Raw genomic sequence first — 121896 nt, forward strand, 5'->3', positions numbered from 1 at the left:
AGATTTTGTATACTAACCCTTTATCTAATATGTCATTTGCAAATATCTTCTGCCATTCTGTCAGTTGCCTTTTAGTTTTGCTGATTATTTTCCTTTGCTGTGCAGAATCTTTTCATCTTGATGAGGTCCCAGTAGTTCATTTTTGCTTTTCTTTCCCTTGCCTCCGGAGACATGTCAAGTAAGAAGTTGCTGTGGCTAAGGTCAAAGAGGTTGTTGCCTGTTTTCTCCTCTAGGATTCTGATGGCTTCCTTTCTTACATTTAGGTCTTTTATTCATTTTGAATTTATTTTTGTGTATGGTGTGGGAAAGTGGTCCAGGTGCATTCATCTGCATGTTGCTGTCCAGCTGAAGAGACTGTCTTTTTTTCCACTGGATATTTTTTTCTGCTTTGTCAAAGATTAGTTGGCCATACATTTGTGGGTCCATTTCTGGTTCTCTATTCTGTTCCATTGATCTGTGTGTCTGTTTTTGTGCATGTACTGTCTTGATGATTACAGCTTTATAACACAGCTTGAAGTCTGGAATTGTGATGCCTCCAGCTTTGGTTTTCTTTTTCAGGATTGTTTTGGCTATTCGGGTTTTTTTCTGGTTCCATAAAAATTTTAGGATTGTTTGTTCTAGTTTTGTGAAGAATGCTGGTGTTATTTTGATAGGGATTACATCTCATCATGGTTTTTAATTGGCTTTCCCAGGCACTGTTTTAAGTGCTTCATTAACTTACTTATCACAATAATCTTATGAAATATGTGCTATTATTATTACTATCCCCATTTTACATATGCAGAGACAGAGGCACAGAAAGGTGAAATAGTTTGCCCAAGGTCATGACATACCTAGTAAGTGGAAGAGCCAGGGTTCAATCTAGGCATTCTGGTTCCAGAAGTCAAATTCTTAACCTCTCTGCTGCACTAACCTCCCCAAGAAGTTCTTGGTTTCTACCTCTTTATAAGGAGGGTTGGAAACAGCAGCCAGTCACCTGAAGAAAAGAAGTGTTGCCTAAGATAAAGCTTTACAGGGTAAAAGATAGATGTCTGAAGAGCCACACACCAGGAAACAGAAGAAGCTGCCCCTACCAGCCCACATGTGGGGTTTGGCCAGGATGAGGGTCAAGGGCCCCCAGTCTCCATCTCTGTTTTTCCCTGCTGAGCCCTGCCACAGGGCAACATGGGAGCTCTGCTTTCAACAGATAGTGCAGTGTTGTCCCCCATCCACCCCCTTCTGCTGTTTGAATCCTGTTGGCGCCTGGGGAAGGGCGCTGTCTGACTCAGTAACTATTAGAGGAATCTGGGGTGTGACAGGGGAAAGACTATCCTACTGCTTTGAATCCTTTTTGGAAACAGGTGGGGGTATAAATTATAAGTGAACACTAAGCACTAAGTGTGCTAGTCCTATAAGGGAATAGGGAAGAGCCAAAGAAAATACGAAATTCTACAACGATGTCAAGTTTCCAGTGTATCCATTCTGATTCTGTGACACTCAAAGAATAGGACAGAGCAGTAGCTCCTGGACATTTGGATTTCAAACACCAATAAGACTTAAAACAAACAAACAAATGAACAAACAAACAGACAAACAAACTGAAAAGAGTGACGTAAGTTTAGTAGCTTTTTACTCTGCCAAGAAGGACAATAATAAAGCAACAATCACTAATCACTATCACCATTATGTCATAAAAGAAAGGACATATTAATAACCCCAAAGGTAGAAATGAGGATCTTAGCATAAGAGATGGTCTTTTAAATGGGGTACAGTAGCTTTATGAAAAATTCACTACATTATCCTGATTTTTCTTAGTGAAAACACTATCATTGCCAGGTTTTTGTTCTCAGAATCTACTAGTGAAGTAGAAAGTTCATGGTCTGAAGAAATCAGAGAGATACCTTCAAATCAAACTCTGTTACTCTACCCCTTTACATGGCATTCTGGCTAGCTATCTATTGCTGTGTAACAAAATACCCCAAAACTTAGTGGCAAAAGCAACCACCATTTTATTACACTTATATATTCTGTGGGTCAGGAATTTAGACACGGCACAGGATGGCTTATCTGCTCCAGTATATATGGAAACTCAGCTGGGATGACTCAAATAGCTGGGGTGACTCTAATGACTAGGGGCTAGAATCATCTGGGGGTTTCTTCCCTCACATCTCTGGTGACTGGGCTGGGACTGCCAATGGGAGTGCCCACATGTAGCCTCTTCACGTGACTTGGGCTTCCTCATAGCATGGCGGAAACTACATGGACTTTTATGACCTGGCCTTGGAAGTCATATGGTGTCACTTACTCTGTAAAATATTGGACAAATCATTCACATCCTCACCCAGATCCAACAGGATGGGACATGGACCCCACCTCTTGGTGGTAGACATGCCAAAGAATTTGTAACCATTTTTTGAAGCCACCTTATGGAGGTTGTTGTGTTTAATTTTCACAACAAAACTAGTTATGTATCATTATCCCCATTTTATAAGTGAAGAAACGAGGATCATAAGGGCCAAGAAACTCACCACAAACTAGTAAAGTACTGAGACAATATCTGACTCCCGGATCTTTCTTATGCTCATGGCCTCTCAACCCGAGCTGTTAAACCAACAGACCACACCCTCTTACCTAGTGGGTGAAGGAGCTACAGGTGTCTAATACGGCTTGAAGGAAGACCAGGTACCCAACTTCCACCTTGGCTGATCTACTCCCATAAATTGGCTTTCCAGGTTACCAGCTCTGCCTCCCATTCTTGGGCTCTAATGCTTCCCTTCGGACTTCATGTTGGGTTTTGCTTATCTGAGTTTTAACTATCCGTTTGCCTTCAAGGACTTTGCCCTGACTTGTCCCTCTGCCTTCAGCAGGTTGATGCATGGGATTGACCCACTTGGCTGGCACCTGGATCTATGCTGGCCTGGCATATGGCCAGGAGATTTGAATAACTTGAAACATTCAACAGTAATGACACAGGTATAAGAGTTAGCAGTGACTGCTGGTCCATTCATCACTGAGGTCCCTGAGGAGGTGGGCTGGCGAGGGGCCCAGGGCCTTATAGTCAAGGTAATACAATTATATCTCAGGACTCTTGTTTGCAAGTGCCAGAAGCCACCCTATGCCCAAGGTAAGATGTGTGGTATGGATACTTGTATAATATGTGAAAGGTAGGGATAAAGCTGGGCTCAGAGCTCTAGAGCCAAGTTTTTTTTCTTTTATAAGTTTATTTGTTTTGAGAGAGAGAGACAGAGACAGAGACAGAGACAGAGAGACAGAGAGACAGAGCAAGCGCACTAGTGCAAACAGGGAGAAGGTCAGAGAGAGAGAGAGAGAGAGAGAGAGAGAATCTCAAGCAGGCTCCTAGTTGTCAGCTCAGAACCCAACGTGGGACTAGATCTCATGAACTGTGAGATCATGACCTGAGCTAAAACCAAGAGCCAGACACTTAACTGAATGAGTCACCCAGGTGCCCCTAAAACCAAGGTTTTGAATGCTGCTGACATTTCTTCCTTGCTCTTGTATCTGTATGTCAGTTTAAATTCCTCATAATTCTGGTGGTCTTTTTCCATACGAAGAGAAAAATGAGGAGAACAGCTTCTGATGCATCCTTCATCAGAGTGGGATTATTACATTTCCCTAATTCTAGCTTGAAAAATCTGAAGTAAGTGTTCTGATTGGCCTGGCTTGAGTCAGGTATCTACCTTTGGACCAATCAACTATAACCAGGGAGGAGGTGTCAACAGCCCAGAGTTGACTTCTTGGACTCTACCCTCCCATATCTGAGTATTTCCATATGAGTCAGGTAGCCACCCCAGGTATTGTGTACTTCAATATGACATGACCAAAATCTATGGGTGCCAGGCAGAGACCGCTGGCCTTGCCTTAGAATATCAGACTGAGCATTAGAGAAATGTTGACCATTTCTCAATTTATACTACAGTCATCTTCTTGGTGTCCAGGCTCCTGGATAAACCTCAGAACAGTGTGAATAGGATGTGAATGGAGTTAGTGTCCCTACAGTCTACACCTTACATGGACTTCTGTTCTATTCAGTAATTTCAGCAGGAATCCATTAACAGAATGAGGAGAGAAAGTCCCACATTTAGTTTGATCTGGTACAGATAGCCCCATCTATTGACTGCTTTGAGATATTCCCACTTTCTAACCAATTAGGCAGATACTCCAAATTGTCTGCTCACTTAGTTCCAAAGTGCAGAGAGGAACTTGCTGCCCATAGTCACAAGGGTGACCTGTGAGCAACTGTTTTGTTGTTGTGGCTACCTCATTCTCTGAGCTCAGTATCAAGGAAGGTCATGTGGAAGATGGTGCTGAACTTGCCACAGTCTTTAAGCTCAAGTGGATGCAGAGGTGCCCTGTTAGAGCCTGGGGACAAAGGCCAGTGTTGACTCTGGGGGTACTGAGGGCACATTCAAGTAGATGACTGAGCTCTTTACATGCTCAGTATACTGGGAAGATGAGATGTGGGTCAAGCAGGCCAGGTGGATTTCAGAGATGTTTCAGCCAGGGGTAGGGCTCAGGATTAAGTTTGTTACATCTTTCCTTTCCCCTCCACAGCCCCAGAATTGCCCTTGTGGTCAGTGCCTTGGTGTGGGTCTTTCTAAGTATAGCCAAGAATCCAATGAGTAGCTGAGACCATTGTTGGAGACCATTGACCATCTCCCTCAGCACCACTTCCTTTCTATTATATATTTCTTCCATTCCTTTCTCTAATTCTCTTTTTCTTTCTTTCTTTCTTTCTTTCTTTCTTTCTTTCTTTCTTTCTTTCCTTCTTGCTTTTGTATGTTCACCCAGACCATTTAATTTTCCTTGTTGTCTCTTCCTCCTTTCCCTCCTAACCTCCCTTCTTCCTTTCTCCTGTCTAAAGATGATAGTAGCCTTAAAGAAGTTACTTTGATGTAGTAGGTGTTCTGAACCTGGAGGCAAGATTTGGTAATAGAGTGGGGTTATTTGAAGGAAGGTTCAGAATTGCCATTGGATAAGGAAGTTGACAGGAGCTAAGCCATGTAACACATGATGAGTCAAATAAATGCTCTAGAGTGGACTCTAGGAGATGCTGCAGGCTGGGAGACTGGCAATAACAGAACTTGTTTCAGGAAAGCAGGGAGAGTTTTTAGAACATGAATTATCAAGGCTGCCATAATGTGGCACCTGACTGTTACAGCTGAGGTCACTGGCAGTGTGTGCTGAGGTCTATCTTAGGCTCTATTCTCTCAACATTGCATCAGAGATTTGGATGTAGGTATAGATGGTGATTGCTGGGGGTTGAATTGTGTTCCCCAAAAGATGTGTTAAAGTTCTAACCCTCAGTTCCTATGAATGTGACCTAATTTGAAAATAGAGTCTTTGCAGATACAATTAGTTAAGTTAAAATGAGGTCATATTGGATTAGGGTGGGCCCTAAATTCAATGACTGGTATCCTTATGAGAAGGCCATATGAAGATACACAGACAGACATGAAAGGAAGTTGGTCATATGAAGATAGAAGCAGAAATTGGAGTGATCCAGCTACAAAAAGGAACACCAAGAACTGACAGCAACCATCAGGAGCTAGGAAGAGGTAAGAAAGGATTCTTCCCTGGAGACTTCAGAAGGTGTATGGCCTTGCAAATACCCTGGTTTTGGACTTCCAGCTTCCATAACTATGAGAGAGTGAATTTTTGCTGTTTTAAGCCATCTAGCTTATGGTAATTTGTTGTGGCAGCTCAAACAAACTAATACAGTGACCTCATCAATCTTGTCAATAAGACACTGTCGGTTGCCCACCCGACTGCTGTTCACCATTCTTTCTGACTCTCCCAACCCCAATTTTGTTCAATATCAGACAGCAACGTGCTCAGGGAAGATGGCAGAGCTCTTGAGGAAAAAAAAATTAAATGAGTCAAACCAGAAAACATTCATTCCCTTTTTACTGGGGATTAGATGGAGTGACCTTTTGGCCCTGTTCTGGTCTCTGAAATGTAAGGAGAATTCAGGGCTGGTGGAGGGCTCCTTCTGGGAAATATCTCCTCTTTATTATAAATGAGAGAGTCTTCTGCACTTTCCTTCCTGCCTTTGGACATGGTTGTGTGAGGGCATATTGCTTGATATGGCTGCAGCCTTCTAGCCATGAGAGAAAGACCAAGTGTATTGCAGAGGGGCTGACCCAAGTCCCTAATGCCAATGAGCTGTCAACCCCCCAACCTCTGCTGTGCTTCTTGTTACGTGAGAAAAATAAACTCCTGTTGTTTGGTTGGGTGTCCTACTTGCAGCTGAAAACAATCTAACAGATACACTGGGTATAATAGTTAATACCACTGGTAACAGGATTAAATATAATTTGATTCAACTGGAACACTAGCCCTAAATAAAAAAGACAAAATAGAACAGAGATGAATATAAAGTTTCTGCAGTAGAGATAAAGATTAATTTCTGTATTGGCATAAAACATAAATGAATATAGATATTAAAAATTATGTCTGTCAAAAATATAATAGACAAATTTAAAAGGCAACTGGCAGAGTGGGAAAATTCTAGCATATATAACAGACAAGAGGTTGGTATCCTTATACAAAGAACTTTTGCCAACCAGTAAGAAAATGGCAAAAGCACTCCAATAGAGAAATGGTAAGGAATAAGAAAAGGCAGTTCTCAAAAGAAGAAACATAAATAGCTAACTAACAGATAAAATTCAACCTCACTGACCACGGTAGGGAATGCAAATTAAATACAATAAAACATGCAGGGGCATAGGCAGGCCTGAAACTTAAAGAATTGGGGAGCTTGGTCCTCAAAACCATACATGCAAAATTATGTATGTGAATTATAAATAAAGCTACAGTGGACAATTCTTTATAAGGACAGGCGTATTCACTACTCTTGGCTGAATAAAAAGTGGAATTTCTAAATCGTGTATAAGTATATATTTAACTTTAAAAGAAAATGCCAAACCATTTTTGGAGAAATCATTTTACATTCTCACCGGCAGTGTATGGGAGTTCTAGATGCTTCACATCCTTGTCAGGACTGGGTATGGTCAGTCTTTAATTTTAGCCATTTTTATAGACATGCAGTGGTATCTCATTGTGGCATCAAGTTATACTTCCCTCATGATGTTGAGCATCTTTTCATGTACTTTTTTTTTCTTTTTCTGTCATTTCTATATTTTCTTTAGCGAAATGTCTGTTTGAATATTATATATTTTAAGATCTTGGCTAATTCCATCATTTCTTTCATTTCTTGGTCTGTTTCTATCAATCATTTTTCTTTCTCCCACTTATGAGTCATGTTCTTTTTCATGCCTGATAATTTTTGTTTGCATGTTGGGCATTATAAAATTTACCTTATTGAGTATTGGATTTTCCTGTTTTTTTTTTAAGTTTATTGATTTATTTAGTTTTGAGCGAGAGAGAGTGGGTGAGCACGCAAGTTGGGGAAGGGCAGAGAGAGAGAGAGAGAGAGAGAGAGAGAGAGAGTCCCAAGCAGGCTGTGCACTGTCAGCATAGAGCCCCATGTGGGGCTTGAACTCACAAACCATGAGATTATGACCCGAGCCAAAATCAAGAGTCAGACACTTAACTGACTGGGCCACCCAGGTGCCTCATTTTCCTGTTTTTCTTTAAAAATAATATTGAACTGTTTATTTGTTTTTCTGGAGCACAGTTAAGTTACTTGGGATAAATTTGATCTTTTGCAGTCTTCCTTTTAAGCTGTTTTAAGGAAGGTTCAGCCTAGAACTAATTTTTCTCCAATACCAAGTACCCCCTTGAGAACTCTAGCCAGTGCGTCATATATTGAGAGGTCTCTCCATTTTGTCTGTGTGAAGACACAATATTCCCAGCTCCATGTGAGCTCTAGCAATTGTTGGGCACACTGTTTTCTGGTGTTTCTTCCCCTGGTCTCCTGCAATTTCACCCATGCATGCTCTGAACAGTACTCAGCTGAAGACTTGGGGGGCTCCTTCTGCAGATCTCTCTCTCTCTCTCTCTCTCTCTCTTTATGCAGCTCCCTCCTCTCTGAACCTCTGCTCCACAAATTCCAGCTGCTGCAGTCTTCCTGAACTCAGATCTCTGTCTCCTGAACTCTTTGAGATTGCTGGGCTCTGTTTGGGTTCCCCCTTCTGCAGTAATACCTGAAAATTTCCTTGAGACAGCAAGCACCTTTGGCAATTACAGGACTCATTCCCTTTTCATAGCTATCACAGTCCGGGGCTGCCTGTTGTCCAATGCTTAGTCCGGGGCTGCCTGTTGTCCAATGCTTACAAACAGGTGCTTGGTATGTATTTTTCTAGTTTTCTAGCTACTTACAGTATGAGGACCATTCCCATGGCAGTTAATGCTTCATGGATGAGAGCGAAAGTCTCTTTTTCCTATTTACAACTTTAATAATCCTGGGGGAGAACTTTGATCCAGCTTATGTCCAGTGATCACCCTTGAACCAAAGTGGTAAGGACATGTGAGAAAATGACACTTTTTAAGACTGGAGTGTGGGAAGAACCATTCTTCAATACAAAATGGGGAGGTCTTCTCAGATGAAAGGGGAAGGATGTAGGGCAAAAACAGAATAATCATGTCTTATAATAGCAGTTCATGTGAGAAAGAACTTAAAGCCAACCAACTGATAAGGTTGTAAGAGTTCCATTGTCAAGAAGACTGTGTCCATCCCCTGGCCTCATGTTCTCCAGGGTCAGGGACAAACTGGAAGGGGCCCAGGGTAGAGAGATGTAATATGTGTAACAGTTGCACTGAGATAGAATGGAGTAAAGATGAAACTTTCTTCTCTCTCTAATCTTTCCCCTCCTCTGCCTGTTGACATTTTCTGTGTGGAACATGTTTTTTTCCCAACCCTCCACTGAAATCTGGGGTTCATCCAGTTAGATTTCTGGTCTTCTTCAGACGCCAGAGAAACCTCCAGATATTTTAATGCCATGGATCATCTCATTTCATTAATTAAACTGTCCAGTTCTACATAATAGTAAAATTCCATTTATAGGAGAATTCCATTTATTGCAACAGGGGACATGATCCGAGAGAGAAACAGCATGTGTTGAGATTCTTCTGTTTTTTCACCAAAAAGATATATTTGAACCATAATATTCTACTCCCCAAGATTGCTAACAGCATATTCTGACCTCTCCAGGGAGTGGGGGTAAGGGGCAGAAGGGCATGGAGGGAGGGAAGGGGAAGTCTCAGGAGGGCCTATTTGTTTGGTACTGTCCTGATCTACCTAGTAGGTATTCCAAGGTTTTTCTTGTGGGGTGTTGTTTTAACTATGTTACCCTGGGTAAGGAGGGTATGGTGAAGCTAGACACAGATCAGGAGAGAGAAAGTTTTACAGTTTTGTTACACTAACAGTTCCCTGGACAGAGCACAGCATGCCATGCATGGTCACTCAGGGTAAACACCGATATAGGGTACAATGCAGAGAGAGACAGGGGCACTGTGGTTTCTGCAGGAAGGAAAGGGCAAGGCAGAAAAAGAGTTAGGACTGGCTCGTTTGTATAATTTCAGGGGGCTCTAGGGCATAGGAGCTGTCTCTGGTTGTATGGTACCTGACCCTGCAGTGATTAGGGCAGGTGTACAGCAGCCTGAAGTGTAAGAACTTGATAAGGGAGGTGGTTGGGGGTGTGGACTTAATTGGCTGCCCAAGAAAGAGAAATGACTGGCTTCTAGGTAGGGCCTCAAAACTGGGTCAAGACAGCATTAAACAACAACAACAAAACTAAACTAAATTACAGGTATTTTATGGGTCCTTTGAAGACCCTTGTTATAATGTCTCACCTCATCTTGCCCTTATTGTGGGCAAGGTCTTTCTTCTGCCCTATCTCTATCTCTATCTCTGTCTCTCTATATCTCTTTCTCCCTCCACCCCCCTTCTCTCTCTCCCTCTCTCTCTCTCTCTCTCTCTCACACACACACACACACACACACACACACACACACACACACACACACTGCTGGAATATTTCCAGTCTCTTTCTGTCAAGGTCAGAGGTCTCCTTGCCTCTGCTAGGAAGCTGTGTTGGGCAGGGTTCCTTTAAAGAAAGCTTCAAGCTAGCTCTCTCTGGTGCCTCTCACATCTGACACTGAATTATACATGACATGAGCACCAGTAAAGGAGAAGAGTGCTCTAGAAGAGCACCATGGGTGGGGGTGGGGGGGAGGAAGGCAGCAGCAGAGCAGAGGAACAGTGGACAAAGGTTTTCCAAGCATAAGGGAATAATGTACTAGAACTGATATAATGAGGGCCAGGACTAGGGTGAAGAAAGTGAGGCATTTGCCTCTGGGGCAAAATTTAAGGGGGTGCCATAAAATGCAGTTACGAAGATAAATAATATTTAATGCAAATTAAAAAATACATAAGGACCTGTATATAGTGTATACATTTTCCCTTTTGCGTAAGGCTCAAAAATGGCTCAGCAGGGCACTGGTCCTACTCCGTAGCAGCTTCCAGCTTCTTCCAGGTCAGATTGTACCCCTGAGCCAATTCCACACTGAAATGCTGGAGCAGTCCCCTAGGAAAGGCCTTCCTCAGGAAATAACCTTTTATCTGAGCCTGGAGGAAGGTGAGGCTTGGAGTGTATGAACAGGAGACAGGGAACAAAACACATGTAAATCCAAAATGCCTGAGTTGGAAAGAGCTAGAGGGCTATTTGGGGAATGGTGGTGGCAATGAGTTTGCAGGCAGGGACCAGATGATGTAGAAACTTGAGTATTTTAACTAGGAGAGATACATGCCCAGATTTGTTTCTTATGCAGATAATGCCTTGTTGGGGACAGACTGGAGGGGTCAGGTCCGGATACAGTAAGTCCCTTAGGAGGCTAGCGGAGTGTCCAAGTGAGGGATGACCAGATCCCCAATCAGAACAGGTGTAGAGATACTCCCAAAGTCCCGCTCCAGGCGTCGGTTTCCCCACCATCACACTGAGGGTGGGGCGGCACGCGGGTCTCTTTCGGCCCTGCCAACTGAGCCACCTCGGGGTTCCATTTGAGCGGCCGGTGCACCAGGGCGCGCAGAGGAACCGCCCCAATTCAGCCGCGGGCCGCGGCAATAGGAACGGGGCGGGTCCCGCGTGTGCCCGACCGGCTCACCGCCCAATCGCCGCGGACCCGCCGAGCCCCGGGGGGCTGGGGCCGCCGCCGCCGCCGCCGCCGCCGCCGCCGGAACGTGCCGCGGCTGCGCTGACGCGCGAGCGCCGGGCAGGGCGGCGGGAGCGCTCAGTCTGGTGGCGGCGGCTGCCGTGCGCGGACAGACGTGCCCGGAGCGTCGCAGCCGTCCGCGCCGCCCGCAGCCGAGCCGCGCCGCGCCGCGCCGCGCTGCCCCGGCCGCGCCCGCCCGCCCGCCATGGTGTCATGGATCATCTCCAGGCTGGTGGTGTAAGTGGCCTTCCCCGCGCCCCTTCCTTTCCCTCCTTCTCCGCCCCCGACCCCCGGGCTGCGCGCGCCCCTGCAGCACCCGGCCCGGTTCGCTCCGGCTATTAATACCCGGCGGCCGCTAAATTTAGCAGGTACAGTAGCTGCCGAGGACGCCTGCAAGCGGGCGACACAGGACGCGGCTGCTGCCCAGCGGGGCCAGGCCCGGGCGCGGGGGACCGGCGGGCGGGGCGGCGAGGGCCGGGGCGCACAGGGGCTGCGCTGGGGGCTGCGTCCCGCCGCGCGCCCCGACCGCTTTGTTTCTCGGGTGGGTGGGATTTGCAGAGGCCCCGAATGGGCGCGCCGCGGGGACACGCGTCTGTCTCCTTTGGGAGAAATGCTGGCGGGGTCTCCCTTCGCCGCGCCCCGCCGCCACGCTTTTGTCAGGTGAAAATGACAGAGCCCAGATGAGCCTGGGGCGCTGCCTGGAGGGGTCAGCGTGCGGAAGGGTGGAGAGATGAAGGCGGGGCTCCTAATGGGATTGAAAGAATACTCCTTTTTAGGTTTCTCAAATTGACAGCGGCCAAGGCAAGTGGGACAGAGCAGGACGTGTATGAATCTTGGGGTAGACGCCTCGCGTCCCCTATGTCTGATTCCTTTGGCGGGGTTTTGTGGGAGAGAGAGAGGCAGGCATCTCCAGGAATTCACGGGAAATTTCTAAGTGACAGACAGCTACTTGGGTGGTGGCGGTGACACCTCCCAGGCCTTGTAGGAGAGCGCAGAGTCATCTGGGGTGAGGCCTGTGTGAAGTCATTGGGAGGGTGGGCGTGGGGGGCGTTTTTCTCCCTCCAGCCCCAGAGCTGAGTAGACATTTGAAGAGCTCCTTCCCTCGTGGATTCGTTTCCCTTTGGAGATATACATGGCTGTTCCTATTCCTTTCCTTCCCTAACTATTTTTGCCTGAGTCAGGACAGATTTGCCACCTGCTCAGGGGACCAGGGGGCTGAAATTGGCCTGCACAGTGAGGGCCGGAGGTGCACCTCAGGCTTTTTCTTTGTCTGGGAAAGAGAGGCTCCAGACTCTGGTTGATTGTGCGCTATCACTCCCAGCGTTGTGAAACCTCTCCCATCTCCTACCCTTCTTCACTGATTTTCAAAGAAGCAGCCAGGGGCAGCTTTCTGAAGTCATTCTCAGCATTGTATCCCTGCCACCATTCTGGGCTTTCTTCCCAAAGCCAGAGTGTATGTGCCTCTTGGCCCCCAAGTCATTCATTCCATGCAGGCCTCTCCACAGCTGTTGCGGACTGCCGAGGGTTTGTGCTGTACCTCGAGGTGGCATGTTAAATATTTAGAAGATTTCTGAAGGCAGAGTTGGCATGAATAATACAGGGAAGCGGCTGGAACGCCTTGTCCCACCTCATGCCTGACCAAGGCCTATCTTGCCTTCAGGGTGGTATTTTCTCTCCTGAACTAGTGTGTGATCTTCATATTTGGCAGTGGCTTCTGGAGGGATGTCAGGGTGTGGCCGGAGACTTTCCTTGGCCTGACTGGAGGGCTCATTTTCTATAGGTCCTACTGGGCTGGGGCTGGCCCACTGGAGAGTAAGGGCTTCTAGTTGGGGTCTGTGTGACCATCTTTAATTTCATTAGCATTCCCCCTCTTCTGCTACCCAAGGGAGCTGAGGCGGGTGGAGAAGAGAGGCATATATTTGGGAGGGGGCTCAGGGTTGCTGTTACATTCTAAAACCACACTCCCCAGAAGCTTCAGAGAACTTCAGTGACCATGAGCGCTGCCCCTCAGGTCAGCCCAGGACCCTCTGCCCCAAGGAAGAATTTGTGGGATTTGGGGATGTTATTCCCATGTCAACTCCAGAGGGTCAGAGATACCACCTATCCCCCCAGTCACCATCTTTATAGAAACCCAATGTGGAAGTGTCCGTTGTGAATTATTAAAACCAATTTAATAAGCAGTACCTATTCCACATAAATAATACCTGTTCATTATAGGGAAATTAGAAAGTATAGATAAATAGATTGAAAATCACATTATTACCACATAGAGATAGCTAATGGTAATTTTGAGAGGTATATTCTTCTAGATGTTTTCCCCTATGCGTACAGACTTAATCTCCTCCTGTGTTTTTCTTTTCTTTCCTTCCTCCCTCCCCCCTCCCTCCTTCTCTTCCTTCCTTTCTTCCTTCCTACCTTCCTTCCTCCCTCCCCCTCCCTCTTTCCCTTCCTTCCTTCCTCTCTCCCTCCTTCCTTCCTTCCTTCCTTCCTTCCTTCCTTCCTTCCTTCCTTCGTAGTTAATTTGAGAGAGAAAGAGAACATGGGGGGAAGAGGCAGAGAGAGGAGAGAGAATCCCAAGCCCTGACATGGGGCTCGATCTCACAAACTGCAAAATCATGACCTGAGTTGAAATCAGGAATCAGACACTTAAATGACTGAGCAACCCAGGTACCCCTACTCCTGTGTTTTTCAAACTGGCTTCCCTGAGGGCCACCCAGCCTGAGTGGGTGGGCTCTGGGCTCCCAGCCCTGATCAATGGGAATAACTCCCTTTTTGTTTGGTTTGTATATTTGGGTTCTAAATAAAAAATAACTTGGAAAATATATGGGTTTTAGTGTTAATAAAAAGCCACACATCAGTTCTCCCCTATCATTTCTAAAACTGCAGAGGGAATGTGCCTTGCCCAAGGACACCAGGTAAGCTGGTAAAGAAAACAGGCTCCAGAATTTTGGTCCAATGCCCTTTCCACCTCTGCCTGTCCTTGACAGTTGTCCAAAATTGATCTCTTTCAAGCTCCCAAGACCTCTTCTATGGCATCCTGTGATTTTATCCATCAGTCCCATTTCCTGTAAGAAACTTTTTCAAGGCATTGTAAACTTCTGTGACATCAGAGAACATTTAAGGAAGACCTATGACTGTGTTCTGAGGATGGAGAGGGAGTATCTTCCTTCCAACCAGAGGCCTCAGGACAAGAGGGTGGCATCTAGGCACAGCCAGACCGTGCCTTTAGATATCTGTCTTGCCTTTGGCTATGAGGGGTTTTAGGACTGTAACCATGGTTTATTTCCCTCTCTGACCCCTTGCCCCCTCCCAAGCCTCTTTTTTTGAAGTGCCTGGCACTTGTATGCACTCAGTAAAGGCTGGTTATGTTGAAGGAGATCAGAGTCCCTGGGGTAAGCAGGAGAGCCAGCAAATGTTATCCCCTGGAGATGGAGGTTAGTGGGTATCGGGACTTGCTTGTACCCACTGGGCAAAGCTCTTGAAGTGAGGACCAGTTTGAGAAGCTGCTGTTTTGCGAGTTCTCTTCCTCCTAACTCCATTGGCTGGGCCTAGGAAAAATTAAAGAATATTCAATGTAGTAGCAAGGTTGGCTCTGTTAAAACCTGGTTGATATCTGGATAGAACACAGGGGCTCATTTATGACTGGTCTGCTTGCCTCCTTTAAAATACTTTGTTTTCTGAACTGAAAGAACTGAAAGAGAACTGAAGTCTTGGGCACCAATGAAATTCAAACTGGGGAGAGTATGTTTATGTGCACTGGGGGATTCACACAGAGGTTGCTCTCTGCCTTCTTGGGAGAATGCACTATCTTGAAGCATTTATTCCAAGGAGAGGGTGTTGCCTCATTGTCTTTGGGTAGAATTTTGGCTAAGGCCCAAAATGTTGGCTAAATGAATCCAGAGGTTCCCCTTTGGTTATGAGACCAAAAGTCCATTTCACTGTGTGGGGAAAAGAGAGTTCTAATTTTAAAAATTCTCGAGGTAACTGAAAGCTATGCAGAAGAAACCTTTATTTCCACATTGCACATCTTAAAAAAAAAAAAAAACAAAAAAAAAAACCCAAAAAACAAAAACTAGTTTTTAGAAGGTACCATCTGATGTTTAAGACAAGAGTCTTAGTTTAATGGCTGCAGATCTGGCTCTGTCCCAGGACTGTGATTTGGAGCATGAAGTCTAGTTGTCCTGGTCAGGGATATACAAGCAGAGAAGACTGGAAGGAATGTGAGTTGCCCTCAAGATATTCCCCAACTGTTGCAAAACAAATGGAAATCAAGAAAAAAGGCCATAAGTCCTTAAACATGGGCTTGCCTTTCTCTGGGGCTTCCTTTAAAAAGTGGAATGCAGAAAAATGATCCTATTAATTATGGGTTCAGGTTGGTTGAGGATTTATTTCCTGGCACCCTGGTATGGTATAGGGTAGGATCTGGGGAAATATTTCAGTTGGATTGTGAGAGGGAAAATGTTGAGCTGGAAGTTGAAGGATTTGGGTTCTAGTCCCAGCACTGGACCGACTCACTGTTACAGTCCTAAGGCCAACTTGCACTACGCTGGGGCCCTGCTTCTGGTCTGTGAGACACGGGTGTTGGCCAGCATCACCTTGGAGGTCCTAATTGTTCTAGGCCTCCTCCCATTCCCCTCCTCCCCCAGCTAGTCAACATGCACCATATTTATTTATAAACAAGAAGAACATCCTCAAGGAAGTGAAAAATACCAGCTTAGGTATCATTGCTTTTCTGCTGCCTTGTTGTTTATTAATCCTGTCTGCCTGATGGGAAGTAGCTTTTGTGCACTTTCCCCGCACTGTGTCTTATTTGAAGGGTGGCTGACAAGTGAGAGTCTTACCTAGTTATTACTGGGTCAGTTTCCCCTTCCCTTCTGAAGTGAGCTATCTTCTTTGGAGTGTGTATTCTTTGAGGGAGCAAGAGCTCCGGGAAGAATGACAGAAGAGAGAGTCAGGCCCTCAGTGGCCACCTAGTGAGACTGCCATTTTGTAGTGTGTGTGTGTGTGTGTGTGTGTGTGTGTGTTTTCCAAGGAGGTTCAAGAGTCTGGGGGTGGGGGGTAGGGGAAGACAATAGTCACAGCATATGGCACATTTGGATTTTTATTGTCAGGGATGAGCCGCACACATGCCCAGTTGGTGTCTCTGAGAATTTTTCCAAGAACCAACAAGAACTTAAGGGGTTTGCATTTCGGCTATGAGGACATTTTCCTCTCACTCCTGGGACTTCGGTGGATTGGCCCTGATGGATTGGAAGATGGATAGTTCTATTATATTTGTTTTGAACTTTCAAATCCATCCATCTCCACAAAGAAACACATTGTTTTCCTTTTAGGTTTTTTGTTTGTTTGTTTGTTTGTTTTTAGTTGCACCCAGAAGCTTTTCTGGGATTACAGGGTTTTTTTGTTTGTTTGTTTTGTTTTTTGTTTTTTTAAAGGAAATATAAAGGACCAAGTGTTTAGGACACAATCTGAAGGAATCTTGACAGGTAATCTGGTTTAGGCTTTCAAAAATGACATGTGTACCTAGACCAGGGATTGCAAATGAGTGGCATCTCATGACTGATAGGAGGTTTCCTGGAACACTATCTTGAGAAGTATGAATCTGGTTTGGGCTCCATGGGGAAGGAGTCCTGTGAATGTTTCATTCAGGGAAGATGATAATGGGGGCACACCTAATGGTACAGCATTTGCTCTCCCAGATTTAGCCCATTCCTGATCAAATGGGAGAATCCCAGTGTCAGAATTGTATACACTTCCCTACCTAAGTTAACATCCCCCCCTTCCCTGCAGCATCCCACCTCTAGTAGGCCTTGTCAGCCACCAGGCAGCTCTAGGGCAGTGGCACCTCCTTCTTGCCAGTATAGGGGCTGTCCAGCCTAGTGGCTCTCTGGTCTGCCTTATTCCTCTTAGGACAATCACTCATATACTACATTCCCCTCTTTTTTTCTCTTTTCCTTTCACCAATCACAGCTCAGTTAAATTCTACCTTGGTCTTCTCTTGTGTACTTATGCGTTCACATCCTTTCTGCCTCCTTTTAGGGTCTATGTATGAAACTCTGGGCTTCAGAATGAATTTCCTCTTCCCATCTGGCAACATATTTCCCGGCCATCCTATTTCCGACTCTCGATCTCAGCTCAGGTCCAATGGGAACTTGTCTAAGATTCTCATTATTGGCTACAGAACCAGGATTCAACCCCCAATGAACCATTTGTGCTGGACTGTGACCCATCCTTCCTGGTTCTGAGAGATCACAGCTATGACTTTTCATGAGTTCTGAATGGCATCCTTGGACTTCCCTAACCCAGTGCCCAACCACGAACCTTTCACAGATGGGCTGCCTAATTGTGATCTGTGTAGAATTTAGTTTTGCCCAACTTGGGGTTTAGACTGCCAAGACAATGCCTGTCAGACATAATATGCTGAGCGGATCACACTACTCGAAAGAGAGTGGGATACAGCCCACCTTGAGAAAGGCATGATAAAACACAGCCAGCTGATGCTGACGGCTTACAGTTGATTTTCAGGAACATGCAGAGACCTTTTCTCATGAGCACAACAGGCTGAGAACCACTTGTCCCTATGTGTCCCTACTGAGGAAGTTGCAGGATCCAGTAGGATCTATAACCTCTTCAGGCCAGGCTCTGTGTGCTCATATACCACAGTTTTATGAGGGAGACCTCTTCGCTCTGTCTTCAGAACATTTCCCCATCCAACTGACTTCTGTCTCTGCTGCCACCATCATGTTCCATGTTCCAGTCCCCAATTATTTCTCTCCTGGACCATTCAAAAGCCTCCTAATTGTTTTCTTGCTTCTATTCATATGCCTCCAATGATTTGTTTAAAATATAAGATAGATCATAGCTTTCCCCTGCTGTTTAAAAATTGTCCAAAGAACTCCCGTGATATTAAGAATATAATTCAGGGGTGCCTGGGTGGCACCCTCAGTTGGTTGAGCATCAGACTATTGATTTTGGCTCAAGTCACAGTCCCAGGGTCATGGGATCATGTCCCGCATCAGGCAGGCTCTGTGCTGAGCATGGTGTCTGCTTAAGATTCCCTTTCTCTCTCTCTCCCTCCCTCCCTCCCTCCGTCCCTCCCCCTCTGCCCCTCTACCCTGCTTGTGCTTTCTCTTTCTCTAAAAAATAAAAATAAATAAATAAGAATAAAATTCAGATTCCTTACCATTCTTAATGAGATGCAGCAAGGCCTGGCCCCTGCTCACTGCCCTGACTTCACCTTGTACTGCTCTCTCCACACTCAGCTCCAGCTTCCTGACTGTCCCTGGAAGGCAGCAAGCTTGTGTCACTCAAGGGCCTTTATACTGGCACTTTGCCCTCTGTCCAGGATGCACTCCCCTAAGTGGTCCATGGTCCTCACTCTCTTTCCATTTAGATCTCTGCTCATATGTCACCTATCCAGGACAGGCCTTTTCTGACCGTCTTCTCCAAAAGACACCCCACATATTGCTCTATCCCCTGAAATTATGCTTTTAATTCATTTATTTACTGGCTTATGGTCTGTCTCTTCACATAGAGTTTGATCTCCATGACTTTTGAGACTTTGATCTTGTTCATAGCTGTTCTCCCAGTACCTAAAGTAGTACTACGCTCATACTAGGTATTTAAAAAATATTTGTTGAATGAGTGATGACTTAGTATTCCCTTTGAGTTTAGAGGATCCTTTTTAAGCCTGCGTTTATAGAACCTTGATTTGTGACCATGGCAAGTGACTTGACTCAAGCCTCAAGTTTCTCATCTATAAAATAAAAGATGTGGTTTCTCTCTTTCTGGAGATATGAAAAACTAAATAGTCTGGAAGCCTTCCCATAATAAAGCTGAATTTTCAAATTTCTACAAAATTTGGATAAGATATAACTGATCCCCTCAAAAGCATAGCTGAGCTTTTAAGTAAGGATCCTTGCCAGGAGACAGAAGAGAAAGGGAAGCATTTTGCGAGGGTATAAACTAGTACTGCAGCAGGGACCTAATGGATCACCCTGAAATTTAGTTTAAATCAACAGTCATTTTGTTATCATCTCTCCTGGCTCTGTGGTTCAGGAATTTGGACAAGGCACAGGACACAAAACTCATCTCCACTCCATGACGTCTGGATCTTTAGCTGGGACGGTACAATTGTCAGTGACAGACTAGACATTTGTTCCAAGGCCTCTGCATGTGGTCTTCCTATGTGATTTCTCCAGCATGGAGACCTGAAGACAGTCATATTTCTTATGTAGTGGCTCAGGGCTCCAAGATTTAATGTCCAAGAAGCATCAGTAGAAACTGTAGGACTTCTTATGACCTTATAACACAGGTCCTAGGATGACACTTCTACTACATTCTATTGGCCAAGCAAATACTAAGGCCATAATAGATTTGAAGGGGGGCAGATTAGACTCCATCTCTCAGTGGCGGGGTATCAAATAATTTACAGCCATTTTTAACATATCAACTCAGAGAATTGGCCAGCATGGTTTTAATGTCTATATAGAGAAAACAGGGGCCTGGGTCTGTGGAGGCTGAACATTTACATATAGCTGACACTTGAAGCATTAGGGTACAGTGTAGTCCTGAATAGAAGGATAGACCCATGAGCACAGGGAGATGACAGTGAAGCTTGTCTGTCTTGCTCTGTGTTCTTGGTGGGGGTGAAATCTCCCTTGGGACTTTGAAACCACCCATGGATCTGTCCTCATATGGGTTTGGAGTCTAAATGATTGCATCATGCATGGTCTGAATACCCATATCTGAGAAATAATTGGTCCTGGGCCAGTGTTGCCCCTGGGGTACCTTGTAAGAATTAATCAAGTCTCTCTAAGAACCTTCAATATGCATTGTACAGAATTAGCTCAAAGAACATGAATTCACACCCCAAAATTACAAAATACCTGAAGTACTGACCACCCCTAACCTGGAGTTAAACACTACCAGCAGCAGGGTTAGCCCCACAGACATAAATAAATGAATAACACACATATATTAATTATATATATTATTTATCTACAATTGCCACTACTTAGAGACTTTAGAATAAGCCTTCCTAAGTGAAAAAATAAATCAAGAATTGAAAATACAAGAAAACAACAGATCCTGGGGCAGAGTAGGGAGAGGAATGGGCCCATTGGAGAAGAAGCAATTCTAAACATAAAAAATAATGAATTGAAATAAAAACTCAGTGGATTGTTTAAATGATGAGCGATTGAATACCAAGGGAGGAGTGTTTTCAACACTACTTATCTTGGAGCTAGAAGGCATTTTAGTGATCTCAGGTTTTTGTTTGACACTAGAAAGAAGATAGGACCGGAGGGCTGAGGTCATTCATCAAGGTCAGTAGCCTGATTGGCTAGGCCAAGATTTGAGGCCAGGTCTTAGTTTCTGAAGATGCTTAATTTTATGTTGTTAACTGGGGTTGGACTAGGACTGGTGGTGACTAGAAGACAAACTTTTGGCTTGATAGAAGGGCAGGATTTCTAGTAATTGGTGCTAATGTGAGGCAATGAGTTCTTGGCTTCTAGCCCTAAGACCTTCCAGCTCTAAAACTATGATTTTAATATTTTCCCTTATAGTGGTAGAGGAAGAGAGGTAAGAGTTATTGGAAAGATTCTCTTTTTCAGTGGGTAGGCTTTCCATTGTTGTGCAAGATTGACTGATTGATTCATTCATTGACTCACTGCCTGCTTATTGACCATTTGTTTTGGACCACACACTGCTCTGGGCACCAGGAACGTAAAGATGAATGCATTTCAGTTCCATCTTTGAGAAGCTGATAAGGTCACACCGCCAGTCAGTGGGAAACTCGGACTTGGATTCAAATGTCCCTCCTGCCCAGCCAGTGCTCTTTCCATTGAGTGGGTATGTGTAAATGACTTTTCTGGCTTTGGTTGGAAATTGTAGGGAGGAGCCCTTTCAGCAGGGGAAGTGGTGCATCTCACATATGAATGCGTGTAACCGCTGCCGCATCTCTCTGCCTGGGGAACCCTGGGGCATCCAGTGTTGGGAGGGAAGAGGCAGAGGAGAGGGTGTACTGAGTGAAAACAGTCTGGGACTGACAGAGGGGTGAGGTTGAGCATTCTCACCCACTGTATTAGTCTATAATTGCAGCTGTAAGAGCCACAAACATCGTGGCTTAACACAACAGAAATTAGTCTCTTAGGGTTTTGGAGGCCCGAAGTCTGAAGTCAGTCTTTTGGGGCTGAAATCCAGATGCCATTAGGACTTCTGGAAGCTCCAGGGGAAAATCCATTCCTTGCTTCTTCCAGCTTCTGGTGGCTGTTGGCATTCCTCGTGACCACATCCCTTCAGTCCCTACTGCTGTAGTCACTTTTTCTTCTCTTCTGTCTTCGTATCTGTCTTCAGTCACTCTTGTGATTACATTTAGGGCCCACCTGGATAATCCTGGATACAGTCCCCAGCTCAAAATCCTTAAGGTTACCACACCTATAATGTCTCTTTTGCTATATAGGGTAACATTCATAGGTTCTAGGGACTAGGCCCCAGCTATTTGGGGGGATCACTGTTCAGCCTCCCATACCCATGGCTGCCGGTTCTGCTGCCATTAAGCTGAAGAAAGTTCATCTAAAAACAGACTTAAGAAAGGTGAAGACTCTGATGTTCTAACATCTCTTGTCTCCATTTCCAGACTTTCCTTGATTTGTAGAAATCAACAGAAAAGACTGCAAATGGTGAGGGTATAATGGATAACAATACAATGAACACTCCTTTACTCAGTGCCTGCTTAAGAAGTAGAACATTACCAGGGTGTGTGGGTGGCTCAGTCGGTTGAGTGTCCAACTTTGACTCAGGTCATGATCTCGCGGTTTGTGAGTTCGAGCCCCCCGTCAGGGCTGATATGATAGCTCGGAGCCTGCTTCAGATTCTGTGTCTCCCTGTCTCTCTGCGCCTCCCCTGCTTGAGCTCTGTCTCCCTCTCTCTCTCTCTCAAAACTAAATAAAAACATTAAAAAAAAAAAAAGTAGAATATTACCTTCATTGTAGCAGTATATCACCACTGTTAATGAACATTTGGATTTTTTCTAGGTTTTTGTTTTTCTTTTATTCTTGGAAAGAGCTCTGCAATGAACTTTCTTGTACGTGTTTCTGGGTACACCTGTGCACAAATTTCTTTAGGAATGGAATAGCTGAGACATAGGGTCTATGCTTTTTTCACTTGCCTAAATAACATAAATTAAATGTTCATAGATGTGTAGGTCCATTTCTGGGCTCTTTGTTATGTTCAGTTAATCAGTTTGTCTGACCCTGCATTAGGACCTCACTGTATTAATTATAATAACTTTTTGAGAATTCTTGCTCTCTGGCATGGCAAGGCTCATCCATATCTTACTCTTTATAAATTATTTTCCAAAATGGTTTTCCTTCAGCGACGCATATAAATAACTTCAGTTGCACCATGGCTTTACCGTCACTTGATATTGTCACAGTTTAGAATTTTTGCCAGTCTGGTGGGTACAAAATGGAATCTCATTATGGTTTTAATTTGCATTTCCCTGAATACTAATGAGATTGAACATCTTTTCATATGTTTATTGCCCATTCATGTTCTCTCTTCTGTGAAGGGCCCCTTCAAGTCTTGCCAAATTTTCTCTTGTCCTTACCTTATTAGTTAGAAGGAGTTCTTTAAATATTCTGGACTCTAATCCTCTGTCACTTGTGTGTTACAAATGTCTTCTCCAAGTCTGTGGTTTATTTTTCCATTTTCCTTTATGGTGTATTTTGATGAACAGAAGTTCTTAATATTAATGCAATGGATTTGTCAATTTTTTCATTTTATAGTTTATACTTCCTGTGTCCCCGGAAAACCTTACCTACCTGAAATAATGAAGATATTCTCCTACAGTGCTCCTCACAGTTTCATTGTTTTGCCATTCACATTTAATTTCTTTCTCCATCTGGAGATGATTTTTATATATGATGTGAAATAGGACTCCAGAATTTTTTCTTTTTTTTTTTTTTTTTATAAGGAAAACATTGCCCTAGCACCATTTATTATAAAGCTCATTCCTTCTCTTCAGATCTGCAATGCTTAGCCCTATCGTAAATTAAGTTTCCATAGATGTGTGTTTGTTTCTGGGCTGTTTATTCTGTTGAACAGTTTGGCTCTGCAGCAGTAACACTGTCTTAATGACCATAGCTTTGTGAAAAGTCTTGATGTCTGGAGGGGCAAGTTCCCCACCTTCAAGAGTGCCTTAGCACTCTCCTCTTTCGTATATATGTTTAGAATTATTTTTTTTAAATGTTTATTCATTTTTTGAGAGAGAGAGACAGAGAGAGAGAGAGAGAGAGAGACAGAGCACAAGCGGGGGGAGGGGCAGAGAGAGAGGGAGACACAGAATCTGAAACAGGCTCCAGGCTTTGAGCTGTCAGTATAGAGCCCGATGTGGGGCTTGAACTCATGAAATGCGAGATCATGACCTGAGCTGAATTCAGACACTTAAGCAACTGAACCATCCAGGCGCCCCTAGAATTATCTTAGAATTATGTTTTACAACACACACATGCTCGCACTCACTGCAAAATCTGTTGGGAGTTTGATTGGAATAGCGTTGAATGTATGGGCCAATGGAAAGTTGATGTTCTTAAGGATAATGAGTGTTCTAATCCATAAACATGGTTATCTATCTCTTTATTTATTTAGGTCTTTAATGATTTTCAATAAAATGTTGTGATTTTTGCTGTGTCTTGCATGTCATTTGTTAAATTTATTCCCAGGTACTTGGTATTTTTTGATGCCAGTATATTTAGTATACTAATAAAATTTTCATCTTCCAGCTCTTTGTTAGAAGAATGAAAGCTTGCTAAACTGTACATTCTTTTGGGGTTTCCAGATAAATAGTCATGTCATCTGAGACCATAGCACAATGTTGTGTCTTTCCAGAAAATTATTCCTTTTTTTACCCTTTTACTGCAAGGTGATCGCTAATGCAAGGAGACTTAAAGTTGTGAAGGCAAGCATGCTTTCTTTGTTCCTGATCTTAAAAGGAATGCTTCAACATTTTCCCATAAATTATTGTGCTTGCTATAGGGTTTTCAGAAATAAACTTTATCACTCTAAGTTTCTTTGTGTTCTTAGTTTGCTAAGACTTTTTATAATGAGTGATACTGTATTTTCTCTAATGCTCCCTTTAAGATGACAATGTATTTTTTCTGGCCCTTTATCTGTTAAATGGCAAGCTGTATTAATTATTTTTGCCATTAAGCTAACCTTGCCTTCCAAATAAACTGAATTTAGTCACACAACTTTTCCTTTTTGTGTTGTTAGAACAATCCTTGATTCAATTTGTTAATATTTAGTTTAGCTTTTTTTTTTTTTAAGTTATGTATGGGCTATATTGTCCTTGTATGGTCTTGCTATTAAGATTATGCTAACCTGGGTGGCTCAGTCAGTTAAGCACCTGACTCCTGATTTTGACTCAGGTCATGATCTCATGGTTCAGAATTTAAGCCCCATATTGGGCTCCACACCTGACAGCGTGGAGCCTGTTTGAGATTCTCTCTCTCTCTGCCCCTCCCCTGCTCACACACACATGCACACATGTGCACGCTCTCTCTCTCAAATAAACTTAAAAAAAAAAAAAAAGATTATGCTAACCTCATAAATGAAGTTGAGAGTGTATCCTCTTTTTCTATGCTCTGGACTAGTTTCTGTAAGATTGGATTTCTTTCTGGAATGATCAGTGAAAACTGCCAGTGAAATCATCAGGGCCAGATGCTTTTATGTAGGAAGATCTTAAACTAGTTATTCCATTTCTTTCATGATTATAGATTTTCTCTATTTTCTTGAATCAATTTTAGTTGACGATTTCATTCATTTAAAATTTTTTCCATGTTATCGATAGTTAACATTGCTTAAGTTTATTTATTTTGAGAGAGAGGGAGAGAGAGAATGCAAGTAGGGGAGTGGCAGAGGGAGAGAGAACCCCAAGCAGGGCCCATGCTGTCAGCACAGAGTCCAATGCGGGGCTTGAACCCATGAACCATGAGATCAAGACCTGAGCTGATATCAAGAGTCAAATGCTTAACTGAGCCACCCAGGTGCCCCCATCCCATTATTTTTTCCCTCTCCTTCTAGCAAACGCATTCGATATGTTAGATACTGTTACTTGATCCCCATAACTCTTCATCTCTTTTTTCTGATTCCTTTTTCTGTCTTTGAAGGAATAATTTCCTTCACATTGATCTCCTCAGGCATTTCTACTCAGCTGCTGAACATACTCAGTAATTGTTAAATTTCATTTATTGTATCTCCAAAATTTTATTTAGTTGTTTCAGAACTGTTTGGACATGTTTCGTGGTCTCTTTTCCTTCCACATATTTAAAAAAATTTTTTTAACGTTTATTTTTGAGACAGAGACAGAGCACGAACGGGGGAGGGGCAGAGAGAGAGGGAGACACAGAATCGGAAGCAGGCTCCAGGCTCTGAGCCATCAGCCCAGAGCCCGACGCAGGGCTCGAACTCACGGACCGTGAGATCGTGACGTGAGCTGAAGTCGGACGCTTAACCGACTGAGCCCCCCAGGTGCCCCTCCTTCCACATATTTTAAAATCAAGTTTATTCCTTTAAACACATTAAACATATTTTATATTCTGAGTCTGATAATTCTAACATCTAAATTATTTTCGAAGGTCTAACTCAACTATCTTTTGTTTCTGTTGGCTACATTGTGTAAGGTACATTGTGTGTTTTCCAATCAAAAATGCTTCTTGGGGCGCCTGGGTGGCTCAGTTGGTTAAGCATCTGACTTCAGCTCAGGTCATGATCTCGCAGTCCATGAGTTTGGGCCCAGCGTCAGCTCTGTGCTGACAGCTCAGAGCCTGCAGCCTGCTTCTGATTCTGTATCTCTCACTCTCTCTGCCCCTCCCCTACTCACACTCTGTCTTTCTCACTCTCAAAAATGAATAAATGTTAAAAAAAATTTTTTTTAAATGTTTCTTTATTTCTTCCTTCCTCCCTTCCTTCCTCCCTCCCTCCTGCTTGCTTGCTTGCTTGCTTGCTTTTCTGTCTGTCTGTCTGTCTAAAGCTTATATTCTCTGGGACTTTATCTGTAGGAATACTTTGAGGCCTGGGTTAAAGGTAGTTTCCTCCAAGTTTGCATTTGCTTCTTTTGGGGGTCTAGGGACAGCACCAATATTAGACCCATAGAAAATAAATTATTGAGATTTTTTATTTGTCCACTTGGTTGGTATAAATTTGAGCCGCAAATGGGTGAGGGCAGGCTGTGATTACAGATTCCCGGTGGGAAATACTGTTTTTTGTCCACCTACTATCATGGCTAAACAATAGGCATTTTCCTTGTGTGTACCCTCAGGCATGGTAGCAGGCTGTCTCTGGTTCACCCTTTTACTTTTTTGGGGTCTCTTTTTTTTTTTAAATTTTTTTAATAGCCATTTATTTTTGAGAGAGAAACAGAGTGTGAGCGGGGAAGGGGCAGAGAGAGAGAGGGAGACACAGAATCCGAAGCAGGCTCCAGGCTCTGAGCTGTTAGCACAGAGCCTGATGCGGGACTCGAACTCACAAACCATGAGATCAAGACCTGACCCAAAGTCGGAAGTTTAACTGACTGAGCCACCCAGGCACCCCTGGGGTCTCTTTTTATTTCCCAGGGCTGCTATACCAAAGTACCACAAACTGGATAGCTTAAAACACTAGCAATTTATTCTTTCATAGTAGTGGAGGCTAGAAGTCTGACATCAGTGCAATGTCAGGGCCATGTTGTCACTGAAGGCTCCACAGGAGAATCTGTTCCATGCCTTTCTCGGCGTTGGTGGTTGTTAGCAGTCCTTGGCCTTCCTCTGCATCAGCTGTCACATGATTTTCTTTCTCTTTGTGTGTCTTCTTTTCTTATAAGGACACTAGTCATTGCATAGGGCCCACCCTGATGATCTCATCTTAACTTGATTTCATCTGCAAAGGCTATTTCCAAGTAAGGTCACATACACAGGTACTGGGGTTAGAGCTTCTTTATATCTTCTTCAGGGACACAGTTCAGTTCATAACAGAGTCCAAACTTTATAGCAGGGTGCCCTGGGGTAGGGTTACTCCAAGTGCTCTCTGAGGATCCGAGCATCACCTCATCTGGGAATTTATTAGAACTATATACATTTTTGGGCCCCCGCCCCAGACCTACTGAATGAGAATGCCTGAGGGTGGGGCCTGGGAATCTGTGTATTAATAAGCTCCCCAAACTTTCTTATGCAGGCTGGATTTTCACAAGCACTGCCCTAGAGTTTGTCTTCTGTAGTTGACATCTGGCCAAGCCTTATAATCTAAAGTTCAGTGCCTCAGTTCAGCAAGTGCCCTTAATTTACCTTTCTGGGGCACTCATTTCACTTGGTGTTTGGCCTGTAAGACATCCATACATTGATACAGTATGTCCATATGTCTTAAAAGATTCTTTAAATTGTGACACCTGGGTGGCTCAGTCAGTTAAGCATCTTGATTTTGGCTCAGGTCATGATTTCATGGTTCATGGGCTCCAAGCTGACAGTGTGGAGCCTGCTTGGGATTCTGCCTCTCCCTCTCTCTCTGCCCCTCCTCCCCGCCCCCCTTCCCTTGCCCCTGCACACCATGCTGTCTCTTTCAAAATAAATAAACTTAGGAAGATTCTTTAAATTTATTACTTTTTTATTTCAAAAACTCTAAACCACAGAAAAGTTGAAAGAACAACGCAGTGAATACCTGTTACTTTTTTTAAAAAAAATGTTTATTTTGGACAGAGAGAGAGTGAGAGAACAGGGGAGAGGCAGAGAGAGAGGGAGACAGAGAATCCCAAGCAGGCTCCGCACTGTCAGCCCATGAACTGTGAGATCGTGACCCGAGCTGAAATCAAGAGTCAGGTGCTTAACCAACTGAGCCACCCAGGTGCCCCAAATATGTGTGTTACTTTAACCTGGATATACCCACTCCATCTCGTTCTCCATAAATACCCACATTTCCCTCCTGCTTAACCATCTGAAAGTAGGCTGCAGATATCACCCCTCTTTGCTCCCTAATACTTCAGTGTGTCACTCAAGGACTAGATTATTCTCCTACACTAGTGGTTCTCAAACTTGTTGGTTTCACCCTTTATACTCTTTTTTTAAAAATTTTTTTTTTATTTGACATTTATTTATTTTTGAGACATAGAGAGACAGAGCATGAACGGGGGAGGGTCAGAGAGAGAGGGAGACACAGAATCTGAAACAGGCTCCAGGCTCCGAGCTGTCAGCACAGAGCCCGATGCGGGGCTCGAACTCACGGACTGTGAGATCATGACTTGAGCCGAAGTCGGTCGCCCAACCGACTGAGCCACCCAGGCGCCCCTATACTCTTTTTTTTTTTTAATGTTTATTCATTTTTGAGAGAGAGAGAGAGAGAGAGAGAGACAGAGCATAAGCGGGGAAGGGGCAGAAAGAGAGGGAGACACAGAACCTGAAGAAGGCTCCAGGCACTGAGCTGTCAATACAGAGACTGATGCTGGGCTCCATCTCACAAGCTGCAAGATCATGACCTGAGCCAAAGTCAAATGCTCAATCGACTGAGCCACCCAGGCACCCCTCACCCTTTATACTCTTAAAACTGGGGATCCCAAAAAATTTTTCTGTGGCTTATATTTTTCAATACTTACTATGTTAAAAATTAAAATAGAGACATTTTGAAATACGTATTTATCAATTAATTTTAAAATAAAAAGCCATTACATGGCTTTTTAATGTTAAATAACATTTTTTTCTACCAAAAATAACTACATTTTCCAGAACAAAAACAAATGGTGAGAAGAGGGAATTGTACATTTTTGTAAGTCTCTTTCATGTCAAACTTAATCACAATCTGGAAGTTGAAGCCTTATTATAAAGGTTGATCTGACTTACACTTTGTTTTTTGTTTTTAAAGTTTATTTATTTTGAGAGAGAGTGTGCAAGTACATGAGCAGGGGAGGGGCAGAGAGATAGGGAGAGAGAGAATTCCAAGCAGGCTCCACACTGCCAGCGCAGAGCCTGATGTGGGGCTTGATCCTTTGACCTGGAGGTCATGACCTGAGCCCATACTGAGTCAGAAGCTTAACCTACTGAGACATCCAGGCACCCCTGATCTGTCTTACACTTTGAAGAGATTTTATCCATGCATGATTTGTAACATCATGCATTTGTCATTTGGAAACTATTGGTTTACCAAATTAAATGCATATCTTCTAAATGATGACACATTGCATTTATACAGTATTCAAAAATCACATTAACTAGTAACACCATCAAGCTCATTAGAAGAGTCTTTAAGTGTTGGGATGCTCATGGTAGTGAATGCAAATTTTCCAAAATTCAAATTTTAGCTTGAAATTTCAAACTTTTTCATTGGCAACAAATACTATTTGTTTTTCTTGAAAAAATGGGCTCATGTTGTTCATTTTCTAGAAAACACTTGCCAGATACCCAAGTCTGAATAACCATAGTTTGTTAGTCATTCATATAACAGTGGTGTTCCATGAACAAAAGGGGACAATCAGCATACAACTCAGTGATGAGGGTGCTTTTCCTCAAGGCAGTTGTCATACTTTGGTATGCAGCGGGACTTCATGTGTACTTATCATTTTATTGTAGAATATTAAAAATGCCTGTATTCAAGAGTCAAAATTTAATAAAATTGACGATTTTCATGACATTCCTAAATGAAACGAGCATTTCCCCCTCTACTGTGTGTCATGGTAGAGAATATGGTAACTGCTGGCAGAGATTAGTGTCACTGCCTGGACTCATGCAAAGATCCCACAGCAGTTTTAACCTTCACTGTTTCTGTACCGTCACTGTAAGTTCAACACAGTAAAAAAGGCAAATGTGTTAGTATTATTGTTAAAACTGCTCTGACCCCATGAACCCTCTGAAAGGGCCCTGGGAACCCCCTCAAAGGGTTCTGAGGTCTCCTAGGAGTCTGGATCGCACTTGGAGTACCACTCACTCTTCTGTATAACCAAAAACCATTACCATACCTAAGAAAATCAACTCTAATTGTGCAGCAGCATCTAACATGTGGTCAGTTTACTCAAATTAATTCCAATTTTTAAAAGTCCTTTATTTTTTTCTTGCTTGTATTTGGATCCAGTTAAAGTTCACTCTTTGAACTTGGCTATATGTCTTTTGACCAATCTGGAACAGTTCTCTCCACCCGTCTCCAGTTCATGCTGGCTTACAGCACTTAAGTTCTAGAATGGCACTGACTTCAAGCGAGGCCTCATTCAGTAGCACAAGATTCTCTTGGTCTCTCCCCTGCACCCGTGGTTAAGGTTGGCTCCCCTTGTAGACCCAAGGTGGTTGCCAGAAGCTTTCAGGGGTTTGAGTTTCTCACTGATGTCCAGCAGAGGAGAGCATCTTCTGTGGGACCCAAGGAGGTTTCTTCCCTCAAAAACTCCTATCAAGCATCTTGGTCTCCTGATTTTGGCCACACATCTGTCCCAGAGCCAATCCTTGTGTCAGGAGGATGGTATGTTCTGACTTACATAAACCCACCAAGACCCACCCAAGATCTGGGGCCATGATCAGCTTCTCCAAATTACAGGGGCTGCATGGGGCTGGGGGAAGGACCCAGAAAACATCCGCATTCTGTTACTAAGACACAGGCAAATATCCACCAAGGTTTAGTTTCCATAGTAATGTCAAAGACTTTACTGAGTACCTGCCAAGCCATTCTTTATTCCCTCAGCAAGTGCGCTGAGGCATCTGGTATTTAGTGAGGTGCTACTGTGGGCTGAGGGCTGGGCCACCACGAGGGAGAATGGAGTCCATCTCCATCAACTGCCATCATAGCAGTTTTCGTGTAAGGCTCTGTGATATCATGAATACAGCAGTCATACAAGGTGGGCATTACTACCTCTTTCCTAAATGATAAAACTGGAGCCCAGAGAGCTAAGTCGCTAGCCCCAGGTTCCCCAGCAAGTTAGTGGTGGAGCCGCGTCCAGAGAAACATAACGTGGCCAGCAGCACCGCCTGGCCCAGGGCTGGGTGGGACTCGGGGTTTAGATTCTGGTCCCAGCTCTACCTGGGTGGGCTGTATGATCTTGGGCATCCCTTCCTCTTTGTGGAGTTGGGCTGAACCTCTGGCCATGCAGGTTCTCTGGTTCACACCACCCCGCCATCTGTATCTCCTAGAAGTGTTGACTGCTCCGGGCACCCTAGGATCTCACCCACTGAGCCTCGCCCCAGAGTCTCAGGAGTCCTGCAGGGTCTTTGATGTTATGATGAGAAGTTGTTGAGAACAAGTGGTGTAAGGAGGAAAGAGGCAGGGCCTTCAGGAACTGCCTCCTTCCACTCCTGTGGGGGGAATAAAGTGGAGGTGAGGAGCACTGGAGTGGCTGGTGAGTTGTTGGTGTGGCTTCTGCCCACCCAGACCCAAGAGAATCAGTTTAAGGAGCTGCTGGATATGCTTTTATCCTTCTTTGGTAGCAGGTTAGCTGACTTGCTGGGTTTCCTGTCCTGGCTGGCTCAGCCCCGCCCGCCACCTCACCGCACCTGTGCCTGCCTCATCTCAGGACAGGCTGGGATCCAAACTCTGAGGTCAGCCTGGGCCCGTCCAGCCCCGCAGTGTCCTCTCAGGCGTGACTGGAGCTCAGCGCTTCCCCGGAGGCAGCTTATCCAGCTTAATGAGGCTCTGGGCAGGGAGGTGGTTTCCCTGCAGGACGTGGGCAGATCCCCTGGCTGTCACGGATGCCTAGGTAGCCGAGCTGCCGCCGCTGGGCTGGCAGGCTAGCAGCAGGATGAGGTCAGCTGTGGTTGCCATATGCCTGGCACCAGGCAAGGGGCTCTGGGGCTGGCTGAAGTCACTCGGAGTGGGAGCTCTGATCTCGGGGGGAGAATGTGAAGACAGCTTCCTGGGTAGATGAGCTACACTAGTCACTGAAGGTCAGCCCTTCCTTTACATGAGTGTGCACCTTGATGGTTTTCATAGGCTTTTTAAAAAAAGTTTATTTATTTTGAGAGAAAGAGAGCATGAGCAGGGAAGGAGCAGAGAGAGATAGAGAATCCCAAGCAGGCTCCCCACTGACAGCGCAGAGCCCAGTGTGGGGCTCAAACTCACGAAACCCTGAGATCATGACCTGAGCCGAAACCAAGAGTTAAGAGACACTTAACCGACTGAGCCATCCTGGTGCCTCTGATGGTTTTCAGACTGCTTTCATGTCTGTTATTGGATACAGGGTCACAAATGTGGTGGCTTCCAGGCTGAGAACAGCCTGGAAGTGGTGCTTAACAGATTTGGGTCTGTCACCAACGTCTAACATTTGAGAGATGTGGCCCTTAAATGCAGATTTCTGTCTTCTGATGAAGAATCAGAACATCTGGCACCGCAGGAGGATTCCAGAGAGGCAGCAGCTGAGCGGAGCCGTGGTTGCCCACGGGGTGCATGCTCCCAGACCTGCTCAGCTTCCGCCTGGCCCAGGTACTGCGGGCTGCTGGTGGTTACCATTTCTCATCTTACACCTGTCATTTGCAGCACCAGCCTGACACAGATCTGTGCCTTGTTATCCTAACCTACAAGCAAAACTTAGATCCGTTCTACCAAAATACAAATACGTGCTTTTACTGACACATGTCTATACTCTGTGGCAGATGTCGCCTTTGCAGTGTGCACGCATTGTTTCACTGAATCCCGACAGAGGTTCTACGGGGTAGGTAGTAGTATTTCCATTTTCCAGATAACCCATCTGAGGTTTTGAAAGGCTAAGGAATTTGCCTGGCTCTTGAATGTTAGAGCCTTGGATCTGTCCTATATCACAGCCTTCGCTTTGTCTTTGCCTGAGTGTTGCCGCATCACCTGTGTGTGTGAAAGGAGCATTAATAGTAGAAGACGGTGAGAGTGAGAGTCCAAGCAGTGAGACTCAGGGAAATTCTGAGGTGCTGTGGGCTGGACTGGCTGGTCTGGGGAGGCTGCACGAAAGAGGGGTAAGTGATCATCCAAACGCACTTTGGGTATCCTTCTGCAGGGTAGGAGGCATGTTCCAGTTGCTATGAGGTTAGGTGTAGTGGTGAGAATGTGCCAGTGGTGCTGGCTTGAGATGAGAATTAGTGTAGTGACATCTTGAGAGTTCAGATGGGAAAGGTAGATTTGAGGTCAAAATACAGAACTTTGCTTTTAGGCAGGGGTGAGCCAGGGAAGGATTTTGTGAGGGGGAGTGACGTGAGAGCAGTGTATTGATGTCAAATTGAAGCAATCAGGGTTGAACCAGAGTCTTGGCAGTTGGAAAGGAAAGAAGAGGGCTGAATCGGTGAATCAGCAGAAAAGAAGTAATTGACAGGACCTTGAACCACACATGTGTAGAATCAGAAGGGGTTTTGGAAGTCAGTTAGTCCTATTTTGTTCTGGCATAAGGACCACTTTGGTGACATCTGTGACAGCTGGGCAGCAAGTCACTTCCAGTGGCCCTCCTTATGGCCATTCCCTTCCTTTGGCTCTATGTCTATGTCCCCGTTTAGACTTAGGAGCCCTGGAGCTGTCAGTCACTCAGCTGGTGCCCAGGGATAGATAGTGGAACAGTTTCTTACATGGCTGTTAGCTTCTAAAGCTAGCACATAAGGGTGAGAGTTACTCATGTCTGCCCTGGGGTAGATAGTGTCCCTCCCCAAATTCATGTCCACCTGAGACCTCAGAATATGACTTTATTTGGGAATAGGGTCTTTGCCAATGTAATCAAGTTCGGATGAGTTCATACTGGGTTAGGGTTGGCTCTAATCCAATGACTGGTGTCCTTATAAGGAGAAGGAAATTTGGACGCAGACTGAGACACACAGGCAGAATACCATGTGACAATTGAAGCATTTTGGAGTGATGCCTCCACAGGCTGAGGAACACAAAGGACTGCAGGCAGTCGCTAGAAATTAGGAGAAGGCAAGGGAAGACTGTCCCTCAGAGCCCTTGGGGGGAATGTGGCTGTACCAACACCTTGGTTTTAGACTTCTAGCCTCCAGAACTTTGAGAGAATAAATTTCTGTTGTTGTAAGCCACCAAGTTTGGGGCGCTTTGTTACAACAGCTCTAGGAAATGAATGTAGTGGCCATTACCTTGGAGAACCCATAGTCCCTTGCTGGCCTCCCTATCATAAGAGGAAACAATGGCTACCTGGCATGACTTGTCCTTAGAGAACCCATGCAGTCCCCAGTTTCTTGTCTCTTGTTTGTAGTACTCACATTTTAATAATCTAGTGTAGAATTTTGCTCTGATGTTCAGGCCCTCCATAATATACTTCTAAATGACCTTATTTTTCACTGTTCCCCATGACCATCCCTACATATGCCATGAGCTTTCCATGCTCCAACTTGAGTCATTACTACCTCTCTTCTAGAATGGCATCCCTCCCAGCCCCCAACTATATCCTTCCATGTTTAAGGCCCATTTTTTCTTCCTAGACCATTCTAAATTGGATGTTTGGTCCTAAAAGCTCAAAGCACACACTGCTAGCTATCACCAATCATTGGGCAATATCCTACCCAGCTGTCCTGAGGCATCTCCCATGTTTTTGTATTTATTAACTCATAAATTTGTTTTTTGTTTTTTGTTTTTTAACTTCACCGGTATCGATGGCTTGTGTCTTAGTCTCAGGTCTTAGTCGCTTAAAGGTAGACAGCCTGTCTTTTGCTTCCTTTTCTCCTCTATACACCTTGTACATTTTTTAAAAACTTGACATACATATAGAGGAGTTTCTAAACAATGATAGATGACAATTTTTATTTGTTTGGGAAAGATTAAAAAGAAGAAAGTTTGACTTGAAGAGACATCTTCTTGACCTTTAGAGTAGAAAGCATATTCTGGCTCCTAGAAGGTGATGATATGTCTGTACATATCCTTGGGGCACAAATTCTTTATCCTTCTCTCATCAAGTCCAACCTCATATATCCAAAAAACAACAATGCAGTCATTGAACATCTCCTGTGTGCCTGGGTCTGTGATGGGCCATGGGAAGGTGGTAGAAAATAAGACAGATATAACCTTTATCCTCAATGAGTGTTTAGTTTTGTGGGAATACTGGCAAAAAGGAAATGAATACTTCTTGACCTGCTGCCAATGGCTTTTTATTCAGGTGACAAGGTACAGTTAGGCCTGGAGGTCATACTAGGCTCTGGCAGCCATGTTTGTACTGCATGACCTGCCTTCTCTACTCGACTGTGACTGATTGGATCAAAATGTGCATCTGACTCACACTGAGCCAGTTACATTTCTCCTCTCCAGGCACCACGGAAGTGAGATTTTGAAGTAGCCAGTTGCTGTGGACTGAGTTGTGCTCTCCCCAAATTCATATGTTGAAGCACTAACCCAATGTGATGATATTTGGACGTGGGGCCCTTGGGAGGTAATTAGGTTCAGATGAGGTCATGAGGGTGGAGCCTCCCATGATGGGAGGTGCGCTTATAAGAAGAGACACCAGAGAGCTCTCTTTCTGTCATGTGAGGACACAGGGAGAAGGAGGATGTTAGTAAGTCCTCAGCAGAACTGGGCCATTCTTGACTTCCAGCTCTAGAATTGTGGGAGAATACATTTCTGGGGCACCTGGGTGGCTCAGTCAGTTGATTGTCTGACTCTTGATTTTGGCTCTGCTTGTGGTCCCAGGGTTGTGGGATCGAGCCCCATATCTGTGTTGAGAATGGAGCCTGCTTGGGATTTTCTCTGTCTCCCTCTGCCCCTCTCCCCTGCTTACATGCGCTTGCTCTCTCTCTCTCTCTCTCAAATTAAAAAAAAAAAAAAAAGAATAAATTTCTGTTGTTTAAGTCACCCAATCTGTGGTATTTGGTTATGGTTGCCTGAGCTAAGACACCAGTTTATCAAGAGGCAGGAACAGCAAGTGTAAGAGTGAGGAGGTGTGGAGGCTGTGTTCTGCCACGAAGAGCATGTAGAAGGTGGGCCAGCAGAGCAGGAAGAAGACAGAGATGTTCAGAGAACTGAGGTGGCTGAGATGCTGCATGGTTTCCCCAGGACTCGTCAGTCCCTGGTTCCAGACACTCGCAAGGCCCAGCTGCCCTGGGGGGTCTTGCACTACCCCCGAGTCCTCCCCACAAATTCCCATTATTGCTTATGCCAGCTCGAGTCAGTTCCTGTTAGTTACAACCAAAAGAACGTCTGCCCTCCCATTTTACAGATGAGGGAAACAGGAGCTGAGAGGCCCAGGGCTACCGTGGTGAGTGACAGAGTTCAGGCTGCAGTTCAGGTCTTTAGACCAGCAGCCTCCCTTTCTTGCCCTCCAGGTTATCACAGTGAACTTGTTAAACAGACCCGGGGAGGTTCTGAAACTATGAGGAGAGAGATGCTGTTATTCCTCTGCTACAAACCTTTTAAAACAAGACCTGTGTTCTGTCGTACTGGAACATGTCTTTCCAACATCACATGTGTTGGCCCCTTTCTTCTGTAATCCCGCAGGGCTGTCACCACTTGCATCCTTGCCTTTGAACTTTGCATCTAGGAGATTCTTAGCACTGCACACTGGCTGACAGCCAAGGTCTTCCTAGACCTTCATATTTTCTTTGCATTTGTCTTCCTTTGTTCTTGTAATCTGATACACATTTCTATCACGAGCCAGGGATCTTCTCTGAGCTATATGACAGGGCATGCCTGGCACCTGTGCCCTGTTAGGTTTTCATATTTGTTTTATGATATAGTTTATTTTTATTTTAAATGTTTGTAATGTTTATTTATTTATTTTTGAGAGAGAGAGAGAGAGAGCATGAGCAGGGGTGGGGCAGAGGGAGAGGGAGACACAGAATCCGAAGCAGGCTCCAGGCGCTGAGCTGTCAGCACAGAGCCCGACGTGGGGCTCGATCTCATGGACTGTGAGATCACAACCTGAGCCGAAGTTAGACGCTTAATCAACTGAGCCACCCAGGCGCCCCTATTTTTATTTAAATGGTTTATTATTATTATTACTATTTTAATGTTTATTCATTTTTGAAAGAGAGAGACACACACACACAGAGTGTGAGCAGGAGAGGGGCAGAAAGAGAGGGAGACACAGAATCCAAAGCAGCTGACAGCACAGAGCCCGACGCGGGGCTTGAACTCATGAACTGTGAGATCATGACCTGCGCCAAAGTCAGCCGCTTAACCGACTGGGCCACCCAGGTGCCCCATATTTTTATTTTAATTTTAGAGACAAAGAGAGGACAGGAGAGGGGTTGAGATAGAGAGAAAGAATCCCAAGCAGGCTTCACAGAGCCAGACACAACCTTGGGACTGTGACCTGAGCTGAAATCAAGAGTCAGACGCTCAACCGACAAAGCCACCCAGGTGCCTCATTTTTATGATATAGCTTTAAAATGAGTTCATCATTAATTGGAAAATATATAACATAGAAAGGAAAAGTTATTACTATCTCCACCATTTCAGCACAACTGCCAATAACTAGTAGTTTTCTACTTGTGAACTTAATTCATAAAACTGTGTAGCTGTAACTGTAGATATTAACAACTTTGAGTTCCACTTTCCCCCTAAACATGATGATATAAACAGTTTTGTTCCGTTCCACACATTTCGTAAGTGTCATTTTTAGGGCTGTATGCATTCTAATACATTGAGCACAATAAAGTGTATAGTGAGTCCTTTTTGGCATGAACGGACGATAAATGTGAGATGCCTCTTTGCGAGACATTTTGTTCATTTCTGGTTTTGTGTATGTGTGTGACTACAGGTAATACTACAGTCTTTGCTTTTGTTTTTCAGATGTTTTCCCTATGCTAGATTTCATAAAGGGGAATCACGTATAACCAGGTAGGACTCCTGGAAAGGCAATCTTGGGAGTGTCTCGGTGAGACTCCTCTGGTTGCCAGTAACAGAAATCCGCTTCAGATCAGCTTCCGCAAGAGAGAACATTTACAGGAAGGATGCTGGGGCAGCTTCTGGAATATGAGGGTAGAGTCCATTAGGACCTCATGAAGGACTGAAACGTGGGAACAATAGTGAGAATGCAGACAGCTCCTGTCTCTCTCCCTCTTTTAATTCATGGAACCAGGATCTATTCAACTCCTGTGTGACAGTTTTAGGTAACAGTGACGAGCTAAAAAGAAAACAAACAAAAAAACAAAGACTCAGCTCATGCCCTCCTAGGGCATGTCTGTCTGTCTCTCTTAGCATGAAATGTTGTCTCTGCTTCTCTGTTCTTCTTTCTGTCTCTGGAGACGTCCATTTTTGCTTTGGTGAGCAAAATGCTTAGGTGTGGCCACCGTAAACTGCTAGTTTACAGTCTTCCTTTTAGGTAGCCTGCAGACCTCTCAGCCCCAGTTCTAAATCCTCGGGGGAGAAAATCTGAGAGGCACAGTTTAGGCCCAGTGTTGGTTGAATCAGCTCTGGCTGGAGGCAGGGTCCTTGGTACATGACCTGGGGGTGGGGGTGGGGGTCCTTATAAGAGGGGAACCGAGCGGCACGGCTGTGCCAAACAGTATCTATTCCACAGCGCACTGTTTTCCTCTTTACTAATGTGACCTGTGGGGGAGAAATGGTTTTTGTTTTTCTTTCATAATGAACTTCTTAACAGAGTACTCCAGCAATGATGTGGCTGCTTCTGGTTGGGGGGGGGGGGGGGGGGCGGGGATGGGAAGGCCCACTGCGGATTTGTTTGCGCTAATTATCAGAAACCTTTGTTGGGAAGGAGCTTGTTGGTACAGAGGACATTGATGCATTGCTTTTTTTCTTCTGGGAGTGGGTAGATAGTCAGTGTCTGACTCAGTAGGTCTGAAGTAGGGCCTGGGAGCCTGCATTTCTAACAATTCCTCAGATGGCGCTGTTGTTGCTGCTGGCCCAGGCACCGTGCTCTGAAGACCACTGCCCTGTTTCCATCCGCGACACCACCATCTGCCACCCGTTCAGATTTCTCTCTCGGCACCTACACTGAGCAGGCTCCAAGTTGTGGCCTTCTCTGTGGGGACTGTCCTGCTCAGTCCTTTCTTATTCCTCTGACCACCCTGACTCTTCTCATCATGTCTGGGGGACTTCGAGAACCTTCCAACCGTCTCTCCCTCCCTTTGCTCTGGCCAAACGTGGCCCACCTTGCACATCACAGCCAGACTCATCTGCCGGGGGCCCAGTTCTCCTCACGCACTCTCCTGCTCGTACCCTCTGGCTGTTAAGAATAAAGCTGCTATGAATGTTCAAGTAGAGTCTGTGTACACTTATGTCTTTGCTTCTCTTGGCTACATGCTTAGGAATGGAACTGCTGTGGGGGTGGGTATATAGCCTTCAGTTGCTCCCCGACCCTGAGGTCTGTGATGACAAATGAAACAACAGAGTTTGGGAGTGCAAGCCTGAAGGACGGGTTTTTGGCTCAGAGAGGAGAGAAGGGCATCACAGCGGCTTCCGTGTGCCTTCCTCTTGGCTAGAGTAGACGTATCTTTCATCCAGTTAGTGCTACCTGTGGTGAGTTTGGATGCATTCATCTTTCTTTGCTGTAAAATCTAGGGCTTGATTGCTAATGGTTTTACAGGAATCATTTCTTTGTTATATTGGAATCTATTGGTATATTTACACCACAAGGGCGTATGTGTGAATGGATCTTTACCCACCTTCCTTAGAAGGGGAACTTCAACTCACTGGTTTCCTTCAGTCTTATAAACTGCTTCTCTAACCTCTCTGCTCCTGAGCCATTCAACCATTCATTCACTCATTCATATTTAGTGCATGTGCACTACGTGCCAAGCACTGTGCTAGGAGGTGGAGTTCTTCCTACTTCACATCAGTCACTTGGGCTTGCCTCTGCCCTCTTTAGTTTTCCCTCCCCCACCAACCCATAGCCTTTAGATGGATGCCGGCAGAATGTGCTCTGGGAAGAGATGGCTCCCCTCAGCTGCACTGAGACATTTATAGCCCCCAATCCACGATGCTGTCTCCTGTTTTTGGGTTTGCTCATGCTGTTCTCCCATTTCTGGAATGCTTCCCCACCCCCACCTGCCTTCCCAGTCTACCAGAGGGCTGATTCACTGCCCCCCACCCCCACCCCCCGGCCAGCTTACTTTTCGGGATCTGCTGGAACATCCCCTGCCTGGGGATGTTGCTGATTTAGAAGCTTAGCCTTGGCTCACAGAGCATAATTATGGATATGATGGTCTGCTTGAGTGTCATCCAGCTAGACTTGAACTTAGTGATGTTTAGGACTGTCATCTTTATCTCATGACACTGATGGATAAGGGATCAAACGCTACTGTGGGCAGCAGGATCAGGGAGAAAAGGAAAGTGTAAAGAAGAAAATAAAAACTGCTCATAATTCTCTGCACCCAGAGATACATTCTGGAGGGATCCTTAAGATTTTTTGAACACAAGAATTTTATATGAGGTTACTGTGTCTCTTGCTTATTAATCATTAATAAATTAATATTGTCTTTGTGTCCAGAAGATTTCTAAACAGGATTTTAGTGATCTTTTAAAATCTTATAATCAATTCCTTTTTTTTTAAATTGTTAGATGTTTATATTATTTTCATTTTCTTTGACATAATAAAAAAGCCATGTAATAAGGTATTTGTGCCTTAATCTTTGTTTGCCTCTGATGATTTCTTTTGGATGGATTCCCAGGAGTACGATTACTAGGTCAGAGGGTAGCAACAGCTGTTACAATTTGAGAAATAATGGCAACTTGCCTCCCAGAAAGATTGTAGCAATCTCTGCTCCCATCCAGTTTTTTGATGGCTAGGTTTTAAATTCTTAAAGAAGATGGAGGCAAAAAAACGAAGCACCAATGGCCTCGTAATTGACTATGGCTTCAATTTGGAGGATGTGGCAGCTTTTCCTGTGTCAGGAGCCATGCGGGTGGAGAAAGGCCTGTTGCTCTGCAGCCCTTGGCTGGGAGCTTGGCTGTTAATGACAAGGGCCAATGCTGTCAGCACAGCGGCTCCTTTCCAGGCAGGATGCTGGGACTCAGGAGCCCCCTGGAGGGACTGCACAGGTCTCTGAAGCAGCAGGGGGGAAGAAGCTGCTTGCTGACCTTTGGGCATGAGGTTCCAGGCAGCACTCCATTAGCCACACATCCATTAATGAAGAACTCAAGGTTTGGGGAGCATGTCTCGTTTTAAAAAGCCTATCAGGAATTAAAGGAAAATGGAGCATGGATGAAGCATTTATTGCTGTCATAGTGCAGGGAGGGAGGTCACTATAGTGCATTCATCTGCAGGGGCCCCCTGGCCAGCTAAGCTCAGGAGCAAATACTGGTTTTAAGAGGTTATTTGCCTGATAGGAATTGGACCTGCCTGGAAAGTGAACTTGCTGCCTCTTGTACATCTGTGAAAGTGTTACGTATGCTCTGTTGGTATTGCTTATTTTTGCTGACATAATTCTGGCATTGGTGCCATTTAAGGGACACCTAGAAAATAAAGTCAAATGAACCCTAATTAAGTTTTTATTTTCCAGCTGATTGTATATAATGAGGACCATCTCTCTTAAGTTATGTCTTGCAATTATATGTTGTAAAACTAAGTGATGTTATATTGTCACTTAGTAAATTGAAAAATATGAATGAAGATATTTAATATGAACAGGATAGACAATAAACTAGTACCTGGTGAGTGTAAAACTCTCTTGCGTTAATACTCTGGTCCCTTTAAAACTCTCTTGTTCATTTAATCCTTAAAATGGGAATGGTTGTTGTTTCTTATTTTTGTAGACGAGGAAACTGAAAACTTAGAGAAGTAACTTGATCAAAGCCATAAAGTTAGTAAGTGGTAGAAATGAGACGAGAATCTATATCTGTCTGTTCCAGAACCCCTGCCCTTCTCAGTATTTCGGGGGGGTTCTTTTACGCCTGCCTGTGGCAGGAGCTGGAGGAGAGGGTGGTGTAAGCCATCTACTGTTATTTGCAGCTCAGGAGGATAGGGCTGTGCGCCCCTGGGAAAGTCTGTGTGGCCTCTTCTGGGGCCGGGCTGAGCTCTGAGAGGTGCTTCTCTGGCTGTTTGTGTTTACTGGGGCTGATGAGAGTTTTTGCACAAACATACACTTTTGGTGGCCACTTTATTCAATCCTGGGTACTGTTGGCCTGGATTTCCAGCCCCCTCAACTCAGGAATGAGATCCTCACCTTTTGGTACTGTTGTATAAGTCGGGTTCATTGGTGGTACCGAGGTTGAAGTAGATTAGATGCATAATCTACTGTCAGAGAGGCAGTTGTGCGTTCAGATTGGAAAGGAGATGACTGAGGGGGGCCTGAGCTTTCAGGTGTCAGTTGTCAGAGGTCCAAGGGGCTGTGTCTTAGTCAAGACCTCTTTTTCTTTCTGTTTTTGTTGCATGAACCAGGGTAGATAAAACCAGCTGGACTAAGGGACTCATTATGAAGAATCAGAGAGTTGCAGCTGGACTCTGTGGTGTACTAGACCCCAGGCTTGGAAGCTATTGGGAAACTTCTCCCACCCCCTGGCCTCACCGCTCTGCCTCTCTAGCCACATCTGCTTTATTTTTCTGTGCACGTGTGCGTGTGTGTGTGTGTGTGTGTGTGTGTGTGTGTGTGTGTGTGTATCTGTTGCTTTCTCTGACTTCATCTCCCTCTCCAGACTTCTATTTTTTCATGGACACCTGCCATGGCAGTTCTGCCTCCAAGCATCCAGCAACTATGAACTCCAGTTTCTCAACTCTAATACCAACCCCTGAGAGATGAGACCTTACTGCTCAGGATCAGGGGGAGGCCCTGTAGTGTAAACGTGGCTGCTGAAGCCCACCCCACTGGTTGGGTGGGGGGAGTTCTCAGAGGGGGAGAAGGAGGGCTGGATTGACACCCTGTCAGTGGGAGATAGACTGAGTGGACCAGTTTGGCTAACGAGGTAGAATTTGAATTGGACCAAGGAACGGAAGCTCCCCGAATAACAGATTTCAGGTCAGTAGATGCAAGAGCTCTAGAACGGTCCAGGGGGGGCCAAGCTGCTTTGTTTGGGTGATAGCAAGTTCCTGCATGTGCAGTGGTTCAGAGTCAGGAGTAGCCTCCTGAAGGGGATCCAGGCATGTACTAGGGTTGGGCCAGATGGCTCTCAAGGTCCCCCGGGGCCATGACAGTCTGGCCGTGAGCTGCCACCTCTGCTGCAGGTACTTCTCCTGGACTCTGTGCATGGAAAAGTTTAGAGGGACATATACAAGTATTTTATCCATATGCCAGCATTGGGGGGATATAGCTAGTATAGCAGTATTTTGGCTACTGTTATTGCTAGTGGTAGGTTTGTGGGTGGTTTTGATTGTTGTTTTATTCTTTTCTGTAATTAATCTTTTTCTGCAGTAGACATAGACAAGTTGCATGAACGAGTTATGTTTATGTTAACAGTAAGCATGTGAAACCCAACAATCGAATTTCACTAGACCAGTAGGTATTATCTACTCTGGATGGTGTTCTGGCTTGTGTAAGATGAACAAAATGTGGTCTTTGCCCTCAAGAAACTTGGGAGGGGGTGATATAACCACACATAAATCAAAGTGAAAGGAGACCACGTTAAGTGCTAGTAGAATATTACAAAGTGTGTGGAAGGCACATATATATGATATAACCTTCCTTCTTTTTAAAAAAAAGTTTATATATTTGGAGAGAGAGAAAGAGAGAGAGTGCACACAGTGGGGGAGGGACAGAGAGAGAGAGAGAGAATCCCCAGCAGGCTCTGAGCTCTCAGCACAGAGCCCAACGCAAGGCTCGATCTCACCGTAAGACCATGACTAAGCTGAAATCAAGAGTCAGATGCTTAACCAACTGAACCGCCCAGGTGCCCTGATGATATAACTCTCCTTCTAAGAAGCTCAGAGAAGGGGTTCTTGAAAAGAGTATCACTGGGTCTGGGTGTAGAACAATGGTTCTCAAACAGAGGCTATTTTGCCCCCAGGAGACATTTGGAAGTATCTAGAAACATTTTTTTTTTTTAAGTTTATTTATTCTTTTGAGAGAGAGAATGAGAGAGCATGAGCAGGGGAGGGACACAGAAAGAGAGAATCCCAAACAGTCTCTGTGCTGTTAGCGCAGAGCCTGACATGGGGCCCAAACCCATGAACTGAGAGATCGTGATCTGAGCTGAAACTAAGGGTCAGATGCTCAACCAACTGAGGAACCCAGGCAGGCGCCCCGAAATACTTTTTTTTTCATGGTTATTTTTGAGAGAGCTCAAGCAAGGGAGGAGCAGAGTGAGGGGGACAGAGGATCCGAAGCAGGTTCTGCACGGACAGCAGAGAGCCAGATGCGGGGCTCGAACCCATAAACCGCGAGATCATGAGCTGAGCCGAAGTCAGATGCTCAACCAACTGAGCCACCCAGGTTTATATATTTTGTCCCCCTAGAGACATTTCTGGCTGTCACACCTGGGATGGAGGGAATGTTACTGACATCTGGAGTTCCTGGCATTCAGAGCCTGGGGATATTGCTGAACGCTTCACATTGCTCAGGACAGCCCCCCACCCAACAAAGAAGTATCTGGCCCCCAAGGTCGGTAGTTCTAAGGCTTCTTATCCAGTGCACTAGAAACATAGGATCTTGGCCGACAGAGATAGGGGAAGAACATTCCAGGCAAAGAGAATGATGGCGGAGCACAGTGGCAAGAAGTGCATGGGGTGCACACAGGAATTGGTGGAGGGCGCATGACACTGGTGGGGTGGGCCGTGGCTAGATGGTGGAAGCCCTCAATCCCAAGGCAAGCAGTGTGGATGTTTTCCTGAAGGCAGCAGGGAGCCATGGAATGTTTTTGAGTAGTGGAATTGCTTCATCAAGAATGGTGTCATTTCTTGGCACCCCCACTTTGCTTCATTGCTTCCTCATCTGCACATCCACGGAAACTAAAACACACCTGTATTTTCCTGTTTTCCACCCCAGTCCATCCATTCTTTGTTGTTTTCCTCAATCTGAAGGAAAGCTCTGTCAGCACTCTGCCTTTCTGACCATGATTCCCATCTGCTGGTGACAAAGGGATACAGAAAAAAAAAAAAATCTCCCTTTGATGACACTACTTCTTGCTGCCAGGAATATACCACAGTACTACAGTGGCAGATGACTGTCCAGGTCTGCCCTGATGGCCTTGTAGCAGCTTTGGTTTTTGGCTTATCACCATGATTCGGGTTTTTGCTAACATCCTCACACTATCTCAGGGTGCAGAGCTGGGGGTGGGGGATAGTTCATGCTCAGTGGTGTCCGTACTGTGCAAGCAGCCGAGCAGACACCAGGGCTGGGCCTGGGTAGGACTGCAGTCATTGCAGGAAAGAATGCCTGAGCTGATGTGGGGCGGGGTGCCCCAGGACTCAACAGTGTGCTCACCCCATCTGTTCACTGCTGGCTAGCCAGCAATAGAACAGTGCTGGACACCTACTGTGCTAGGTCAGTACAATATGTACCAGGGCAGTAGGTCAGGGTTTTCTGAGTGCAAGAATGAGGAGACCGAGGTCTGGGAGGAAGGAGTGTGGAGTTGCAAGAGCTCAGGATCACCCTGCCAGTTGGGCTCAGAGCTGAACCTGACCCTCAGTTGGGAGCCCCTCTCCTATGCCACTTCCCCCCTTCTGAGCCCAGGGTCCCAGAGATGTCATCCTGAGGCCTAGTGGACATGGATCTTCCCCCAGACCAGGCACCTTTACCCAGCGGTGTATGTTCCAAAGCCCTCCTGGTCCTTGATTTCTGCAGCTCCCTAAACCAACCAACTAACTAACCAACCCACCCTAAGAAACAACTTGCTTTCTCTACCCGCTGCCATGGCAAATGAGCTGGAGAGCTACTCCACCTATAGTGAAATGTCAGAGACTGCCAGTTACTTCCTTATACACCTCAGGGGTATCTCCAGGGATGCCTCAGCCCAGGCATTTCTTAGCAGACCAGTTGGGGTGGGGTGGGAGGAAATAACCAGTTAAGTGCTGAAGTTGTGGCCATCTATACCATTTATAGTAAATGGGTCTCCCCTGGTAAAGGGAATCATGTGAACTTGTCCGTTTTTTTCTCTTTTTATTCTGGGAGGGACCCAGACTGGGGGTCCTCTGAGATCCCCCAGAACCTTTTGGGAAGAGGCATTTCCCTGATGTCACCCACCTAGAACCAAGCAATCAGGCACTTTGATGATTCTACTGAGACAGTGGGACCTTTCCTCATACCTCCAAAAAATATCTGCGTTGAAATGTCAGTGTTCTCTTCCCCACGCCAACCCCCAGGGAGAATCTGCCTTGTGGGCAATGGCTACCCTTGGTCTCCCAGATGCAGAACCTTCCCGGGTCTTATAGGCCTAAAGGCTTGACCCAGCGTCACTCTTGGACTGGTTAAATAACTCCCATGAGGTCTCCCACATCACCCCTCTTGGTGGGGGGACACTACAGTCCATGGTCCTCTGCTCAGAGCTTCCCTCATAGGGAAAATAATTTTGCAGATCTGTGCAGCATTTCTGTTTTCAAAGTATTTTTATGTGTATCATCCCATTTGACCCTCCCACCAGCACCTTCGAGGATACACCATCATGCAAAGGAGATAAAACAAGTGAGGTTCCCCGGGGAACTTGTCCAAGGACCCTTATCTGGCAGGCGTGCAGTGCATCAGCGCCTAGGTCCCCCAGCCTCTGAGGTTGTTCCTGCGTCTGTGGGCAGCTTAGGGTGCGGGCAGATTTACAGCCAGGCACATCCCCCATTCACAGATGCTGACCAGCTCTGGGGTCAGGGAAAGCCGCTAGGCTCTGTGAGTATGGAAGATCAAGTGGGTGGTTTGTAGCACAGTGCACAGCCCAGAGTGGGTCCTGGGTCTGCATGTGCACCGAACTTGTGGCACATACTCCCATGGGAGTGAGGAAGAAGTGGCCGTCCCTAACACAGTCCCTCACTCTTGTTTGCCTTCGGCAGAAACCAAGTTGTGTTACAGATGGCATGAGCCTTGGGTGTGTGGGCATCTGTATTGGACAATCTCATTAAAAAAATTTTTTTTTTAACGTTTATTTATTTTTGAGACAGAGAGAGACAGAGCATGAACAGGGGAGGAGCAGAGAGAGAGGGAGACACAGAATCTGAAACAGGCTCCAGGCTCTGAGCTGTCCGCACAGAGCCCGACACAGGGCTCAAACCCACTAACTGTGAGATCATGACCTGAGCCGAAGTCGGACGCTTAACCGACCAAGCCACCCAGGCGCCCATCATTTTAAATTAATAACCCTGATAAGGGGCGCCTGGATGGCTTCGTCGGTTAAGCATCTGACTTTGGCTCAGGCCATGATCTCACAGTTCACGTGTTTGAGCCCCGCATTGGGCTCTGTGCTGACAACTCAGAGTCTGGTGCCTGCTTCGGATTCTGTGTCCCTTCTCTCTCTCTACCTCTCCCCCACTCGCGCTCTGTCTCTCTCTCTCAAAAATAAATACACATTTAAAAAATTAATTAATAACCCTGATGATAACTTAAAAGGATTTCCTCAGCAAAGCCCACAAATAATGTGATGATACAAGGAATGTGTGACCTAAATATTTTACTGGCTTTTGTGCTATCGAAAAAGTGCGGGGGTGGGAGGGTGCCTTGGTGGCTCAGTAGATAGAGTATCTGACTTTTGATTTCTGCTCAGACTGTGATCATGGGATCCAGCCATGAGTCGGGCTCTGTGCTGAGCATGAACTCTGCTTAGGATTCTCTCCCTCTCTCTCTCTCTGTCTCTCTCTGTCTCTCTCCCTCTCTCTCTCTCTCTGTCTCTCTCTCTGTCTCTCTGTCTCTCTCTATATATATGTATCTGCCACTGCCCCTCTCCCCGGCTTATGCTTGTGCTCTCTCTCTCTCTTAAAAAAAAAAAAAAAAAAAAAAAAAGTGGGGACATCAGTGGTTTTAGCACCCAGGGTTTGAAATCTCACATTCTAGTTCCAGCCCTGCCACAGACTCGTTGTGTGATTGTAGCCCAATTATTTAACTTCTCTGATTCTTATTTCTAGTCCATGGAGATTGTAAACATGCCTCCTTCGCACAGTTTTTGTACATGCAAATGCATGTACAGTGAGTGCTTAAAACCATGCCCAGCAAGCATTCAGTACAGCCACTGGTTATTATGTGATGTTAACTTTTTTCTTCTATTTTGTTTTGTTTTGTTTTCTTTTCTTTTTGAGAGAGACAGAGCATGAGCAGGGGAGGGGGAGGGGCAGAGAGAGGAGACACAATCCAAAGCAGGCTCCAGGCTCCCAGCTGTCAGCACAGAGCCCGATTCGGGGCTCAAACTCCTGAACCTCAAGATCATGACCTTGGCCAAAGCTGGACGTTTAACCGACTGAGCCACCCAGGTGCCCCTAACTTCTTTCTTCTAACTGTGAAGCTTTCCTTCTTGGTGTTGGTTCTCTGGATAATAGAATTTCCCTCACTAGACACTCCCTTATGCCCTCCCTGTAATCGTGGCCACTGGGGACTCACAGATGGAAAGAATGCATATTGTTTTCATCCTGAAGCAAACCAAATTTCTTATATCTCCAGCCTCAAAACCGATTCTTTCTGTCTTGGAATTTTTCTCTCCTTCTCAGGGACCTAGTTTTATCCATTCTTTTCAAATCTGCAGAAACAAATGGCATACTTGTTAAAGAGTGGTTCTTGGGGCACCTGGCTGGCTCAGTTAGTGGATCATGCGCCTCTTGATCTCAGTGTTGTGGGTTTGGGCCCCACATTGAGCATGGATCATACTTTAAAAAAAAAAAAAGTAATTCCCATTCTGTGATTGGGAGGAATATCTTTATTTTCTAAACAAAGCAAACTGTGTTATATTCCTCCTTCTTAACTATGAAGCAGTATTCCCCCATACCTTTTAGAGCAGTACCAATGATTACCTTTATAAGCATCAAAAACAAACATTATTACCCAGCCTGGGGCCTCACCTTCCTTACTCAAGGCCTGTTTGCATTGGTGTCCAGAGCCCCTGGAGCGGTGCAGCTAGGAAAGTGGAGAGGTCCACACTTGCTGGCCACCTCCCAGGGAAGCAGTGGACTTGCTTTACATCATCAGCAGGGCAGGTGTTCCCTGTGGGGGGTACAGGCTGGCCAGCCCTGGAGCTGCCTCAGGAGAACACCCAGCAGGACCGTTCTTACGCAGCCATCAGCTGTGTTTGTGCCTCTCATAATTAGCGTAACTCCCTCATAATGAAGACATGTGCTGGAGATTCTTCTCTCAAAACTTAAACTTCTCTCTCCAAAGGAAACGTGGCTGTTGGCCAGCTTGCTTTCTTTTCTCCAGCTCTTATGGTCTAATCAGGGAGGCATTCTGGGCATGAGCCAGACATCCCCGTTTCAGACCATCTTTGTTCTTCCATGAGCACGTGGGTCAGGTGTAGACAAGGTTCGCCTTCCTCTAGCTCCTTCCTCCCCTTCGAGTGGGATGACAGCAGCGATTGTGTTAGCTGCCCCGAGCCTTTCTGCGGACAAGCCCAGTGGCCTGGAATCATGGTAGTTTCTTATGAATCACACGACTATTTATAACCGAGCCCCCTCAGATCCTTTCTGGAACAAATCAAGGTGTAAAAAAATATTTAAAATATCAATAGAGGGAACATATTTAGTAGTGTGACTTCTGGATAGAACATAACATACAGCATTTTCTTTCTTTCTCTACAACCAAAACCATTTAAAAAATGGATATTTGCATCACTTGTTAATTTTCACTCATTTTATGTCATGATATCCTTTGTAATGAATTGAGATGACAGTGCCTTCTAAAGTTGGTAAATTTTCTTTTGTTTGAAAATTTCAGTAAATTAAATAAATAGCATTGTACCATGAAACAGAACAGGTGTAACTTGAACAATTATATGTTCCACTTTTTAAAATTTGCTAGAATTTGTTAGAATTTTTGTTAGAATTTGTGAGGATGAACCATTTGTGGATTAAATGAGCTGATGGCTTATATGAAGTAAATTGTGTTCTTTTAAGTTTTCAAATATGGATGATTTTAACAAATATTCATGTCAAGATTTTTTTTTTTTTTTGAAAGAGAGAGAGTGAGCAGAGAAGGGGCAGTGAGAGAGGGAGAGAGAAGATCCCAAGCAGGCTGTCAGCACAGAGCCCAATGCGGGGCTCGAACTGATAAACCGTGAGATCATGACCTGAGCCAAACCCAGGAGTCAGACGCTTAACCGACTGAGCCGCCCAGGTGCTCCATGTCAAAAATTTTTTTTTTGGTTCATAAACATCATACATTTATTTTATTTTACTTTAATTGTGGCAAAAAAAAAGATATAACAAAATTTACTATCTTAACCACTCTTAAATGTACAGTTCAGTAGTTTAAGTATATTTGTGTTATTGTACAACCAATCTCTGGGAATTTTTCATCTTGCAAAATTAAAAATTGAAGCTCTATGCCTGTTAAACAACAACTCCCTATTTCTTCTCCCCCCACCAGCCCCTAGCCACTATCATTTATATTCTGTTCCTATGAATTTGGCCTATCTAGAGTAGTATCTACATGAGTAGTAGATTTATCTGAGGTTGTCTATTCATGTAAATGGAATCATACAATATTTGTCTTTTTTGTGTCTGGCTTATTTCACTTAGCATAATGTCCACAAAGTCTATTTGTGTTATAGCAGGTGTCAGGATTTCTTTATTTTTAAGGCTGAATAGTATTCCATTATATTTATTTATATTTATATTTATAACTTATCTCACCCATTTTATATATATAAAATATATATATTAACTTGGCTTATTTTAACCATCAAGAACTCGGTGACTTGACATTCAACACCAGCCTCTTTGGCAATGTGTGTTCATGTGGCATCATGGGATTGTAAGCCTGAGGAGTGTAGCCTCCTTATGGCTGAGTGAGAGGTTGGAAGGACCTGGGTTCATACGTGGGCAGGTGTGTCTGCCACAAGCCCACATCCCTGCTGCCAGGGAAGCTGGAGCATTGACCATTCTCAGCTTCAGGTATGTAAGGTGAAAACCTCCCTGCACAGGGCGGTTATCGGGGTGGGGGGTGTCTTTGCTATTCAGGGAACCAGAAGGATGATAAATGCTTGTTAGACCAGCTTAGCAGCATCTAGAATTTTCACATCACATTAGGTCACAGCTTTCCTACTTGCCTAGAACGGCTTGGTGTGGCTTCGGAGATCACGCCATGACAACCAGTCTGGGATAGGGAACCTGTAGTGTAGAACCACTAAATTCCTGGTGCTCGTTCCATCACTGGAAATCCTGGAAGGCTTCTGCACTTTGGTCCATGCTGGTTCCTCTCTGTGGATTGTCTTTTGTACCTCTGTCTGTGAGAACCAGGTCTTCCCTTTCTCTAGGGTTCCACTTGAGTCCACAACTCCTTGGGAGCCTGCTATTTTTACTCTCTTGTACTTGTTTCAGGGATGGACCTACTTTTCCTGGGGCCTGAAGCTTTTAGGGTGGAGAGAAGGAGCTTTTTCAGAAAAAATCATACAAAATTTGATGAACACATAGCTGGGACCCCTCCCAGGACCCATGCAGTTGAGGAGCCCTGAAGCTTTAACTTCATTAGCTTCACTGTAAATCTACTTCTGCTTGTATTCATTCTTTTTCTCACTCCCCCTCTCTTTTTTTCCCCCCATTTTAAAAATTAGAGGAGACATCTGGCCAGCTCAGCGGGTGGACCATGTGGCTCTTGATCTCAGGGTTGTGAGTTTGAGCCCCACTTTGGGGTAGAGATTGCTTAAGTAAATAAACTTAAAAAAAATTAAGGCATAATTTGCATACAGTGAAATTCACTATTTCTATTGTGTATTGCTACAAGCTTTGACAAATGCTTATAGTTGTGTAACCACTGTCAAAATATATAGAACAGTTCCATTACCTCCAAAATTTTCCTTTTTGGAAAAGGTTATCTTTTGTAGTCATCTTCTCCTCCCACCCCAGCCTCTGGCAACTCACCTGTTTTCTATCTTCATAGTTTTATTGTTTCCAGAGTGGCATAATTGGAGTCATGTAGCATATAGCCTTTTGAACTTGACTTCTTTCACTTAGGCTAGTGCATTTGAATTTCATCACCGTCATTGTATGCATTACTTACTCTGTGCTCAACCTTGGAGATGCTGAGATGGAGAAGGCCCAGTCCTTGCCCTCAGAGAGCTCACAGTCTTATGGAGGAGGCACTTGGCCCCATCATCGTAGAGTTTTCCTTTGATACTTAGTATGCACAGCTTTGTTCTACTACCTATCTTGTTCTGATATACTGGCACCCCTGCCACTTTGTGATCACCCTGAGGATAAAATCTCTGACCTTCTTGAGGCATCATATTGGATGGGGAAGAGTAAGGGGTTTGAAACCAGACCCCATTCGGAGTCTTCCAAATCCACCTCACCCACTTAGTAGTTCCGTGACCTTGTGTTGGACTCAAAATTTGGCACAGAATGTATTGAGTAAATATCTGTTGAATAAATGAATGAAGGAAGCCTCCTTAAGTCCCAGGTCCCTCCTGTGTAAAAAGGGAATAATAGTCGCACCTTCACCTGACTGCTGGGGGGATACCGTGCCTGGTGGGTATCGGTAAAGGTTTGTTCCCCTCTCCTTCCCGAGAGCCCTGTGATACCCTCCCCCAGACAGGCACATTCACGCTGTGCAGACCTCCAAGTGGGCTAGGCAGGATGATACCAGCACTTGCTGTATGGGAGGCAGGAAGGGCATGAGCTGAGCAGACACGTCCCCAGGAAACCCCCCAGGTACCCGCCCACAAGTACAGCTCAAAGAGCCCCTCCCACTAATTCTCAGACTCTGTCAGTCCATTCCTTTCACGAAATACATTCCTTGTAGGGGGCTTCACGGGAAGTTCACTGGGAGGAGAAAACCATAACCCCTTTACCAGGGGACCCTCTGGCTGAGTGTCAGGTCTCAGGCTCTCAGACCCAGGGAGGGGGGAGGAGCATGAGCTGGGAGATGGTCATTGTAAAGAAATCTGTTCTTCCCTTCAAAACACACTCAGCGGGGTGCCTGAGTGGCTTAGCTGGTTAAGGAGTCCAACACTATTTGGGCTCCTGTCATTATCTTACAGTTTGTGAGTTCGAGCCCCGCATCAGGCTCTGTGATGATAATGCAGAGCCTGCTTGAGATTCTCTCTCTCTTTCTCTCTCTGCCCTTCCCCCTGCTCACACGCACACACACTCTCTCTCAAAATAAACAAATAAACATTAAAAAAAATACTCAGCAACACTCAACACAGGATTGTTATTAATCATCATTTGTATAATTACCTGTGTGCTGGCTGCCTTCCCTACCAGAGGACACAGGGCACATACTAAGTGCTCAACACATATTTAATATTGAACGAAAAATATTTTGTGTTTAATAATTGGCATTTGAAGTTATTATTTCTACAGAAGGGAAGGGAATTAATATTTGTCATTCATCTATGGGGTTTCTGGTATGTTAAATCTTTACCTCCAGTCTCATTTAATGTGCATAGCAGCTGTTGAAAGTATTTTGGTTTGTACAATCAAAGACACTGGCTGAGAGTTAAGAAATGTGCCCACAGTCCCATAGGTAGTCAGTGATGGGAGCTGGATTCAGTCTCCGGTCTGATGCCAAAACTCAGCCTCTAGATTTCTTAAGAATAGAAATCTCTACAATTTAGGGGCACCTGGGTGGCTCAGTCGGTTGAGTGTCCGACTTCCACTCAGGTCATGATCTCTCGGTTCGTGAGTTCGAGCTCTTGCGTCAGGCTCTGTGCTGACAGCTCGGAGCCTGGAGCCTGCTTCAGATTCTGTGTCTCCCTCTTTCTGCCCCTTCGCTGCTCATGCTGTGTCTCTCTCTGTCTCTCGAGAATGAATAAACGTTTAAAAAAAATTAAAAAAAAAAATCTCTACAAGTTAGACTTAAAAAATATCCAGACTGATACTTGAGCAGGATTTGAGTGGGTTGGATTGCAGAGTTTCAAGCTTAACAGCATGAATTGAAAATTTGCAGAATGTTTGTTCCGTTTTGTGCTTTTCTAAATTGGCTTTGGGAGTATTTCTGTAATCCAGTCTGAATCATGCTTTTTATCGCACCAATTACAGACAGCTCTAAGTAAGCAATAAAAGCCCCCCTCTCTGCGCTAAGAGAGGCAGTGTGGGCTGGACAATGGTTGTGGACTTGGAGGCAGGAGGTCTGAGTTTGCATCTGGTTGGATGGGGAGAGCCTTTGGCAGACCCCTGAACCACTCTAAGCCTCAGGTTTTCATTGTTCCGTGGTTTTCCTTGTTTGATTTTCATGCACACCGGGAAAGTAACCCCAGTGACCTCAGACACTTGTGGTGTGGATCAAGTGAGCAAATAAGCAAATGAGATATTTGTGAGGGGCATAACCCCAGGAGGAGTTTTGTGTGTGTTAGTTCCAAATCTGGAGAGGAGGAGGGGGGTGGAACACACTGGGAAAGAAAGACTGCAGAGAGAGGTCAGCAGAATCACATGCTGTGGTCCAAAAGAGGCTTGTTTGTGTTCTGATCTTGGCAGAGGTTGAGGGAGAGAACCTCGTTTGTGTGAAAAGTTTGTGCATTTGGAACCCTGTAAGTTATACTGTCACCTGTGTCAATAAATATATAATACAGTGCCAGGGTCGAATTGTCTTGGGCAAGAAATCAGGCGATATTCTCTCCCTCTTTCTCTCTTTCTCTGATCCTCATTCATTCATTCATTCATTCAGGGATCATGGCAGACTCTGAGCCATGCACTGCACTCAAGTTAATAAAGCAACAAATCTTGGGCAGTGGAGTCAGATAGACCTGGGTTCGAGTCTGGCCTCCTCCCCTAACTAATGTTAAACTCAGTTACTTAATTTCCCTAAACCCCAGATTCCCCATCTGCAATACAAGGACAATGATAATAGTTGTCTCACAGGGTTATATAAAATTAAAGTAATAATGCTTATAATGAGGTTTGCACAGTTCTTGGCACATAATGGGCATTTAATAAATAAATAGTTGTTTATACATCTTAATCATATAACTGTCAAGGAGCCAAAATGCAAATGGGCCGGTTCTGCTGTTTTCATTGTTTCTCCTCTATCCTTTTAGAAGGTCACAGTGGGTAAGCAGAAGTAGAGGCCCAAGGGTTAGGATTCATGGCAGCCATTTCCCAGGTGGTTCACTGTGCCGTTGGGAACCCAGAGCTGTGTGCCCAGCCTGAGCAACTCTGCCCAGGTAAGCTTCTGGATTACTGCTGTGAGGATGTTCCCTGCAGCAGCATGGTAAAGATCAGGCTGGCTCAGCTGTATTTAGAACCCAGGTCCATGGCGCATCTTTCAGGACTAGAGTATCAACAGGCCCTGGAGGTGCATTATGGTTTTTGCGAGTCCTTGTTTCATTACATATGGACCCTCTGCTGTCAGGAAGTTGTCTCAGAGCTTGGAGGCATCAGTTGGTTTTATCCATTTTTGGAGACACACACATACACTTACACTCACACTTAAGAGTGTGGATTCCTCCAAATGCTTTTTTTTATTTTTATTTTTTTTAATTATTATTATTTTTTTCAAATGTTTTTTTTAAAGGTCGTGTTTATTGAGCTATAATTAGTAAAGGTCACTCTTTTTAGTGTGATTTTTCTTTTAATCTTGAGTTTGAATTCCAAGTTTAGATAAATGCAGTTTGTAACCACCACCACAATCAACATGCAGGATGGTTTCATCATTTCCCCAAATTCTTTCACTCTCCTTTGTAGTCAGTCCCTCCCACCCTTAGCCCCAACAACCACTGATCTATTTTTTTTTTTTGTCTCTATAAATTTCCCTTTTTCAGAATAGCATGTAAATGGAATCATACAGCATGTTGACTCTTTAGTCTGGCCTTTTCATATAATGTAATGCATTTGAGACTCCAAGTGCTTTTGATTGCAGAAGGATTAGCAGTTCTGAGATCAGTGTGGAAAATCAATAACATTCCTGTATGCCATTAGTAACCAAAAGAAAATCTAACTTAAAAATTCACAATACCACCTAAAATCCCTGAAGTGCTTAGCAGTAAATAAAACAAAACATGTCCAAGATATTTATGGAAAAATTTATAACGTATCATGAAAAGACGTTGAAGAAAGCATGAGTAGATGGAAAGGATAATGTTCAAAAGGAGATACCCATTTAACATAAAGATGGTGTTTCTTCCTGAGTAAACCTACAAGTTCAGTGCAATTCCAACCAAAATCCAAATTAAGTTTTTCATGGAACTTGAGAAGCTGTCAGGAAATTCATATAGAAAAAAGCTGAGAATAGGCAAGACCATTTTAATAATATCAGAATTTATTATAAAGCTATGAGAATTAAGATACTGTGGTATAGGTGCATAGTTAGATGGTAGACCAGTAGAATGGAATAGAGAGCTGAAATAATACCTCTACACATTGGAAAACTTTATATGTGATGGATAGAACTCAAAACCAATGGGAAAGGATTCAGTAAATATTACTGGGACAATTGGAATCCATACAGAAAAGAATAAAATTGGATCCTGAACTTGCAGCATACATAAAGATAAATCCACATGAATTCAAACCTATAGTGAGGAAGCAAAAGTTAAACATATTTTGGGAAAAAATATGTGACCAGGATTTCCTTAGCAAGATACAAAAACAAACTATAAAAGATTGATATATTTGTCCATGTAAAATGTACTTATTTTTTTAAAGAGACTTTTAAAAGAAATGCTTATTTTTGAGAGAGAGAGAGAGAGAGAGAGAGCAGGAGTGGGGGAGGAAAGAGAGAAGGGGGGGAGAGAGAACCCCAAGCAGGCTCCACACTGAGCCTGCTCAATCCCATGACTGTGAGATCATGACCTAAGCTGAAATCAAGAGTCTGATGCTTAACCGGCTGAGCCACCCAGGCATCCCTGTCCATGTAAAATTTAAAACTTCTACAACAGAAGGTACTACAAACAAAGTTAAAATAGTTTTTTATTGGAGAAAAGTGTTTGTAATGAACATGTTCAAGGAAGGATTTATACTCAGAATTCACAAAGAAGTCCTAAATATCAGTAAGAAAAACATAACCTAATGAGGATGTAAATAGGCCAGTTAAGCAGGCCAAGTGGCCAATAGGCATAAGAGGCTGCTCACCCTCACTTGTAATTGGGGAAATACAAATTAAAACAAGCATGAGATACCATTTCACATCTATCAGACTGGCAAACAATTTTTTTAAGTTTGTTTGTTTGTTTATTTTGAGAGAGAGAGCAGGTGCAGGGAAGGGGCCGAGAGAGAGGGAGAGAGAGGGAATCTCAAGCAGGCTCCACACTGTCAGTGCAGAGACCAACATGGGGCTCAAACCCACAAACCGCGAGATCATGACCTGAGCTGAAACCAAGAGTCAGGCACTTAATCGACTGAGCCACCCAGGCACCCCCAGACTGGCAAAAAGTTGTAAATCTATATCAGTTTGGCAAGAATGGCTAGCATGGGAAGTCTTCTCCACTGCAGGGAGGAGTTGAAACTGGCAGAACCTCTCTGGTTGAGTGGATTTGCATTGTATGGTAGAAGGTGCTGTACCCCATGACTCACACTGCACAGGAGATGTGTATTAGAATGGTCATTACAGCCCTGTTTCAAATAGTAAAAAATTGGAAAGAACCTAAATATGCATAAATAAATGCATATTTATATATAGATAAATTGTGATATATTCACATGGTGAAATACCATTTGGTGGTTTCAAATGGTCTAGAAAGACATGTATCAACATAGATCAAATTTCAAAAACACAAAGTTGAATTTAAAAACTTATGTCACGGGCACCTGGGTGGCTCAGTAAGTTGAGCATCTGACTCTTGATTTCTGCTCAGGTCATGATCCCAGAGTTGTGGGATTGAGCCCCTTGCTGAGCATGGGCCATGCTTGAGATTCTCTCTCTCTCCTTCTGCCCCTATCCCCTGCTTGTGCTGTCTTTCTCTTTCTCAAAAATAAATAAATAACGTATTTCAGTGGGATACATGGGGTGTAATTCCATATATATAATGTTTAAGCAGTTATAATTTTTTTTTTGCATGGCTTATGTAGTTAATAAAAACATAGTGAGAATGATAAACACCAAATTCAAGATCGTGGTTATTTTGGGGAGGGAAGGAATGGAATGCACCAGGAAAGAATATATAGGAAACTTCAAATATATGCCATGTCTTAAAGTTTTTTCGTATTAAGAATTATGGTATACTTACTCGAATGCCAATAGGAACTCAAAAACCAAGGAGTATCCTTCTATTAGCATAGACAGCAAAGTGGTCTTGGGGATTAATTCTCATAGAGAGTAATAAAAATTGATTCATAAGCTTTTAGGAAAAAACCTTCTGAGTAAAACTATTAGAAATTATTTATTTTTTTATTTTATTAAGAACAGAAAGCACAAAATGTAATCAATGTAAAATTTAATAGCAGGGTGCCTGGGTGGCTCAGTCCATTAAGCTGTGGACTTTGGCTCAGGTCATGATCACACAGTCAGTGAGTTTAAGCCCCTGAGACAGGGGCTCTCTGCTGACAGCTCAGAGCCTGGAACCTGCTTCGGATTCTGTGTGTGTCTCTCTCTCTCAAAAGCTGAATAAACATTAAAAAGATTAAAAAAAAAATTTAATAGCCTTTTGATGTCCAAAAGAAACAGTGTACCTTCATGATTTGGAAGACCTTTTGTGCAAATTCATTTTTTTGGATATGGGACACTGCTTTTAAAAATTATAGGGGCGCCTGGGTGGCGCAGTCAGTTAAGCGTCCGACTTCAGCCAGGTCACGATCTCGCGGTCCGTGAGTTCGAGCCCCGCGTCAGGCTCTGTGCTGACAGCTCGGAGCCTGGAGCCTGTTTCCGATTCTGTGTCTCCCTCTCTCTCTGCCCCTCCCCCGTTCATGCTCTGTCTCTCTCTGTCCCAAAAATAAATAAAAAAACGTTGAAAAAAAAAAATTTAAAAAAAAAAAAAAATTATAAAATATCCACATATAAAAAGTGCATAGAATATATGTGTACATTTTCATATACATTTGTAATTACAAAGCAGAACTCTGCATAACTACTGTGCAGGTCTAGAAATTCAGCATTCCAGAAGCCTGTGTGTGGTGTACTACTCCTTAAATTCAATTTGTTTTATCATAATATGAACAACCATACACTAGGCCTGTTATGTTTCTTATATTGAGAAATTAATTTTAGAAAAAAATGTCCTTAACATTGATTTTTAAATTTTCAACATAATTTGGCATTGGGAAATGTCAGTCCAACACTAGGATGTCTGAGAAGACTGTAGAAAATACTGTTTCGTGGTTTGCAGAAGTCTTGGCCAAGGTTAGCAACGGCCTGTCCCACAGCTTGTACTTGAGCTCCAGGCCAGCAATTGCTCCCCTGCAAGCTCCCGGAATGGTAAGCACTCCTCCTTGGTAACTGTACCTGGCATCATAGTTACGGTTTATGCATGTGAGCAATACCTCTGTTCTCCTGGCCAGAGCTCCAGGAAGTTGATAAGTAGCTTCAGAGTTGTGTTTTCCCTGACACTGACCGATGGGATAGGTATGTGGTCTTTGCCATTTCGGGTAGCCCCTTCCTATCTGAGCATCTGCTGTCTTGCCTGGGATGCTGGGCTTCCCCCCTTACCCCCCAATCTTGGCACACACACACACACAAAAACAAACGACAAAACAAAAATCAAACTCGGGCAGATTGTCCTTGATGACTGAGTGAAGAATCCATGGCCAAGGACTGGGAAACAGCACTCTAGACCAGGGTTTCTCCACTTTGGCACTTTGGACTCTTTGAGCTGGATCATTATTTGTTGGGGGGAGGGGTGTCCTTTGCATTGGAAGATATTTCGCAGCATCCCTGGCCTCCACCTGCTAGATGCCAGTAGCACTCTCTCAGTGTGGCAACCAGAGTATTTCCAGACATTGTCCAGATGTCTGAGGAAACTAAATCACCTCTGGTGGGGAACCACTGCCTTGGAAGATGAGACTCATGGTCCCTTCTAGATACTACAGCTGTGGAAGTGGTGGGAGAGGCAGCCCTTGGATGAAGGCCCTTAACTTGGAGCAAGAGAAAGAATGCAAGGCCAAGATAGGAGAAATGAGTCAAGCAGATAAATAAATAGAGCCATTAAGTTAGGGGTAGGGGCTTCAGGGTAGCAGTAAATGACAGCAGCAAGAAGAGAGGGTAGGTGCAGGGCCCTGAGGCTGTGGGGTGTGGCGTGAGGTTCTGTTCAGTAACAACAGGAACGAAGGTGTTAGCCAGAACCTGGTCTCCTCTCCAGAGGGAGGCGCTGAAGCCCCCCACCTTCCCTCTGCTGGGGCCAGCCTTGAATACCTGGAGCACTTTAAATCCTCCTAAGTATTTTACTGCTTTCCTCCTGACCTTGTGGGGAGAGTAACATGAATCTGTCAAGTGGGTTAAGCTCCTTGGAGCAAGATCGCAATTCTTTTATCTTTATTCACTTAACAGACATTTATCAAGCACCCACTTGGGCAGGGGCTGCGCCAGGCAATAGGAACCCAACTAATCAGACCAGACCTGCATATTCTGGTTGGGGAGACAACTCAGCCAGGACAGGCAACCCGGGGAGAAGAAATAAGGCGGGCCCCATAGTCAGGCTTCCCAGGTCCACATCCCACCTCTGCTCCTGGCTGTTCTGTCTCCTTAGGTCTCAGTGTCCTTGTCTGTAAAATGGAGAATTCTTGACCCGAATGGGTGTTCAGAGGATGAAGTGAGAGAATGTGTACAGCCTGTAGAGCAGTGCCTGGCATTAGTGAGCACTCAGCAATATTAATATCATTATCAACATTGATTTACTATGTTTATTATTATTTATTATATTGATTTGTTATTGTTATTATTATACTACAGCATAAAAGGCTGTAATAGAGTGCCAAGAACGTTCTGAGAGGCAAGTGACCAAAGGTACACAGAAGTGGCTTTTTTGAGATAGGTCTTAAAGGATTAGTCGGACTTTATCAGGAAAAAAGAAGTTGGGGAGTTGTGGAAAGGTCACGCACTGAGATGCGGGCAGGAAGTCACAGATTGGGAGCAAGTGAGCATGGCTTATAGGGTAGAGCTGCTGGCTGTGACATCCGGAGGCTGAGGCTGGGAAGGAAGGTGGGGGGCGGGGGGAGTGTTGCGCTGGAGAAGGGACTTGATCTGAATGGACATTAAGTGCCAAAACCCTTTGGCTTGGATCTGCTTCATTTGTTATTTCTTTTCTCCAGAAGAGATTTGGGAGAAGTTGCCATTTTTTAAATAATTTTTAAAAATTTATTTATTTTGGGGTGGGGGACAAGTGGGGGGACAGGCAGAGAGAGAGGGAGAGAGAATCCCAAGCACTGTCAGCGCGGAGCCCAACGCAGGGCTCGAACTCACGAACCGTGACATCATGACCTCAGCTACAATTCAGAGTTAGATGCTTAACTGACTGAGCCACCCAGGCACCCCAGAACTTGCTGTTTTAATCTCATTCTTCTTTCCTGAGCAGTGAAGAGCTAGGTGTTTCCCACTACCTGCTGGCATAATTGAAGCTTTGGAGGCTGGAAAACAAATTTGTCTTGTGGTCCCTGTGCCGTCAAACATGGGGTGGGGTAGCACGCAGGGGAACACTGGCCACCATGTCACAGCAGGGGTTCAGCAGATGGAGCACAGCCTCTCTTGTCTGGGTGCCCTTGAGGCTTTCCAGTTTTGTGACCACTCAGGTGGTGTCAGTGTCTCCACTCTACTTGCTGGGGTTCACAGAGGAACAAATCAATAAGCTGGCCCTGGGTCATGATGTGTTTTCCACCTCTCTCATTTCTGAAGCTCACATGCTGCCTCAAGGCAGGGGCTGGAAGCCATCCTGGCAGACGTGGCTAATAACCAGGGCATCTGTGCCAAAGGAGCGGTGTGTTTATTTCTCCGGAACCTGTGGCACTGTGCCTGAGGCTTTGCTGAATCAGCCTGGTGCCGTCTGGCTTCCCCGCTGGATGCTGAGACCTCAGTCCCAAGGTCACAATTGTGCCCTGGATGGCTCTGGCTTTCACTTCCCCACTCTTGAAACTTCACACAGTGAATGGGTACTTATTGAGCACCTGCCAGGCCCCGGGTTGGGGGGGGGGTGCATTATGAATGAGACAGATACCATCCTGGGCTTTGGAAAACATATAGTCTTTTAGGAGAGACAGACATTGAAGAAACCATTACGGGTGGTTTGGATAAGGGGAAAGGCCTCACAAGAAACTAAGACTCCCTGACATCTGAGGATGCTTGGGAGGAGTGGGTGGGGAGACCTCCCTCACCAAGCTGGCTCGTTATTCAGCCCAGTGGACTCCCACAAGAGATATCCCCCTTGGCCTGCCCAGTGCCTTTGAAACTGTTGCCTTCTTTCTCTTTCTTAAAATTCCTTTCCTGCCTCCCCCAGTCCTTCATTCTCCCCTTCCTTTCAGACTACTCTGTTGTCCCCTTTTGTTGGCTTCTCTTGCTCCCTACACATAATTCTGGCCTTCCCAAAGGATGGCCTGGCTCTCCAAAGCAGTAGGCAGTGGTGGTTAGAAGCCAGGCTTGGAGGAGGCCAACCTGGCTGGGTCCTAGCCCCTGATTTACTTCTTATGGTCCCACAACCTTAGAGAAGCAAGTGACTGCCTACTCCATGTGTTGGTATCCTGTCTGTAAAAGAGGTTTTGTTTTTTGTTTTTTGTTTTTTAATCAAGGCAGTCTGAGGCCTGAGGTAATGCGTATAAAGCACTTAGTGCAAGGCCTATATGAGTCAAGATTACAAAGCCCTTTCTCTTTCAGCATCAGAAATGGACTCCGTTCCACTCACTTTCCGTTTTTCCCCGGAAACCTGATGAATGTGAAATGTGAAGGTGTTACCTGGCCACAGAGCTTTTAGTAAAATTGACCCCTGCTTGGTACATTGAATCTGGACTGGAATTTCTCTGTATGGCCTCTAAATACCTGATGAGGAAGCCATGGCTTTGGGCTTCCTGAGTGTGGTGTCTCCTTGCAGGGACCCTAGAGGCTCTCTATCTGTGGGGTTGTTAGAGGAGATGTTGGCTCATGTGGGGTCTGGGACCAGAGTGCCTCTGTTCCCAATCAGCTTACACCTGAATTGACACTTGGAGGTGTCTCAATATCCATTGAGAGCCATTGAGGTGCTGAGAACACATTGTGGAATGAAACAGATTCATTCTGTGGTCTGCAGGCACTTAGAGTTCGGGAGATGTTGTCCATCAAAGTGTCACAGATAGTAGTAAAAGAGCATTTTGATGTTGTGTACCTCATGTAGTAGGAGATTTGACCTAGTCGGTAAAGTTGGGGATATCTTCCGTGAGGAAGTCATGATAGAGCCAGGATCTGATAGATGAACAGGCATTAACAAGCAAAGAAGGGAAAGGGAAGATTCCAGAAAGCGAGAACAGCACAGGCAGAGGCTTTGAGAGGGGATGCTGCTAGGTGGTGGAGCTATGCCATGCAGGTCCTTAGGGGCAGGGGTGAGAGGGTGAGAGTCAAATTATTCAATGACCCCCTGCAGCCCTGGCCAGGGATCAGTGGGAGCTGATACCCAAGCGGTTGTGCTGGTCTCACTTTTCCTTCCTCTTTTTAAGAGCAGTGAGAAGCAGGTTAATGCAGGGTGGGGATGTGTGTATTGGGAAAGAGGGGTTGGCTTGATTGGATTTACGATTTGAAAAGCTGATTCTGGCTGCAGGATGTGGGAATCAAGCGTGAGGGGAGTGAAATTTGAAGGAACTTTAAGTGAAAAGTTTATTTTAGAGGAGGAAGCCCAAGGTATGGGTGGGCTTTATAGAGCAGCAGTGGGGATTAACAGGAGAGGAGAGTTTGACCTTTAATTTCAGGGGTCATGGCTGCTCAACTTGGCTTCCCACACCCACTCTCACCCCCGGTTTTGGCTTCCATGACCCTGGATCACTCTTTCATGTTGCCAAATCACAGACTGAAGGAAGGTGGATGTGCCACTGAAGTAGAAGACAGAGGTTCCAAGCACATCCCAGCTAGGGGAGGAAACCTGTAGGGCATTCATAAAACTAGATCAAGCCTCTCAGCAGCATTTTCTGGAGCATGGAGAAGTGTTTTTGGCATTGTAGACAGACCTTTTCCATCAAATAGGATGAATGAAAATGACATTTCTCTTTTCTCTCTCTCTCTTTCTCTGTCTTCCCTCCAGGCTTATATTTGGCACCCTTTACCCTGCGTATTATTCCTACAAGGCTGTGAAATCAAAGGACATTAAAGAATACGTAAGTAGCTCTTATTGGTGGGGGCCTGATGGTTGCGGGGAAGCTGGATGTGAAGTGTTGAGAGAAGCAGGATGCCCTATGCCCTCCTTGGTGCAGGCACTGAGAAGGGAATCCAGAATACTTAGAGGTTGGAGGACCATATTATTGCTGGGTGGCACCATCACAGCTCTAGATGTGCGGGGCACCTCTAGGCAGGAGAATCATCAGACTGCCCCTGCTCGACAAAGACCTACATGGGGTGGGTGATGAGGAAAGGGTACCCTATCCCATGGTAGCACAGAAACCCAGGTCAAAGTACAAAGCATGTGGATTTGGGCATCAGGAGTCTGAAGTCAAGTTCTGGCTCTGTCATTTGATTGATGCAATGCTGGACAGGAAACCTAACTTCCAAGAGCCTTGGATCCTAATCTGAGGGGTGGATATCAACAATCCCGGCCCCTAGCATTGCGAGGGACAAAGGGTCTTTGTTCTCCCTCTTTTACTCAGCTGTCATTTTAGAAGTTTGGCACAGGTAAAGAAATAAAGCATATTTGAAAGTCACTTTCTTTCTCAGATTTTCCAGGGTGCCTTTATGATGAAATCAGCCACCTCCAGATCAACTGCTACCAGAACTTCCCCCCCACCCCCGCCCCGTTCCCTCAGTTTCCCAGAACTGCTGGCCTGGGCTTGCATCTGCTATGAAGCAGGGGGTCTAGATAGGGGTGTGTTCTCTGGAGACTGGGTCCCTGGTATATTCGAGGGAATCTCGGAGTGTGAACTATAAATAGGTGTCAGGTTGCAAGCACAGAACCTCATGATTCGAGATTGGCTTGGCACAGGGGTAAAACACAAGGCAGCCTTTCCAAGAGAGAGCCTTGTCTCTGTCTTCCTTTCAGCCTGGGGTGCGGGAAAGCTGAGCCCGGTAAGGAGGCGTAATCGGGGCCACCGTGGTGCGGGGTCTGATCCTCTACTTTGCAGGGGCAGAAACTCAATTCTGTCAACTCATCTGGGGGAAGCTCAGACGCCGGTAAATTGTTTTGCTCTGACCAAACTCACAGGAGCCTGGTTTATGACTAAAATGGCAATTCATTAATTTGGAGTGAAAAATATCACTGACGAGCTGAGCAGCTGTTTGCGTTGGCTGGCGAGCACGAGCTTTTCCCAGGAGGGAAAACCTGAGAGTTAAGATTAGAAAGTTTCTTGGTAAAAATGGCATTGAGACAGAGGAGCCGCGTGGTATTAGGAGAGACCCGTCTGCTTTCCCTGCACTCGTTCACACGCACTCACACTCTCACTCCCTCTCACTTGCTTCACATGTGCTCTCACTCTCACACTCACACACACTTACATGCTCCCCAACATGTTCTCGCGTTCTCATGTGCTCTCACATACACTCATGTGCTCTCACTCTCACACACCCACACACACCCCTCACACCCCACACTCTCACATGCACTCTCACACACATTCACACTCACCATTACACTCACCTCTTTTCCTCCTTTTGACCACTAAGCCCATTTATCCAAGAAAGAAACCTGGAATTGCTTCCAACTTCCCCCTCCCCCTCACCACCCAGCCCTGTACACACACCTGGTTCGAGACAGCATCCCTCGTCCCTGCCCCCCTAATGATCCTTCAACCAGGCCTCTCCTCCTGTGCTGCCACTCTCTTAAATGCACTTCTCTTCGTGTTTTCCCTGGCGTGTTACAGTAGCCCACTGTATTAGTTTTTTATTGCCACTGTAACAAATTACCGGAATGCAGGGCCCTAGAACAACACAAAGGTATTGTCTCCCAGTGCTAGAAGTCTGAAGTGTCATGGGTCTCACTGTGTTCAAATCAAGCAGGGCTATCTTCCCTCTGGAGACTTTTTTTTTTTAACATTTTTATTTTTATTTTTGAGACAGGGAGAGACAGAGCATGAACAGGGGAGGGTCAGAGAGAGAGAGGGAGACACAGAATCCGAAACAGGCTTCAGGCTCTGAGCTGTCAGCACAGAGCCCGACGCGGGGCTCGAACTCACGGACCGCGAGATCATGACCTGAGCTGAAGTCGGCCGCTTAACCGACTGAGCCACCCAGGCGCCGCAGGAGACTTTAGGGGAGAGTCCATTTCCTCGTCTGTCCCAGTTCCTAGAGGCCAGCCGTGTCCCTTGGCTCGTGCCCCCCTTCCTCCATCTTCAGAGCCAGCGAGTAGCATCTCTGACCATTCTTCCATAGTCACATCTCACTGAGATGACAGCCAAGCTCACGTCACAGGAAGGCTCTGGTGAGGAATCTGCTGCCAATGTCACCACCAGGGACACTGGCTGCCAGCTATCTGTGCCTTGGTAACATTCCCTGAAGATTCAAAAATCCTAAATGCAAGTGTTTGATTTTTTTTCCTAAGCCTATATAACAGGCCTTGCCTCCCACAAACATCCTCGTACTGGGAGACTTTCACCAAATTAGAAGGCATTGGATGTTGGTAGAAAAAAACAAATATACATCTCCATGTCAGTTACCTCTTTGGCTGATCAACACCCACATTCACTCCTTTGCCCATATTTTGGCTTTAAAAAAAACTTTCCAACAAGAATGCTATATAATTTATGTCCTTGGCAAATCCAGATTTTATTTTATTTTTTTACCTGAGTCCAGCACCAGATCCAGTATTTCTGGCAAAGCCTTCTCCTCAGACTCTGACCTTAATGTGCAGAACTCTAAAAATTAAATTAGCAAGTGAACCATCATTGACGTACCCCATATACTATATGAGGGAGAGAAAGAGAATGCATAAGAATAAAACTAGTTAAAATATTTAAGTCTATACATAACACAGAAAGGAAGAAAATATGGATAGAAGCTATCGTCCTTAGTCATGTAAGTAGTCATGAGTTCATAGGTGATATTATGTATTCTGCTAAAAGATAATTTTTTAAAGGCAAACTCATGACTCTTGTACAAAAATAAAGTTGACACACATTGAAAGTTTTACTTAACTTATTAATTAATAAGGGAACCAGTAAGGTGTTACAAAAATAAAAACAATTCAAAGGAGATGCCAAAGAACAGACGTTATATAAGCAGGCAGGAATGATTAAATGAATTTGTTAATAGATATTCAGCTGACTTTGGGGGAGTGTGGGGAGATCAGTTGTACCTCTATGGACAAAATCATTTGCGTTGTAGTCAGTTTTCTATAACTTACAATGTTTTAAATTAAAAAACAATTTTTATGTTTATTTATTTTTGAGAGAGAGACAGGGCATGAGCGGGGGAGGGGCAGAGAGAGGGAGACACAGAATCTGAAACAGGTTCCAGGCTCTGAGCTGTCAGCACAGAGCCCGACACAGGGCTCAAACCCGCTAACTGTGAGATCATGACCTGAGCTGAAGTCAGACACTTAACAGACTGAGGCACCCAGGCGCCCCTACAACATTTAAAAATAGCTCAAAGATACTGAAAAACAAGACATGTAGAATCAACATAATTCAGAAGGGGGCTGTGGACAGCATCTAGCATTCTACAGGGTACCCATTCCAAAATCTTTCACCATTTTTCCTATTACTTCCTTTTTCTACCATTTAATCCATGTTCCCTTTGTCTTCAGTTAGAGCATTAGTGAGTGGGGTTCCTTATCCAGGGTGTGGCCTAAATCTTCATTCTTAGGGAATCTGAGGCCTTAGTAATCTTGCCTCTGTAAGGCCGTGGTAATGATCCACTGACTTTTACCTCTGAACAAGGCTGTACTCGCTTATATGAATGATCACACTCAGATTCCCCCCCAAGGTTCCTTAACTTCCATGCACCCTCCTTCCTGCCATGTTGTTTAGCGGCAACTCTGGTTCCCCTTGATAATCAGAATCAGTCACCCATGAAAGCCCATGAGTCGCTTTACTGTCTATTTCCTAGGGACATCGCAGTCCTGAAATGGCCAGGTAACAGTATAGTTTCTGCTTTCACTTCATTGGAAGCATTTGGTATCCCCAATGAAAGCATTCATCCCTCAGGTACCGTTAAGTATTAAAAAGCAGAACTCAGGGGCGCCTGGGTGGCTCAGTCGGTTGAGCGTCTGACTTCAGCTCAGGTCATGATCTCTCAGTCCGTGAGTTCCAGCCCCGCATCGGGCTCTGTGCTGAGGCTCAGAGCCTATGCTCAGAGCCTGGAGCCTGCTTCAGATTCTGTGTCTCCCTCTCTCTCTGACCCTCCCCCATTCATGCTCTGTCTCTCTCTGTCTCAAAAATAAATAAACATTAAAAAAAAATTTAAAAGAAAAGCAGAACTCAGAGGTTTGAGGGCAAAAAGAAAAATGTGAATCCGTTAGACCAGTGATTCTCAAACTTCAGTGTGCATATGGAACGAACAGAGGGTTTTACTAAAATGCAGACGCTGATCCATTAGGTCTGGGGTGTGTCCTGAGATTCTGCATCTCTAATAAGTTCCTAGGTAGTTCCAGTGGTCCTGGTCCATGAGCCACAAATTGAGTTGCAAGGAGCTAGCAAAAGGCCCAATCATAAGAAACACCACTCTCATTTCCTTGGTCCCTGAACCTTTAGATTCTGGCTCAGCTGGGGAAGCCTGTGTTGGTTACCGGTTCATGGAAGAAACTGCATCTTCCTGGGCAGTGCATCAACCACACAGAATGCTCACTGTTCCCACCTGGTTCTCTTCCTGAACTCTCCCAAAGCTGTTGCAACACAATTTAAGGCCAGCTGCCTCAGGGCAATGGAGGCAGAGGGGTTGGGGGGGAGGGGGGGCATGGTAAGATCAGAGACTTCCAAAAGGATCACCCTATTAACAGTCTTGGCTTTCTTTTGCTATAAAAGAAGGTTCTTGGTTAGAAAGAGTGTGGGGTGGCACGCATCAAAATGAAAAGGACACTGAGTCCACAGCTTACTCTGTGGCTGCCAGAAACTTGGGGGGGGGGGGGGGAGCAAGTCCACATGCAGAATAAATGAATGTTCCAGAAAAGACTCTACTTTTTCTGTGAGGGAAGATGTCTGGTACGATGAGCCTGCTCCCAGGAGTCTGGCTGAGGCCATGAGATAGGGTACCATCATAGAGGTTTTTGCTGCTGCTGGCAGCTTGGTCTCTGAGCAGTGGTTGTGGTCAGGTTGGCCTTGGTGAGAGGGATTCCACATCGCTAAGCCCATCTGCTACCTCTGTCACTTCCCCATGGCCACTGGTTTATGAGCACATTGAACATGCCCTATCACCCTGAGGAAAGTGTCTTGCTGACATCCACAGGGCTTGTCATCTATCCTCTTGATTACCAAAAGCATCCTCTGCCATGGGGACCTTTTGGTGAGCATGAGCAAGAACCACAAATATCTAAATTCCGTGGGTCGATTCACATCATTCCTAAACCACTTCGACACCAATCGCTCAATCTTGTTCCTTCCGGGTACCTTACTATTTAGTCGATCCTTATCTGGTGTTTTAAAATGTACCTGGGATTTGTTGGGGCACCTGGATGGCTCAGTCGGATAAGCATCCGACTTCGGCTCAGGTCATGATCTTGAGGTCTGTGAGTTCGAGCCCCATGTCAGGCTCTGCTAACAGCCTGCTAACAGCTAACAGCGAATTCTGTGACTCCTTCTCTCTCTGCCCCTCCCCTGCTCATGCTCTGTCTCTCTCTGTCTCAAAAATAAATAAAGATTTTTTAAAAAATTTAAAAAATAATAAAAAAATAAAATGTACCTGGGATTTGTTTTCATCGGGTTAGGTAAGGCATGCAGACATAGAAGTGACTGTCATGAAGGAAGAAGTTCTTACCATTTCCCGGAAGTAGGAGGCCCAGTGTGCCATGGAGGGCCACATGGGGGAACACCAGGGTCTGTCAGGAGTCAGAGGGAGCCACACTCTTTATTTTGGTGTCTTTGGGAAAGCCAAGGCTAAGCAGTGTAAGCAGGTTTAGGATTGGCTAGTTTGAGTAATTTCAGTGGGTTCTGGAGTGATTAGGGCTGGGGAATATTGGCTCAATCTGTGAGAGCTCTGTGAAAGAGGGAGTATGGAGTATGGGGTCTGGACTGGTCAGTTTGCATATGAAAGATGTGCTCCAGGGCAAGTCCTTTGCTATCTCTAAGTCTTGGCTAGTCCTGGGAGGGGCGGTCCTTCCCCAGCCGGTGAAACTTCAGATGCCAGAGAATCAGGAATACAGAAAATAAGAAAATACAGTTAATATACCTGGTGGCAGTGTAAAGGCATCACCTCAGGACATTTCTCCTTCCAGGCTAAGTGCACTGTTCAAAGTTCTGCCTGCAGGGGACTGTCACTTTTGCTACTCTCTCCAGGTCACCCCTGACTGTACAGCTGTCTGCCGTGAGCTCATGCTAACAGATGGTGCAGAGTGATCTGTAAACCAGGCTCATATTTTTTCTTTCTCAGTCACAGGCATAGGTAATTCTCTGTGGGGCTGAAACAAGGCTCGGATATGAAAGAGCGTGTGAAAGGCTCAAGAAATATTAGTGTGGCTGGTGTAGGGGAAGGTCCAAAGATGAGGTGAGGCAAAAGTGGTGACTAAGCCTACTACCTCCCCAGCCCATGGGGGAGGCCTTTTGAAGGCTGCCAGGAGTCCTGGGAGGTAGGGTCTGATGAGCTGTGCGATCTCAGCCTGCCTTTGTGGTTCATGAAAAGTGTCTAGGCTCTGCTTCCTACCCTCTTGCTATGGTCTAGAGTCTCAGCTCCTCACCTATCTCCTCACTCCTGAATCCTGCCCCTGACCAGTTGAGAGGGACTTCCCAGTCATGCTGTCAACGATCTATTCCTGAGTTGCTTCTGGACATTCCTTCTCAAATCAGCCTAGCTTCCTCTCTCTATTCTGGTGCTCTCTATTCTGGATGCTGGCCCACTCAGGCTTCCCCTCATCTTATAGTAAGTATTACATAGAATCCCTCAAACTTGGCAAGTTCTATTTCAAACCTTGGGGAAAAACAGCCATTACTTGGTTTCTCTGTGGCATGATGGGGAAAACCATTTCCTGGTAATTTATTTATGGTTTCCATCTCTGAGTCACATATTCCATTTACCCTGTTAGTCTCACTCAGCAAATCATTCTCAGACCCTTCTTTCTGCATGACAATATTTAAAGTGAAGGAGTGCATGATGGAAACTTCTTTAGGTTAACACTTCAAGCCTCCTCTTTGCCATGGCTCCCTCATCTTTGTCCATAGTTTCAACCTCCCTTCTGAGATTTGGTCTTATCCTTTATCAGGAGCCTGTTAGGCATTCTTCTTGAATGTCCTCTCAGACTCTCCTCAACATTATGCAGCTCAACTTCCTCCCTAAATTGCCTTTTTCTTTACTTTCTTGCTGGTGTGAGTGGCTCCATATCACACTATGCCTTAGCTTCAGCAAGCCCCTTTCCCCCTATGTATACCCAGCCATCCATTCAACAGGCACTCATGGGGAACATCTATTGCCTTGCAAGCTGTCTAATTTTGTCTCTTCTCCTCAAAAAGCCACCTAAACCAGTATTTACCAAAGCATATTCTTTCTCAACATATAAAAACCATCCTTTCTTGGGGCATCTGGGTGGCTTAGTCAGTTAAGCATCTGACTTTGGCTCAGGTCATGATCTCACAGTTCTTGAGTTCGAGCCCCATATTGGGTGAGCTTGAGTCCTGCTTCCAGTGAACACAAGCCCTGTTTCAGGTGACCCCCACTTCTCTCTGTATCCCTCCTCTCTCTCTGCCCCTAATAGGATTCTCTCTCTCCCTCTACCTCTGCCCCTCAATCACTTGTACCCTCTCTCTCTCTCGAAACAAACAAACCAACAAAACCCATCGTTTCTTTCCCATTCACAAAGCGAACATTCTAATCGAGTCATTCAAAACATATCCCTGTAGTATCTACTATGTGCCAATAATGGTTTTAAGTACTAGAGATATACTGATGTACAAGAATAACTTGTCTCCACTCTTAGGGAGCTTACAATTTAGTAATAAAATCATAGAAATAAATAGGTACTTTCAAAGCAGACTGGTAAGTGTATGACAGGGAGCATGTATGACAGCGTGGGAGGAAGAAAGGAGGGGGTACTTACTCAAACTTTGGACACTTCCTTGAGAAAATGATATTTAGGCTGAGATCTGAGGGCTGAAATCTGTAGGCAAAAGAAGGTGCACTGTTCAGAGAACTGAAAGAGGTTCATTATAATTGGAGTGAAAATTTCAAGAAAGTATTGGGGTGGAAGGGAGCTTTTTATGGAAATAATGAGGGTTTCATTTATGCAAGAACTTGTAAACCAATTTAAGAACAACAACAGTAGTCTTAACAACAGTATGGCACTGTTGAAGACTTTAAAGTAGGAAGGAGAATCTCAAATTTGGATTTAAGAAGATCATTCTCACTGGAATATGGAGGATAGATTAGTAGATTTGATTAAAGGTCAGATTAGGTCAGGGGTTTAGAGACCAAGAAAAAGGCTGTAGTTCTATTCTAGATAGGAGATATTGGTGGTCTGAAGTAAGCAAATGGCAAAGGGGATGGAGAGAAGATAGATTCAACAGAAATAAAAGACAGGAAGTGACAGAACTTGATGACTGATTGTCTGTATTAGGTGAGGAATGCAGAGTTTTCCCAGGGAGATTGTCTTATTTAGAGTTAGAAAAGAATGTCTAGGACAAAGCCTTGTGGGCGAACTGGTGAACCTGAGAAGTAGCCAGAAAGTCAAGAGGGAAACCAGGACAGTTGTGGTGTTGGGGGAGCTTTTCAGGAAATGATAGCTTTGTATCCATCTGGAAGTCAAGCAAATTTAGTAAACAAACTGAAAAAGGGTCAGCTATACTCCCTTGAAGTATGTTATAAAGTGGGAACCCCAGTGAGAGCAGTATTAATTTAATGAATGTAGTGCACTAAGTGGAGGATGAGGAAGTAGACACTGCGAGTATAGATGACTCACTAGAGAAGTTTATAGCTAAGGGTTGTTTAAAGGAAAGGGATTTTTTATTGTTGTTATCATTGTCCTTTTTTTTAAAGTTTATTTGTTTTGAGAGAAAAAGAGAAAGTGGGGGCCGGGCAGAGAGAGATGGGGAGAGACAATCCCAAGCAGGCTCTGTACTGCCAGGGCACAGATCCAGGGCTTGAACTCACAAGTGGTGAGATCATGACTTGGGCTGAAATAAAGAGTTGGATGCTTAATCAACTGAGCCACCCAGGTGCCCCTCATTGTCCTTTGTTTTTAATTGAAGATATTAAAGCATGGTTTGAGTGCTAAGAAGAAAAAGACAATAGAGTGGGAAATCAGGCTCCTGGTTGTGTATCTGGATACCATTGTTGGGAATTCCTGGATCCTGGGCCCTAGCATGCCTTGAAATGTACAGTTGGAAAGACCTTCTTTGCCCCCTACTGACAGTCCTGTTCTGCTGCAGGTACTCTTGATAACATGTAGTCTCTGAGACAGTAGTTACTTTTGATGGATTAAACCAGGGTGGTTACCAGGGGACAGTCATTTTTCTGAATAAAGAAGACCTCTAAATAATCTCTTGAGCCACATGTTTCAGAATCACAATGACAATGTGCATTCACCAGAACTGCCTTTATTTTTGAAAGATATTTTTGCTGGGTATAGAATTCTAGGTTGATTTATTTTCTTTCAGCACTTTAAATATTTTATTTCTTCTCGTATTCATCATTTCCTATGAAAAGTCATCTATTGTTGTTCCCCTGTAGGTAGTATGTCTTTCCCCCCACCTCTTAAGATTTTCTTTCTTTTTCAGCAATTTTACTGTGATGTGCCTGGGTGCGGTTTTCTTTGTATTTATCTTGTTTGAGGTTTTCTGAACTCCCTGGTTCTTTGGATTTGCTATTTTTGATTGATTCTGGAGAATTCAGTCATTATTTCTTAAAATAATTCTTATGTCCTATTCTCTTTTTCCTCTGAAAATTCCTATCCCATATATGTTAGTTCTTGATGCTGTTCCATAGGTATTGAGCCTCTCTGTTTTTTCCAATCTATATTTTTGTCTTATTGACTTATTGTCTTGTACTCAAGTTCACAGATCCTTTCTTTTGTTGCATCCAGCCTGCTCTTGATTCTGTTCAGTAATTTTAAAAATTTCAAATATTCTGTTTTTCAGTTTTAGGGTATCATTTGGTTCTTTTTAAAGAGTTTCCTTCTTTCTCTTGAAATTCCTCATCTCTTCATTCATTATATCTACTTTTTCCTATAGATTGTTTAACATATTTATATTTTTCAAGAAAAATAATATTGAATCCTACCTTGTCCTCCTAGGATAAGTGTCTTGTTAAGTGGTGACAGAAGAAAAATTTAGGTTTCATAAAAAAAAATTTGTTAATAAGTCATTATGTATTTGTATATCTTTTTTGGTGAGGTGTTCAGATGTTTTGCCCAGTTTTTAATTGGGTTGTTTATTTTTTATGAGATTTTTATGAATTTAAGAGTTCTTTGTATTTTTGGATATGGGTTCTTTATCAGATATATGTATTGAAAATATTTTCTCCCATTTTGTGGCTTATCTTTTATCTTAACAGTGTCTTGCAGAGCAGAAGTTTTTAATTTTAATGAAGTCCAAATTATGAATTTTTTTCTTCCATGGTTCATGCTATTGCTGTTGTATTTGAAACCTCATTGCCAAGCCCAAGGTCACCTAGGTTTTCTTCTGTGTTATCTTCTAGAAGTTTTATAGTTTTGCATCTTCCTTTAGGCCTATGATACATTTGGAGTTAATTTTTGTGAAAGTTGTAAGACCAGTGCCTAGATTCATTCATTTATTTATTCACTCATTTTCTTATTCACTTACTAATTTACTTATCTTTTTATTTCGTGTGATGTCCAGTTGCTCTAGCACCATTTGGGGGAGAAAAAAAACACTATTCTTTCTCCATTGAATTGCCTGTGCTGCTATGTCAAAGATCGATTAACTATACTTATAGGGTCTATTTCTGGGCTCTCTATTATATTTCTCTATTCTAAAAATAGATCTATTTATCTATTCCTTTAGCAATAACACTGTCTTGATCATTGTAGCTTTACAGTAAGTCTTGAAGTCAGATAGTGTCAGGCCTACAACTTTGTTCTTCTTCAGTATTATGTTGGCTATTCTTGGTCTTTCACCTTTCCAGATAAACTTTAGAATCAGTTTGTTCACATCCACAAAAGTATTTGCTGGCATTTTGATTTAGATTCATTCAATCTATAGATTAATTGGGGAGGAACTGACATTTTGATAATATTGAGTCTTCCTGTCCCTGAACATAGAATATGTCTCCATTTATTTAGCTCTTCTTTGATTTCTTTCTTCAGAGTTTGTAGTTTTCTTCATATAGATCTTTTATACATTTTGTTAGATATATTCCCGAGAAATTCATTTTTTTGCTGCTAATGTAAATGATACTGTTTTTTTAACTTTCAAGTTCCATTTGTCCAGATGTTTAGGAATGCAATTGACTTTTATATATTAACCTTATATCCTGTAATCTTGCTATAAGGTTAAGTTACATTCTTGTAAAGAATGTTGAGTTTTGTTCTAGTAGGTAGTTAAACTCATCTTGATCTTATGGCAGCTAAATTTTACATTTTATTGGGGCAAGGGTATTTCAGTTTTGTCCGTAGTCTTAGAGCTGATCTCTTAGTCCTGGGATGTAATGTTTCTTCCTAAGGTATGGCCTTTTAGATGTTTCAGTGGAAATTCTCAAATGTTTACGAAGTTCCTCTAACTTGGCAGGACTTGAACTCCAAACTCTGTTTCTACTACAGTGGGGTGAAATTAAATTTCTGCTCAACTTTTTCAGCTTTCCATCTTTGTTTTTTCTCAGAAACCTTGGAGTATTACCTGATTCTGTGCAATTCAGGGGCCAGGCAAATATTTAAAGGGAATTTATATGTGGAATTTGTGTCCTGCCCCCTTATAGCATCCTTGTATGTGATTTTTCCCTCTTAATTTCCAACATTTCTAGGGTCTCAAATTTCATTCTGCAGTTCCTCAGGCAAAAAGATAATGAGTTTCTTCCTGGGGCACCTGGATGACTCAGTCAGTTAAGCATCCACCTCTTGATTTTGGCTCAGCTGATGATTTCATGGTCATGGGAACTAGCCCTGTGTTCAGCTCTGCACTGGGTATGGAGCCTGCTTAACATTCTCTCTCTTCCTCTCCTTTTGCCCCTCCCCTGTTCATGCACATGTGCATGTCACTCTCTTTAAAAAAAAAAAAAAAGAAAAGAAAAGAAAAAGAAAAGGACTATGGGTTTCTTCTTGAGTTCTATCTGCCCCATGATTTGCCAGCTGGGGATTGTTCCCAGCCACATTAACATGGATCTATCCTGGTGTGGTTTCCTTATTTTAAGAGTTAAATCCCTTCCAGTTTCTGCCAGCTTTTGATAGTTTCCTAGTACCTTCAAACAGTTGTTTTTAAATATTTTGTTTAGGGGTGCCTGGGTGACTCATTCAGTTAAATACCCGACTTTGGTTCAGGTCATGATCTCACAGTTCATGAGTTTGAGCCCCACATCGGGCTCACTGGTATCAGCGCAGAGCCTGCTTCAGATCCTCTGTTCCCTTCATTCTCTGCCCCTCCTACACTTGTGCTCTCTCTCTCTCTTTCAAAAATAAGCAAACATTAAAAAAATTAAATATTTTGTTTAGAGTTTGTTATCATTGTTGGCAGGAAAGCTAGTCAAATACCTCACTCCACCATGACCAGAAACTAGAAGGAGAAGACTAAGGAATTTGGACTTAATTCTGCAGTCTGGAAGATTTTATGTTAGGGAGTAGTCTGATAAGTTTTTGGTTTTGGGAGATTAGTATAGAGGTTGTTTATAGGATGGGTTGGTGGGAGCGGGGGGATACCCTAAGACAAAGGAAGCAGTCGGAAGACTCTTGCAGTAGTTCAGGAGATAGGTGACAAAGACTTTACTGGGGGAGAGAGGCAGTTGAAATGGATAGAGATGTTCACGTGGGAGAGACTTTTTAAAAACGATCCAGTTTCTGTGAGGAGTTGTGAGACTTTTCCACAGGAAAGCTTTCTTAAGTGACCACCATTACATCCCAGAAAGTCTCATCTGGTTAAAGTTCTTTCCAAAGTGTGTCTCTCCAGTGTAAACTCTGGAGAGTTTACTAACCTGGTGTTAGTCTTGGAAAAAATGGCCTAACTGAATCCTGAGTCACTCCTGGTCTGCAGGTCCCCCTAGCTTACCTGAGGGCTACTGAAGGTCACCCAGAGACTACTTGGACCTGGAGCCCGGATCACTTGTGGAAAAAGTGTGTTTGCCTCCAGACCCAAGGCCTGGAGTGGAACTGGACACGGGCTATGGAAGAATAGGGAGAAGGGGTTACAAATGCTGGATATACTACCGGAACATACCTCATTGTCCACTTTTTCCTCTTCTTCTTGATGTTGGGCAGCTGGCTATTTAGCCCTGACATTTTCTACTAGCTTTGTTGCTTTCTCTTTCAACAGGTCAAATGGATGATGTACTGGATTATATTTGCACTTTTCACCACAGCAGAGACATTTACCGACATCTTCCTTTGTTGGTAAGTTACTCCAGGAACTGGGACTTTTCAAGGGAAGATGTTGCCTTGTGTCAGTGGAGAGATGGGAAAGGTCTGAAAGCAGTCTCAAACCTTACTTCAGAATAGAAAAGCAAGTGCAGGATGTTAACTGGGATATTTTTAATAAATTAGTCTATAAAGTCTTCAAGTAAATATTTATTCAGTGACTTTATAAGAGCAGGTATTTTTCTTAAAATACAATGATATAATGATGGACAGAATAAGGAGTTCCTCAGTTAATGGAGTTAGTAAAGAAGCATTCAGATGTCAAAAAAAGGCAAAGAAAGCAGTATACAAAAGTTTCTCCTTACCTAATAAAACTGGGTTTCTCTCAAACACCATTCACTCTCACCATAACTACTATTTACAGCTGTATATACTTTTTAAATATTTATTTAAATATTTCTTTCTTTTTTAAACAATGATATTATAGTATATGTAATGGTTCTCACTTTGCTTATTAAATTTATTTTTTAAACACTTTCATATAAGCATAAATAGATCTACATATTTTTTCAATGGCCACATGGAATTTCATGGTGTAGATGGACCATAATTTATTTAATCAATCCCCTTTGGATGAAAAAAAATTTCCCATTATAAACAATGCAGCTATTACAGCAATGGAGCAAGTAAAAATTGTAAGCTAGGTCTATGTACTGATATACTGTATCTTCTTAGGTGAGAGAGACTATGAATAATATATAGTATCTTATTTACATTGAAAGGGCCTGGGTTTCTCTGTACATATGTGAATATATATTAAAGGAGTTTGGAAATACCTATCAGTTAACCAGAGGTATTTTTGCAACTTGGAATCATGGGGTTAGTTTTGTACTTGCTGTTTTGCATGAATGTTATACCATGATCAGTTATCATCGGAGAAGATAGTAAAAATATTTCCATTTTGGAGAAAGTCCATACCCAAAAAGGAGCAGTATGAATTTATTCTCCAGGATGTCACAGGCCAAGGGCCAGACCTGAACACTGTTTCTGTGAATCCTATTTGGTTTTGTTTTTTTAAGTTTATTTATTTATTCTCCAACACAACCTGAGCCAAAACCGAGAGTCAGATGCTTAACCAACTAAGCCACCCAGGCGTCCCCTGTGAATCCTATTTTGAATCAGTGGTCTTAATGACCTTAGTATATAGTTTCTTCCCTGAGGGATCCCAGCTTTCACTTCCACTGGGAGAAATAGATGTCTTAACCATTGTGGCCTCAAGCTGTAGGGAAGAAATGTGGATTACCTAATTTAACAAGTTTGTGCCATCCTGCACTGCCCTGCCCCCAGATAAATAACAGACTCAGGATGGGGCTGAGTCTCTGGGAGTGAAGAAAGAGCTCTGCTGAGCTATTTTTCATCTTCCCCAGGTCCAGGGGCTGGCAGTACGAGTCAGACCCCATATTGTTCAGAGCTGCATTGGGGAGGCTCCTGTGTCCCATGGAGATGAGAGCAACAGGCTAGGCCCAGTGAAGGACTGTATAGTCATTTAAGCATCATGGCTAGCACCTCATGGCTAAGTCTTCCCTCTTAACAATGTCCTGTGCCTGGTGCTGAGTGGCCTCCTGTCCTCCTATCCCTCCTCATGAACTTCAAGGGGGATAGTGTTAGTCTTACGAGCTCTTTCTCAGGGACATTGGCATTTCAGTCTCACTGCTTTTGACTAAGTGAAAATCCAGTCTAATGATGGATGTGCCCCTCCCTGGTAGCTGGACTATGTTTTTACCCATGGCCCCAGAACTTTAGAGTTTCATACCTAATAAATGCTTAGCAACTATTTCTGGAGTTGATTTGATTTTGATTTTGGGAAGTATATTAGCTTTCCATTGCTGCTGTAACAAACTGTCACAAATTTAGGAGCTTAAAGCAACAGAAATGTATCATTTCAGTTTCTATGAGTCAGAAGTCCAGGTAGAATCAACTAAGTCCTCTGCTTAGGGACTCACAAGGCCAAAATCGGTGTGGGCCAGTCTGGGCTCTTATCTGGAGACTTGGGGGGTAGAGTCTACTTCAGGCTCATTTTGATTGTTGGCGGAATTCAATTCCTTGTGGCTGTAAGACTGAGGTCCCCATTTCCTTGGCGTGCCTCCTTTCGTCTTCAAGCCAACGATGGCGTGTCAAATCCTTTTCATGCTTCAAATCTCCGCCTTCTGCTACCAGCCAGAGGAAGGTCTCTGCTTTTGCTTTTAAGGGATCATGTTATTAGATTAGGCCTACCCCAATAACCCAATATAATTTCCCTATTTTAAAGTCAGCTGATTAATAATCTCAGTTACTTCTTCAGAATCCCTTTTACCATGTTAAGGGAACAAAGTCTGGGAGTAACATCAGAATGAGAAAGTCATAGGACCAAAATTCTGCCTACCACAGAAGGGCCTCTGATACCTGGTGTATTGGGCATGTGTGCACAGGTATGGGTAGAATCCCTCTCTTCCTGATCCACGTGGAGGCCTCATCTGGCCCATCTTAGTGGTAGCTGCCCAGGTGGCTTATGGGTGGGAAGTGAAGGTGTTGCCCATGTCCTGCTGCTTCTACAGGGAAGAGGTTGGGAACCTTCCCTGACGGCTTTATTCTACAGCCTGGTGATACCCTCAGACTGCTTTCTCTTTTTCTGCCAACCTCCAGCCATTATAGGTCATAGTTGTCCTCTGGCAGAATCTTCGTAATCCTTCCTCCTTCTTGCTCTGGGAATGGCGCAGAACAGGCTGATCACACAGACAGAGCCCCTATTTCCCTTTCAGGGATATGAACACCAGCTCAGCAGCTCTGACCTCTTTTTATAATGAGAGAGAAAGAGAGAGATTGCTGTTTTTCCTGGAAGCACCTTCTGGCTTCCTGGGGAGCATCGTTAACTTTGGTTCACTTCCAAGATTGGAGATGGCCCCACACTCCTCACTCATCCTCACTCCTCTCTCTCCGCCCCTCCCCTGGGGCAGTTTTCTCTTCATAGTTAAGACTTTCTATCTTGATGTAAACAGCAATTGTATATGGTCACAGGACAGATAGACGGTGGCTTGCTTCCTAATTTCTACAGGTGATTTAATTTAGTTTTTTTTTTAACAATTATAAAATACTATATCACATGGCAAAATGAAATTGAAACAGTACACCAAAAAGTAAGTCCCTCCTCTCTCCAGGCCTTCAGTCTGTCTCCCCGGGGGCACCCCTGTTAAAAGTTACTTGTGTTCTCTTCCAGAAATTTTCTATACCCATTAATTGCATGTATTTTGACAATTCCATCACTTGTCCAACCCTCTTAGAAAATAGCTATGGGAATGCAAGCTGGTGCAGCCACTCTGGAAAACAGTATGGAGGTTCCTCAAAAAACTAAAAATGGAACTACCCTACAACCCAGCAATTGCACTACTAGGCATTTATCCACGGGATACAGGTGTGCTGTTTCAAAGGGACACGTGCACCCCCACGTTTATAGCAGCACTATCAACAGTAGCCAAAGTATGGAAAGAGCCCAAATGTCCATCGATGGATGAATGGATAAAGAAGATATGGTGTATATATATACAATGGAGTATTACTTGGCAATCAAAAAGAATGAAATCTTGCCATTTGCAACTACGTGGATGGAACTGGAAGGTATTATGCTAAGTGAAATTAGTCAGAGAAAGACAAAAATCATATGACTTCACTCATATGAAGACTTTAAGAGACAAAACAGATGAACATAAGGGAAGGGAAACAAAAATCATATAAAAACAGGGAGGGGGACAAAACAGAAGAGACTCATAGATATGGAGAACAAACTGAGGGTTACTGGAGGAGTTGTGGGAGGGCGGATGGGCTAAATGGGTAAGGGGCATTAAGGAATCTACTCCTGAAATCATTGTTTCACTATATGCTAACTAATTTGGATGTAAATTTTAAAAAATAAAAAATAAAATTAAAAAAAAAAAGCAAAGGGACAGAAATCTTTTGGAGGTGATGGACATATGTACTTCCTATGGTGGTGGTATCATGGGTATATGCCTATGTCCAAACTCATCAAAATGTATACATTAAATATGTGCAACTTTCTGTATATTAAGGATAATAAGGTTGGAAAAAATAATAGCAATAAAAAAAATAAAATAAAATAAAATTGAAAAAAAAATAGCCCTCAGGAGTGTGAAAGTGTAACATCAGAAGGGTGGAAGTCTGTACCTCCCACATACACCCAAGAACTATGCACCTGCACCTAGGGGAAACAATACATCCTAGAGTTCTGGACAGTTCAAGGGTTAATCATTAAGGAATGATCAGGGTCCTTCTCCACTTCTTGGTGAAGGCTGGGACTGTGGTAGATCAGTTGGAAAGTGACCTGGTTGGTGGTGATTGCATTGGTGGAACCAAGTGGGCCCAAGGTGTCTGCGAAACACAGGGTCTGAGTGGCTCAACTGGGAGCCCCTTATGATACCTGATGAGGGCCTGGTGCGATAATTCCAGAGGCAGTTTGAGATAATCCCCAAAGTATACTGTTAATTGCGTGTTGGGGTGGGGGGTGGGGGGGAAGGGGTTATAGAATGTTAATGTGTATATTTGGGGGGGGTGATAAAGGAGCCATATATACCCACATGATTTTATATCTTAGGCATCTGAAGTTTACTACTGATAATGATTTTGCTTTTGGAAAAGGGACTAAGGGTCTGGGATGGGAAGGAGATTCTTTGTTGTATACTCTTCTGGATATTTGGATTTTTAAAACTATATATGCATGCATTACCTGTTTTGAAAAAAACACATCTTTTACATAAACAACAAAAGCACTGCCGTGTGACAAATCCTTTGGGATTATGTGTGTATCTTGTGTTGATGCCTGAGCTTGCTAGATTCATTTGCTTTCCCCTTGGGTTGGCAAATACTTGTTTCCAAGACAAAATTTCCTCCATTATTAATCACTAGAGTGTTCGAGTGTGGGAGAATCATGCCTCTGTTCCTTCAGCCTCTTGTCTGTGATGGCTGTGAAACATTAAACAATCTCGACATGACAGTGTTCTTGAGTTGCTGAGGGAATATCCAGGAAGAGCCTGCCAGAGGCAGAAGAAGACAGACCAGAGACCTGGATGAAGAAAATAGAGTGGGTGGAGCTGCTGATTTGGGGGTCCTGTGTGAGACTTGAAGGCTCTGAACTGACTTGCCAGAAATTGCTCTTTATTTTCAGCTCCCTTGGTGGGGGAAGGGGGCTGGGAAAGAAGGTACATGGGAGGAACTTACTTTTCTGATTCTTCAGAATAGCACAGGTGTCCTTTTCCCTCAGAGTATCATGTTTTAAGGGTACCCAGGATTTGTTTTAATCAGGTATGGTAAAACACATAGATGCAGAAATGACTGTCATGAAGGAAGAAGTTTGTTAAAATCACAGATCCCTAGGGGCACCTGGGTGGCTCGTCGGTTAAGCGTCCGCCTTCGGCTCAGGTCATGATCACCCAGTCTGTGGGTTTGAGCCCCGCATCCAGCTCTGTGCTGACAGCTCAGAGCCTGGAGCCTGCTTCCGATTCTTTGTCTCCCTCTCTCTCTCTGGCCCTCTCCTGTTCATGTTCTGTCTCTCTCTGTCGCAAAAATAAATAAAAACATTAAAAAAAAAAAATTAAAAAAAAATTCCCCAGAATTTAAAAAAAAAAAAAAAATCACAGATCCCTAGAAACTGGAGGCACAGCACACCCTGAGGTCAGTCAAGAGGCAGAAGTAGGAAGTGTGGGCAAGAACCTTTATTGTGGTTTCCATGGAAGGAGCACGCAAGGCAGAGTAAACATGTTTAGGATTAGCTGGACTGAATAATTTCAGTGGGCTCTGGGGTGAAGGGGCTGTCCTTTGGTGGCTGGGACCTGGCCCTGGGATGGTGAGGGCAGCTGGAGAGTGGCCCAGAGTGTGAGCTCACAAAAGAGGTGGTAGGGGTAAGGGCTCTGGATTGGTCAGTTTGCATATGAAAGGCTTGCTTGTGGACGAGTTGTTTCCTATCTTTGGGAATTGGTTAATCCCAGGAGGGGTACCCTCTCCAGAGTCAGCAAGGACCCAAGATGTCAAAGCATCAGAATATAGAAAATAAAAAAGACATGGTATCAGTACACATCAGGACAGCCAAGTGTTGTTGCACAGGTTGTTCATAGAGCAAGATACCTGGCCAATGTGGTAAGTGGGGCTAAAGTTCAAATGAAGGCTCGTTCACTAGTCATGTGCTCACAGGTCTGCATCCAGTTGAGGGGTGGCTTTTTCTTATATATACGAAGGCACCATGTGAGCTGGCAGAGACCCATTATAGCATTTGTCTCAGGTTGCTATTCTATATTATTTGTGATTATTTGATCAAACTGTTTTCCCGACTGGACTATCAGTTCCAAGGGTGCAAGAAAGTCTTATCTGTTTCCCGCTAGACTAAAAGCTCCAAGAGAGCAGGGATCAGGTCTTCTTTATTCACCATTGTCTACACAGTGCTCAGCACAAGCTGACAAATGTTGGTGCTGGTCAGTGTTTCTGTGATGCATAAATGAATAGTGTACAGGACTTCAGACTCTGGAGTTGTATGTTACCTGCACCCTGAACCCTTCTTTCTTTTGGCACCAAAAAGATCAAGCTCTTTTTGCCTGCCATCGACTTACGTAGGGTGAGTAGCATCCTTTTTGCTGTCAAGAATTTGGCTCCTGTCCCACCCAAGAAGGGGAGGCTTTTATTCTCAGTCTGAAGATTCTTTGTCAGCTCCTCCCTGTTATAAAGCCTTCAGGTGCTTGTGCTTTCTTGGTCACAAGTGAAGAGTGAGTGACTGGATGTAGGGCACAGAGGAACATGGCCTTCCGAACCTACAGGCTGTGGCTGGAGCCCCAGCTCCAACCTAAACAAGCAGAACCCTGCAAGAAACACGAGCAGTTGCCAGGCATAGCCCGCAGGGTGATGGCTGGAGACAGCCTGGATCCCTGGCTGGCTTTGACAAAAAATGAAAACAAGAACAGACTTTCCAAAGAAGCCTTGGGGGGCACCTGGCTGCCTCAGTCAGTAGAACATGTGGCTCTTGACCTTGGGGTTGTGAGTTTGAGTCCCATGTTGGGTATAGAGAGTACTTAAAAAAATTAAATCTTTAGGGGCGCCTGGGTGGCTCGGTCAGTTAAGTGTCCAGCTTCAGCTCAGGTCATGATCTCACAGTATGTGAGTTCGAGCCCTGTGTCAGGCTCTGTGCTGACAGCTCAGAGCCTGGAGCCTGCTTCGGATTCTGTGTCTCTCTCTCTCTCTCTCTCCCCTCCCCTGCTCACATTCTGTCTCTCTTTCTCCTTCAAAAATAAATAGACGTTAAAAAAATTAAAAATAAATAAAAATAAAATCTTAAAAAAAAAAATAGAGGCCTTGGGCTTTTGCTCTGTGTTTGCAAGTGTATGCGTATAGCTTCATGGGTGGAGAAAGGAGGAATCTGGGAGCCTTGCAGCCTTGGGCAGGCACGAGAGGTGCTGGGCTCGTCCTTCATAGGCCCAGGCAGTGTTGCTGAGAACCTAACAGAACGTGTATTTTCTCATCTCTCTCCAGGTTTCCATTCTATTATGAACTAAAAATAGCATTTGTCGCCTGGCTGCTGTCTCCCTACACAAAAGGCTCCAGCCTCCTATACAGGAAGTTTGTACATCCCACGCTGTCTTCAAAAGAAAAGGTAATTTATGCTGCTAAGCCTTTGTCACTCCTTCCAGTGAGTAAAAAATTTAAAAGTGAGAAGTAAAAAGGACAGAGTGTTTTATTGTAGGGGACCCTAGATTGTCCCGTATTTGCCCCCAACAATTTGTTCCTTCTAATCTTCTTTTTAATCTATTTTTTGACATGTTTAGAAATAGTGGTGAAATCCTCAAAAAGATGTTATTTATCATTACTTGCTAAAAAACATTTGCATACCTTGCAACAAAAAACAACAAAAGATTTGCTCATAATTCAACTCCCTAAACTGAATTTCCTTCCTTTTATCATGCTCAGCTCCTGTCCTTCTATAGATCTGATTTTTACATAGACTATTAAAAATCACTTTTAAAACTTAACATAGAAAAGTGGAGGCATAAAGAGATTAAATGCCTTGAGCGTGTACCCAGGCAGCTACCAACAGAGACTAGAAGATAATAAATTTCTTGTGCAGAGTTGCTTTATTGTTCAGTGATACAATATGTGTTACCAGTGGAATCCCTGCTGTTTTTGTAATTATCGGTTGGTAAGTACTAATGAGAACAGTCATAATAATTTGTTCATGCTGTTTACCTTTTGTGTTTATTTTGCATCAAAGTACTTCACAAACATCTTGGCAATGAAAATATAGATTTGTCTAATGTCAGAGATGGAAAAAATAAGACAGGGGAAATTGCAGGAAAGGGTCAGTAATAAGTAAGAATTCAAGTAAGAATTACAACTTCTATCTCTTGAAAAGAAATTTAATCCTAAGCTTCTTATAAGACAATGTCACTGTCTGTAAAATGATTTTTTTGTTTAACATCTCCACTGAACTTAATTTGCTGGATTTGCTTTCAGTGACTTGTTCTATAGTTTTTTTTTGTTTTGTTTTTTTTTAAGGTTTCATACAATAATGAATGCAAAGTCCATTATCCATTACCTCTGCCTCACTAATTTGTTTTGGTAACTTCTTTTTTATGGATAGCAGTCTATTAAACCTTTCTTTAAAATAAAATTTTAAGTGAACCAGAAAAAACCCAAACAAACCCAAATACCTAAAAACAACAAAAACACTTAATATACATATAATATTTGTGTCTGAGATCTTAAACATGTTTGCACATAAGCCATTTGTACTTGATCTTGATTCATGATTCATGAACACCACAATACATAGAGATGGATTTCTTCTTTTGACTTCTTGTCTTAGAATAAATTGCCAAGGGTGGGATTATTGAGCCCAATATTGTATCATTCATTAATTATATTACATGACCTTCTAAACTGATTGGGATATGATTCTTAACATAAAATAGGAGCACTGTAGGTGGCTTTGTATATCAATTTCTGTTGTCTCTGAAAGTTGAGTACTTTGGTCTTCTCAGGGAAGCTTTGAGGGAACATGTTAATTGCATGAGCAGACTACTATAGACATTTCTGAGAACCCTTTTAGGAACTAGGATACAGCACTGCCTGTCTCAGAAGGGTGGGTTTTGAGGAATAGGATCTCCCTCTTCCCCTGGTTGTCAAATCCCTACTCTTTCCGTTTCCCTTTCCCCAGATGCTGGGCTCACCCTGAAGCCACCAATCTAATTTCCATTGAAGTGAAGGTGGCTGACTTAAGAGCTGCCAAGAATCCCTACCAGAGTCAGTCAGGGGTCACAATGAAAACTTAGTGTGGTGACTTCCTGGGGAAGCCTTAAACCAGGAATGCACAGGGGTTGACTCACCCACGATATGCCTCAAAGCAAAGGAAATGCACTAATGTGCTGAACTTCAAATGAGCCTGAGGCCAGGTGTCGTTGTGTTACTGAACTCCGAAATGAGCTACTGTAAGTTACGAAACAGCTGTTCTCCTACAACAGTGATAACAACCCAAACGTAACAAACAGAAAGAAAAAGCCAGCGTTTAAGCAGATCTGAAGTAAACCATTATTTTTGCCCCTGAAGGAGAGAGACTTCAATCCTTTTTCCAACCTCCCTCTTACCATGGGGATGATGCTGGATGACTTCTCATCTCTGCTTTTATTTCATTATCTGTAAAATGATCTCCCTTATCAACAAAAATAGCACTAGTATCTCTTTCTGTGTCCTAATATCTCCCCTCAATATCTTACATGAAGAGGTATTTGGATATAGTATTTAATAGTTACAGAATGGTAGAATTTTATTTTATTAAAGTTTATTTATTTTGAGAGAGAGAGAGAGAGAACACGTGCAGGGGAGGGGCAGAGAGAGAGAGGGAGAGAGAGAATCCCAAGCAGGTTCCATGCTGGCAGTGCAAAGCCCAATGCGGGGCTCGATCTCACAAACCATGAGATCATGACCTGAGCCGAAATCAAGAGTCAGACTGACTGAAGTACCCAGGCACTTCTTAAGAATTGTAGAATTTTAGAACTGCAAGGGCCTGATCCCCTTGAGATAGAAAGATGACAGTGGTTCTCACTCCATTGAAACCAGCCACTGTGTTAGATACTTTACTGGAATGATCTCATGTGATCCTCCCCGTGCTCCACCAATTAGGTACTATCACTGTCCTCATTTTTCAGAAGGCTAAATAAACACTTGCCGAAGCCTAACAACCAGTTAGTGGCAGGTCTCAGGTTAGAGGCTTCACTCTTGGCATTCTCTCCACCCTCAGTTCCTTCAGTGTCATATAGGATGGCTGTGTGTGGAATGGCACGCCTGTCCACATCCAGGACCCCTGGAGCCTCCCTGGGAGGTTAGAGGACTTCAGGAACAATCGTAGGGTGTTGCTGGAAGGAAACCTTCCTGGGTCGGTAAATGGCTGTTTTTTCAAAATTCCTTTTTTACTTCCCTGTATCTCTGTTGTTTCCTTCCTTTCTCCTGTCTACCTTCCCCTCTCTGAACGCACACCCCAAAGTGCCAGTGACTTTTCAGTTCCAGTGAGAATCCGTGATTGGGCAAGCTGCCAAGCCCAGTGTTCAGGAGAAGGGAGAAAGAACAGAGATTTGTTTGAACCTTCGAACTCAGTGTGCCTCCGTTTTCCCTTCAACAGGAAATCGATGATTGCCTGGTCCAAGCAAAAGACCGAAGTTATGATGCCCTTGTGCACTTTGGGAAGCGGGGCTTGAATGTGGCGGCCACAGCAGCCGTGATGGCTGCTTCCAAGGTACTGTGTGGGGCCCTGAGCACTACAACCATGTGAGCATTTTGACCCTGTCAGCATGCCCTGCTTCACCCACACAAATGGGACAGGGCAGGCTCAGGACCAATGAGGGATTCCTCATCTTTTCGGGGGGTCCCTTTGAAAATCTGATGGAAAAAATAGTGAATCTCGCCCCTAGAAAATTGGGTGTGCATGCACACACACGCACAAATGATGTATGCGATATTAAGAGTTTCCCAGAGCTCCTGAAACTCATTGTGGGTCCCAGATTAAGAACCTCTGACTGAGTTGGAGCTAAAGCCTGGGAGAAAGAGAAAATGAAAAGGGAGGGAGTGAGTTCTTCTCTACAATTTCCCAGGGTGCACTGGGAGAGTCACCTACACTCAAAATAGCCAGGTGGGGAGACTACCTGAGTGAGTGGGTGGGCTCCAAGCTCATGTGGCCCACCTGACCTGAGGGAAGGAACCAAGGTCCCAGAGGAGGTGAGTGGTACAGACATGGAGGAGGAGGATGCCTGTAGCAGCCGCAATTAACACTGAAGGAGGTTCAAAGTAAACTCTGGTCTGTGATGTAAGCATCACTTCTCTTTTCCATCCAGCCCCATTCACGTCCTCTGTGTTCCTTCCTAGCTTCTTCTCACGTCACGTTCTCCTTGTCATTATGTCCATTTCTCATTGTGTGCTCAGCCCTGAAAAATTCGATTGGTAGACATCTTCCCTCAGAGTAAATTCAGGAGATGGCCTTGTGTTTCCTGGTGACAGTCCCTTACCCCCAGTCCAAATGTGGAGTAGGGGTCTACAGTCGGCTTGGGATGGAGGAGAGGCAGTTATGCTAATGTTTGGGCAGACACACTGACTGGGAAGTGAGTTGTATGAGCAAAGGGAAGCTGTATGTCCTAGGTGGTGGTGTGAGGGTTGTAGGCAAGGGGGCAGACTTGTGAAAGGCTTTGGAAGAAGTCAGTTGATACCGACCTTGGTGCTCCATGGGCTCTGAGTGGATGGTGCATGGAGCATGTTGACAGCCAGGATCAGGGGCCCGAGCTGGGTTTTCTATGTCCTGACCCAAGAGAAGCACAGTAGGAAGAAAGATTTACCCACTGGGGCTGAGCATTTGTTTGAAAAGTACTGTCTACCTGAAGTCAGGCAGTTCTACAGACAAAGGCTGGGAGAAAGAGAAGGGACACCAAAACGGAATGATTCCTATTCAGAGAAGGACCAGCTCCTTCTATAACACAGAACTGTAGTGAGGTGTCCCTCTTAGTCCAATCGTTGCTGGCAAGGTGATGGATCCCAGTGAGTATCTTTGGAGGGGACATTCTGCTGTGGTATCCCAAGGAGATGTGTCAGGATTTACAAAGAGCAGCGAATGCCAAGATCCTTCTATTTGAGATGTAACCATTTTGTGCTTTCCTTTTTTAAGCTGAAAGATAAGAGAACTCTGACTTGCTAAATTCTTAAGTCATCAGGGCAACTTTGCGACATAAAGCTCCAGAAACCTTCTGTCAGTTCCTCTCTCCACCCCATCTCCTCTGCTTCTGAAGCCTGAAGAAAGATGGGTGCTGCTGTTTCCTCAGCTCAGTCATAGAGCATAAGTGCGGTATATTTATCGGGTTGGCTCAGTGTGGCCTCCTGGCCATACAGCTGCGTGTGGGTAAATTTTACTCCGATGGTAATTCTGTAGGGCCGTCCTTTTCCAGGTCTGCCTCAAGCTGGAGCCTCCAGAGTCTTGATACCATGTTGGCGAGCCGCCACCAGCCGCTCAGACCATGCGCCACCAGCTGCTCCCCATGAGCCCAAGCCTCCAGCCGGGCACCTTACAACAACTAAACGTGAAGGAAGCTCCAGACAATCTGAAACTTGCCTCAGGAAATAACCGCTCACTAGTTCTTTCTAGTTGTGCTCAAGTCGTGAGGATGCCCACTTCCTGTTGAGTTTGTTTCAGATGAGAAAGTTTTCTGCCTTTTGGGGGCTTTGCTTTTCCTCTCCAAATATAAATATCTTAAGGGAGAAAACACATCTTGTCTTCTAAAAATAATGCCCTCTATTTTTGAAACAGATGTGGAATCCAGTCTGGCTGAGGAGTAAATCAGTGGTTTCCACAGCAACAATGGATCGCTCTAGGCAGGGGTCAAAGGATGATGACTCACCAGTGAGTCCAAATCTGGCTTTCATGTCCAAACCACCTGGGAAGCTTTGTTTTTATTTTTTTTAATAGATTCTCAGATGTGCTGATTCAGAATCTCAGGCAGTAGGCTCAATCTGTATTTTTAACAAGTTGCCCGGATGATTGTTAAACAGCCAGTTCTGAACAGGTCACTGCCTGAGGCCCCATCCAGAACCAGAAACGCACAGGTGATTAGGGTTAAAACACTTAACTTCTTTAACATTCCTGGGATGCAGATTTGGCTTCTTAGAAGCATTAACCTTGCGAATGAGAAAGTGAGGCAGGTGTGTGTGTGTGTGTGTGTGTGTGTGTGTGTGAATGTTTCATTTCCTCAAGACTTCATGCCACTTGAGAAATATTATGGTGGGAATACAAATTCTTCTCCCTCTTTGTAATGCTACAAAGAGCCCAGCACAGTGCATTGCACCCAGCTGAGCCCTGAACCACCTTGGTGATAACGGGAATAGTCAGAGCAATTTTATGAAAAAAAGATACTTTGCCAAGTCACCCATGACTAGGGTGACCATAAATTTTAATGTCCAGACCAGTCCAGTACGCCTTTCTGGAATAATTACACCAGGAACCCACATACACGAACCCAATCCCAAGCAAACAGGGACCCATGGTCACCCTACTTATGGCTCCATTTTACGACTCCTGGGCCCTACCTTTCTCCTCCCAGAAAACACCCTCAACTCACAAATCAGTTCTCACTCTAAACATCTACTGCGTTTAGCCAGATGGACATGCAAGAGAGTGTGAGGTAACCGAAAGACTGTCTCTTACTTCAGAATAAAAGGAGGCTGGGATCAGGTGACTAGATGAAGGGTCATTTTTCCTCTGTCTTCTGCTTTTTTTTCCCCATCCTTTGAGGGCTCCCCAGGAGGAAAGTGTGGAGCTTAAAAGATCTTTTGAAAAAAAAAAAAAAAAAAAGATCTTTTGGTTACTCTTTCTTTCTTTCTTTCTTTCTTTCTCTTTCTTTCTTCCTTTCTTTCTTTCTTTCTTTCCTTCTTTCTTTCTAATTAAAGTATAATTGACATGTAAGATTATATTAGCTTAAGGTGTACAACATGTGGCCACACTTTTAGTTAATACTTCTTTTCTTGTAATTTTTCTTGTATTTGAGCCCTTTCCTTAAAAAAAAAGAAAAGAAAAGAAAAGAAACAGATGTTTACAGGGTTTTTGCATCATCAGGAGTGAAGAAACTTTGTAAACAGTATTGTACAAATATAAGTTGTTATTAACGTTGATATTTTATTTTAGAACTGGAAAAACGAAAACAACACAATTACACATGGGAAGTTTCTCCTCCAGGACTACTAATCCCCCCTCCCACCCCCAGTTTTCCCCAGGGTTTCTGTCCCTGGGAAATGTCGATGCGTCTTTTCTTTCTATGAAACTGCTCTGTCTCCTTCCTGAGGACACCCTTCTCTAGGACCATCGGTCTAAACGTCCCTTGTCTCTGAGTGGGCTCTGAGCCTCAAAGCTGGGTGTTTCCCAGCCAGTAATTTCACCCAGAGGGAAAATTGAGCCCCAGGTTTTTTAAAGACTAGAATTGGAAATCTTTCTCTCTTTTTAAAAATAATGCCCTAGAGGGGCGCCTGGGTGGCTCAGTCGGTTAAGCGTCTGAGTTTTGTTTTTGGCTCCGGTCATGATCACAAGGTCCGTGGGTATGAGCCCTGCGTGGGGCTCGGCGTTGACAGCATGAAGCCTGCTTGGGATTCTCCTCTCCCTCTCTCTCACCCTCCCTTTCTCATGCTCTCCCTCTCTGTCAAAATAAATAAACCTAAGAAAAGTAAAAATAATTCTCTAAAATAAACAAAACACATTCTCACAAGAAAGAGAAACCATGAGGAGAAAAACCAATTGATAAAAAGTTTTAAAACTGTGAGGTGTCCAAGGCCACCTTACCGCTCTTGAACTAGGAAGCACATATTAGGTCTCTTCCATCTGCCCCGTTCTTAGACCTAGTAAACAAACCTTGCTTTTTACTTGTCCCATAACTTGAAAAATAATGTTTTTTACTCCCCCTGGAGATCCGATCCTTAGAACAGCTCCTCCAGTACCAATTCTGTTGTTAAAGTCACCCGTTAAGACACTGCTGCAAGTAGTGCAATGGATTCTGGGTGCTGTGGATTCGGGGTTCTGCTTCCCCAGATTGTGTGTGGGTTTTTCTCCCTAGAATCTAATATTTCCTATTATATTGTTAGCGTCTGGAGATGAGGGACTCTAGATTCTTTTCCTTTGTCTCTTGCCTAGAAAAAAACAAAATAAAGAACCAGTGCCTACTTGTTTAGCATTCTGCATTCATAGCTACTCATCAAACCTTGTTGATCTGAAGAATAAACGTTTTTGATTCTCTAGTCCCGCTCTGTCCAGTGCGGCTACTTACATTTGAATTAATTACAATTACGTAAATTTAAAATTCAATTTCTCAGTTGTACTAGTCCCATTTCCAATCCTCAGCAGCTGTGGTAGCAGGTGGCTGGTACAGATATAGACGGTTTCCAACATCACGGAAGGTTCTCTTGGGCAGCACTGCCCCAAGCCCTCTATGAAACGTCTTGGGTTCTCTTTGCCTTTATTTCCCCCCTTCACCTGCAGTGCCCTGGCTTTGACAGGACCCCTCTCTTACCCACTGAGCACTGTGGGGCCTCCTTAAATGAGGTTCAGCAGCAAAACAGGGAGATGGAAACTCAACCTATAGCATCACCCATGGTGTTGCTTTTATTTCTTCTTCCTTGGCCCAGTGCTGCTTTCACGCCATGACCTCCATTTCCCCAATCTGCCAGCCAAAACTCAGGCACTTTGCCTGCAGTTATGGTCAACAGCCGCCAAGGGATAGCCAAGCCCCGGTTACAGGATGGCACCTGAACATGGGTACTAGAGCCACAGAGAGACAACTTGTGGTGTTTCCCCGCTCATTTTTAAAGTCCCACTCAATTTTGCCTTAAGAATAAAACAAACTCTACGAGATAGTTTTTGGCATAGTTAAACAAAAAAAGTCCCCTCCCTATTATCCTTACCTTTTATCCATCACTGCCTTATCTAAACTTCTTGCTTGAAAAAAATACTGCTTTCAAACCACCATGAAACTTTATTTTTGGAACCAGAAGCTCATTCCCAGAGGCTCATAAAACCAGTGATTTGCAGCTTCTGGCCAGACTGGAGTCGTTTTTCCTTGCCTTTGTTTTTTGTTTTTTGTTTTTTGTTTCTGGCTATCTATTGAATATTAATTAGGTGCAAACCACCTGTTTACAATTAATCAGAGGACAAGTATTGATTTTCCTTCTATAAAACTTCCCTGTGTCAGCTCATTCTCAGAAAGCATTTCCAAGAAAGAAGACTGCCATCCCCTCCATGTCTCTGTGTCTCACCTCACTGTCACACCCTCGTGTCTGCTCCATCCAGTAGCTGAGGAACACTTTCAAGCCATTGTGCTGGGTTACATCAAGTTGGCCTTCTCTCTTCTGTTTTAGCTAAGGACAGTGTGACATAAAATTAATATTTACACTTCACCATGGCAACCAGTTTTAAACCCCAAGATTATCTAAACTGCTGAACAACCTGCTGAAAAAGTTTGGAAGTATTGCCTGCCGTCTAAGTCTCTCAAACAAATCAGCTTGCACCCGAGCTAAGCTCTCTGCAACTTGTTGAATCAGAACCAAACAAGACTTCTTGCCAGTGTGGTTCTACCATGTTCGCCTTCATTATTCAACACCCCATCATCATCCTGGATCCCTCCTCTCCCGTGTTTCTGCTGGGACGACTATGGCACCTCACTCCACCTGGTAGATGGCTAGGGAGAGGAAAACAAAAGAAGACACAGTGCCACCAGTCAGCTAAAGAGGAAGGGCCAGGAACTCACACGGATGTCTCTTGCCCCCTCTCTGTTCCAAGTTTACCTGTGGAGGTTGTGTATAGCTGGATGCATCAAGGGTCCAGGTGGGAAGAGAGAAGCCTCCCTGCTTACCTGGTCTTGGAGAGGAGTCTGGTTGAACCTATGAGGTCTGAGAAAGCGTTTTCAAGATCACTTGTGAGCAGGAAGAGCTTCTTCTTGGCTGTGGTGATGTGGCGCCTTCTTAGTCACCTCCTCCTTCCAGACTCTTCTCTCCTGCTAGCTCCCTTCCTCCTCCCCTCGCTCAGCAGTGTTGAGTGGGATTTCTCCAGGGCCTCACCTCGCTCTCTTCTCCCTCCCAGGACCATCTCACCTTCAGCTGTCCCCTGATGCCTGGTTCCCAGATTAGCTTCTCTGCCTGGGACTCCAGTATTGCATTTCTGATTCTCTGCTGAACTTCTCCTCACCTTGTCTCCTTGGTATCTTTACTTAGTATTTTCCTAACTCTGAATCTACCCCTCCTCTTGTGTCCCATCTTTCTGATGACAATGAAATCACCCTTCCAGACCTCCAGGCTCCAGATCTCAGTCATCTTTGATGGTCTTCCTTCTTCCTACTTACTCTTCAAGTCCTGCCCATTTTACATCTCTTCCCTTTCTCTAGGCCTTCCCCACACCCTTCCTTTTGGCTTGGACTATTGCAGTAGCCACCCAGATAGTCACTGCTGCTCTTCTTTGCCATTTGAGCTCTGATCCTAGCCTTTCTGTCTTGTCCCTCCTTACCTTTCTGGCTCCTCTTGTACTGCACTTACAGCACCACCTTCTGTGCTGTTCTAGAAATAGCACACAGAGTTGCTATTTCTAGACTTTTCTCTTTCCTGCCTCTGCTCTTGTTGGTCCTTCATCTGCCCCTGTCACCCCCTGTTTGAAATCCTTTCCACCCTTCAAGGTCAAATGCCACTGTCTCCATGGAAACCTGTTCTGATTCCAGGTGGAACTGTTCTCTTGCTTCTTGGTCCCCACATGGCACTCTGTTGTCATCATTAGAATTCATATTGTTTTTTTTATGTTTATGTATGAGAGAGAGAGAGAGAGACAGAGCATGAGCAAGGGAGGGGCAGAGAGAGAGGGAGACACAGAATCCAAAGCAGGCTACAGGGTCTGAGCTGTCAGCACAGAGCCTGATGCGGGGCTTGAACCCATGAACCGTGATATCGTGACCTGAGCTAAAGTTGGACTGAGCCATTCAGGTGCCCCTAGAATTCATATCTTATCTGCATCCCTAGTAGGTGCTCAGTAAATGTTAAAGGAATGAAGGACTGTCGTACATATTTTTAGCTGTCACAGCTTATAGAGCAGTACTCCGCATCACGCGTGGACTTTGGGGGTAAGCAGGGCCCGATTAAACACCCCAGCTCCCGCATTACTGCTGCACCTCTCTGAGCCTCAGCCTTTTCACCTGAAAAATAGGCATGATGCCACAAAACACTCATGAGATGATGGAGATAAAGATTTCAAAGAATGCAGAGCTCATACTAAATGCTTAATAAAGGTTGTCTGTTACTCACTTCTGTATGCTGGTTTGATCTCTGAGGTTGATCATTATTCTGTTGAGCAGAATAAAAGGAACAAGTCAGATGCTGGTGTTGGGAAGCTCTTTACAGTTCAGACTCTTCTGGAGAGGAAACTGAATTTCCCTGTCCTGTGGATCTAGGCTCTCTTCCCGTCTTTTCTCTGGTGCGGTAGCGTGAGCACAGGATCTGGTGTTACTTGCACTCTTGTCCCCGGCCCGCCTTGCTGGTGCTGTGTCTCCCTGGGCAAGCCACCCTCCAGCCCTGGGCTTCAGGTCCCTCGTGGCTCTCGGCCCCATTTTCCATACAGTTGTTTCCTCCTCCTCTTCAGCCTCGTGGTGAGTGGGTCCCTGGGGCCAGCTTACAACAGTGAGCATCTGCCCTCCCCCAAGAGACAAGGAATGTCAAACCCATAGGTTGCTAGAGCAGGCAGGAGCCTTAGATGCCGTCTTTGTAACCCCACCACCACCACTTCTCAGGGGTGGACACTGAGACCCGGATGTTGAGTGGCTCACTCAGGGTCATACAGCTGTTAGTGGCCAAGCTGGGCTCAGAGTGAGACTTTCTAGTTCCCAGTCCCATTTTCCCTGAATCTCTCCAAGCACCCCCGGGCCCCCTCCCAGGCCCACCCCCCCCCCCCAACACATTGGGCTAATGTTTCCTGACCTTTATTTACTTGGGTTACATCACCAGCCCCTGAGAACACATGGCTGAGTACCTGAGAGATGACTGTCTTGCCACTGAGAATTTTAGAATTGGTCACAGCCCTGGAGACAGTCAAGGTTGTCTGTCTCCTCTCGTGACCATTTTATATCAAACATCCCTGGGAATTAAGAAGGTGCATTAATATACAAGAGGCGGCCAACAAATGCCACCAAAGCAGGCTCCCTCTTTGCCCTGAGGCAGGGCTGGGGCAACACTCAAATGCAGGATATAGTACATTCTAGGTGAAGGAATTTGGGTTACAAATACATGTTACCGTAAGATAGAGTTTCTTTAGAGCGTCATCATTTTTATGATAATATGGGCACATGTGCAAACACAACCATAGCTCCTCTTTTCACCAACAGCTGAACAAATTTGTCTTGTGGATGTGCCCCTCCCCGCCCCCGCTCCAGTCCTTTCTCCCCCTCATTGTCCTTTAGCAACATCTCTCCTGTCTTCCGCCTGCACCACACCCCCAACCCTGCCCAGGAAGTGGGATCGCTACCACATCAACCTCCCCTCAGGGCCTTTGCCTTTCCAAGGAGGAAGCTTGGACAAGGCAAAGCTTCTAGCTGAGACTCAGTGGTGGACGTCTATGTGCGAGGACAGGGACATCAGCTGTGTGTGGAGAGTCCTTCCTGGTGACCCCGAAGCCCTATCACCAGAGTGCAGGCCTGGATCAGATGACCAGGCTGCAGTATTTTTCCCCTTTTGTTCCAGTGCCACAGCCCTGGCTCCACTCGAGTGTGAGCTCTCGTGTGAGACCTCCGCCAGTGTCAGCCAGCTGCGCTGTCTCCCTCCCTGGAACTTCTGCCTCGCGTTTTGTCATTTTTGTCATTTGCTGCCTTGTGTGCATTTGTGTCTTGATGCCCTAGCTAGACTGTGAGCTCCTTGGGAGTAGGGATCGCATCATGTTTCACGTTCATCTTTGTTCCTCTGTGGGGCTTCACACAGAGCTTTGTGAACACTCCCTCTGCATTCGCTCAAATGAGGGAAGGAGGAAGTGAGTGAGTGAGTGAGTGAGTGAGGTGGTGAAGACAGCATGGCTCCCTTCAATCCTGTTTTGTAGGCTTGGTGCCCATGGCTTTTTTTCTTTTCCCATTTGTCAGGTGGCTCGACTCTTTCATTTTGTCTCCTCTTTGGACCTCAGAGAAGGGCAGGTAACCCCGTTGAGAGGTGTGACTAACTCCAAACTGATCCAGTCGGGTAGAGAGGCCAGCAGCGACCTCTGCCCACCAGCACATGGTCTGGATCGGAACCAGGTGTTTCTCCTACCGACACCTGCGTGTGTTCGTGTGTGTTAATCCAGAACCAGTCCCACTTTGGCATCCTTCCAGAGCCTCTTTTTCGTGTCAGTTTGGTAGCATCTAACCTGTGATTAACTTACTTGGATTTTTTTTTTTTTCTTTGCTTAATGCCTGGAGAACGAGTTGAATTTGATGACTGATGCTATTGGGGGAGAAATCCTCTTTCTTTCTTTCTCCTTTGTTTGTTAATCTAATTTGATGTCACAATCAAGGTGGCCCATTTTCATCAGCATGTTGATAAGGAGTCTGCTTGGCATTGATGTAGAGCATGTGTGGCTATAGAGGTTAACTGTCAGCGAGGTGGGTACGGAGAAGGAAATACTAACTCTTTCTGAATTACCAGTGGGGAATGTGGTTATGCTGGTGGCTTTGTTGTCCATTGCCTGACTCACTAAAACCTGTTGTCTTTATTCTTGTTGTCATTAGTTACAGGCATTCGATATCCATGAAGGCTCTGCTAGAGCCTTCCCCTGTGACTTGGTGTGTCCCCCGGGAAAAGAGGACCTCATCAGGGGCTTGCAGCCAAGCTTAGTTGCTGTGTTGCATCTGGGCTCTGTGGGCCCTCATGGCAGGCATCCTATTAGTGGTAAATTATTTTACTCGGAATACCAGATTAGTAAAGGTCTGGGTTTTCCCAGGAACACACCCGTTCCCCTTACTAAGAAAAACATCAAAATGGGCACTTGGCTGGCTCCGTTGGTAGAGCACGTAATTCTTGGTCTCAGAGTTATGAGTTTGAGCCCCACGTTGGGGGTAGAGTTTACTTAAAACACACACACACACACACACACACTTCTTTTTTAAAAAAGAAGAAAAACATCAAAACATACAGAATTCGGCAGTGTGTTAGCTAAGTGGCTTCCTCATCCCTTACCAACTGGGGGAAAGATTAGAAATTAAAGATCTCAGAAAGTTCAGTGACACAGTTTACCTCTTGAAGTCTAATTTTCTAAGAGTTTTAGCCAGAAAAAAAAAAAAAAAAAAAAGATTGAACAATCAGGAATGGATTACCCTCCCTTGCCTCAAGGCACTTCTGTGGGATTTCTGGGGATTCTAGGAGCACCCTGAAAGAATCACCAGGCCCTGTGTTGACCTGCCCAGAAAGCAGAGAGGTGGGTCTGTTAAAACAACATGTAAATAAGCAACAATAACAAAACTGGGTAGACATGCTTATAACATCTAGGGAATGAAGAGGTCAAGAGTACAACAGATTATATGGTGGTAGGCTGAGAGGTGGGCTGGTAAGGACAGTGCTGACTTGTGACATGACAGCCCTAGGGGCAGACTCAGATGTACTTGAGTACTCAGATGTACTTGAAGTAGGCTGACCTTGGTTCATGAAAGGGCCCCCACATCCTTAGCTTTTCCTATGGCTCATATTCTAAACTGAGTGTTGGCTGGGGAGGAAATTGATATAGGACTTTCAAAACACAGACACATGGGGTGCCTAGGTGGCTCAGTCAGTTGAGCATCTGACTCTTGCTTTTGGTTCAGGTCAAGATCTCACAGTTTGTAAGTTCGAGCCCCACGTTGGGCTCTGTGCTGGCAGTGTGGAGCCTGCTTGGGATTCTCTCTCTCTATCACTGTCTCTCTGTGCCCCTCCTGCCCTCTCTCTCAATCTTTCAAAATAAATAAACATTAAAAAAAATTTTAAATACACACACATGTTAAACACACAGAGTTACTGTGGGAGACCCAACAATTATTCTAGAGATTTTCAACTAATTCTAAAAACCCTTATTTTGGAATTGCAATCAGAGCCAGATAATGAGCCACCAAAGAGGGTCACAGATTCTTGAACTTAGAATTTTCCAGTTGGAAGGGAATCTTGTTCAATGCTTTAATTTCCCAATGAGGTTGCAAAGCTGACAAAGACCAAGGTGACTTGGTCAAGGCCCCTCATAACAGAGTTGAGACAAGGCTCTTGGGGCTGGACAGCTAATATATTGCAGTTTCTGGAGGCACCACTTCTTCCTTCTCTGTTCTAATCTTGTTTTTTGTTTTTTGGGTTTTTTTTTTTTTTTTTTAAGTAGTCTCATGTCATTCTGTTTTGGTCTAGATGGCACTTGTCAGCATCATATAAGCCCTATATTTACAAAATAGGATCCTCAAGGTGATCTTGGGAAAGTGCTATGAGTGTTTCTAAAAATGAAGTGGTAATGATTCTTAAAGGTAATATATGTTTATGGTATAAAATTCCAAAAGCACAAAAGAGGGCATGCAGTGAAGAGTATGTGTCACTCCTGCCCCCGCCCCCCACTGGTCCAGCTGTTTTAAAAGGAACCCTGTGACCTTTCAGCAGGCACTTTCACAAATGCATTCATTTGGCCATTAACACAGTATAACTGGACCCCCATCCCCTTAGCAGACAAAACTGCAAAGACCTCATCTGTCATTGAATGGGCAGCTCTGAGTGCTGGATGACCAAGAAATATACTTCTCTTTCCACCTGGTCCCCATCTTCACCTACCCAAGTCCTCTAAGGCCAGGTCAAGCGTAGTCTCCTCTGGCATGTCTGGCTGCTCCAATGCACACTCTCTGTCCTTTGCACCTTCCAGCCCTCTGGCCTTTCTCATATACTCCTTGTGGACAGAGCACATGTCCCTATTCAACAGAATGCTCCTTGAGGTATGGGACCCTGGCCGATGCACTGGGGTAGGGGTGGGGATTTCCGGTTACTGCTCTTTACTGAGGAAATTGATCAATAAATGGCTGTATGTTCATTCATTCAACTCCTTGAGCCCTAATGTATGTCAGGTAACATGGCAGACACTGATAAATGAAACAATCTGGAGGGGAAGACAAACCAACAAACAATACCAATAGTTAAATGTAATTGTGTGAGGTTCTACAAAGAAGTACAGACTTCACTGAAAGCATACAACAGGGAGCGGAGATGGTCAGACAACACTTCTCTGAGAAGTGCAACCATATTGTATTGAATCTAAAATGCAGTGGTTTGGGGGCACCTGGGTGACTCAGTTGGCTAAGTGTCTGACTCTTGGTCTCAGCTCAGGTCTTGATCTTGGGGTTGTCCGTTCAGGACCCACATTAGACCCCATGTTGGGCTCTGCATTGGGCATGAAGCCTATTTAAAAAAAGAATGGGATAGTTTCTAAGACTAAGATAACATTGTTATCTACCCCTAAAGGAGGAAAATATTGCCAATCAAATTAGGGCTTAATCCTTTTCCACTTAGAATTTTTACTTCTACTTATCAAAAGGACCCTTTTAGACTTTAGACATAGATTTTTTGTGTGTATCACTTTGCACATACATTAAAAGGAACACATAAGCACAATAAATTGATTGAATTTCTTCCTAACCTCGGTTCTTCAGTTTCTGAGTCTCACTCTTCTGAATCACTTTTCAACTGAGCTTGTCAGTGTCTGTTTATGACCATGCTGTGTCACGCTCCACTTTCCAGAGCGTTGGTAATACACAGCTGGCTGCTGTCTCTGGGATTTTCATCCATGCCGCTGATAACCATTCTGCCAGTGTGGATGCTGCCACTTTCTTGATCTTACCAGAGGTGTCAATGGAGTGTGTTTTAGACAACCTGGACTCATATTTCTTCTGTGGGTGGTTCTGAATGGTTTCAATTCAGTTCAGTTGTCCATTCATGCCATGGGGATGACAACCAAATGCGTTCATGTGTAGGCAATGACAATGATGTCAAGGCAACAACAATTTTAAGACCCACCTCAATTTCAGAGATGAAAAAATATATGTCTTGAAATAGATGAAGATCATTCACAAGAAGTCTGGGAGTAAGCGGGTACTGTCATTATTCCGGTGAGTCAGAGATGTCAGGGCTCTAAATGGATGTCTCTGTGAGTCACCTAGTCACAAGATGGCAGTTCCACCACAGTCAAAGGTAGGAGACAGGGAGCAGGTTCAGGCCTTTCTCCTGCATTTTGGGGAAAGAAATGCCTTTCCCAGAAATCCCTTAGCAAATTTCCCTTACCTCCCATTGGCCAGAATTGAACCACATAGCCATCCATAGCTACAAGGGAGATTGGGAAATCTGTTTTTTTTTTTTTTTTTTCTTTTTTTCATCGTGTCAAGAAAGGGGTTGGGAGTGACTTTTGGATGGTCAACTAACAGTATATCCCAGTGTGGTCAAATTCATTGGAGATACAGTGAGTTAACCTGAAACAGTATAGGACTCTTTAAAGGCTTTAATGTGGTGATGTGGCTCATTGAATTATGGAGAATGTGGTTTTAAGCTTTAACAAACTTAGGGGATCCAAATTTATATTCCCAAATAAGGAACCCAGTTTTGCAGAGTACCAGTGAACAATTCTTGATTGTTCCCAGAATAATAAAATGGACGTTCTCCAGAGCAGAGCCAAAGTGGCAGGGTGGATTGGGGTTTGTGGAAAATGAATGGAAATGAGGTTTTGAGAGGAGACGGAGACGGGCTGAGAGGTTTACAAATGAGAGAGCCATATTAATTCTAACCACCTCAGAATGTTTTGACAGATAAAGGCTAATTTGTTTTCAAGATCCTTGTGCCCATGCTGCTATGATTTCGTCTGAGTCAGGACCGTGTTGATACAGAGCTATTATTATCCCCTTTTCTTTGCTAACCTCTGCCACTTCCAGTCTTCATGATGTTAGTGATATTGGAGCTAGGCTGGCTTGGCTTCTGGGAGTGGACTTGAGTGCTTTGCTGAAAAGGACATGTATGGTGCCTGTTGCTGCTTGCTCTCGGATACATTGCTGAACATTGGCAGGAGCTGGCAGGCACATTGATGGACTTAGTCCCTGAGCATTTATTTGGGCTTGGGCTCATGAAGCCCCTCCTTGTCCTTTTGGCCGGATGTCGTCTTTTTATTTTTTATTTCAACAGCAACTCGTGTGTCTCAGGCAGCATATCATCCTCATGCTCATCATCACCACCATCATCACCATCATCATAGTTGGCATTTTTTGAACGCTTACCATGCATTGGGCTTTATACTATCGTATGGACATAATCTCATGTAATCCTCACTATATCTCGCCATGTGGATGCTCCTTAGCAGAGGAGAATATTGAGGTGGAGAGAGGTTAAGGTCACCCAGCTCTTAGTGATAGGACTGTAATTTGACTCTGGGTCTGACTCCAGAACCATTGCTCTTAATTGTCAGTTTGTGGAGCTTCTGGTGTGGCACAAGCTGTGTGGTTATTTGTACATTTGCCTTTTTACATTTTGTCAGAAATCGAACTCTATTTTTGGTATTTCCTAATAACACCTAGCATAGTGTCTTGCCCAGAGAACATCCTTGATAAATAATTGTTGAACAAAAGTGACTGAATGGGAGGACGACTGAAAGTGAACCACTGGGTAGCCTTTCTGAATGTGAACCTGACACTGAATTACTCCATTGTCATTGTCAATATTTCCTGCCTCTTTTCAGAACTCATTTTTGTTCCTTAGCCCTCTCATTTCTAAAAAAAATTTTTTAATGTTTATTTATTTTTTAGATTGGGGGAAGGGGCAGACAGAGCAGGAAACACAGAATTTGAAGGAGGCTCCAGGCTCTGAGCTGTCAGCCCAGAGCCCAACATGGGGCTTGAACTCATGGATCACAGAATCACGACCTGAGCGGAAGTCAGACACTTTAACCATCTGAGCCACCCAGGCGCGCCTCTAAATTCTAGATGTCACCTTAAGTGCTTCTGAGTTAAATAATCATAGATCATTGGCTGATAGCTTTGGAGGGGATTATACTGGGCAGCTAGTCTCACCTCATTTTCATGGCACAGACAACCCAGCTGTTAATGTCTAGAAGGTGAGGCCTCAGACCCCTTGGCCACCATCAGACATCAGAGGGGTGTCTGGGGGTGATTTCCATCTCTTTTTTTTTTTTTAACATAAAACACTCCTTTGTCTGGATTTATAATTCTGATCGTATATATCTGATTATTTAAATAGTTTTCTTTTTGCTCTTAATTTCCTAGAGACGTTTTTAGATCTTTGGTATGTTGAGAACTTATCTTTTTCATATTTTAATGCATCTTTGTTTTATTCTGACATTTCTTCTAGACCTGTCTGCAAGCTCCTTTTGTTTTCCCCCTTCCCTCTAACTAACTCATTCTGCATTTGCATTTGCTCCTTTATCTAACTGGCCCTTTGACTAGTCACTTTTATGAACTGCGGTGCTTTGCTGGCCATTTTCATTGTTTTTTGTTTTTTTTTTTTTTCCCTTAAGTAAAATGAAAAAAGTCCTCCAACCCCTTTGCCATGTTGTGGCCCTTGTTTGTTTTATTAAACCCACCCCCAACCCAGAGCCCTCTTGTTGGCTGTTCCCACCTATTTTGCGCTGATTTGTTGGTTCTATTATATCTGTTGTGTCTTACTGTTCCCAAGTAGTCCAGCCCTCTAGGACCACTTTCCCTTCATTATCCTAATAAAATACCTCCTCTGCTGTCCTCTGCTGTCCCGTGTACCTGTGGGAAGTCTGCACGCCCTCCAGTATTTCTGAAGATGCCCGACTTCATTGATTTGCTTGGTAGTTACTTGCCTGTCACCTTTTGCTCAAATCCCAACCCAATTCTCAATTAACCCCAGTCTCCTACCAGCCCCCAGCCCCCTCTCAAGTTCCTTCTCCTCCAAACACAAGGTCCCTCTCCAGCCCCCGAGGCACCCCTAAGGCGATGCCCCCTCCCTGAGCCTTCATTATGATCCTTTTCACTGTGACACAGATTCTCTCATCCAGACAGCAAGGACCTTCCCTTTCATAAGTATAATGGATTGATCTCCCGCTTTCCTAAACAAAAGAACAGTTTTCCCCTGAGATGAATTCTGTGACTCTATCAGAATATGAAATGGTTACAGTCAGCAGTTTTTGGTTTTTTTTTAATGTCATGTTTTTTCTTTCCTGATTCATTACCTTTTGGGTATTTTATGAAGCTCAAATGCAAGAGTGGAAACAAATGTGCCTCATAAACAGTAACATGAACAGAGAAAAGAAGTTGCTGTTGTCATACATTTTTAAAAAAATACCAGCTGATTTTTATTTCCTTTGAAAAGTGTAAGGACTGAGCACATCGATTATTAGGTTTTGATTTTTCTGACCAGATTCTTGTGTACTGGAAACTGAGCAAAAATGTGGCTATGTAGGGACTTTTATTTATGTAAAGCCAGAGAAGCAGCAGACAGCCCCTCAAGAGTAGGAACTGTAGGTCGCAGTCATTTCCTCCGCCCTGGGTCTGTTTGTGGCTCTAACTCATCATGCGATGTGGGCATCTGAAGGAGAAGGAGGGGCGCCTGGGTGGCTCAGTCGGTTAAGCGTCTGACTTCTGCTCAGGCCATGATCCCGTGGTCCATGAGTTCGAGCCCCCCATCGAGCTCTGTGCTGACAGCTCAGAGCCTGGAGCCTGCTTTGGCTTCTGTGTCTCCCACTCTCTGCCCTTCTCCCCTCGCCCCCCACCCCCACCCCTCGCCATGCTCTGTCTCTCTCTCCTTCAAAAATAAACATTAAAAAAAATTTTAAAATGAAGGAGAAGGAGCCAGGAGCCAGAGGCACGATGGCTGAGACCCACAGGAGGCCCTGGAATATTCCAGGCCTTGCTCCTCTCAGTGTTTCCAGCCAGTACACCAGGCACCTGCCCCTCTGCAGAGTCCTTCCAGGTCTTGAGTTTCACCTTGCCGACTGTCAGAACTTCCTCTTGGCCTCTGTTGTGTCTGCACTCCCCCCACCCCCACTACTGCCTGTGGTCTGTGGGGCAGGCCTCTGACGTGTGCCCCCTTCCTGTGTTGTATCCAGGGACAGGGTGCCTTATCGGAGAGACTCCGGAGCTTCAGCATGCAGGACCTCACCACCATCCGGGGTGACGGTGCCCCTGCCCCCTCCAGCCCCCCCCCACAGGGGTCTGGGCGAGCCAGCAGCAAACATGGCCAGCCTAAGATGTCCAGGAGTGCTTCTGAGAGCGCCGGCAGCTCAGGTAGGTATCATTTCACTTTTCATCTTTTCCAGTTCACAGGCCTTGCTTTCACGGAGAGAGGCCCCGTCCACCATGTGGCACATAACCCGGAGTAGCCATCAACACAGATGTCCATCAGATCGTGCCAGGACAGCCAAGAGGCAGAGCACCATTCTGGCCAGGATGCGAGGCTGGCCTGGGGACTCTGACAGGGGCCAGGGTTAGGCCTCCTGCATCAAAGGGTTCTGCCTCTTCCATCTGATTATCGAAGGGCTGGGGGTGGGTGGAGAATAGTGCGTGAACCAAGCCTGGAGGCAACAGGCACAGCTGGACGTGGGTCAAGACAGCTTTCTCTGTTCTCTTCCTCTCCGACCTTATACTCCTAGGAGGGCTTACCTGTCTTGACTACCTGAGTGTCTCCTCCTGCCCACCCAGGGCTTGTGGCTCCTGTGGTTCCTTTTCCCTGCATGAATGTTTCCTGTCATTCTACCATCGGCTCCCATCCCTGTGCCCCCGTTCACCATGCACACCCTCAGTCCCTACATGCCAAAGACCACACTAGCTCTGAGATCTAACTCCTGCAGAGGCCACAGCTTTATGGAAACCACATCTCTGTTCCCGATGTCTACCTCTGGTTGTCAAGTGCCTGGCATCAGGTTCCCTGTATTAGGCTTGACCTGGGGACCTTGTTAGACATGCAGAGTCCTGGGCCCATCCCCAGAGGATTCAATAAATCTGGGATGAGACCCATATATGGTGGTGTTGAGGTGCAGCCCCCTTTGGGACCCACTGATGTCTGATCCATTAGTGGGTTTCAGGCTTATGGAGGGTAGGGGCATGGATTAGGGGCTAGGGAGCTGGGCCAGGACTCATATTTTCCCAGGCCATTCCTTGGAGAGATTCCAGGGACCTTGGCTCTCAGGAGCTGAGCACTGCTGCTGCCAGCGGAGGGTTAACGGTGAAAGGGGTATAGGGCACAGTTCTGGATCGCCACCTTTACTCCTCACCCTTGGCGGAACATTGAGCCTCGAGGATGGGAACTGGACCACCCTTTTGGAGTCTCTGGCTGTGACATGTGCCTGGTGGCTGCCCTGCTCTTAAACACAGAAACAGGGACATGTGAGTCCCCTGGACCCTGATCCCGTGCTGTGAGGTGCACCCTGCAGGGGGCATCTTGACCCTGAGCCTCAAAGACCCCACCTGGCTTTTAGGGGTCTTGGACAGGGATGGGAAAGAAGGAGTCCCGTGGCCGCCCTGGGAATAATGGCTCATATTCCCTGCCAGGGAAGGGAGACCAGCTTAGAGGCAGGCCAGGTGTCCATCAGTTTCCTCCTGGGTGTTCCCGTTCATCAGAACACCCCACTTCACCCTGGCCCCAGGTTTGAACATTGTGGCTTCTCTCTGAGGGGAGATGTTTTAACTCTGGCAAGGTTGGAAAGGTAGACGCTTGGCTGTAAGGGTGAGGATCACCTCATGGAGGGGCTATCTCCTGAGTGAACTCTCCCTCAGGAGAATTTAGAATGCAATCCCAAAAGTCCAGGCAGGAAGAGACCTCAGGGATCATTCAGTCTAATCCTCAGATGTTACCAATAAAGAGACCAAGGCCCAGGGAAGGGAACTGTCACCAGGGTCACCCATGGACTGGCATTCTCCTGTGGCCTCCTTACTCCTGGGATGGTGCTCTCTGTTTGCACACCCCTTGACCATCTAGGTTTCCTTGAGCATCTACAACTTCTGATCTGTTGGGCACTGTTTCAGGAATAGAAATGTGAAATGGAATTAGGTATCACCTCCACCTTTGGTCAACTCCTTGGCCACAGAGCCTCAAGTGAAAACTGTTATTTGGAAGAAAAACAGCCCCCAATTCTGTGAGGCTTAAAGGGTAGAGCAAGAACCAATGAGATAAAATTGGGTAAAGTTCTAAGAGGGTAGCTGCTTACTAGCTGTGTGACCTGGGCAAGCTCTTGCCCTCTCTGAACCTCAGATTCCTTATCTGTTCACAAGGAATGACAATACCTACTTGGAGGACTGTTGTGAGGATTTGAATAAAATAATCCACATAAATGTGCTTAGGATCATGCCCGCAGTCTACATAGTAGCTGGTACTGTTGTTCCTGTTGTTATCTAACTCACTTATGAAAGCACTTTCTCATATGAAAGTGTCCAGGAGAGAAGTAGGCTGCCTTGTGAGGTAGTAAGGTCCCTGACATTGGAAGGGCCTGAACCAAAGTTGAATGGTCATGCACCGGGGCTCTAGGGAGGTCTTCCTGCTTTGGCCAGCAAGTGGGGCCTAGGTGGCTCCACAGTCCCTTTCCCTCTGAGATTCTGTGTTATCATAAAGTGAACCAAGTGGAAGAAGTAGGCTCAGAGAGGTCATGCACTGTGCCAAGGCCACACAGGCCCAGAATCCAGGCCTCCTGCCCAGACCTCCTCCTGGTAGATTATTTAGGGCAGCCTCAGAACTGGGAAAGTGAGAAGTCTGGTGAGGTCTGAAGGCGATGGGAAGTGTCTCCTGGGCTTTGAACATTTTCCCAGACCAGCACTAAGTAGAAACGGTTTGGGATGCTTTGTTTTGGCGCTGGCCCTGCAGCCTTCCATTGGCAGTGATGCCCTCTGCCGGTGGAACAGCGAGCCTGTGGGGTCACCCTGGATGCAGGTGAGCAGGTAGAGTTCATGGAGAACCAGAGAACCTGCTGTGCTGCAACATGACCCTGCGCTGCCCCCTGCTCACCCTGGGCCACAGCTCCTGTGATTCCAGGGGGCAGAGAAGGGAGGTGCTGACCCAGCAGGGAGGGCGGGGACCATGTGGCGCTCACTCCAGCTGTTCTGGGACCTAAAATAAAAGTCCTCTCAGAACGAAAGACAGGTGAAAGATGACCCAGGACCTGGGCATGGGTGGGGCAAAAGCACCCAGATCAGAGGCTCTGGGGCAGTTGGGGGTCCATGTGCCTGGCAGAAAGTCTGACAAAGGAGATTCAGCTGCAAGGGTTTGTATGCCCTCCCTACCCGCTATATGGGCCTTGGACACTGGGCGTGGTGAGGTAGGGCCTGAGTCTGGGCTTCCGTCCTGGCAGGGCGACAGCAGGCCTGTGCAGAGCAGTGCAAGTGAGGCACATGTTGCCAAGCAGCTACCACGTTTGTCCCCACTAACCTATGTTTGGCCTCCGAACCTTTCTCAGAATGACACCCAGGTGGTCACTACCGGGGAATTTGACCTTGGCATGGAAGATGAGCCCTGTTCCCTTCAGCTTTCTCCTCTGGAAAATGGGTACCGTAGTCCCTACTCAGCCTGTGTCTTGAGCTTGTGAGGAGAGCAAACAAGAGAATTTGCAAACCCTGGACAGGTGGCAGTTGTTGAAGGCAGTCTGGGGGTGGACAGGTCAGAGGTGGTGGCTGGACCCCAGGGAGCTGTATGGCAGCAGTGGTTAAAATGTACATACAATGCACAATACGTTCTTGAAACCATGATGCCAGTGGAAAAATGTACAAAACAGTGAGATATAATGTAACAATATATGTAAAATAAAAATACATGCCCATGGTGTAAAATAACAATATGGAATTTGCAGAAACATATCGCCCTCCCTACAGAATCTTAGACACCATTTATTGGAAGTCTGGCATTGAACCCCAGGAAGAGTGGAGGTGGTGTTAAAAGAATGATCCATGCTTCCCATGAACTTGGAGACACTCAGTCAACTTGTATTTAGTAAGCACCTACTGTATACCAAGGCCCACATGTGCACCAAGACCAGTGGAGTGTACAAGGCAACAGTCACTTAGGCCTTTGACCGAATGACTGATGCCAAGCAATCTGGGGAGTCAGAGGTCAGTCTGAGAAGGGTTTCTGGAAATCCTTCTGAACTGGAAGGCATAGAGTGGAGGGGTGTGTGAGCAGGTGCGGTTAGAATTATTTCTCAGAGGATATAAGGACTGACCTGTGTGGGCCGGGCAAGGGCATTTTCTAGCACCTGAGGGGAAGCTGAGTCTAGAATGATCTCCTCTCCCACCTTGGTGTCTCTACAGAGACCCGCATTCCCAGGGCCCTTATATTGAACATACTGGAATCCCCACACCTCACTGGGGCCTCCCTGTTTGCTGGGGCTGGTTCCCATTGAGTAAGGGGTGTCACTGATGATGTCCCCCATCCCCACAGTGTGTACCTGCTGCTCTACCTGCAGGACCCGGAAAGGTGAGTAAGCAGCCAGCCTCTGTGCAGCGTGCTGGACTCTCGCCTCAGGAGGAGGTTCTAACCATAAGCTGGCGCCTGACCGTGGGGCTCCCTTTCAGCTGCATAGTCTTGGGCGGCGGCGGTGGGGGGCGGGGGGCAGGAGTCAGGAGGTCAACCCCCTGAAATGACAAACCTGTGTTATCTTACAGTGTCTGCAGGCTAGGAATTCAGGAGCCTCTTAACCTGGTGGTTTGGCTCAGGGCCTGTGAACAGGCGTAGTCAAGATGTCGGCCGGAGCTGCAGTCACATAAAGGCTTGACTGAGCCTGGAGGATCCACTTCTAAGATAGCTCTCTTGTGGCTACTGGCTGCAGACTCAGATCCTCTTACCACATGGGTCTCTCTGGGGCTGCTTGAGGGTCCTTACGACATGGCAGCTGGCTTCACCCAGAGTGAGTGATCCAACAGAGAGAGGGCATGCAGGAAGCCACAGTATCTTTTAGGACCTAGTCTTTGAAGTCACCTCTGCCTTCTTCTGTTTGTTGGAAGTGAGTCATTAGGTCCAGCCCATGCTCAAAGGGAGGGGAATTAATCTCCACCTCATGAAGGGAGGAGTATCAAAAAATGTGTGGAGGTATTTTAAAACTGCCACAGAGTCATATTTCCTTGTGCTGTGGGTGATGAGGACACAGGAACTTACCCAGGTCCTCTAAAGCGATGAAGCCTTGTAGTCCCAGGGGTTTTGGTCCAGGTGCAGCCAAGGGAGCCCTGGTCCTGCTTTGCCACTTACTAGCTCTGTAACTGTGCGTGAACCACCTAACCAACCTGAGCCTCGGTTTCCACAACTTAAAGTAGAGATAAAGGTCCTGCTTCCCCACCTGACTGCGTGGTTGTGAAAATGTCTGTGAAAAAGGCTTTTTATTATAGCCGGGAGCAGCCAGAAAGCCTCCGGGAGAGGGGATGAGCCTGGGGTCTCCCAGTGCGGCTGCCCTCCCTGTGAGCGAACGATGGCTTGGTGCAGCCATGGCTGCCCGCCCGCGGTTGGCCGTGTTCTCTCCTGCCCTGCTCCTGCTGCTTCCCTAACCTTGACTAGACACATGAGGGACTGGGGATGGTGCTGGACAGACCCAGCTCCCCCTTCACCTGCCATGGAGGGCGCCCCTCCAAGGAGAATCTGCCTTTGGCTCTGAAGGTAAAAAGGCCACCCCATCTGCAGCTGCTGGCTGGCATGGGGGGGGGGGGGGCGGTAGGCGGGAGGAGGCAGGCACGGCACCCACCACTGCCTGTGCAACTAGCACTGGGCCTGCAGAGGCGTGGCCGTCCCTCCTGCAGTGGTGGGAGTAGAGGACATGAGCTGCATTTAAGAAGTGTCCTCTTTCCCCTTCATTTCTTCATTTGTAAGGCTTCTCGACACTAAGGCTTTTAAAAGTCTATATAAGACCTGGGGGTTTTGGAGACCATAAACCCAATGTGAACCGACTGTCAAAGGAGTTCTGAGCAGGGTGACAGTGGAGACCAGTGTGCTAACCTGGCTGTAACTCAGACCAGCTCTGTGTCCCTCAGGGGCCTCCTGGTCCACATCAGATACAGAGGGATGTATATGTATACGTATATGTATATGTATATGTATATGTATATGTATATGTATATGTATATATACATATGCATATGGCTCAAATGATTATGTTGTACACCTAAACCTAACATGATGTCATGTTATATCTCAGTTTTCAAAAGGAAGAAACAAACGGAGGGGCTGCATTCCAGTGCTAGAGGCTAATGCTTGGACCTGGTGGACCTACTGGTTGTTGGGGAACAACCCCGAGCGGGGTCCCAGAGGCCTCAGGCGACTGTGGTTATTTCTAACTATTGACCAATTTTGAGTTTGTAAATTCCTCGAGCCATTCTGAAAGCCTCTAGTTCTGGGATATTACCACCTGGAGGACCAGGGAGACTACAGCTGCCTTCCCCTCCACTCTTTCCTCATGGGACTACTCTGCGCTGTTCCCTGGGAAGCCCTCACCTCTTGTGACCCCTGACGGTTTCCAAATCAGAGGCTGCGTTTCCAGTGCATTTAAATAGAATTGCAGTTGACTGTAGGCATTTGAGTTTGCTCTCCCCAGGAGCTGTGAGGATGGGGGTGGGCAGCAGCAGGCGGGGCTGGGTGGGGGCCTTGGGCTGGGGTGGCCCTGCTCAGAGCTGTGATCTGGGAGCCTTTGCCCCAGCCCTCCCTTTCTCAGGCCCTCTTAACACCCAGTGCCCCGGAGTTGTCCCCCACTTCCCAGTCTCCCTAAGGTCTGCTTGCAAGATGAGCTCCGTCCGTCTGTGAGAGTGGGAAAGTCCCTCAGCTCTTCAGGGCTCGGCCCCCTCCTCCATAAAGTGTGGCCATCTCTGCAAGTGATGGGTGCCCGGTGTGAGGTGTCAGCAAATGGTGTTGGGGGACTGGAGGCCAGCTCTCCGGCAATGATGCCGTGGGAGAGGGTTTCAGAGGGTCACAGACACTTTGGTCACAGAGCCCCTCCTGGTCCCTTGAGATGATTTTCATCTGTGCATCTCAGAGCCCACAAGAATATTCTCTCCCCACTTCAGCTCCATTCCTGCCCTTCTGTCAGCCATTTCCCTGTTGTTTCCTGCACGGGTCTCTTTCTATTAATCTCTCTCCTTCCCGCCCGACAGCTCTTTCCTGTCCCTTTTCTCCCTACCTGCCCTGATGTAATGTAGAACTGAAGTTTGTATTACTGCTTGGAGTTAGTCGTAAAGATGGATTTTTTCCCCTTTAAAATAGAAAAATCAAGTGTGTGGGGCCTCATTTTAAAAAAGCAAAGTCATGCCTTGTATTCCTCCTACTGAAAGAGAGAGAGAATTGCATTTTCCCAGAGTGGCCCCAGGCAGCGCGTTTCCTCAGACAGCAGCAGTGGCTGTGTGAGGTTTAGAGTGTGGGAAACGAGTGAGTGTATGTCTGTGCGTGGATCTGTGCGTATGCACGCACGCTTGCACGTGTGTGTGAGTATCCTCCCCAGAGACCTTTCCCTAACAGAATATTGTTTTCTTTCTCCTCGGTGGCTGTCGGGGATGCGGATGTAAGTGTTCCAGACGGGTGTGCCCTCCTTCAACATGTTTGCTGACTTCCATTAATGGCTCCCACTAACGTGTGCTGTGTGGGATGTGTTTGCTAACCTGGTGGTTAACAATCTGGGGGTGTTTTGGCACTATGGGGGTGGGGAAGCCTTGGGTTCCGTGCATACACATCTACTCAGGCCTCCAAGGGCTCTGAGACTCAGCCAGTTTCTTCCTCGCCCCCTGCCCCCCCCCCCCCCCCCCCCCCCCCGCAGAGAGCTGCGTGCCAGCCCGCTGTGGTCCTGCTGACACGTTCACTCTTATCGAACGTCAGGCAAGGCCGCGGAAGGCAGCAGGGACTCCTGTCCTTTCCTAGAGGCTGCCCAGCCTTGGGCACCAGGGTGGCAGCTTTGCAGGCTCAAGGTCTTGGCTGCCATCACCTAAGGTTTAGAGGTGGTTGCTGTGGCCGTGAACTTCGGTGAGAGTCACTCCCCACACAGGTTGTCTCTGGGTCTTAAGGAGTGGATAGCAACAGCACAGGGAAAGCCCTGGACCAAAATTTGGAGGGAACCCCATGTGCAGAGGCACAGACTCCAACCAGTCCCCAGGCCCACACCCAGGATGCAGTTTTGTGTTGAGACAGACCTGGCCAGGCTGCTTCTGCGGTTTCTGTCCTGGTCTGAGGCCTTTTGGCCCTGGGCAGGACTGTTTCTTTTTCCTCCTGTCAGGCAAGAGGTATCTGTGTCCTGAAGGAATTTCTCTGTGGATGGGTGTCAAGGTCTGACTGGGGATGAGACCTAAGCTCTCAGATGATGCCTGTATTCCACCTGCTTAAGTGGATGGGCAGCCACTGGGTGCCCAGCCCTGCATCAGTGTTCAGAGGCACCGAGGATCAGCCACGGTCCCCAAAGCTCAAGATGCTTTCTGTCAGGCTGAGGCAGACAGAATGAGGCTGATATGAGAACCCGGGCACGCACCGCAAGTCATGTGGTACAGATGCCACGTGCAGTTGTGGTCGTAGGGTGAGGAGGCCAGGGAGGGCTCCCTGGAGTTGCCAGCCTTCATGTTCAACAGAGTCCTGAGGGTGCAGCTGATTTGGGCAAGGGAAGAAGGGCCCAGAGGACAACCTGACCCCACCCCACCCCCCAAGCTGGGGGATGCACAGAGCAAAAGAATCAAAGGAAGGTTAACAACCTCCATCTTGGCCCTTACCAAGGAGCTGTCAGAGCAGGGCATTCCCAGCCTACAATTCTGCTTTGCAATTTGTGGTGAAGACAAACGAGCAACCGAGCTCTCATGCTGCCTCCTGCTGGCTGTTGGGAATACAGCAGCAGTACCTGGAAAAGCTGCCCGAGATTAAGGTCTGTTGTGAGTTTTGCTTCACCCACACCTGGTGCTCATATAGTCGAGTGAGTTCTGTGTTGATGGAGAGAACACATTGATGGCTATGTTTTTAGGAGTAGGAGCAGGGTGTTCCAGAAAGAGGTCCGTTTTTTTTTTTTCCTGCAGGCCTTAGGGCTGTTGATCGGATGATCTGAGGGCCCCATACATCTGCAGTCTGTGATTCTAGGTAAAAACAATATATGAAACCTAGAAGGATATGTCTTTGAGTGTCAGATAAGCCAGGTATGGGCAGGAAATAGGAGGACGTTGAATATGCTTAAGGATTGAACATTTAAAAAAAAACCTGTGCATTCCATGACATGAATTAATTCTGGAGTTTTTCCTGTGGATTTAGCCAAGGCAGATTAAAACAGGAATCTTGCTGTCATTCTGGAGGGAAGGGTATTCCTAGATTCTCTTTCCACTAGGCTTCTTTGTTTCTTTAGGACTTGGCCTTTGAAATGAACCATCTACATAACTTCACTTAAGGTTCTCTCTTAAGGCTTCCTGGCATTTGACATCCTGTCTTGAAGAACACGTGAGCTGAGTATGCAGTTATAATGCACTGTCAACAGGGCTCGTCTGTGTAAGAGAGGGAGCTCTAGTCCCCTCTTCAGATCACCGCACTGATCCGTTCTAGAGGGGATTCTTCCCCTGAGCACTCTTTGGTGTGGCGTCACATGTCCAAGCTGCAGGGTTTGACACCTCTCAGTTAAGGTAGCATCTTCCTTGTCCCAGGGCAGCGGTGCCCCCACCTCCCTTGGCAGCTTATCGGTTCTGCTCACCAGCTTATCAGGTTCCGGAGCCTGTGCTTGTTCCTGTACACAGTGCCTGCCAGTCTCCAGTTGGAACCTCACAGTCGTGGACCGGCCTGCAGGGAGGCCTGGGGGATACTGGCTGCTTCTTCAGACACGGGGACCTCGGCTGTCCTAACAGGCATGGCTCGTCATGCTGTGTGCCTAACCTTGCCCTTGCCTGCCCTTCCTGGCTCCTTTCTCCGCTGATCCCTCCCTGCTGTACTTTGTCTCCTTTGTATAGATTGTAAATGGACATTAAGTGGTTGAGGGAGATGTGAATGAGGGTGGTGTGAAGGCCTGGGAGCCCCACGAGGTCCAAAACCCGTTGGCATTTTCGGACGAGGAGGAGGAAGATCTGCTGGATTTCATGTACAAGTATAAGGCGCCTCGAAAGACGGAGTTCCCCCTGGAGGTACACGGTGTCTGGGGCTGTGTGGTGGAGCATGTGTTTGCACAAGGGCCTTGCCCTGGAGACCTGGGGGGCCCAGGAGTGGCATCCCTTGGGGCACCCAGCACCTCCCAAGCGCCTGGGGTAGAAAGATCTCTCCCCATCAAACAGGACAGACCACTAGGTAGCATCCAGAGACTGGCCGAGGGGTGAAAAAGACTCTGCTCATTTTATTTAGAAATAGGGGAGGTGATCTAGCATTTAGAATAAAATTTAAAAATTTACAACTACTGGGACTCCTGGGTGGCTCAGTCGGTTGGGCATCCCACTTCGGCTCAGGTCATGATCTCGCAGTTCGTGGATTCGAGCCCCGTGTTGGGCTCCGTGCTGACAGCTCAGATCCTGGAGCCTGCTTCAGATTCCCAATCTCTCTCCCTGCCCGGCTCCTACTGTGTGTGTGTGTGTGTCTCTCTCTCTCTCTCTCTTGAAAATAAATAAACATTAAAAAACTTTTTAATAAAAATTTTAAGAAATCAAAAATTTACAACTACTAACATAAGATGATGTGGAAATGAAAAGCAACCCCGATGTGTGTTTTAGGGGAAGAAAATATGTTATTTGACAAGTTTTTGTAAATAAAGCATGTTCGTCATCGTATCTTCAAGACACAGCAATAGTGCCTAGTATAAAGCCAATATCGATAAAATGTTATTGAAAGGGCACAGCCCTCTAAAGCGACCTAAATCAAATATACTTAATAGATGTACTGTGGCCAGTTGTAGGTGTGGATGGAGTTTTGGCACCAGGAGGGCTAAGCCTAGAGCCTTGGGGCCTTGCTTTGTGATGTGGGTAGGGAGTCACCAGTCTTAGACTCAGGTGTGGAGCTGGCAGAATTGGGGACCCCCTAGCCTTCCTCTCTGCCCCTCACATCTCCTCTCCCATGCCCCATCTGCTAAATACTGTGGCCTGAAAGTCCATCTGAGGCAAGTTGGGAGTCCCCCTGTCCTCAGCGTAGGGACCCCATGAGACTTAGTTGAGGGGATGCATTGAAATGTTCTCCTACTCAAGCACCATGACCTATCGATCCCATTCAGACTAGGACCGTGGTTATTACCACTGAGTGTACACAGAATTCATCAGATTCCTTTCCAAGGGTGGGGCACATACGGATCAATCTTGAAGTTAGAGGTTTTGGTAAAAGATGTTCTCGCTCCAACACAGCCTGAGCCAACCCATGATAGGGGGAGGGGCTCAGCTCTCACATGGAAGGTGCCCAAAACATCATAGGGTCTAAGGGTTTTGCCATTTTGGTTTTGTTGTGTTAAAACGGCACAAGCTGCTTTACTGTTTACTTTAAACAGCCTAAGGCAGGTTTCTAAAGGTAGGTTTCCCTGATTCCTCTTTTACTCTGAGTCCAGAGGTGGCCGGTCAACATTTCCTAGTCAAAATGGTGATGTGAGGGACTGGGGATGTGGAAGACCAGACCTTCCTATTTCCTGTTTTGTTCTCTCCCTTTCTCCCTCCTTCTCTTCTGTGTGCCTTCCAGGCACTGAGCTACTTACTGGGAAATGGCGAATGTGGACCTGCCCTCCAGAAGTTCACAGTGTGGAGGGGGAGACAGGGACCAGAGCAAACACACTCTGCCAAGGATGCAAAGTCCCCTGATGTCCTCTTGTGTGCAAAACACTAGGAGAACAAAGGTGGCCCTGGTTGTGTGTCACTGGGCTGTGAGGAGAGGGGCTCAGGAGTGACTTTTGAGCTGGGTGCTAGAGAGGACAATAAACAGCAAGACAGAGAAGGAAGGGAAGGGCTTCAGGTCAGAAGTAACAGAGGTGTGGAAGGATGCCACAGCAAAAGTTAGTAGAGAGAAGTGGACAGAGACAAGGGTTGAGGGTAGCTTGGAGCCAGTTGTGTGACTGCACTCCCTCCTCCCTCCTCCTCCCCTCCCCAACCCCCCCCCCCCCCCCCCCCCGCCCCTCCGGCCTTGAGTGCTATGCCAGGAGAAAAATTTCTTTTTCTTTCATTGTAGAAGGAATTTCTGTGATCTGTGTGTCCCATGGTAGGAGGGCTCCCTTGATAGTCATTTGTGGGGGAGATGAGGTGGACACCTTTATACTTAAGGACAGTGTTTCCTTTTGCTGTGTGGCTTGCTGTGCATTAAAAGATTTCACATCCAGAAAGAACACGGGAAACTTGGTGATGGAAATTTTTAGCACGTACCTAGAAATATGAGGCTGGTTCCCAAAGGAAATAACAAAGACAAGGGAAGAGTTAGGGAGGCGTTTCTCTGTGCTGAGTCACTTGTTAGGGTCATTTTGCTCCCAAGACTCAGGGACTTAGGGAGCATGAAGAGGGAGGGAGGTGCTCAGCTTCAGGATGCTGGGGTGTGACCCTGATTCCTGCTTAGGAGCGAGCCCTCCACCCAGCCAACTGTGTCACACAAGTGTTCGTGTACCAAAGGAGTTGTGTGTCTCAACACAAAACGCATACAGGTGCTCACCTCAAAAGGTTCCACGCAGGGGCACCTGGGTGGCTCAGTCGGTTAAGTGTCCAACTTTGGCTCAGGTCATGATCTCACGGCTTGTGAGTTTGAGCCCCGCGTCAGGCTCTGTGCTGACAGCTCAGAGCCTGGAGCCTGCTTCAGATTCTGTGTCTCCCTCTCTCTGCCCCTCATCCACTTGTGCTCTGTCTCCCAAAAATAAATGTTCAAAAAAAAAATTTTTTTTTAAAGGTTCAATGCATACACCAAATTGAGGGATGCCTTTTTGTGTTTTCTCTGCCAGGCACCGCCTAGAGTCCTTCGATCCCGCTTTAGGAAGAAAAGTACCTCATCCTCAGCCACTGAAACCACGTGAGTGAGATGAGCCAACAGCACCGGACCCACAGAATGTTTCTTCTCTGCCTTAAAGAGCTAGTCACTAATAACATAGAAATCCGCAAGCTGGCGTGCTTTGAGTGTGCAGCCTCACAGACACAGCCTTTTCTCTCTCTCCTCTTACACTTTTAAGATTTTTATTTTCCTTTTCTTTATTTTGCTGGGGAGAGGCTAAAGGGAAAGGTAGCTTGTGTGTGGGGGTGGGGTGTGACCTTTAAGTCTTGAGGTTAGTAGTTTTCTGCAATTGGATTGTCAGCAGTGTGGTTTTAGAAATATAAGAGATCACCCTCACACTGCTGAGATGTACATTTGTAATTTATTTGTTGCATACTTCGTTTTTAGTCCTGTAAATGCAAACAAAGCAATTTTTTTAAACTTTTTTTGTTCTTGGTACTAATACTTTGGACTACGGTGTACATATTTATGGCTTTTGGCTTAATGTAATGGACTCGCAAGGGCTGCCAGAGGTTCTGATATGTAAGAAAACTACGAGATATGTAAAAAATTATTTTGATTCTAGAGAATGTCTCAGATGTGCTTATAAAGCTTCCAAATACAACTCCAGTAAAACAGCCCTTTTCCTGTAGGACGATGGTCCATATTCTTCAGATAGATGTTAAGTCAGTAGACCAGAGACGTTTAGAATGAAGAGACAATATTGTAATGACAGACACGAGTGTAATGAGGCCAGGGGAACAGCCCAGAATAAGAGAGGTCACAAGAAGCTTGTCTCCCCCTGGATTCTGGGTTAAGAGCTTCTGAATTTTGTCGAGGGATGTACCAATGGCTTAGGCAGGTGGCTCACCTTTGGTAAAACCTCCTGGGGATGTGAACTCACAGGGCTGTTGTGAGGAATCATTTTGAGTGTTCCATCAGTGCTTGACAAATGATTGTTTCTCCTTCATAGTAACCAGTTCTGTGACTTATTTCCCCAGGTAGAGGAGCCTATAATCTGAGCACTTGATCAAGAGAACAGTAAGCAAAAACCGACCAATCAACCCAAAACAAACCTAAAACTATGTTTCAGATATGCTGTCAAATACGTCTGAGACACCTGTCAAAATGCTGGGTTCTAGAAAGGTTTCAGAGGTTGAGATCTTTATGGACTGACTTGCTGCTCAGCTCCCTGGGCAGCTGTGGCTCACACCCTTCCTGGCTTGTGCAGAATGTGAACGAGAGAAGTCGCACTCATGGGCACTCCGCGTCTTACCAGACGTCTTATGCAAGCCGAGATCGCTTAGTATAATAGAGCACTAGCTAAGGGGACTCTCTACTTAGACTGAGAACTTTATCTGAAAAGAAGAATCTGGTTTACATAGCATTTCAGTCCGAGGTAGCTGCTCCCCACCCCCTTGGAGAGCTGAGCCTAAAATGTAGGACTTGTATATTTGTGCTTAGAGTTGGTGTTTTCTTTCAGTGTAATGCATGCAGTGGTCACAAACCAGTCACTTATAATACTTGGATTGTGTTTGTTCATAGATATGCCCTGAAGACTAGAGAATTAGTGTTATGTACCACATAGAACTTGCTGTCAACCGGCTATAAACAGGCCCAGTTAAAGACCGTCTCATTACTGAGCTACATACACCAACATATATCAGTAGTCTTTGCTGATGGCACACTGGCTGGATCTTAGCCACCCAAGAAAGGGTTTTACCTGAAGTTGATTGTTGCCAGATATGCACATTTAAATCCCTTCTTCCCACAATTCCTCTGAAGGTGAGTTTGTAATTTACAATGGGATTTAGGAAAACAAACCTAAAAGCAAATTTGTGGTTCAGAGGGCAAACGTAGGCTCTTTATGATCTTTCCCCCACACCCACCAATCCCTAAACCCACTAGGGAAGACAGAAAATCTAATTTCTTAAAGCTCACTGAATAGTTTCAGAGGGGAAAAATATATGCTTTAAATGTATTTACCTGTTAGTTGGGAGTACCCAGAATTACCAGAAACAGCTTAAGCAGCTTTTTAGCAGTGTTTTTTTCTTTTCTTTGCCAAAATAATAAATGCCTTTAGCAGCAGATATCCTTCGTGAACAAACTATATTTTCACCATTTTACAATGTAAAGTTTTAACAAGTACAAGCTATCAAGTTTGCACTCAACTATGCCAAAAACAAGTTTGAAGCACTCTACTCTCAGACATGCTGTATTACTGCTCATTCAAGATTTAAAAAATTTAAAGGTATCCAAACTGCTGTCTTAATGTAAATGTAACTATTTTTCCTTCAAGTGTTGATTAGGGAGTTGGTTTCTCTCTTAAAAACACTTACTGTACAAATGAGAGCAGCTGTCATATTTCTGGCAAAATGTGTTTACTTATCCAACAAGCTGTATATTTGTGTATGGACTGACATAAAATGTGAATGCCTCCAAGTGTACATGTAGTGCTGTGGTGTTCTGTCTAGAGGATATAACTGAACGTTTTTAATTTCCTGATTTACAGACATAGGCTGTTTACAAAATGCTAGCTTGAAAGTCTGTAATTTTCATGTAATAACTTTTAGTTATTTGCCGTTGAGCACCTGTTCTGTTTCTGAGGAGGTAAGATGGGGTGGTGTACTTATACACTAGAAAATGGAGTCATAATCCCTCCTGGCTTTGTGTGAATAGCTTGCTCACTTCACTGGCCTCTGAAATGTGTGTAAACTGTCCGTGTGTTTGTGATAACAGTGCTTGTCCACCATGACCACAGCTGAGTATCTTCCTAGTCCTCGCCTTGCACAGTATTTGAAACGGCAAAGGATGTGCTTCATTCTCTAACGGCACACACTCAAAGAGCTGACGTTCTCGGTTGTGACTGTGCAGTTTCCCTAGTTTATTCCTGTAGTCCCTATAGAATGATCTGTGATAAAATAGTATACTGGACTGTGCATCAAAGGGATGTAAAATTACAGTATTCCAAAGGTTGAAGTTCTGCTGTTTTGTTACAATGCCTGATATATACCTTGAATAAAGTCTTAACGTTTTTCTTTTAAAAAATATCTTTGTAATGTCGAGCTTATGAGGAAAGAGAAAATACTTTAGAATGTTTATTTTTATTTTTTTTTTGAAAGAGAGAAAGCTTGAGTGGGGGAAGGGGCAGGGGGAGAGGGAGAGAGAGAATCTCAAGCAGTTTCCATGCTCAGCGCAGAGCCCAACATGGGGCTTGATCCCATCATCATGAGATCACGGCCTGAGCCAAAATCAAGAGTTGGGATGCTTAACCAACAGAGGCACCCAGGAGCCCCAGAAAGGGAAAATACTTTTTTAAAATGTGGAAGGTAGCAAGGATTTAGAAGCTGAGTGCTCAGTCATTAACTGGCCCAGTGCCTTGGCCCCATGCCTACTGCATAGAATTGTTGTGGGAAAAAAATTAAA

The 121896-nt window shown here is 45.1% G+C and overlaps 1 protein-coding gene and 1 long non-coding RNA gene across 8 annotated transcripts; one reads left to right on the forward strand and one right to left on the reverse strand.

Moving 5' to 3' along the window:
• The first annotated feature begins 11096 nt into the window (after positions 1–11096).
• REEP1 (receptor accessory protein 1) lies at positions 11097–121518 on the forward strand. Of its 6 annotated transcripts, none has more exons than XM_078444691.2 (10): positions 11097–11349; positions 64066–64138; positions 77519–77595; positions 85120–85240; positions 88259–88372; positions 97755–97907; positions 105710–105887; positions 110023–110058; positions 115534–115685; positions 118445–121518. In XM_078444691.2, exons 1-10 carry the CDS (start codon positions 11318–11320, stop codon positions 118514–118516), a joined length of 1008 nt encoding a protein of 335 aa, XP_078300817.1. In that variant the 5' UTR covers positions 11097–11317; the 3' UTR covers positions 118517–121518. The 6 variants fall into 6 exon arrangements, with proteins under 6 accessions (XP_078300817.1, XP_078300812.1, XP_060511932.1 ...); XM_078444688.2 differs by lacking the exon at positions 11097–11349 and adding an exon at positions 11376–11480; XM_078444686.2 differs by lacking the exon at positions 110023–110058.
• Positions 91501–95283, reverse strand: LOC132693296 (uncharacterized). 2 transcript variants are annotated; one of them, XR_009616708.2, is made up of 5 exons: positions 95153–95283; positions 94438–94542; positions 94100–94331; positions 93910–94011; positions 91501–91665 (listed from the first exon to the last, which is right to left on the reverse strand). It is a non-coding gene; the product is annotated as an uncharacterized LOC132693296 (long non-coding RNA). The 2 variants fall into 2 exon arrangements; XR_009616710.2 differs by lacking the exon at positions 94100–94331 and having other exon boundaries at positions 94506–94542.
• Positions 121519–121896: the final 378 nt, after the last annotated feature.

The sequence above is a fragment of the Panthera onca genome, chromosome A3, assembly GCF_046562875.1.
Source record: "Panthera onca isolate mPanOnc1 chromosome A3, mPanOnc1 haplotype 2, whole genome shotgun sequence".
NCBI classification, from domain to species: domain Eukaryota; kingdom Metazoa; phylum Chordata; class Mammalia; order Carnivora; family Felidae; genus Panthera; species Panthera onca.

Coding starts and splice junctions, on each gene's coding strand:
- REEP1 (XM_078444691.2), top strand. CDS start 11,318: ATGGTGTCATGGATCATCTCCAGGCTGGTGGT. Junction 77,596..85,119: donor ACCGACATCTTCCTTTGTTG/GTAAGTTACTCC, acceptor ATCTCTCTCCAG/GTTTCCATTCTATTATGAAC. Junction 110,059..115,533: donor TACCTGCAGGACCCGGAAAG/GTGAGTAAGCAG, acceptor ATGGACATTAAG/TGGTTGAGGGAGATGTGAAT.